This window comes from Platalea leucorodia (genome assembly GCF_965183815.1).
Source record: "Platalea leucorodia genome assembly, chromosome: 8".
Classification (NCBI taxonomy): domain Eukaryota; kingdom Metazoa; phylum Chordata; class Aves; order Pelecaniformes; family Threskiornithidae; genus Platalea; species Platalea leucorodia.
This window is the reverse complement of record NC_138830.1, coordinates 43,667,213-43,809,935: the sequence shown is the minus strand read 5'-3', so window position 1 is coordinate 43,809,935 and position 142,723 is coordinate 43,667,213. Positions and strand designations below refer to the sequence as shown.

Genomic DNA, 142,723 nt, shown 5'->3' with positions numbered 1-142,723 from the left:
AGTCATTCTTTTATGTGACCTGAATAATTATGGAAACTAAGAGTTGCAATTTAAAAGGATTTTCAAAACACATCATCTTTCAAAAGACACATCAGTAGAAGGTCATCTGTGACCCCTGCATTGTGTGGGTTTTTCTGATAGAGTAGATAGACCTAAAGTAAGATGACAGCTGCCCTCCCATAATTATCAAGTAGGAAGCTGAAACAAGCTGAAAGCCACCCAAAATATCAATATCAAAGTATTCAAATGGAATCAGCATGAAGATAAGCATTACGCCTAAATCTCTACGAGATACTCTATCTGAGCTTAAAGGAAGATGCTGATTTTTAATGCAGACACAATACATCTGCAATTATTATATACTACAATTATTATAGCAGCATATGCAAATCTTGTACCTTGCAGTGTGAGACTAGACTGCTCACGCAGACGACTAGTTTGTGCGGTCATGGTAATCACAATGCAAGCGGGAGAGAAAACGGCGCGTGCACGTCCGTCTTCCCACGTTTGGGAGCCTGGGCAGATCCAGCCTTCTGTCCTATTAACCATGTGCCCATCAACCTCACATCGGAGCGGTGTTTATGTATTCAAAAATCAGGAGTGTCAGTTCTAATGCTAAGGGACAAGTCCCATTGTCTTCTGGCATATCGCGTTTTCTTTGAAATGACTTGTCCTAGATTTTTAGATTAAAAATAACGAGTATATAATTCATATATACCACATAAATTTTATATTAAAAAACTTAAAACCATACCTACAGTACTTTAGTACCTGACTTGTATATTTATGTGACTATTGTTAGAAGTGACTAATTGGGTTTGATTAGCTTCATCATTAATATTCTGTCCATAATTTAACATGCTTCAATAAAATACCCTAAAGCAGTATAATGATTAGATTTCAGGAATATGTGTTTTGCAATTAAGTTGCTCTTGATTTTGATATGCAGATTAAGAAATGGTGGTCTCATTTAAAAAAAACTGCCCTTATTAACTCAGCAGTATACTCTGAAGATTAGGTAAGAAATCCAAGATTTTCTCTTTGTATATGCTAGTTAAAATGTATTTCAATCAAGCATATGTGGGCAAATCAGATTTGATTAGTTTAAGTTCACAGTCATTCTATCTAAATGAATAATGTGTCACCTAACATTGCAAAAATTTGATTAATAGTTTATCAGTTAATTAAAAATGGGGTTTAATTTTTCTTTTTTAGGAAAATGCAAGGTAGATATTCCTTGTCTTCATCATAAATGCAAATTATTTCAGCTTGAATCTATTGTTCCTTGCTCGCTTCTTAGCCAACTGGCAAGAAAATAAAGCTTTTAAAACGATCTCTTTTAGAGAGAAGTAGTAAAACTTTGTTTGCTTACACATATGGCTGCCAGTTGTCTAAGTTCGAGCGGGATAATCCATGCACATCCTTATTCCTCCCCCAGCCTCTGCAGGGACTTCTTGGAGAAGGCCTCGGACCATCTTTGCTCCATCCCACAGCAGGTCCTGGAGGACTCGGGGAGCAAAGCGGCCAGGTAGGACCCACTGAAGGGTTTGGGGGAACAGAGGAGATGCCATCCACTCCAGGGAGTGGAAGGGAGAACCCCAGAGGGCAGGCGTGAGGCCCCTGGCCAGCCCCACGAGCTGAGCGCAGCAGCAGCTGACAGCCCTCAACGCCTCCTCTCTTACTCAGCAAGGGTGCCTAGCCTCCCTCTTTGCAAGGGCAACTCCTTGGGGCCATCAGTCCGTCACAAGCCCAGAGGGACACAGGGGCAGGATGGCAGGTGGGAGCCCAAACTAAGGGCTCCCAAGGAAGGGAGCTACAGGACAGATGGGGTGTCTGAGCACAGCTGCTGCAGGGTTGCACCTTGTTTACATATATATACACACACACTCCTTCTCACTGGCAGACCTCCATCCTGCTTAGCCAGAGAGCAAAGCAGGATGAAGCTGTTGGTGGTGCCTGCATTTGTGCAAGCGCTCTATGCATGTCTGATCTGCGTTGCCAGCTATGTGTATGTATGTGTGTGTGTATATATATATATTTATGTGGTGTATGCAAGTACACACTGGGAATACATCTTCAGCCTCGCTGCTGGTTGGACCTGGGAGCACGGAGCTGCAGCAGCCTTGCCTCTCTCAGGCTGTCAGATCCTGCTTGATACATTTTCCTCCCACGTTATCTATGCAGAACAACTTGGGAAGAAAGAGAGGGGGGATTTCCTCCATCTCAAAAGCTTAGAAAGTTAGTTACAAACACCAACAGTAAATGATAGTGCTACAAAAATCAAGCATGGAAAGTTAAAAACTGGCAAAGTTGAGGTTTCCTTTGAGACCTCAGTTTGGTTACTTGGTGCAGCCACATCATATAGTTTTAATTATATTCTCCCATATTACACTTTCTACAGGATTTTACATTATCCAGTGCACAGCATGAATAGCACTCTGAATTAGCAAGCATGAAACATGTACGTCTACACATGACATTAGCCAAGTACACAATTTAAGATGCTTAGCAGAGCCACTTTTAAAGATGCTCTTACGAGTCCCCATTATACCCTAGGGAAAACAGCCAGGACTTTAGCAGGGAACATAGGACAGTCTTCACACTGCAGAAAACAGTCACAGGAGGTGCCTCTCATCACTTGGGCTAAGCGTGGGACTGCTACACAGAGCAGCCTGTGTGCTCCCTGTAAGCATCACCATCAGAGCTAGTAAGATGGGCAGGATGGTGGTTTCTCTGGTAACTGTTCAGCAACTACCAAGAAAATTTTCCTGCTTTTCTTCAAGAAGTCTGTTCCTTTAATTTTGCATTTGAATTTTTATGTTAAAACCAGTCCAGAATATTAAAAACACCTACTCCAAAACAGCCGGCTGAGCTCCTCATGCATCTGAGGGCCTTTCTCCTCCCCTCCAGCACTGTCCTCCCTGTGGCTCAGACACACTGCCTCCAGTGCTCTGGGTATCCAGACCATCCCACCCTTTTTTCTTCCACCCAAGCATTTCAACATCCCATCCTTTTCAATCTCTCTGCAAATCAAACCTCTTATTTTAGTCCTTACGATTGACTCTTCTGTTCCCTTGTCACCTACGCTTCCCATACTTTCTATCTTTATTTTTCTGCATAAGGCAGCCTCCCAGAACTGATCGAGAAGACCATTACCCTTTCTCATTCTCTCTATAGCCACTATTGCTGCCACATCAGAAAGAAATCAGCTACTTAATTACAGTGTATGGAGACAGATAAAATGCCAATTTTGCTTCCTATTTATAATGATCACTTAATTCTGCAGGCATCCCACAAGGAGCAGAATCTGCATGCTGGTCCCTCATATTTTCATATTGTTATTAATAATCTGAGCATGAGAGGGGTGAAAGACAGAAGAGGAGATCATAGTTGCTGCTGTACAGTTCTACACTGGATATCTTAACTGTAGCACAATAACCCTGTTTGTGAGCAACTAAACATATCTATATTAATGAAACTCTGCAAAGCGTCATGCTTTCCTGACATAAGCAGTCCCTTCTGACTTTATAGGCCATCTTCTGATTGATCAAGTAGAAAGCTAAAAAGGGAAAGAAAAGCCTTATTTGATTATCCATTGGATAAAAACGGAAGAAAACAGTTAACAGTAATTAAACATAAAAACCTCCAACTGCAAGTGGAAATTACAGTGACATGCTCACAGATTATATTAGACAGAGGGCTACGAGTAACCCTGAATAATGGATCCATCAAGAAACACAATTCACTTCAGTGGAAGCTAGGAGTACTCAGACTTCTAAAAATTAGGCCCGTAAAGACTAACACCTAGATAACTGTGTCCCTAAGATAGACAGAAACTAATTGGTCATGGATAATAATATAACATGCTTGCCCTCCGCCATTAATATGTGGCTATATTAATATATCATGGCTTGGTAACGTGGTATGATGGGATCTATATCAAATGATTATGTCAATGGCCCATTAAGCAAATAGTATATTAAACCAGTAGAAGAACATTGAGTGTTTGCTCCATAAATGGGTATATAACAGCAGGTTTAAGATTTAACTAGACTCTTCAATAAATAGAATACTGTATAAGCTGCAGGTTAGCAACAAATTTGCTCTACCTCGTTGGTTTCTATACAGAACCAGACATGAGGAGGCATTTTCTATCCTAAGATTTGTACTGTAGCCAATTAATGTGAAATATTTTCCTATGAAAAGCCATACAAACATGACCATGTAATTCCCTTCTAACAGAAATGTTCCATTAACATTTCTGATAGAGGTCATCAATTCTTCTTCATCACATTATTTTCACCATGTCCAGCAGTTATTTGTAACACTGAGGACACCAAACATGCCTCCCGTGCTTTTCCCCCCTCCAATGTTTGAGTTCAACTTGCCACAGAAGTTTAATGATGATGAAAACTCCTGGACAGGAGCCTGTGCAGCCTGGGAACAGGGCAAGCCTCCTTTTCCCGTAGTGCCCCTGATGTTAAAAGGCAATTTGCCAGATGAGAGAGGTTTGACTTCTGTGCCCGTTCCCCCTGGAGCCTTGCTCTGAGGACTTCCAAAAAGGAAAAAATTCAAGTTGTAATGTGGATATTTATCCATCAAGGAATGTATTAAAATTGCAACACTTGCATAGGTCGCCAAGCACCTGTCATCTAGCCACCGGTCCCCAGCCATGCCTGGCAGAAGCTGGACTTGAATGGGTGTCAAGGTGAGAAGCACCACGTAACAACGGTGAAGGCACAGAAAGAGCCGCTTCCCTCCGCCGGCGAGCGCGGCCTCTGGGCGGCCCTGAGCCGCTCCGGCTGCGCGGGTTTTGCTGTGCGGCCTCTGCCAGTGGCCTCCCACGCTTGCCTGGCTTCTCACTCCAGCTTTAAGAGGACCCTCACAAGAGGCTCAGTTGCTCTGCAGCTCCGCAAGCCTTCCAGCCCTCAGTTTCAAACCAACTGCAAAGGAAACTCCTTCCACCTTGTAAAGAAAACACAGGACCATTTTTCAAACAAACAGAAGGAAACTACAGTTAAATTATAAAAAGCTTTAAGCATGGCCCTGTGTACTGACCCACCATCAAAGCACAGGGCTGATACTCTCCAGTATGCAGCTAAGTCACAGCAGCAGTCGCTCCCCCGCCAGCACCCACCCAACCTGCCAATCCTATATACAATATTGAGTCACCTTTTTTGTGTATCCTTTAACAAACTCATGTAAATAAAAACCATGTGGGATTGATAGACACTATTACTCTATAACAAAGACTTCAAAAAACAACATGGAAAGGAGACGCAGAATCCAAGGTTCAGCCCAGTTATTATAAACTAAAAAGGAATTCAAAAATAAACTACCAAGTCATTTGCTACAAGCTGCAGCTGGGGGCCGAGGCCACATCTCCTCCCCCCGCACAAGCCAAGGAGGAGCAGAGCTTTGGGGTGCACAGCTCCTGCATCCCAGGGCTTGCCTGCTGCTTTTAGTCTGGCTCAGATGCCCATCCCCAGTTCTGGGCAACTCAGCCACAGGTTTGTGCCCTGGCCGGGAGGCAGGCAGGCTGCCTTACCCCTTGCCTCCTCAACAGCAGCTTGCCTTGCCACTAGCTGCTGGTGTTCCCAACACAGCCTCCCCATATCCACCCACCACAAGAGGTGCCTTAGCAGCTGGCTATCTGTGCACCTCTGCTGAAGCCTCCCCACCTGCCTGATGCCTGCTCCCCTCCTGGGATTTTTCCCAAGCTCACTCCTGCCAGCGCTCACAACTTACTGCTGTTCTGGTTCTCACACGTTGAGCACAAACTGCTCCTCTCCACATGTGTTTTCTGTTCACCGATACATGGATCTGGTAACAGTAATCCTCTTTATTTTCAAAATGGTTAATGAATTCAGGCTCAATTTATCTCCACTGCATGTTCGGCTTTCTGGCCTCTGTGAAGTGAGCATAAAACAGAGTTTCAGACACTTCTGTTCACTGTGCACAAGAGTAAAGTGCTTGAAAAGATGCAAGATAGTGAAAAAATCAGTGCGGTGTCTTTCTGCCTCACTCATGCCTGCCAATATCATTTTAAAAAAATCAATAGATTGCAATTTGCATTAATTTTAATAAATTTGCATAAACTCAGGCAAATACATTGAAAGCTTTGTCCCTACCAATTTTAAAGTTGATGCTAGCATTTTGCTCCAGCATAAGAGCTCATTGCAAGCAGTTGCCTTGCGGGGCTGGTTAAAGCAGGCAAGTATTCCTCTCTGTACATGGTACGACCTGGGCAGGCAGCGTGGGCATGGGAGCAGGGCCTGACCCTGCCCCGGTAGCACTCTTGGGATAAAACAGGCACATCCCAGGCTACAGTACGGCATGTGTGCATGTGAGTATTCAAAATACTACGTGCTGCTAGGTAGCCAAAAATGTAACTTCATACAATTAGAAGTAAAGCAATCATTTGGTGGTAGAACAAGGGAGCCCAGAGTTGCTTTATGACTGCACCTAAGTTCTCAGGCTCAGACTTTTAGAGTAGCCTGTAACTGGTTTACTCCCACATTTTGGAGCCCAGCATTAGGTCCTTGAGGTGCTGATGAGTCCCATGCTACCCACAGCAGCCACTGAGTAGATAGTTCAGGTGTGCATAAAAATGTGGTTTGACATTGGGAAAAGATTTAGATTTGTGCAGGCTAACAAATCTTTCTTCCCTTGACTAAGCCTCTAGGTCAGATCTGCAAGTCCACTTACTCCAGGCTCCCCCAGCAACCTCCAAGCCAGTATTTCTCTTTTCAGGAAGGTATCATAGAATGGTTTGGGTTGGAAGGGACCTTAAAGACCACCTAGTGCCAACCCCCCCGCCATGGGCAGGGACACCTTCCACTAGACCAGGTTGCTCAAAGCCCCATCCAGCCTGGCCTTGAACACTTCCAGGGCTGGGGCATCCACAACCTCTCTGGGCAGCCTGTTCCACTGCCTCGCCGCCCTCAGGGTGAAGAATTTCTTCCTTCTATCTACTCTAAATCTACCCTCAGGTATGTTTCTTATCTCCCGAATCCATAACTGATCAGGTATAAAATTTGTTGCAAGACACTGAGATTGCTTTAAAAGCATCAGGTTTCCTGGCTCTCATTTGTGTTCTTCAGCCAGAGATGCATTCCCTCAGCCTATGGTATAACCTGCTACATGCAGGACCACCCCGCTGGTACAAGGCACCACATGCTTACTGGCATGGAACAGGTAAAACCAAGCAGACAGGGCAGTGCGGTGTTGGCAGGGAAAACCATGAGCTCCTTAGCCACATCCCAATGTCAGCAGTTTGCAGCTCAGCCCTTCAGCAGGACAGGCAGGCAGACCATCGTGCCGTCCCCCACAAGTAGCCATGCCTCTTGCCTCTCGGCATAGCAAGTCTGAGCAGAAACATGACTTCTGTAAGGTTTTTAAGCTGTGTTTTTCTGCAAAAATGATGTAGGTGACAGACAGGCATAGCACAGTGCCCTTAAACCTTAGTCAGCCAGCCTCAGGCAATGAGCTACCATGCCAGAGCCCCTACTAAGATTTAAGGGAGAAGAAAAATATTGCTGCTTACAGGCCTAAAAACAGAAATACAAGAGGAAAAATGGAGTAACCACTTTTCTGCAAAATGTGTTAAAATATCAGAGAGAATAAAATCTGCAGTTGGCTGGAATATAAGTAACAAAAATCTCACAAATACACCAAGGCCTTCAACATTGCAGCTAGACCAAAGAGAAGCAATACATTGGAAAAAATTCTTTCAAATCCAGTTCAGAGAAGCTGATTTCTGATGTTCAACTCAGAGCTTAGAATAATTTTTTTTCCCCTGTAGGAACTTACACAAAAATGACAAAGAAGGAAAAATATATAAAAAGCCAAGAAATAATGACTTTTTAATCTTTGATGATATCTACTCAGAGGGTAACTATCTGTGAGGATTGCAAAATTTAACCTATCATTTTCATAGTGACAACAGAATTTATAGATTAAAGATTTATAGATTTTAAACATTTGGAACGAAACCATCTGGCTCTGCAATAGCCAGCCCCAGACTCAGTGCTTCAATAGCTAGAGCTCTTCGCACTGAACAAAAGCCAAACCTCAAGTCATCAACAGCATCTGGCTACGATAAAGCCTTGCTCCAACACCAGCTATTCAGAGATGCACTGCTAAATTAGCAGGATGCGCCTGAGAAGTTGAACTGCATAAAGGTTAGGTGGAGATGCTGTCAGTGTCCCGGGAAGGCTGGATAAGGTATTAAGCACGTGCCTCGCTGACTCAAGAAGACGACAATTAAAGGTGGCTAGACACAGACTAAGTTTTTTTAAATCTGCACTCACAGGGATCAAACGCCATCTGGGTGCTTACAGATGCTTCCAGCTGAGGAGGAGGCAGCTCCTGGGAGCAGCCGGTGGGATGGTGCCATGCCAGGGAGGGTACCAGTGCAGCACCCGGCTCCGCTTGCCCAGGGAAGCCACCTCCACGCTCCCTCACTATCCCCACCCCGGGACTGGAGACTCAAAACACCCCATTGCCCAAGCCTCAGCAGGGAAATGGGGTCTCCAGGGCCAGGGTGGCCAGAGGCTCGCTCCCCACCCACCCACGAGCCCCTCACACTGCCCATTTTGAAGCCAGTTCTGTTCCTCAATGGTGAGGTAGAAATAAAATACTTGAGACAAATCTCTGACATTTTATAACTGCATTTGCACTAACAAATGTAGACGACACATTTATTGACATTGTAACAACTCCTCCAGGACAACAACATTTTTAAAAAAATGGAAGAGTAAAGATAAATCTCCCATAGATATTGCAATGAATCTTACACTGACATCCTAACAGCTCTGATTCAATCCTTGAATAGGGAAGAGCTCATTAAAAATATCTTCCCCAGTCACTGCATGGGGCCGATGGCTCCTTCAGCCCAGCCCCAGCGACTCCTGCGTGCAGCTGGTGATGCCAGACAGGAACAATTTATGGTTTCATGAATTTGATGAAGTGACATATACACTCAGATTAGTATGTTCGTAAGAATTGTAAAGGTTTCAGGCCCAGATTTTGTGAACTACAAGTTTAATTGGCCTGCGATTACTATGACTGCATATGCAAATTAGATCAGAGCAATTTCACATGTAAATGGCCATAAATTGGGCACGCCAAGCCTGCTGCGGACTCACTGCTGCTCTGCCCGCGTGGCACACGAGCCAGCCCCCGAACTCTCCACACCTGCATCTTGCTGGTGCTACCCTCGGGATCCCATCTATGCAGCAACTGCATTCATATCAGTACTGCAGACTGTTGTAATACACAGCTGAAAGCTTAAGCGATGGAGTAAGGAAAGCGCAGAGCAATGCATGGTCAAGAAATGGAGGTGAGAGGCAGGGGTTGCAACCCAAAGGGTGAGCCCGCACGTCTCCTCTGAGGAGGCTGCTTCTCTCACCATGTGAAATCCTAACCCAGGCCTCTGCCAAGGGCTTGCCTGTGCTGATAACTCAGCAGCAACTAGAAGTGAACTTCATCCTAAAGATTTTCATACAGACTTGGCTGCTCTTCAGAATTTTCACAAGTTCTCCAGACTTCAGCGCCTTTCCCCCAGGACAGTCCCTCCCGGTCTTGGTTCAAGGCAACGGGTTCCCACGGTTACTACCCCGAGCAGCAGGTATGGAAGTTTAGACTGGGCCCTCAAGACAAGGTGACTCAGTAGATTTGAGTCACCCTGGACTGCTGCATTTCCAGCCAGGGCCTGGAGGAGACAAGAGAGGAGCTTAAGGTCTAGCACAGTCACTCCCGTCCAGGCAGAAGGCACCCAGCAAGCTCTCGTTCTGTCATTAACACGAGCTTTGCTCTTGTGTATGGGACAAAGCTACACAAGGACAAATGCTATCAATTATTATTGCAAATGGAACAGTAATTCAGACAAAAGAACCGTTGCTGTAGGTTCAAACTGTATTTTTTGGTGGCAGAGGAGAGCGGCTGGGGCACGGTGCACTGTGGGGCAGCACCTCACCTTTCTGCAGAGCCAAGCACCCGCCCCGGGGTGCCCATCCTCAGGGCCGAGGGGGAGATGCTGCAGCAGCAGCACCTGGGGATGCCATTTGTTGTTCTTTTTAATGAAGAAAGACTTCAGATCTTCAGCTGTGGACTTGGAGCTCTTAAAAAAAATTGAAAGGATAAAAGCCTAATATTAATGAAGAAAAACAGAGCTATGCAAGCCTGAGACAACTAATAACCTATGCAGAGCTATAAACTGATAAAGATTTGCTGGTCTCTAGTAAGAAGTGAAGCACCAAGAGTTTTCATATAATATGCTCTTAAGGAAGACTCCAGCATTCAGTCTATCTGAACAAGATGCTTTAGGCTTAGTTTCCTGAAGACTTTTGTGCCATTTATGGACCATTTCTGCATGTAAAACAGGAAATTAGTGCACTAAAAATGACTTATGCACCAAATTAGTCTGTTTTCATACCCACAGAATCCCAAAGCAGCTGTATTTAACTCTGACCCAAGTATTCACCTCAGGGGTGAATTACCTAGAGAAGCTGGAGTCAGATGGAAAAGCATTTGCAGCCTCAGGAAGCTTATTTTACATATTCACCAGTAACTTCATTTTGTGGAAAAAAGTGCAGATTTGGTGCCACGACCCAGGGTGGCAGGAGCCATTCCCATAGCACTGGATCCCCACAGTGCTGCTCCGCCTGATCATTTCTGTTATTCTCAGGTCTTTCCATTTTAGGTAAGTCCTAAAAATATATTCCAACTTAAAAAATAAATCCAGACTACACAACTTCGATAAGCCACATACATAACAGTGCCACGCTTTCCATGCCCTGCTGCTGGGCTGCAAACCTCACCCAGGGATGGGCACATAGGTCTTGGGATCCCACATCAGTCTCCTTCCACATCATCCCATGCCTGATGGTAGGGAAGGAAAGCTAAGCCTGGGCCGTGTTGTACAACAGCCTCCTAAACTGTGGGACCTTTTCCCATCCATTTTCTGAGCATTTTGCAGAAATAGAGAGATCCTCCTGGTTTCAACAGGAGGCACCACTGAAAACTTTCTCGTAACTGTCGCTCAGCCTCTGGGTGCATGTTAGCCTTGGGGAGGTCACAAGCAAGAACTGGAATGAGAAATTGCTTCTTTTACTCCTTTTAATTCAATGCAATCTCCTCTGTTTATATCTGGAAGCTAGACTCAGCAAAAACATCCTGTGCAGATGAACTGTACAAGTTCATAATAAATAAATAATAACAATAACAGTTTGTGTTAATATAGCACCTCTAATCCAATTATCTGAAAGCTCTTCGCAAATACTAATTAATTAAGTCTTGCAACACCCCTGTGACGTAGGTTGTTATTATTATCCCCACTTTACACATGATAAATGGGAGTCACCAGGATGCCGCTGCTTGCCTCGAGCGCACAGTTTACAGCATGGCCAGAGCAAGCCTCAGCCGGGCAGAGCCTTCAGCCTGCGCTCCCGCACCAGCTCTTGCTTTGCATGCACATAATGTCACTCTGAAAAAAGGGGAGATTTGGGAAAGACTGTCACACTACAACAGCAGAAGGGTGGGAAACTTCCCAGCCATGCTGACGTACCACTAGAGCCAGCCCTCATGCACAGCAAGCACCAGGCTCCTACTTGCTGCTTTCCTGCCCCAGAGGGCCCCCACGGGACCCCTAGATCCACACAGAGGAAAGATGAGATCACACCTTACCTCTCCAGCCACCAGCACAGCATGGAGCAACAATTGTTTGCTTTGGGTCTACTCCAAGGCAGGAATTGTAAAATAAAAAGGCATAGGACAAGAGCTCAAGCCCCAACAGTGCTCACAAAAGCACCGGACTCTTTTATGAGCAGCTTTGGTTTCTTCCAGGTGCCATGAATTTAAGCATCCCCAGAAAAATCTGTAATTTGTGTCAGGTGGAGCTATTTGTGTTTAGCTAGGAAATGGCCCATCACCAAAGGGCAGGTCAATGGAGGCTGGAAGGGACTGAGAGCCTCTAAGCACCAGGCTTGCCCACGGGCAGCCGAGGAGGCTCAGGCTAAGCACTGGCGCTCACACAAATGATCTGCGCCGATGCCTTTTACGTGTCTCAGCAATTTCAATATTCACTTTATTCATCAATCCTTTCAAAGAGATTCTAACATCAAGAAAGCAAATGATTTTTTAACTTGCATTTTATGAAAAATTCATTGTTAAAAAGAAAGATGGTTGCTGCTCACTCTCTGCTGGAAGCAGGTTGGGTTACTTTACGTATCGGGAAAGTCAAAGCAAAACACCTCTGAAAATGACCCTTTTCTTCTCTCCTCTGACAGGGGAACACATTTGAAGGGCTTTGCATTTGTTACAACTGTTTTACACCCGTACTGTTTTTAATTAACTGCTGCTGGCTGGAGGAGCTGCCGCAGCTCCCTGGACCAGCCATCCAAGTTGGGGACGCTCTGGGGCACTTTGGGCAGGAGTGTGGCTGGAGCCAGACCTCAACTTGTTTCAACTTACCCCAACACAAACAAAATGGTTCGAAAAAGGAAATATTTTACATTCCTGTTGTACCTTTTCAGGAACATGCTGGTTTTCACCCCAGAAGAGCGTTGCTGTCAAACCCATCCGGGCTGTGCACTGAGCCATGGGCTGCTTGGTAGTAATGGAGGGAACCACCCTTTCGTCTGCAATGAAATCCATCCTCCCCATTTTTAACATCCAAGCAATAAAATTCACACAGCTAAATGAAATATGTTGCTAATTATTTTATGGACTCATTGCCAATTCATTCTCTCCCATGTTATGCTGAGGTCAGTTAAGTGCCGCCCCTAGCCCCCTGCTTCCCCAGCAGCACCGCGCGTGCCATGCGGAGGAAAATGGGCGAGAAGGTGTAGTACTTTAAGTCAAACAAGATAAGGCGTGTTTGCCAGTTGATTACTAAACCTAGGAAAGATCAAACAGCTCCGGTGGCGGAGAACTGGGTACAGCAGCTCGTAGCAAGTGCTGTGGCTAATTCCAGACCAAAGGGGAAGCAGGATAAGAGGAAATTTATGAGTAAGCTCTTGAAGTAATGAAACGAAAGTAATGCTGATTGGCCTCATTTACGGCAGTTCAAAAGCTGATCGGCATCACTGAAGTAGTGAAGGATCAACTGACAGTCATTTCCGCGGCGAGGAGAGGAGCTGACCCACAGGACACAGCGCGGGGGTGCGGGCACGGGGGGCCACAGCCACCAGCCCCCATGTCCCCTCCCAGCATCGCCCGGAGGTCCTGCTGGCCCTGCTGGGGCACCAGCCCAGCTTCCTTGGGAAATGGGGTACGCAGTGCTGAGCGATGACCAGAGCGGCTCACTGGCTCATTTTTTTGCCTCTGTAAAAGGGGGTGCAAGGCTGGAGAGCGGGTGAGTGCCCCAAAGACACCTGCTAGGAGATGAGCACCGTGCACAGAAAGCACTGCCCTGGTGCAAAGAGGAGCCCGTGGCCGGCCGGGCTTTGCGGGAGCAGGACGTTGGCCAAGGTCCCACCAAGCGCTTGCCCTGTCCGTGGAGCTCGCATGGCCACCCAGGGCTGCGGCAGCCTGGGGCGAGCACGGGCCCTGCGGCACGTGGTCGTCCCTGCTCGCCTGGCATGGCCGGGGCTGTGCTCAACCGCAGCAGCCAGTAACCAACAAATAAAAGCCGGTGGATCTTCAATTATTCGAGAGCCTATTTTTAGAATTAAGGAGGTTTCTCTCCAGTGGTTCATAGTGTGCTCACCCAGAGATGGGGCAGGGAGAAAGAGCGGCACATTTGTTACTAATATACCTCCGCTTCAAGACTGAGTTTGACCCGTGTCTGGGTCAGAGTTGTATGGGAATACATTATTTGTGAACGTGGAGCCATCTGGAAAACATGTGATTCCGCTGAATTTGGACAAAACCATCTGCCCATAGGTTGCACCGATGTGCTGATGGAACATGCAGTTTATGGAAATGTTTGTCTCTTCCTGGCTGATGTACTGTGTTATGACTAATTTTTGTAGGCCACATTGCATTAAGTCAGGATGTGCGGTGAAAACAACATGCCTGATAAAATCTTATGTGAGACAATGAAACGTAATACATACATTTTGAAAGTGTGGAGAGAAAAATGGCCTTTTCCACCTACACATTGATTCAAGTCCTTATGTAAGCACAAAGTCGCTGTCCATAAACCTGTATGGCCAAAACCATGGTGCTTCCAGTAGTGTTTCACATACCTGAGGGGAAAAAAAAAGCTGAACCCCAAACAAGTGAAGTGGTTTTAATCTTTGTATTTGGATACTAAACACAGTGAGCTGGTTTAGTTTTGTCTCCAACGCAGAAAATCGTACCCCACAGCTGCACCAGCTGTTTCCCAGGACACGGCGGTGGTGCCTCTCTGAGTCCGTGGGCATCGAAACCCAAACTTTGTTCGCGTAGAAAACAAAATCCCATGAGATGACCGGGAGTTTCCCGGTGTCCGTGCGGACGCACGGCGGGACCGGGTGGCTCGGTCAGCGGCAGGTGAGGCTCCCCGGGGTGAGGCTGCTCAGCGAGCGCATTTCTCCCAAGGGAAACTTGTTATTTCGGGGTGGCGGGGAGGCAGCGGCGTGGGTGCAGCCGTGGCTCTGCGGGTGCGGCGGGGAGGGGGCCGGGGCGGGCGCGGCGCCGGCGGGCGGGAGCCCCTCGGCGGGGCTCGGCGGGGCTCGGCGGGGCCCGGCGGGGCTGGTGGCGGCGCGGCCCACGAGGTGGCAGCAGACCCTTTGCAATGCGGCGGCGGGGGGGGGGGGGGGCTCTGCCGGGACAGCCCGGCCCCGCCCCGCGCCCTTCCCGCCCGCAGCCGCGCGGGGCGGGAGAGCAGCGGGGCTGCCGCGGGGGGAAGTGCCCGCAGAGGCGGTCTGCGGGGCGGCAGGGCAGGCCCGCCGCGGAAATCCTCCTGGCAGGGCTGCGGCGATGGGCGTCGGTAACTCGGGGTCCGGGGACCGGTAGCCGCCGGTGTGCGGTGCTCGGGCGTGGAAAGCGCTGCCCCCGTACGAGCCCGGCTCTGCCCCGGTCCCGCTCGCTCTCGTCTGCCGCGTTCGGCACCGCTTGCGGGCGTGCCGCTGATGCGATAAGCAACTTCATGCTGTTGAGATCTTTTGAACGTAACAACAGGAGAAAATTGTATCTGGAGTATCTTTACTTCCCAGGAGCCGATCCTCCAAGGGAGGCAGGGTGAGAGGAGCAACCGGCGAGGCCCCCAGCCCGGCCGCCCCGCTGGGCAGCCAAGCGCTGCCGGGGCGGCGATGCTGCTGGAGCAAGAAGGTCCTCGCCCGTCCCCCGTGCCACGGGCCGAAAGGGGCCCTTCGCCTGCTGGGGGGACACGAAGGCATTTCCCACGAGGTGTGGGAACCACCGCAGGGACTCCCGAGCCCCGCGCTTGCCGCCCTGCTCTGGGAGCCGCGTCCTCGGGCCCCACGGTCGTGGGCGTGCGGGGGGCCGCGGGGCGGCCGGGCCCGGGCGGGCAGGAGGCCCCTGCAGCAGGGTGGGACGGGGCGGGCTGGTTTTAGCTGCAGCGACGAGGCACGGTCCGCAGTGCAAACCCAGACAGGGCACCCTCAAAATTCAGCGGCTGGTAACGGTATCTGGGGGCCTGCGGGGTGATGGCAGATGGCTGAAGGAGTTTTTCTTTATAAACTGAAAATGCAAACGTGGAATCACTGTCCTCACTGATTTTTCCCCCCCAGAGAGCTCACACACTAATAGAGACTGCTACACATCTCCTCAATTAAGCAGTCAAGACGTGCTGAATAATAAATGAGCTCGGAACGGCCTTGGCTGCAGCTGGGACCGAGTCCCCCGGTACCTGCGGCGAGGGCAGTGGGTGCACGCCGCGCTGGCAGAGCGCTCCCGGCCCCCGGCTTTGCCAGGGAGGCTCCTCTCTGAAGAGCCCCGCTTTCTTGCCACAGCCGGCGCCTTCTCCCTCGCCCGTCCCAGCCAGCCTCTGGGAGCCGGCAGCGCTGGTGGGGAGGACTGAGCCCAAAGACCCAAGCATCCCACCGGCCTTCACCTCTCTGCTCACAGCTGCCAGTTCCCTGGCACCTTTGCATCTCCGATACACAGACCACTGCCCGCTTTAAATGAGTTATGGGGGGTTATATGTATACATATGAGAATAAAGTAAAAGTTAATTAAAAGATATGACCTACATCAGGCAAGACCATCAAATGTCTGTTACATTAAATGAGGTGGATGAGTTCGCCATCCTGCTCAGTTTTAGCATTTATTTTTGGGCAAAGTGTGGGCACAATGGCGTTTTACTCCCACCTTGGGTGGCAATATACCTTTGTTTATAAGACTGTAAGGAGCAAAGAAGTGAAAGGAATGAATATAGTCTGAGGTTATTGCTTGGGTGGGCGGGAGAACATGAAAATTCAAAACATCCCAGCAGCCTATAGATGTAGGCAAACTCCTGGCTGTTGAGGCAACTGATTGTTCAATAAATGCAAACGGACAAAGCGAAGCATCACTGAACTTGAGAGATAAAGGTCCTAACAATAGAGGCTTTTTACAGTGTAAGGCCAATTTTTTTTGCCTGTTTATATAAGTAAAACCCAATTTGAGCAACTGGAGCATCAGCTCTTTGCAATGAAAGATAATTCGGCTGGAGCAGCGAATAAGATCATGTAAGATCCTCTAAAGAAAGCCCAAAATATGTATCCTCATTTCATTAATAAATGGCTTGAATCCAAGCATAAAAACGATGTGACTTTAATGGTTTCTCCAACTGGTAGCCACATTCCTTTTTAGCGAGAGATCCCATATGGGAACATTAAAATAAGACATCCCCACACAGGCTGGGAGTGATGAAACACGACCTAGCAGCTTCAGCACACATCAGAGGATGGAGCTTGGTAGTAAAATATTCAAATAAGCAATTCAGCCCTGAATGTTTCTGTACCTGCTGGGTGTCCAGATTTTGAAACTGGGATTTAAAGATCTTTATATTTCTAAGTGCCAAGTTTCCATAAGTAAATATGAAACCGAATGTCAAAAGCTGATAATTATGACCCAGTTTGTAGCTGGAAGTCTGACTGGATAATTTAAACCTGTATTTTGGCTTAGTCCAGGAAAACCATCAAAATCTAGCATCTCTTTGTGAATAAATCTTTGTGAAGTTGGCATGCCACAGGTAGGAGAGGGACCACGTGATACGGTAGGTTCTCATTTTTTGCTTCAGTAGACTCATTTTTTATTGAATAGCAGAGTAAATATTTAAGCAAAACTAGTGTAAACTGCTGGCAGGTATGCCATGCTAAGTAGCAGTCATTTACTTTTAAATAATTAAAAGTCAATATACAAGCATAGCATTCTTGTTGCAGTGCGGCATAAAGTACCACCGCTCTGCCTACGTGTCACTTCAGAGCCTGATTTACTAACAAAACGTTTAGCTCAGCTCATTTTGCAAAAAAAAACCAAAAGAGGTTTTTAAAAACCAGCCCGCTCTATTGTGCATATTCCAGGTATTTTGGCTACACAGACCCCAGCTATTTCTGGGTAAGGCTGAATCTGCATTACTTGTGGGGCTGATAAGGAAAGACCTGATTTCCTTTGCATTATGCATAGTGGAAGTGTCAGGATGGCTCTGATGGCGTTTAATTAAATATTTGGCAGTGTTTAATTAATTAAATATTTAAACATTAAATACTAAATAGGATGTGATATCTGCTTAGTGGACATTATGTCTCAATAGCCATTAGTCATTAAATACGACTCAAATTGGCCCTAGAAGACTCCCCTTAGCTAAGCAAGGTCTTAAGTACATGCACTTTTGGATCTTCATTAATAAGTAATAGAGGCCAATTCAGACTATGTAGCAACACAGAGATCCCTATTAACGGAAATGTTAATGTCTCTGTTTGAGACCAAGCTCTCCAGTCCAGACAGCAGATGAGATGCTCAGAGCGGAGGGGTGGGACGCAGCTCCTCGGGTGATGTACGGGGCAGCAGCCGGGGCGGGAAGGCAGCAGCTGGGGAGAGCCCGCCACGGCGGTGGGACGCGGGCCAGCACCTTCGCAGGGAAGGACAAGGGCGCGGTGCTCGGATGCCTGTGGTCTACCAGCCCCACCATGTCTGTATGGGACTATTTTGGGGTGAACTTCAGGGGATTTTAAATTAATTACATGGTTTAGCATTCGCACACACTTATGCTCGCTGCAAGAGCCCCGCTCACCCGGGGAGCCATGTACAGCCGCCTCAGCATAAATGAGAATCAGGCTCTGCACACCCACCCGCTGCCAGATTCCCACAAGCGTTCCCCACGGGCTGATCCAGCCAAACGTTACCACATGCCAGCGCTCCAAACCCGTGCTCTTCCCGTAGCATCCGCAGAACAGCTCACGCGCTGAAAACTAAGCACGTGCATAAGCGCTTGGATGAGGCGAGGTCTATAAAAAAGAGGGGGACTGATACTTTAAAGATTTTTCCGTGAGATATTTTTAGCAGGGAAACGACGTTTTACAGGCCCTTGTGGTTTTGAATTTGCTGTTTCATTATTCTCTATTCCCTAGATGACTACTAGTGGCAAACACTTCACACTTTTCATTTCAGTGATATTTTTGGTAAGATTTATCATTTTTAACATTAAATCCGAATACTGCACTCAAGTACGCGTTTGCAGTTCCTTTCAGCGCCACTTTGCTCAGCAGCGGTTTCGCAGCCTGCAGAGGCGGTGCCCAAGGGACGCTGGCTTCCCGGGGAGGGCGGGCGATCCCGGCACCCACCCTGCCAACGACCTGGGCCTTTTCAGGGGCTGATAAACTGGTTGTAATTTAAAGCAACTCTGAGATCATTTTAAATGATGCTGAAGTCAAATGGAAACCCAGCAAGAGGATCCCTAATCAGCTCAAGATTCCTTTTCTTTGGGGATCTGCTGTAACATGCCACGTGCCATCAGTGGGACTTCTGGAGGGGCAGCGGTGGCCGGCCAGCAGGACCGCTGCATGGGGCTCAGCCTGCTCCTGCCCCGCACTTCTCCCCAGCTTCAGCGTTCATAGATCTTCCATGCCTCCCAGGCTGCATACACGCCAATAATCGGATTGCACTTCTGCCTAGTAGTTTTTACTTGAAATATCATTGAGTTAGCTCTTGAGGGATTTGTGTCTGGTGACATATATATTGGTATTGAAGTCAGAGGTCGCCTATTGCAAAGATCATCTTGATAGGATGATTATGAAAAAAGCCATGCTGGTTAGAAGACCCTCTAACTAGATTTGGTCTTTTCCCTTCAGCCTCACATTAGCGACTCCTGGTTTCTCTCTCAGTTTTAGTGATCCAATCTTTCTTCTTCTGAATTTCTCCCTTGGGAGCTTTCTACACAGACATTTTAATATATCATTCTATTCTCTGCAGAAATCATTTGCTCAATAAAAAGACTGGATTTTTTTTAATTGTAATATTAGCAGTGTTCAATAGCAGCCACGATGCCCGCACCTACGCCTGGCACAGGCTGGGAAGGGCTGGTCCTGGATCAAAGCCATCGTAGGAGTGAGTCAGTCCTTTCGCCTTCGTGTTTCCACCGCGCACAGCTCCCGGGGCAGCTGGGACCAGCGTTGGAGGGGACGATGTGGCTCCTGGGAGTAGCACTCTGCAGAAGACGTTCCTCCACCATTTTGCTCCATGCAAACTCCGGATGCACCTTCTGCACGTTTTAAGAAATTGTCAGTGATGGGATAGACACTGTAAAGCAAGCACCCTATCAAATATTAAGCAGCACAGTCAGTTGCTGAATTACCAGCTAACTGCCAAATGCAGGTTTATTTTTCAGTTTTAATGCTTCTTGTTGCACAATGTCAAGTTGTCAGAAGACACTGCCTGCAGAACACAAAACAAATATTAGTGCCACACATCCTAATAATTCAGACAACCTGCTCAGCATCCTCTGCCCACACCACCTTCCCAGGCGAGGCGAGGCGAGCCCGCCCGAGCTGCAGGTGGGCTGCTCTGCTCCCCGCTCTCCCAGTTATTTCTCCTGGTAGCTTTGCATGCTTGTTGCGTGCTGTTAAAAGGCTTTTCATTTCCTGACAATTTATAAATATGTATTGGGCCTGAAGGATGAGGGTAAAGCAACTGCTGTTTCTTTTTTTAAAGAAAATTAAACATGACAAACTTAGTTATTCATGCAAACCATCCGCCTGTTATCTCTGATTATGCAGGATCCGAATGGTGAAGCTGAGTGAATGAGTGCATTCATCAAAGTAAACTGTCAGAGGCAGGAACACCGGTTTTAACCTACCCCTACCTATTCTCTTTTGTACTTACATTTCATCATCTTCAACAGGCAGCGCAGTTGCTTGGTACCAAGTGCACCTATCTCACTACTATCTCTCTATTTTAAGGGGATTAATTAGCCTCCAGAGAACAGAGAAGAAACCCTGTGTGTAGCGATCTCGTGCTTTAAAACATCACTTTATTGGGATATTTTAAGCTCACAGGCCAGAATGTATGATACTTCAGGAACAGAAGCTGGAAGCACAGTGCACGTTTATTCCTTCACACACCCAGCGCAGAAAGAGGTGAAGTGTTTTGTTAAGCCTCGGCGTGCATGCACATGTACGTATGCATGGGAGAAATAAGCAGAAATAAACTTCACAGACCAAAAAGTGGCAGATTTATTTTCACCCATCCACCAACCTGCCCCACAGCAACAGTGAAAACCTGGGATACCTAAACTTGAGAAAACAAGAAAGATTGTATCATACTGTCTGAAATTTGTGCAAGTGCCACAGTTCACTTGTCTGTTTTAATCCGGAGTGGCTGCCTCAGACATCAGTTCTTATATTCAGGAACAGGTTTGATGTATCTTCGGAAGAAGCTCCCTTTTACCTGGCCCAGGGAGGAGGCTCCCATGCTTTGGGGGAGGTCCCCTCCCGAGGCGGCAGTGGCCGCAGCCCCAGGGCTGCCTGCAGCATGGGCAGCAGAAAGGGCGCTGCTGTCCCTGCAGCCACCGCGGGAGTCAGGGAGAACCACCCCGCTGTCCAAATGCAGGGTGGCCTTGCATCTCATCACCTTCCAATGGGGTGTTACACCAAAACACTCATGTCTTTCTTACCTGCGTTAACCTGTCTGTTCGGCAGCTTGCTGGCTGCTTTCACAGGAGACTCAGGTGAAGACAAAATCGTTTTGAGCACACTTACTTAAAGTAGCTGACAGGGTAAAGACAGCATTTAGGCAGTGCATTACAATGCTGCCTACCACAACTATGTGCCCTGTCATCTCTGCCTGGACTGTAACAGCTCGCAATGGAAACCAGACTCCAGCACATGCTTATGTTGAGAGGCCCACACTACCCCAGCTGTGCACATGTAACTCTCAGTAATGTTTTCTTAATACCTTTTTATTTATCTCAGAGTGCACATACACATTGGGAAGGGCCAATTACTGTTTAATATGGCACACTTGGATCATCTGTGCAAAATTTGCAAGTTAATTAATTGGTTACAAGTCATCTTTTCCTCTTCCCCCAAAAATATCAACATTGCGTTGAACGGTACCTCCTGCCCAGATGATGCTCAGGGGACCGCGGAGGCCCCCCACCTCCGTCCTGCACTGCCCTTCAGCACCGATCCCACTCGTGTTGGTGCAAGGCAAGGACCAGAATTTTAAGCTTTTGATGGCACTGACAGCAGCCACCAGCTCTGTGGGGGCCAAACTGACCAGGAATTTTCAGGGTGGGCCAAAGGGCAAGGAGGACTTCTTGCAACTTGCAATCCTTTCTGTGGTACAATATGATGCTTTAGCACCAGGAAAAAGCCACAGCTCTCTCTCCACTGTGATTTACACTCTGGTTGAGTCAGTGTGACAGCAGGACTACTTAACGCTACCCTCCGCCCCCACTGTTACAGAGTTATGACTTTAAACACCGAATATGAATCAAGAATTTCCTTTCCATTCAAATTCTCCTTCTGCCCTTCTTATCTGACTCATTTCCAAGCTGCCCACTGACCTTCATGCTAATTGATCATTACTAATAGATAAGGGTAATGCAGCTTTTGAACTGTACTTACTGCGTGCTCTATACTTCTTGATTGGCACAGACAGCATTTTTTTGCCTGGACTAAGATCATCTGAAATTAAATCAGAAGCCAGTGGACAATACTTTGAGAATACCACTGCACGCTGGAGTGAGCTGCCGTGCTGCTACACGCGTTACCTGAAACAAGGTAAAGCCTAATTCCATCAGAGGTGGGGATTTGCAGGGGGTGGGTGAGGGGGGCTCTTTAACACCCCCACGTAGCATGCTTGGTGTCACCAAGCCCTCTTACTCACACCACCACTACCACCGCATCTCCTGGGAAGGTGCCTGGATTCACTGCTTGGAGTGGAAGCGCTTACTAGTTGCACTTCCCCGAAGGTTGGGGTGCTTCACTTGTTGCCTGGCCAACCTGATGGCCTTCTGTGATGGAGTGACTACATCAGTGGACAAGGGAAGAGCTATGGATGTCATCTATCTGGACTTCTATAAGGTCTTTAACACAGTCCCCCACAACATCCTTCTCTCTAAATTGGAGAGATATGGATTTGATGGGCACACTCTTCGGTGGATGAGGAATTGGTTGGATGGTCACATCCAGAGGGTAATGGTAATGGCTCAAGGTCCAGATGGAGACTGGTGACAGGTGGTTTCCCTCAGGGGTCTGTATTGGGACCAGTGCTGTTTAATATCTTCATCAGTGACATAGACAGTGGGATCGAGTGCCCCCTCAGCAAGTTTGCAGACAACACCAAGCTGAGTGTTGCGGTTGACATGCCTGAGGGACGGCATGCCATCCAGAGGGACCTGGACAAGCTTGAGAAGTGGGCCCATGTCAACCTCATGAGGTTCAACAAGGCCAAGTGCAGGATCCTGAACCTGGGTTGGGGCAACCCCGGTATCAATCCAGGCTGGTGGATGAAGGGATTGAGAGCAGCCCTGCAGAGAAGGACTTGCAGGTACTGGTGGATGAAAAGCTGGACATAAGCTGGCAATGTGTGCTTGCAGCCGAGAAAGCCAACCGTATCCTGGGCTGCATCAAAAGAAGCGTGGCCAGCAGGTCGAGGGAGGTGATTCTGCCCCTCTACTCTGCTTTGGTGAGACCCCACCTGGAGCACTGTGTCCAGCTCTGGAGCCCTCAGCACAGGAAGGACATGGACCTGTTGGAGCGGGGCCAGAGGAGGGCCACAAAAATGATCAGAGAGATGGAGCACCTCTCCTACGAAGAAAGGCTGAGAGAGTTGGGGTTGTTCAGCTTGGAGAAGAGAAGGCTGTGGGGAGACCTTATTGCAGGCTTTCAATACTTAAAGGGGGCTTATAAGAAAGATGGGGACAGACTTTTTAGCAGAGGCAGTAGTGATAGGACAAGGGGTAATGGTTTTAAACTAAGAGAGGGTAGATTTAGACTAGATATAAGGAAGAAGTTTTTTTTACAGTAAGGGTGGTGAAACACTGGAACAGGTTGCCCAGAGAGGTGGTAGATGCCCCATCCTTGGAAACATTCAAGGACAGGTTGGACAGGGCTCTGAGCAACCTGATCTAGTTTAAGATGTCCCTGCTCATTGCCAGGGGGTTGGACTAGATGACCTTTAAACGTCCCTTCCAACTCAAACTATTTTATGGTTCGTAGGTGTTACCTCAGGAAGCCACGCAGCACCCTGCGCATCCGACGAGCTGAGCGACGTCTGCCTTTGGATAGAGTGAACTGCAAAGGATTTAAGTGACTTGTCAGGAGTTATTGGGAGAGCCCGAGGTGCAGCTCAGAACACAGTTGCTGCCCATAGCCTCCTCTGCAGCTATCAGATAATGCCAACCCTCTGTGATGCGCTAATACTGAAGAGCACATTTCATACACAAATGGATTATTACTGGAATCTTATAGATAAAGCCATTCATCTTCTGAGGCCCTTGGGAGTCTGAGTAGTTAATACATATCACAGCAGAAAGATATATAAAGCACACAATACAAAGACATAGCGAGAAGCATGTACAGAAGTGCTGAAAGGGAGAGAAGAACCAGAGCAGAAAAGCAAATCTGCACAAGATACACAGCAGATGTGCATGCAAGTTGACCAAATAAACCAGATCTGCAAGCACTTTCAGGTGGGGTCTTCAAAAGTATCAACATGAGCTAAAAACTTCAAACTCCAATTGTTCAGCCACCAATTTTCCTAGAAACACTGTCAACAGTACAGGAGTGATCAGCCCTTATTATCAGATTTGCACATGCATGGGAGCAGTTGCAGGTGGAAGTAGGTGCTGGCAACTCAGGACACCCAGCCCGCCTAGCCCAGGTGTTTGTACATCTGCCCCTTTATCCAACCACAGTGACAAAAATAAGAGCCGAAATCCTGACGCCCCATTTTCACCAGCGCTCATACCCTGGTGATGAGCACTCTAAGAACCCATTTCAGGCAGAATAGAAAATTAATGAGGGAATAAAAGAGGTTGAGTCACACATCTTACATCTCAAATATGCCTTGCATAAATGGGCCGTGATGAATTGTTGTATGAAGTCTGGGTAAGGCTCCTCGCTGGTCAGAATACAGATAAAGCATGTGTGGGTTTCTCACATGTTAAACAGAGCTCATTAAGGGAAAGATGCTGTTTATCCTTTTAATTCTGACCACATCGTTCACTCGTCATCTTAGTTAGACCCTATTTTTCCCCAGACTGGCAGGTGATATGATTGCATTGGCCTCGATACAATCACAGCTCGCACTCTGCTCGGCAATCCAGCAGCAGTGACCAGAGCTTTTGTGCCGGTGCAGCTGGGAGAGACGAGTGCCTGCACACGGAGATCCCACCCCATCAAAACCACGCGGCCAGCATAAAAACAAAACAGGCAACTTTCAGTCCATGAATATACATCTTATTCAAAGCAAAAAGGAGGCTCTCCAGCAGCAATGCCAAACACGCAGATTAATGACAATGCTTTGCCTGTGAAAATGGCCTTGCTGAGTCCAAACACGTTCTCCCAAGATGCCAGATTTTGTAAGTTAGCAAAAATGTTGAGCTGTCTGTTTGCTTTAAACAATTATGTCAGCTCTGCAAGTAAAGTATGTTCCCTCGTCTGACCTCCCCATGCTGCTAGGTAGGGCAGCATTTGGCTGTCTCTTGCTTTATCACAGCCATGAGGGGACAGCTGGAGAGTTTCCTTTGGAAAAGCAGGACACAGCCAGCGAGGGGAGAGGCGGAGGGACCAGAAGCACTGACGGGCTCTTGCAGCAATGTGCTTTATCACCTGCTGCATCACAGCAAAGCCCTAATACCCCAATTTAGGTGCAGGCCCTGGTCACATGTGAGTTTAAGTCTTAACTGCCAAGTAAAAACTGACCTGTTTTGGGAAGGCAGCCCTTTAAATAGATGTCTGATGCCACACTTTATTAAAAATATAGCCCTAAAGCAGACGAGATGAAGAAGGCTATTATTGCTGCTCCCACCTCTCTCCCCAAAAGGGGAGCTGCTGCAGAGAGAGAAAGATTAAATGATTTATCCCAGGTCACAGGAGAAGTTTGAGGCAGAACAGGGAATTGCAGAGGCTCCCCTGGGTGCCTGCCCAGTACATTAAGCACAAACTCAACCTTCTTCTCCACAGCACCAGGTCAGAGGCTGGGTCAGGCAGCCCCCGTACTGGAACAGCCTGTCAGCGCCTGGCACTGGGCTGCCGAGCAGAAAAACGCTCGCTGTCAATAGCGAGGGCAGAGCAGCAATATTTATATCGGAGCTAATGGAGGTAAACACCAATTGCTTTCTTATGATTTACACCGAACACGCCATAGCCAAGCTCAGCTGGAGGAGTCAGTCCCTCCGCCACCTTTCCCAAGGATGCTCAGCTGTGCCCAGGGGAGCTACACCAGCACCCCGTACCGACGGGACTGGGCTAGAGCCAGCCTGCCAGGATATTTTCTCATGCGAGCAAGCGCTCACTTGAATTTTTCCCCAATTCAGTAAAATGAATCATACAAATGTAGTTTATCCTAGGGCCGATACTTTATGTAAGACTGGAAGATGAATAGGAGCACTGCTCAGACAAACCTGGGCTAGATAGCAACAGCCTTGAGTGAACTGCAGTGGAAATAAAACTACAGGGCAACCTAGTGCCAGTGTTAGCATATACGCATATCCCAAATATTGAATTGCCATTATCTCCAGAGCCCATCTAGGCAGCCTTCTGGCATGTGGAAGATCAGGTTTGGGAAACCCAGAAACACTGGGGGTTATGCTGAAACGGTTGATTACAGCACAAGCCGATTTTGAACAAATAGGGGAAAAAAAGAAGGAAAATAAAAAAAAAAAAAAAAAGGGGTCTTCAGTTTTGCCACTACATTGGAGGGACTGTGAGATGGCACATCTGGGAATGCCCAGGCCACGCAGCTCCTGGACACGCCGGTATCTCACATCAGGAACGCTCAGCCTGCTCTGCAGGGCTCTTCACACAGGGCTGTCTGTCCTGGAGCAGCAATCCCCTGCACCTTTCCACTGCTAACCCATAAAAGTAGCTGCTCAGGATACAACTGCGTGTAAAGGCAATAGCCATCTTGGCTCAAACACAGTGAATAAATGTGCGCATGAGAATACACAGTGGTTATAGAAGGTATTTCCCACGTCGTAATCATGTGAAGAGAGAACATAACTGTGTAACAAATCCAAAAGCTATGACACTTCTGTCTCTGATGTTTCCACTTCCAAGCTAGCAGCAGGTGAGAGGACAACACAACTTGCTCTTTCCAATATTCAGATACAGTTTAGCATCAAAAAAATCTTTCAGAGTGATCACAGTCCAGGAGAATACATCTAATTCCCTCTAAAATAATTTGGAGCTTCACTGAGTAGAAAATTGCTATTTCTGCTCCAGTGCCAGAGAATTCCATTTTTAATTATAGAAATTTCTGTTATGCACAATTATAATATTCTTTCATATTCTCTCTCACTCGTAGTTCAAACATACTATTAGCTTTTTAAACTACTGCTATGCATTGAGCAGACACAGGTCACTCCTGCTGCAGAGGAATGCCGACGTTCATGCCTCTTGAATCAACTCAGACCAAGTAACAGAGGATGAAGCATCCTTTTTGTATGTTCCAGGACAAATTATCCTAACAATCAATGACTGTTTGGATGCAACCTTCAGTCAGATGAAATTAGAACAGAAAAATGTTATATACCTTCTCCAGAGTGCAGATAAATTCTCATGTCCCAAACCAATAAACACAAGATTACGTTTACACAATAATTAATCATCCTGTAGAATTAATCAGCTGAACCAAAAAAATCAACCTGTTTCTGAGGAGACAGCTATTCAAGGGCAACAGTTGGAGATTCGCAGCTCAAATCTGTCCCGGTCGGACGAAATGAGAAGACTCCAAACACACAGGAGCTGGTCCAGACCCATATCCTGAGGATTAGCATTTGTAAAGATACGAAGATGATAAATCGGTTGCTTTAATCCATGGCTGCATTAAACAGATCGTCTCTGTGAGTTTAGTACCTGCTTCTTCAGTTCCGACTGGAATTTAGTACCTTTGCTGATCAGAATCGATAACTTTAACTGGTAGTTTAGAGTTAGGTGCAGGTGCATTGACACTAATGAAAATTAGTCGCTTAATTCGCCGGCGATGCAGGGGAGCGTGCCAAGGAAAGTGGTGGGAAAGCCGAGGAAGGCTGCTGCTGTCTGCGCCCCGTTCCCTGGGGCATGGAGGGATGGGACGGGGGCTGATGCAGACAGGCAGCAGGAGGAGGGCGCGCAGGCAGCTGGCTGTGCCTGCCCAGAAGCACAGGCAACGGCCGCATCGCTGCGCGGGCGGACACGAGGGCACAGAGAAGTTACTTACGTGCAGGCGCAGGGGAGAGCCGTGTCCCTGCCTGCTGCCCAGGAAGGTCAGAGCGCAGGGCATAGCCAGGCTGCTCTGTAAGCATCGGGGCTTTAAATGCACCAGGCAGGTCTCTTGCCCCTCGAGGAGGAAACTTTTCCTCGATACCAATCAAACACAAACCACAGCTCTGCAGGCAGGAGAGGAGGCAGGGCTGCGCCTGCCTGCAGTGGGGGAATCTGGCAGCGAGCTCCCTGCTGCCGGGACACCCGCCCCATCACGCTAGAGACCACCTTGGCATCTGCTTTAACAGTGTCCTCTGCTCACCAAATTGAAGAGGCCGTATGCATCAAAACCCCCAGTATCTTCCAATTAAGCTCTTTTGGTATGGATCAAAATTAAAACACAGTCACCATGCAGGCACATTTGAAGCCCTCACTAGCCAGCAACTAAAGGGTCCAGGCTGGCCCTGTTTCCTTTGAAGCATGCCTGCTGGCTGTAGGTTTCTATAGTGCTCACTTGCAATTACAGCTCTTTTCAACTTTTCTCTCTCTTTTTTTTTTTTTAATTTAAAGAGACTGAGAGGAATTAAAAAACCCTCATCAATCAGATTTATCAAATAAAACTGTAGAGGTAGGGCCAGCTGCAGCTACACATGTCAAACTCAGCTGCAGATATGAAAGGAAAGGCTGTAATTCATAATTAGGGTGCTCAGCTTTTTGAGTGTTTAGCAGCGAAGCTAGTCCCATTGCTGTATGCCTAAACCTGCAGAGATGCCCGACTCTGAGCTAGGCGAGAGCACCCCAGGGTCGGTCCCTGCATACACGGGTCGGGACTCTGCACCCTGTGAAAGGGGGTACCTGCACTGTGCTTGCCGCCTGGGCACGCTCCTTCACATACTGCTGCGATGTCCCCGTTCTCAGGGCTCGTGAGGGACTTGAGAGTCATTTGGTTCCTTTCCTCCTGCTTGTACAACATGTTTGGCTGAGCAGCATGGATGTCTAAGACGGTATGCGCAGGTTACTCTCCTCGTAAGAGTTCAAATGAAAGATAATAATAATGGCAAAGCTTCTCGTTGATTTACGTGGGCCACTATTTTATCAGCTTATCAAGTTTTGCCTCACCGAGGTCTACTGTTGTTGAATGCCATTAGCTGAGTAGCGATGCAGCCCAAAAAATTCAAAAGCCAGTAACATTTGCAGATGCTTACACAAGGATTTTCAGACGTGCATGAGAGGTGCCTTGAGGGGGCAGGAGCTGAAAATGATGATGAGGAATAGATGGCATGGGAATAGATAAAGTCAGAGGTGGAGCAGTCCTCACTCTTCTGCCTATAATTACTGTTATGACGATGTAACCCCCCAAGTGCCGCAGTGCTGGGACACAAGCGATGCCCCTGATTCTCCTGCAGGCCCTGCTGTCTGCTACTTTTTGCAAAGTCCCTGATCACGACCCTCCTTCTGCTATGGTAAAGCGTCAGGGGAGCGCTCAGAAACCACAGGTATCCTCTCCCTCTACTTTGCCACACTGCTGTCCGAATGGCCAACTCCCTGCAAAGAACATCCCAGCGATTGCCAACACTTGCAAATAACAATCCTCTTCCTGTTAAAAACCCCAGGAATTTCAAGGACAAAGACATGTGCCTGTGCACAGTGAGAGACGCTCAGGGATGCAAAAGTGTGGAGGTGCTTCATGATTTTCCTCATAATTATTTTAAACAAAAAAATTGTAAAAACTAAGAAGAGAAAGGATAAGGAGCTTTCCCACTCCACCTGACTGCACGCACAAGCCTCGCACATGGGCTCTGCCCTGGCCTCTCTTGCATCCAAGCTTCCACAGAGATGCTCTCTGACACAAACCATCACAGCCTGCCTTTAGACAGATGTTACAGTGCTGAGCAGCATCTTGTGTGGAAAGATAAGAGCATGACGTTTATCTTCCCTTCAGACCACCCCAGCAGTTTTGCCCTGCAGTGCAGCTGTGCTGCGGGGCGGCTCCCAGAGCCTTCCTGCACCCCCAAACCACCGCCCCGCTCCAGCAGGCCAGCGATGCTCACCCAGCAAGGCTACATCTTCCGCAGGGCCCAGGGCAGCTGCTGTGTCAGAGCACACCTGCCTGCACCCCGTCGGACGTCCTCGCTCCTGTTCTTCTGTGCAGTTGAATGCAAAGCTGCTAATGCTGAAAAATACCAGTTGGCTGTGCTGAAACCAAAGCCTGTTGGTTTTTCCACCATCCAGCAGAAAGCGGCAGCAATGGTACCAGCCATCTTTGACCGCTCCTGGCCAAATCCCTTCTACCAGGGGCACAGGATCCCATACTGTCTCACTCAGGTTCCCAGCAAAGCTGCTCTCTGCAAATGCAGATGCTTCAGCATCGACCAACTTTTTTAGCAGAGGTTTCCAGACTGCATCTCACATGGTAAAGGTTTTCAGTCATCGCTTGCTTATGCAATCGAGCTGGTTTCTGAGGCTGCTGCCAGACCGTCATGTCCTCCAACAGACTCCATCTGCTGGTTTTTTAGACAAGCAACTCCTGCAAGGACTAAATATATCGAGTTAAATAATATATACTTCATCTTTTGTTTCTCTCAGCAAAACTGTGCAATTTTGGAGATCTTGTGTAAATTCAGATTTATGATGATTATTTTTCGTACTATGGCTACCACAGTGACCATAGAGAATTTATTGAGGTAATAAAGTATTTAAATAGCCAATTTTCAAAAAATTGAACCATTGCAATGGATCAACTTTCAAACCATTAATATTCAAACATATTAAGTCACTTAAAGGATTTTTGTGGTGTGTACGCACATTTTGGGGTATATTCTCCTCATAATACATGAAGAGCAGATATGCTTTACTGTTGACATTTAGCACATTTTCTTTATTGCTTTTCATTTCATTATGAGTAAAAGTGTTATTTGTCCACCCAGCCTTCCCTAGGACGAATGCCATTATTTCTGTTTGCAGAGGCAACCAAAAATTAAAGGAAATATTTTAGATGTCAACATTAAATGTCAAAAACTGATTTTAAGTAATTACTAATACCCTGGCACGTATGCATTTTATTCAGAAAATCCCTGTTAAAAATATTCGTCTGGGGATATTCAAATTTATTATGTAGAACAACACAGCGTTAACGCGCTAGCTTCTATTTAATGCTTTGGTTCATAGCAACAAAGATACCAATGGGAAATCATTAAACAAATATGCAATTTTTGCAGCATAATAGGTCTATGTTTGGTATCATTTGAAAAAAACTCACCAAGCTCAAACCGACAGAAAAAATGCAGTGATCAGGCAAAGTACAGCAACATTATAAATGTTAACAGATTTCAGAAAGTGATTTTATGTTAATTCAAATGTTAATGCTGTCCGAGGCTGCTGAAAGGAGCACGGGGCTGCGGGAAGAGATAGACATTGCAGGCAGGGAAAAGCACAGGGAACACAAAGGGCCGCCTCTTGGTGTGGGTGGGGGAGTTTTATTAATTATATTTCTTTTAGAGCCCTAACAATAACATGTCAGTAATCTACACATTCTGTACTTAATTGACGTTAATAATTTGGCCGGTTCCTGGTCATCGCCGGCGAGCCTCCCCACGCCGTGAGAATCCCGGCCATCTTGCGTTCCTCCAGCCCCACAGCACAGCCCCAATTAAGTCAATGAGCGCGGGGGCTGCTGAGCTGCTCCCGCTATCTTCGCAGCCCCTCTCCCAGCCAGGTCCCACCCAGACATCTTCCAACCCACTCTGCATCCCTGAAGGAGTGCACGACCCCCAGCGCGGCCCCACACAAAGGGATGCATTCATGCTTCCCCCACACCCCAGAGAGATGAACACCCAGCACGCATGGTTCCCCTGGCCGCAGTGGGCAGAGAGGGAGGTGGAAGAGGCTCGTCTGGTTCCCCCCCGACACCAACAGCTGGGGGAGAGTCAGGGATTTCTCTCACGCCCATGAGCAACAAGTGCCAGAACACACACAGCCATCCCAAACCCAGCGTCTGATGTGCCTGCAGCTGCCCTCGAGGTGATGACCTATTTGTAAGCACGCAGCAAAGTCAGATACACAATTATAAGTGGTGAATTGATGCCTCTCAAAACTACTCCCCGGCTGGGTTGCTCTGGTATGCGTGCCCTTGGTGCCAACCAGCAACATGTCCCAGACTCCTGTGACTTCCCTTCTCCAGAGACGAACCTTTCCGTTACGTCAATCCCAGGAAACGGGGTTTCTGTTCAGACAGGCTGCTGGGGAGCAAAGTCCACCTGGCAGCAGGAGGATCCAAACTCGCTGCAGCTGCCAGCACACCCCAGCCCTGTTGCCACCGGCAGGCAGCCCTCAGAAACCACAGGAGAAACCTGCCGTCTTACCATAGTTCAAGAGCACTTGCAAGTTACAGCAATGACAAAACCAGGTTGTTCTGGACAGACACACAATGGCTTCTTGGTACATTCAACCAATGCATTTCTTGCATCATCCCAGTGCGATGGTAGTGCAGAAGCCAAGCAAATTTCTCCATGAGCACCAGACTAACGGGCCCACTCTTGTGCATGGCGCTTCTTCCCTCCTTGGAGCCACTCTTAGCCTCTACTCAGCCCCCTTCAATGCCAGATGTAAATCACGGCTGCCAGTGCTACAACACCAACTCTTTCTTCCCTCTTGCTTCCCACCTTTCATCCTGCCAGCACGGAGCCCCCGCTGTCACTCGTCCAGGGCTCCGGCCGAGCACACAGCACAGTGGCCAAGCCTGTGCCTCTCCTTCACATGGAGGATCAGCAGCCTGGCTGACTCCTTTTTCTTACCTATATTAACAGAAGTCAGGTCCTCTTGAAGTTGTCCAGTGGAAGAAGCCAACAGATTGGGGGGGGGGGGGAGGGGCTGGGGAAAACCACCATAAAAAAACCCCATGAATCCAGTGTTGATAGGAAATCAGGCTAAAAAAAATAAAAAAATCTGTACACTATCACTGCAAGAAAATACCATCCTCTATTACGTTTCAGGATCAGCCACCCAGCAGGAGCACCTCTCCCACTCCCAGCAGAACAGGGTGGCACAGGCAGCAAAACATTCAACAAATTGTTCTGTTGCCACTTCTCAGGGGAAAACATTTGCTTAAAACAGTCAGATGAATTTGGAGTGATCTATAGGGCACTTTGTTATGTTAATGACTGTTACCAACTGTCTCTTCTTTATATTAAAGTGTTGACTCATTGTCAGTTGGGGCAAGACATGACAGCTTGCTTGTGCCTTGCGGTCCTTTTGCACTCACCCAAACTACTCGTGTGAAGACACTTTAATATGAAGAGACACTGTCTGTGGCCATTATTAATCTCCTGACTGAAGCCCAGAATACTAATAAAACCATGCAGGATCAGCTAACCTTTCCTTAGTGCATTCTTCATTCTGCAAGATTTTGGCTAAAATTAAAACACTTTTCTTTGATCTTGCAAGCCTGTGGCTGACAACCAGACTTCCCAAACCAAGATGTAAAAAGGTTTTCACTTGCCCTCTACTGTGCCCAAATAACATCATCATCATCCTGGCATAGGTAAGCAGGCATGCGTCCTGCAAGCCCAGAAACACCAGCTTTACGAACATCAGACAGCAACATTTTGCAGATCTGGCTGAGATGAGAGAGCGACTTGTTTATTCTCAGACCGACCTTAAACTGAGGTGTAATGACCAAACCTCACTGTGAGCTGTACGGTCCAAATATTACATTGATGTCTGGTAGGAACTTGGAAGATTAATGTTGGGGTGGGGAAGAAAAAAAGGTTTTCTTTTAATTCTTGTCATGGTCAATAATTCTTTAACATACAGAAGGACTGGGCTGAGGTGCTGAGCTGCAGAGGCTGGCATTTTGGTAGAGCACACCCCCCACCCCCCCCAAAATTAAAACACCTTACACAGAATTATAAAATTAAGCACCATATTACTCTTCTCTGTCTGATGTTGTTACTCTGGGATTCAATCCAAGAACACTCAAACCATTTATCCTAGTTACACGCAGGGCACGCAATAGGTAGACTCATGTAACTGGAGTCTGAACACGATAACCTGGCAAATCACAGCTGTCCCTACTTCTTTTGCCTCGGGGGGGCGGGGGGGGGAAATCAAACCCTTTCCTACACAGCTTTATTACATCTTTACTGTCATTGCAGTCAGCGCCTAATTTCCAGCCAAGCCACTTATTTTTAGTTCTACACGAGAACTCTTCCATCCATATTTAAGAAAAAAGCAATGATCCGAGATCCAGAGCGTAGCAGGGTGTGCTGCCCGCTCATGCTAACCAGCCGCAGTCTCACGCTCTCAGTTTTCATGGACTTTGCATCCTTACACCATCAATGTATATGGTGGTTTCTTTCTGAGAGCTCACATCTGTACACAAGTTACTTTGGACCCCTGACCCTACTGAAAATAAAAGAATCTGCCTCCAACAGAAGAAAATATGACATACGAAGATATGCTTTTAGTACCAGGAAAATCATGTCTGTAGCATGGCCTTTAGCTGCATGATTTTCCAGGAAATGTTTAGGCTTGTTGCTTTTCTCTGTCAGGAAAATTGTTTAGCTCATGATTAAAACCAGTATCATTTCAGTTTCAAGGAACTTTGTTGTATACAGTTCATAAAAAATCAAACATTTGATCATTTGATTTTGTCTTTATAGCTTAAGAGTCCCTTAACATAGGTGGCTGAATACTTTATTTTTAAACAAAGTGAAGACCAACTGAAATATTGCCAGAAAGACACTAAATTGCATTTAGAGAACCATTTCCCCACCACAGCCGCTGCCCATAAACACACTAGCTCCTCCTCTTTCCAATGCTCATGGAAATTTCAGAAAGCAACTAAACCCTTATTTCTCTAGCCAAGCCCAAGTCAGAAATGTAACATTTGAGACTTGTAATACATCACAGGAAAACAGGCTGATAAAGGAAATACTTCCCCCTCAACCACAGAGAAGGTCATGTTCTCCATCGCAGGCGCAGAGGCTGGTGCACACATCTTGGAGTACAGGCACCAGTTGGTAGAAGTAAGGTCTTAGTCTCATGCCAAAGAGTAGGGGATTTTCACCCCCCTTACATGTTGGTGGCAGTCTCTTCAGTTCAAACAAGCAGATATTTAACTGAAACCCATGGGAAAAGGAAGGACAGGTCTACTCAGCCAGAGTCCACCAGCAAAAGGAAGGTTAGGGTGAAGTTCTCTGCATTATTTTTCCTTATATCCCAGGTGATCACATATCCTAAGCCAAACAGAAATAGGCCTTCCATATTTTTCCTCCTTGAGTATTATTGCAGCCCTGCCAAAACATCAAAAATCAGTACATTATAAAATACATTTGCCTTCTTTCTCTGCTGTTACACAAGAGCATGTTCAGCTCGGCAAAACAAAACCAGTTTGCAAATAGCATGCAGTTCCAATAGACAGTCTGCTCCTCTGAATTGCCAGCAGCTGTAGGACCAAAGCCCCCTGGGATCAGAAAGGTTTTCCTTACTTCCTTGATAGCCATTTGATCTAATTTGCCCTCAAACACGCCAGTCTGCAGAGTTTTGAAAACCCGGGTTTTATTCAGTCTGCAAAGAATACTTTATCTCTTTTTATAATCTCAAATTCACCATAAACAGAAATAAAAAGCATCATACACAAACTTATCCTTTTGGGCTTGACTTGAACTGCTTATTTCAAGAGACTGAAAGGAGACAGATTACATAGTATTGCGATATTCTGCAGTCTTAATTAAATGTTTGATTAAGTATAAGTTGTGTCAGTAGCGGACAATTAAAAACTTGAGAGAAACAGGTTTTGTACTTTAAAGGTAAGACAATGTGACTTGTTTGTAGGTAGCATGGCTGAAAGAGCCCATCACCAAAATACTTATTGTTCAACAACCCAAGCCAAGTTGACTTTTATTGCTGGAGTCTTAACTTCAAAGCACAGAAGCTTTGCAAGTGCTGTAATGGCAAGAAATGAACATTAAAGTCTTCTCCCCATTTGTACGTAGTCATCACCTCCTGCCATCTCACAGACACAAAAAAAATTTAAAAATAAAATAAAAAAAACCCCAAACCTGTCAGTTACCCCACCTTGACGGCCCACCCTGCCCTCGGCAGTCGGTGCCCTGCGGCACCGGCGATGCTGGCCGGGGCGAGGGCAGGAGGAGAGGAAGGAAGAGGCATGCCGCTTCCTGCCACAGGCATCACACGACGGAGCTGCACCCCCTATTTACGTGCCAAGTCTGAGCAGGAGATCTCCAGAGACAGAACAAAAGCCCAGGTCAAGCTGGTCTCAACCCTGACAGCAAGGAGGAGCTGTACTTAATCCCCAACAAATTCAAGGCTAGGCAAAGTCTGGGTTAACCTGTATTATTTCACAGTACATGCTAGAGTCTCCCTTTTTTTGAGGGCAGAGGAAGGTTTGGAAGATGAGGGTGTGAGTAATCTAATGCTTTAGCTACATGTTGTTAAATACCTAGATGAAGCACGTTGCCAAAATAAGAGAAGATTTATGCCAACAAACAAGGTAAAGTGGGTCCATCCAATATCAGCCTGTGCACCGGCCTGCTCTCCCGCCACAGTACACACCGGCCCCCTGACGATTTCCTAACACACTTTACCTAACCTTGCAGTGCCCTGGCTGGGTTACTCCCACATTACTCCCATTAATGTCTGGAGGAAAGCCAGTTGTAGCCTTTGGCAATTCCCAAGCTAAAGTTCAGGTGCCTTGATGCCACCCACTGAGAGGCGACGCTGCAGTAAACCTTGTATGCTTGCACCAAGGTCCGACTTCACAGCCTGGTCAAAAGAAGACCGTTTTACCCAGCTGCTTGAATTCAGGTTGATACTGCTGTGAGACAAGCCACCCGAAGGAAACGGCACCCAGGAACTGAGAGAAACTCGAGCCAGGCTGTAGGAGCTAAGAGGGCCTGTAACTCCCATGGGATGCCTGGCTGAGCATTTGCGCAAGCGCTCCACTGAACTTGCGCCAGCTGCTTACCTCCACCTCGTGCAAGCGAGGATGTAATAAAACCCCTCGTGACTAATTCTTGAGAACCAAGAGGAGATGCTGACCTGAGACCTAGAAACTGATAGCCACAGGCAGACCATCCTACTGCTTTACGGGAGCCAAGCTGTGCAGAACTATTCCTATGAAGTACTGGTAGGTAATTACAGCATTTTCGACAGCTTAGCATCTGGCAGGCTCACAGCACAGACTCCCGCATCTTCCTCCTTTCTGCTCACCAGCGCTCCTCCTCCCCAGCCCCAGCTCACAACTGCGGCCTCGCTCCCTCGTTTGGGGCTATTTCCTTCCATACAGTCACAGCTACTGCCAACTTTCAATTTCATAGTAGCAGTAATAGAAAATTAGGACTGGATTCATTTCTCTTGTTCAAAGTTTCTCTGATGCCCCCAGCTTTCAGACCAAGGTGAGGTTTTGATACATAGTTATGACAAACCTTTCAGGAGGAGGAAGATAATCATATGCCACCTGGGTTACTGCAGAATTCAATTTACTTTGCAGCATGCTTTATGCCGGTCTGTAGCTATTAAGGCAGAGAGTTTCCAGCGGAGGAGCGTGCAGCAATGCACAGCTAAATTGCTTTCTCGGCGTTCCCCAGGAGCTTCGAGCCCCCCGCACTCCTGCGCCAGGAACAGCAGCCTCGCACATTGCCCCGGGGCCATCCCCCCCTGGAGCCCTCTCCCCACCTCTCAGGGTGCCAGGCTTAAAGTCAGAGACAGCTTGCAGGAACATATTATTTGGTATTAGCTCATCTTTGTCGCACAAACTTCGACCCACTTGTAAACACACTAAACCTTTTCCTCTTACCTGGCCAGGCAGAACTGCCCACTCATTTCCCCCTGCCCGCCGTCAATCTGTCTCCAGATTGATCCAGGACCAGAGAGAATTTAGAATACGATCTTCAGGCAAAGAAACATGGAGGGAACTCCCTCCTGGTTTTGTTTCGGGGTTCTTTAATAGGGACAATTATCTTCCTTAAAATTAGTTGCACCGTTCCTCCCTAAGATGGTTTTCAGCGTATAGTAACCAGCGCATAATTTTTTCAAGCTACCCTAGAAAGACAGCACAGTCAGACAGACATAAGTACCCACACGTGTTGCAAGACAGCCAGAGACAAAGATTCTTAAAGCACGAGATAAAGATGACAAAATAAGAAAATAGCTCTTAAGGTAAGTCACCCCTGCTGGAAAGTACCGCATCGCTGGTGCGTGATTGCGTTCCTACCTGGGAAGCGGCAAAGCCATCACCTCCATGCTCTGAGCGGACTGCTTCCCATCAAAATAAAGCAGGTTGTCCTTTCAGGAAGGGGAAAAAAAAAAAAAAAGTTACAAAATTAGCAGGATTACCATCTAAAGCAGTTACAAAATTAGCAAGATTACCATCTAAAGCACAGATCCAATTTAGAAAGAGGCCTGTTATCTGAGCAGTTTCACTCATAGATAAATGTGTCTCTCTCATATACAGGTTTCCCACACAGCTGAGAACACATGGAACACCTGCATTCACTCTTGAATAGGTATTAACCAAAAAGGTATATTTAGCTTAAACTGAAAGTTCATCATATCTGTAATGTTTTTACAGAGTATTTTCTTGAACAGTTAAAAGTCAAAGAAAATGCAATCCCTATTTATAAGGGGCCAGTTATAGTTTAAATATGATTTTTTAAAATTAAAGTTTTTAAATTAGTTTTTTTTTTTTTTTTTTTTTTTTTTTTTTTTTTTTTTTTTTTAGAAACAGATGAAACATACTCAGGACTGAAAAGTAACAGCAAAAGGACTAGTACTGAAGCTTGGCTGGTGATTTAGGAATTAAGCCTAGAGACTACCTTTGAGGAGGGCTACTGTTCCCCCCGCCCCAGGTTGCGTGTTCTAAATTGAAGGACAAAGTACCAAAATGTATCTTGACAATTCCTCCAATGTTACAAACTTTTTCAATAATAGGTAAATATAACATTCCTTTGTATAGGATATGTAGTTCCCTGAGAAATTAAAACCTCTCTGAACCAGCACCAGCTAACTTCACCAGCTAACATTGTTTTGTTAGCACAGAACTTATAACCATTCATTGCAAGGGGAAAAAAAAAAAAGCCAGCAGCACCACATAATTTGTTTACCATTAGTTACCATAGGCATTTTTATTACATTAAAGCTTTAACATTTATCAGAATACTGGGTCAGGGAAGAGCAAAAGGGAGAATAACTTAAAAAAAAAAAAGCAGCCTTGCTGGGAACTAATGTTTAGAAAAATTAACCAACAGCAGAGTAGGAGCTTCCTGAAATATAAGTGTTGTACATTTATCTACAGGAAGAGATGAACCCTGGCAGTCTCAAAAGTTTTCAGTGTTGTTGAACAGTCCTTCAAAGTGAACATCATGAGAAAAACAAGCAAGCATTTTTTTACATTTATTTCTCTATCTCCCTTTTCTCCAGCACCATGACTTTCCAGAAAACGTCTTACTAGGACTTCTCAGATTCTCAGACTTTGCAAAGGTCAAGAAGCACAACTGTTCCTGAAAAAAGGCACACACCATTCCAGAATTCAATTTTGCACAGAAGACAATTAGTTGTCAAAGACTACGCCAAAATCCCAAAGTTTAAATGATTATGTTTTACGAAAAGGTAGGCTTTTCCCAGCAATCATTTCTTGCTATTAAGCATAACAATCTAGACAATTCAAGAATTTCCCAATACACTGATCATTAGAAAGTGTGTTGTGGAAGGATCCCCCATATACTTGTCATGTTTATTATCCCCTCCCTAGCCACCTGCATCTGGCTAAGGGAAATCCAAGTAGCCCAACATGACAATTTTATCTTAGTATCCAAAAAGGAAGTTTTAATTGATAAGCCAGTAGTGGTAAATAAATAAAGCAATAGTTACTACATTATTCATCCCCAACTCCCACACTACTAGTGGTCACAGTCTGAAAAACCTTGGCTGACCATAATTAAAAGAAAAATAGGAATATACATAAAACCAGCTGTCTTAGACAGCATTTTTATTAAAAATGGATACACAGAGACATAGCAGCATTTACAATAAAGAGTTTTTAAAAAGGCATCAAGTTGTAAGCCAACCATTTGAAAAAGAGGCTTTGAAATGTTGCCTTCCACAGCACTTTTTGCCCATTTGTCAACAGATAACAGTATGACTGCAGATTATCCAAAGGACAAACAGGCACAGTAACTAATCAAGCCCTTTTTCTGAACAGTTGGTCACATCAAGCATCACCCTCCATAGCAGCATTTGGAGCACTCTTCGGTGTTCTTTAAGTGGCTGGTGTACTTGATCCATTTCTTTAAAATATTTTAATGTTCAATAAAAATATTTCAAATAGAAAAATTCTTCTGTCCCAAAAAAAGTAAAGTTTCCTTTTCAGATTCCATAAAAGTTTATGAACTTCACCGGCAGCATTTCTGTAATGGAGCAGGAGTTAGAACCAGCAGAACAGGCACTTCAGCAAAATTGTCTGTCAACTGTTTCTATAGTCATATTGGCTTCAGTCCAGAAGACTGTTTCTTACTACTTTGTGGTGGTGTAAGGACACCAGTGGGGAAAGGTGAAGTCCTATTTTGCTCAGCCAATATGGCTTGTTTTGCTTGAGCTTTGTCCTGAAAGCACAGGAAAAGGAGGAAAAAAAAAAATATCTTTACGTTGGTACATCTATGCAATAGATCAATATAATTCAGTGTCTTATAACTTGATAGATTGCTAATCTGGAAATGCATATCTGTATCTAACCCCCCAACAGTAACTGATACATCATGCAGTACATAATAGTTAGTGAACACAAACCCCCAAGAAATCAGTATTAACTTTTGGAATCTGATGATCAGCATTATGGTACTTGTATCTTCAATAAAGCAAAATTCAGAAGCAACTGAAGAGGAAGAACTTTCACTTCTACTACAATTAAATAACCTAAATAGAAAAAAAGCCCAATAGCTTAGATTAACTACAATTTGTTGGACAAGATTTTGATCCTCTGTGCGTTCTTTGTGCTAAAAACCACTCTTGCTCAACTTCTTGTCAACCACTGCTGTCACATAACAGTCCCACAAGATCAGTCTCAAGTGATCAGTCTTTATTTTCTTTTTCATCAGACAAGGTTGTATTGCCTGTATTTCCTATAGAGAAAGGTCTAACATCCAATATTTGAAGTATCCCAAAGGGTAGAAATATGCTTCTGATTACTAGGGAATTACTTGCCATTTGAGATGAGAGGCTTAAGTCAACATCACCTTTTTAAACTAATTGAACAAGTCAGTCCCAAGACAAGTCTCTGTCCCAAGAGGTTTGGAACTGGAGTACAACCTTATGCCTTTTATCATCTGAATACACTCAGTCTCAATCTGATAATGCTTCACTTAAGTTTACTATATGTTCTAACCAAAGAAGAAACAAGATTTAGAAGATTTTACAGACAGATTTTGTCTTCATTATGCACATACATACCAGCAAATCCAAGCTGTTTATGTGCGTCTGTATATTGTGCAAGTCTTCAGGAGCTATACCTCTAAAGTGTTTGAGTTTGGAGCTTCCTACTTCCCTTATAGCCATTGCAAACGGAACCATCCATTTTACACATTCCTCTATCTCACACCATTCGTAACCTGGAAGACATATATGCTTATCTACCTGAATGAAGACTTAATGTTTGTAAACATATTAGACTTAGTTTATAAATGCCAATACCTGAAACTTTCTGCATCAGCTCAGATGAGGAGAAATGATACAAAGCAGAAGCTGCAAGTACTCCATATGTATATTCCAAGCAGCCAATATCCAGCACACAGAGATCCAAGAGCTACAGGACAACAGATGCTTAATAAGTCTATCACAAGACCACTTTTTTTTCCCAGGTGACATAGCATTTGAAGGAAGAAATCAGTCTTACCTCTGCTATTTGTACAAATATTTGCTGTGGATATTGTGGCAGCAATACCTCATAAAGCTCATTTAAGTATGCAACTTGCATGTAAATGTTTAGCCATGATACAACTGTCAGTGGATTTAAGTTCCAATTAAGAGCCTGAAAGAGTAGACATGCACAAGACTTCAGTATTAATAAAGAGTTCCTAACTTAAACCATGCAACTTTATTTACTCCAGATCAGAAGCTGTAATTCCAGGTGGTCAAGGCATCTTTGAAACATGCAAATCTATCCTCTCCTGTACCTCCTCCTGCTGATAGGGTGGGGGAACAATTCATTTTGTTAATACGCACAGACTGGTGGATGCTTTAAATCACTTGTTACCTAGAGAACACTATATTCTAATTAGAAAGAGAAATTGTGCCTCTTAGCAGCACATAAGATTAACTGAGGCTCTCTGCTTTTAGTCTGATTATGCTATACGTTTTTAAAAACTAAAGTAGAACTAATTCGACTTTGAAATATTACCTTCATAATGATCAATTCCATACTGAGGATTTCATCTTCTGTACAAGCTCCATCTGTAACATAGGCAAACTGGTGCAACTTTGGTGGATAAATTTCCTGAAAGATACGAGATCAAGTATTTAATTTGTGGGATAGGTTGTAACTAGGCTCACATGCTTAAAAGAAAGAAGGAAAAAAAGAAAAAAAGAAAAGAACAATCCACCACTACTTCAGCATTTCAAAACAGAGGGGAAAAAAAAAAGAAAAAAGAACTAACCCCTCATCATTACTTATGGTGTTCTCTTCTGCCTTTAATATACACAGAGTTCTTGTTCAACCTTCGTGCTCATAGCCTTCACCTTTAATGGATCAGTACAACATGTATTATGTTTGACTACAGCACCACTGAGATGGTACCATAATTGACATCAAGATTTTTTTACACATCCTAAAGAAAAGGCCTTTTATCCCTTGCTTGAGAAGAACAGATTGAAGAATAGCCCTCTTAAAAGACAAACAGTAAGAACTTAAAAAGCACTATGTATTTTAATAGTTCAATTTGTTCCAGTAAATAAAGAATAGCTCAGACTATCATCCAGTAGGTACTCCACTGACAACGGAATTGCAACAAGTGGTCTCTGTATACAGCAGCCAGCCAAAAAACTCCTTTAGCAACTGCAGTTAAAAACTTTAGATTTATTCTAACACTGAAAAGACTACCCTTTTAAGAGATACATGGTGATGTTACCTAGTCTTAATTTTAGCCACTTTTGAAAAGAAAAAAAAGCATTTTTTTTCCCGTCTCTCAGCTGAAAAGTCACAGCAAACTCCATAAAGAATGCCAAAATGCATCTAGTGTACAATAAGTGTACCGTCTGTCCATTCACATTTTTATGTTTAAGTAAAGCTGGAGATACTTACCTCAAGCTTTGCTGCTATAAATAAAGAAGAGATACCAATAAGCTGCAATAGTGTTTTTACAACATTCTGTTGTGTTGCCATAAACCGATCAAAGAAATCTTGTGCTAAATAAAAAGTTTCTCTATGAAGCTTGTAGACTTCACAAACCTGGAGAGACATCAGAGATTACAAAGGTCAAGAACAGTGTTATAGAGTCAAAAACAGATGCTACAGATGTATTAGAAAAAGCACAAGAGCTAGACAAATTTCATATTGGCTTTCTGCTTCACTGCTATTGCGAAGTAACATGCTAACTAAGAGCATGAGTTAAACAGTTTCCTTTGACACAAGACAACTGCCACTACAGTAACTCCCCCCCGCCCCCCCCCCCCCCCCCCCCCCAAGAAAAAAAAAAAAGAGATCAGAGTGAAAACCCTTTTAGGAAATGCAAGCACATGTTCTAACAATGTCAGAACACCAGTTCCTCATTTTTGCAAAGCTGCATCATTCCAACACCTCAAAAGAGAAAATCCTCACAAACACTTCAGAATTAAGAACAAAGACTATGCCACCAAGTCAGCCAAACGGCAAAAAAAGACTCATATACAGACAGCAGAGTTGTAGTACATTCCACCTGCCAATAACAGACAGAGAGGTTGTGAGATGCATCTGGTCTCTAAGCCACCACAACCTTCCTTTTTACAGTGACTTTCATAATCATTTGCGCAGCTTTTATCTGCAATGTGACCTTAAAAAGCTTACATCGTGGAGCTTTAGGGACAAATCGATTATTATGCACTATCAATCTAAATGAATATCAGAATATATTGTCAGTTTGTACACTATCAACTCAATCTATTATATATTCTTTTTTAAAGTTTGGTGCCATTAATTGACAAACTTTAAGATAAAGACAAGTGTCTAGTGCTAAATGTGCTATGCAAAGATCATGAAATGTACTCATGACAGTTATTAATGTGCTTCAACAAAAGCACACTTGAAATACTCACAAGCATGGACGCTTACCTCCATTAGCCAGTCTAGAAGAATTGTTCTCATTTTAGGTTGCAGGAGAGGGTGCCTTTGCATGTAAAGTTTATCCCTCACATACATCTCTTCTTTGTTTATCATGTTTTTCCATACGTCTTCTCTGTTTGCCCAGCTAAGACAGATCAATGTTTAGTCTCGAATCATAAGGCAAAAGGCATGCAGACAAGCAGCAGCAAAGTAGCACACTTACCCTAGAACTGGTAATGGTGAAGCTCTAGTTGGAACGACACTTAGATGTATAAAGTGAGAGTAATCAACACCAACTGGATCATCATCTTTATCCGGAGTAGGAATCAGCATATGGGCATTTTTGTGAACATTATTCCAGGATGGCTGTTAAATGAAATACAGGACTTTACACGCTGTGCCTTTTAAAATAATCATTTTAGCTATAAATAGACGACAAGACTTGGCAAGAAACTATGACAGAAACCATGATTACCGCTTTAAACTGCACAGAATCTCACAGAATCGGAAGGGACCTCTGTAGGTCATTTTGTCCAACCCGCCTGCTCAAGCAGGGCCACCTAGAGCCAGCGGCCCAGGAACATGTCTGGATGGCTTTTGAGTATCTCTAAGGATGGAGGCTCCACAACCTCTTTGGGCAACATGGGCCAGTGCTTATTCACCCTCACGCTAAAAAAAGTGGTTCTGGGTGTTCAGAGGGAACCTCCTGTGCTTCAGTTTGTGTTCACCTCCTCTTGTCTCATCACTGGGCATCACTGAAAAGAACCTTGCTCCATCTTCTTTACATTGTCCCTTCATGTATTTATATACATTGATACCATCTCCCCGAGCCTTCTTTTCTCCAGGCTAAACAGTCCCAGCTCCCTCAGCCTTTCCTTATAGGAGAGATGCCCTGGTACCTTAATCATCTTAGTGAACCTTTGCTGGACTCTTTCCAGTATGTTCAAGTCTCTCTTGCACTAGGGAGCCCAGAACTGGACACAGTACTCCAGGTGTAGCCTCTCCAGTGCTGAGTAGAGAGGTGTTGCTTATTGTCACAGTAGAGAAAGTTTGCAACTAAAGCTGAAGAACATTTACCCTGTTCTCCTTTTGAAGGATCACAACTGTTTCATGGAAGAATATCCAAGTCAGAGTCTCCTGTTGTCATGTTACCTTTTGTTTTGACCAAAAAGATTTTGCATGAAAGCAAAATGCTTGCCTTCAGGTAAAGAATAAGCAGACAGAACTTTAAAACCCAATTTGTGATTATAATTATACAAATACAAGGTCAGAATTTCTGGTAAGGAATACATAGATGCAACGCCTAAAGTTGTGATTCCATGCAAAGCAACCTTGACAATGAACACAGCAAGAGAGTAGTTTATAGAATTTTTCTTACCCATTCATCGTGCAGTGCTAAGATGAAAAAAAACAAAGCACTTATGATCCAATTGTTTTCAGAATGAAGCAAGTACATGTTAAGCAACTGCCATGAAAGTATCAAGTTGACCATTTCATATACAGAATTTTGCCAAAGTCTGCAAGCATCAGACATCCAACATTTCACTCATCATATCCTTTTACTTCTATTTGGACCAGAACTTAAGTTTAGGTTTACTTTTCTCCTGGCTAACTGTTAAACAAGATCTTGGTGTACGCTTCACACAGTTCCCCAGGAAAATACTACCTGTTTTATTTTGCAGTAGAATACAAAGCCAGCCCCATGTCATCATGTCTAAGCAAATTAAAATTTGGTATTTCTGCCTAACAGTGAAGTTAGCCATCTTGCTGCAAACTGATCTGTTCTCTGCAGCACTAAAAGGACAGAACGCGGTAACAAGATTCTTCATGTACTTAAAAAAAATTAAAAAAAAAATCAGAAGAATCATTAGGTGCTAACAAGTAAAATGCTCTACAGGAAATTTGCCTTTCACAAATAAGCTTCCACACCTGATTTTTGCCCTATCCTTGCTACAAATGACATCACTTTCCAGCAAAATGGCTACCTCCTAGCACCAGCTTCAGAAACAGAAACCACTAACTTGATGAAACCAAAAGCACATTTCTCAGTTCGCTCACAGCTAAGACTGCATTGTACTTTGAGTTACTGACACACAGATGGGTAGATTTTCTTCTTGGAGTTCTACATGCAAATCTAGCATAGCTACATACCCAGCCATGCCACGATTTAATTTGGGTGGGGGAAAGCAAAAAGAGGGAATAGTATCTTTATCTTAAAAATTACAGATTCCTTATGAACTGAAAGTTTGTATAAAAGTGTCACATCAGCATTGCTTTAAGTTAATTTTTGTCCTCCCTCAAAACTAGACTTTAGTCACACTTTGTCCTCCAAACTGGATGGCAAGCCCAGCTGCCAACAGCCTTTGGAGAAGTGCTGATTTATCAGTTAATCAGCAAATCAACAGAAAGGCAGTAGATTATATAACATATATTTAAAGGTGCCTACTACACCAGCAGCTTCTGAAGGACAAGGGATCTGCTCCAGAAAGTCCTCAACCAAAGCAGGTACCTCGCATACTATATGTCAGCAACACTGACAATTGATTTAGGAGATTTCACCACTCCCAATCTTCTATATGGAAATATAAATCAAGGGTCAAGAGCCTCTTCCATGTTTTGAGAAGAGGTGAAAACAAAGGTTTTGACTAGGTAATGTCGCTCACCAAGAGGACTGGGGAAGAGACGCACACAACGGAAAAAGCATATAGCTTAGCTAGAGGCAAGAAGGAAACAAATGCATAGGGGCGTAGGGCCCTCAAAAGCAAGAAGCTACTGGGAAGGGAGACAGGAGTCTGAATTAGCGTAAGTGAGGGAACACCATAGCTCTGGCATGGACTCTGGCTGAGAGAATGAGCGTATTAATCAGACTCTTTAAAGCAGATTTAGCAAAACGTTCAACCAAAACTAAGAAACAATATCAAGAAACTGCATTACATCACACTAACTGTAAGGAAATAGGAGCCACCACTGAAAAAAGAAACAGTTTAAGGTGGGGAGGGTGTGAGGAAACCATGAAGAGCTTCCTTTGGGCTTGCACAGAGCAAATACAAGAGCAGGAAGCTGCCAGAAAGCGACAGATGTTACAGAGAATCTGTGCAGCCTCAGGGAGGAAATCCTACAGTCCTGGGAGGCAAATAGGAGCTGCAAGCCAAAAATCGGTGGGGAAAACTGCCTCTTGACATCTATGTGGAACCCAGCAAGAAATCTTGGTGACACCCACAGTAATATTCCAGATACAGGAATAGGATCTGTATCTCAGACCTGAGAACTAGATACACATCGGAGAAACTAAACTGAGGACACAAGAAGGCTCATTAAGGAGCACCAAGAAGGGCAGAAGGTAGGTGACCAAAGAAGTCCATCAGAGCAGTCAAGCCCATACAATTCCAAAGAAAAAACACCTAGCAGTTCAGAGGTTGAGTTGTGGTTTTTGGGGTGGTGGTTTTTTTTTTTTTTTTTTTTTTTAAGCTCAAATGTTCCCACACCTGAGTTTTCTGCAGCATGTCATCATTTACTGATATATCAAACATTCATTTAAACGGATCTTTTGGACATCCTTCAGGCATATAAGCCAGACACAAAATGGAGCAGGTAGCAACCATTGGGGTTATTGGTTACAGGCAGAGCCTTCAGTGAAGCAGCCACACCCAAGAACACAAGCTGCTGAGACACTCAAGCATCTAGACGTGAGCTGGGAGCCATCAGAACAAGCTTCCACAGACCCAGGGCGAGGAGAGCAGCAGGAAAGCAGAGGTAGAGGGTGACCCAGAACTGCATTCAAACAGCAAGGTCAGAGGATTTTCTGCATGGCAATCCAAGGCAGAGAAACAGGACAGGGATAGGCCTGTTTGTCTCATCCTAAAAAGCAGCACCCCATAACAGAGAGACATTAATACCAACTACTGGACTGCAGCCTTAGTTTGCGCATCAAAAATAGTAAGACCTATAAATCTAGCCATTTTTCACTCACAGGATGCATTAGTTTGAAGTATAGTAATTTTCTTTGCCATCAGAAAGGGATCCCAGAATTAATAAATAGGAGAGAGAAGAGCAACTCCCATTATTAAGTTGTTCCAATTCTTTCTGAATAGCATAGGCACTTCTACTGCTTTTAATTTTCTGAAGAGTCTGAATTTTGTCCTGCCCCAAATCTGGGCCAAGTCAAGCTCTCACACTGGATATAGTTTAACTTTATCTGTTTGTCTGAAGACTTGTAAGTCGTTTTTTGGTGTTTCTGTTTTGTTTTTTAAATTGGATCTTCCAAAGATAACCTAGACTAGTTAAAGAAACTTTTTGGAGGATATTTTCAAACCAGTTAGGTAGAACATTTTGACAACATTAAGACCGGATTCTGGAAAAGTGTCTAGTGATAAATTGATCAAAACTATTTCCTGAAAGTTTACTCCATCTTCTTTTCACCTGAAAACATTGGTTAGTTTCATCCAAAGAAACTGACTTGAGATTCCATTCTCCACTCTAGATGGAGGTGGCCATGTAATTTGTATCACAATTGCTTGGATGACTCTAATCTAGTTAGATGAATTTTGTTTTACACGGAGCCTTGGAAGTATATCCGTCCACAGAAAGCAGCCAGAATTAATATGAGATTTGCTAGCAGAATTACAGCAGTGCCAGTTCTCTAAAATCAAACACAGAATTTATGCAATATTCTGCTGTCACAAACCTGATGATATAGCCACCCTTTCATCACATAAAGGGTAACGGCATCCTAATTAAGAACTCAGGCCTTATGTTCAACAGAAGCAAACTAATGAATTGACTATGAAGATGCTATAAAGTGGGATGTGACTATGATATTTTGCCTTGTGCGTAAACTACTGTCAGTAAACAATTTATTTAATGTAGAAGTCATGTGGTATAGGCTGCAGTGGATTTATAGCTACTTGCATTTTAGAATTGTTGTGCCTCAACAGAATAACTATCTCACTGGCTATCATACAAGCCGGCTATACTGCTGCTGGAACCGTAAACATATTCTCATTAGTGGCCCATGGCAATTTATATCAGAGAATAGCTTGTGTCACACCATAGACTGAAGAGCTGCTGCTGTGCAGCCAAATGTTAGCTTTTTTAAACAGATCTGTAACAATCTGGCTACTTTGTCACAACAAATAACCTTCCCTATGTAGGGACGGATATACAGGTACCCATTTTATTTATGGTTTACAGAATCAAAGGGCCAAATCCCACCAGTATCCTAAGCTTAACTTGAAAAATTCTCAAGTAAATAGTTTGGATGCCTACTGCCTAAATTATCCAAATTTTAATTTACCTATCATTCCAGAAGTAACATTGAACGGCCACCAGGCCAGGAACACAAAGAAGAACAAAAAATTCTAAGTCTTTATCTACTTTCAAAGTTGAAGGTCAATGTACATAAAATATATTTCAAGTTTCTTTTCACTGTCTTTATGGAAGAAGGTGAAATTGGGCCCCTGTTGAAGGTTTTTTAACACTACCTTACTATTATGCAATAAACATGCACAAGGAGCCCTTGCTCAGCTCAAACAGAATAAATCTTTTAGTGAAGGAGAGAGCTGTGGTGAAGGACAGGCAGCTCTTCCTTGTCAGAAGTGAGAAATTAGTTTAATATACTGCACAAAAGAAAGACAGAAGGGAAGGAGAGATCCCCTCATTAAATGCTCACCATTTGAGCCCTGCTTAATATGTTGACTGATAACTAGTATACGCAGTTGCAACAAGCAGAGGCCATTCCAAACAATGATGCCCATCTGTTATGGTAGCACTTTAGTCTTAGAACTTCCAGCTGCCACTTCTGGTTAGATGTGCCACATTATGCGTAGTCCCGCGTACCAAATGAGTACGGTCTGTACTCCCTGATCATGACTTTTGCAGCTTAAGTATCACCCTGCATGTGCATTAACAGGCTGAAGTCCTAGTGACGGTGACTGAGCAAGCACGTGTGTGCGTGCAAGAAAAAAAAAAAAAAAAGAGGGGAATAAACCTGTTTCAGAAAACAGGCTACTCTGTTTTATTTAGAGTGGGTATCTCAAGGTACAAAAGCATCATGCTTTCAATACCATATATCAACATAGCATCTGATACAGATACCAATAGCATCTCAGGTTCAAAGATTATAGGAAGGGCACTGAGGGAGCAAGAGGACACTACTAAAGTTAGTTTTGACTTTGTAACTCAGATCATTCTAAATGTCTTACTGAGAAAACTGGCAATGGTCACTACTAACCTCCACTGCAGGCCTGATTTCCACAGCTAAGCGACTTTACAGAAATTATCCCTTTGTTCTGCAGAGAAATGAAGCCTATTTTACTACCGCATTAGTATCTAGTATAAACTTCAAAGTTCTAATCAGGAACCTCGTACTCTCTGTCAGTCTGATAATGACACTTGTCAATAGGAATGGAGCTGATGGTGCAAGGAGCGGGGGATCTTTTATCTTTCCCAGGTGATACGTAAGTGGAGACACGACTGCAAAAAGAATCATCTCAGAAGATGATCCTGTTTGTATGCTTAAGTGTCTCGTGCTTTGGCCTGCAAAGTACGGCACATAAGCACATGACTGTGCTCTTGCAACTCTCTAGAGAAGTCAATCCAGAGTCTCTCCATGTAGGCCTAAATGCATATTAAGGCTTTTGTAAGGTGCACCCTTGCAGTCCCAGGACAGCTGGATATACTGAAGTATTAATGTGATGCTTTAGACCAACACAGGCCCCACCTCTTACAAAGACTCCAAAGCAACCTGTATGACCTGACGTGGTTTGCACTCTTCATCACCCAGGGCTGACAGTCCCCCTCGCCCATTGCTACACAGCACATGGTAGCTGTGTATCTGTTGCACCATGTTTGTAATCATTATGAGGTACTGCAAAGTAATAATAGGGTTCACTAAGATTACAGGAGCACGGTCTAAAGCCAAATGGATTACCTGGTTTTCGTATTGCTTTTTTCTAGTCATCTCCATTTTAGCAACTTCTTCATCAGGATCCTGTAAGAACTACAAAAAGCAAGATATAATTTCAGGTGTACAAACCGCAGGACAAGCGACCGCTAGCCACTGCGACACGCACCCCATCCCGCAGCATCCCGGCCCGCAGCAGACCACCGCCTGCCCCACACCCAGGCCGCCACATGGCCCCCAGCCCCCCAACAAAAGGAGGCGAGGGCCCGGCGGCCAAGCCCGGCGGCGGGGCAGGCGGTGGCCTGCGGGCACCAGGCAGGGCCGCCGGGCCGGCCCGGGCCCGCACTCACCGTGGCCACATCGGCCTTCCTCTTGCGGGCTCGCATGGCGCTCTCCGCACCCCCGTCCCCCTTGGCGGGAGCCTTCTCCTCCGCGCAGTCGCTGCCAAGAGAGGGGAAGCTGAGGGCGCCCCGGCCGCGGGGAGCCCACCCCGGGGCGCCTGACGGCGACCTCGGCCTACAGGGCCCCGCGCACGGCGGGGCCGGCGGACTCACCTCTCCCGGCGCATGGTGCCCGCCTGGGCCGGCTCGGGGCGAGCGGAGCGCCGTGCGGGGAGCGGCCGAGCAGGCCCGGGCCCCAGCCCCCACAAAGGGCCGCGGAGGCGCGGGCGCACGGCGCGGAAAGGGCGGCCGCAGCCCCGGGCCGGCCCCGCCGGCTCCCCCCGCCCCGCGGCCGGGCACCCCGGGAGGCGGCAGGGGCGCCCGCCGCCCCCTGCCCGCGCACTCGCTCACTCACCGCCGCGCCGGCCGCCCCGGACCCTCCCGGGCGAGAGCGGCGGGTGGGTGCCCGGCGGCGCTGGCGGGGCGCAGGGGCAGGGCGGGAGCGCGGCGCGGGCGGGCTCCGCTGGGCGCCTCCTGCCTCACGGCGCGGCCGCTCCCGTCCCTGCGCACAGCGCGGCCCGCGCCGAGCGGGACATTTAAACGCGGGGCGCGGGGCCGCCTCCCCGCTCGCCCGCCCGCCCGCACACGTGGCCCCGCGCGCAGCGGCGGGGGCCGGCGCGCGGGCGGGGCGGGGTCTGCGGGGGGCGCGGCGGGGCGCCGCCGGCCGTCGGCGGGCGCCGGGGGAGCGGCGCGGGGCGCCGCGGGGCGCGGGATCCCGCGCCGGGGCCGGCGGGGCGGGGCCGGGGCGGGGGCGGGGCCGGCGGCGGCGCCGACGCGGAAGCGGCAGCGGCAGCGGCAGCAGCGCGCGGGGCCGCCACAGGTGGAGGCCGCCGGGCTGGCGGCGGCGGGGGCAGGTGAGGGGAGCGGAGCTGAGGGGAGAGGAGGGGACGGGAGGGGAGGGTCCGCCCGCCCGCCCGCCCGCCCCGCCGGCGAGCGGGAACGGGGACGGGATCGGGATCGGGCCCGGCCTGCCCGCGGCAGGAGGCGGGCCGCCGCCATGGCGGGCCGGGGCCTGCCCGCCCCGCTGACCCGCTCCCTCCCTCCCTCCCTCCCTCCCCGCAGGGCATGCGGCTGCCCGGGCTGCGCGGGCGGCTGAAGGCGGCGGTCGTCGGGGTGGTGCACGTGGGAGCGCTGCCAGGTAAGCGGCGGCCGGGCAGGGCCAGCCGGCGGGACCGGGCCCTGCCGCCCTGCCGGCGGCGTCGCCCCCCAGCCCCGCGGCGGCCCCGGAGCAGAGCCCGCTCCGCTGGAAGGCTGTGCCTTCAGCCGCCGCTGCGGGCCCCCCGTGAAGGGCCCCGGGTTTGGGCATCGCCCCTTCCTGGAGGGAAAAGAGGCAGGAGACACCTCCATGTGGGGAGCTAGGCTGGGAAAACGAGGGTTTGGTTTTGGTGAGCTCTCCGCTGCCGTGAGGCGATGGTTATGAAATTACACAAACGAGCGCTGGGACAGGACAGATGTTGGGTAGAGCTCTCGCAGGTCCTGCGGGGCAGCAGGGAGCTCAGGCAACAGCAGGCAGGGCTTGTTCCACCCCGACCTCCTCATCCACCTTTCCGGGGGCTCAGGGGAGGCAGAGCCGGTTACAGCTGCTGACCTTCGCCTTGACAGGCTGGTGCCCGGAGTTCAATGTGCTCCACCTTGTCCCAGAAGCAGCCTCCAGGCACTACGGCCAGCTTTCCCCAGGCTGTCAGAGCAGACTATCCAACAAAGTTGTCAGAGGGCTCTTCTCAGTCCCCATTTCAGACTCTCAGTGCCTGGTTTTAGGAGCCCAAGTATCAGACTTTGGAGTTGATCTTAAGGAAAGTTCATTGAACTCCAGCAAAATCCACGCATGTTCATTTCTGCCATGAAGCACTTGTACAGGTACAATCAACCTTGCAGATTAGAGTTTAAGATAGGTTTAACTAATTTTAAATTGACTGCTGTTTAGCATAGGTATTCTGCAGACCTAAAGGTCAGTCTCACCATAGGTGGTATTGCGTGGAGCATCACTAATGCAGGATAAGCTATAATAAGTACAGGAATAGCAAGCTAAGAGCAGACCTGGTACAATAAGAGATTATAGCAGATATTCCTCATGTTTGTGAATTAGATTTAGGAGCTGAATGGTCACAGCAGATCTGTCAAGTTCAGCTAAGGAAAGAGATGCCACTAAAGCATGTCACAAGGAGATACAGCAGCCTTTTAGAAACATTACCCTGTTTCTCCCTATTTCAGTATCCCAATCCCTATAGTTATCCTGCCTGAAAGCTATTACTGTATGTGGTTTTGGTTTGTGCGTGCCCTGGGGTAAGCAGCGTTATTCTTACAGGGACACCAAGAAGTTCTCTTCCATTGACCCAGATCATTGACCAAGCTTGTCAAGAGGCAGAAGCTTACAAGGATGCTGGAGTTGTAAGTTTTGGTTTCCTTCTTTCTATGGCAGCATTTACACAAAGCTGCTTCTGCATAGCCAATATTTTAAACTGAGTCTATAATTCATCAAAAGCATCTTTGCTTTTGTTGTGATCAGCAGTGTAGAATCTAGTTGGAGGTCTGTAGCTAGCGATGTTCCCCGAGGGTCAGTACTGGATCCAGTCCGGTTCAACTTATGACCTGGATGAAGGGACAGAGTGTATGTACCCTCAGCCAGTTTGCTGACAATACAAAACTGGGAGGAGTGGCTGATACACCAGAAGGCTGTGCTGCTGTTCAGCGAGACCTGGACAGGCTAGAGACCTGGGCGGAGAGGAACCTAATGAAGTTCAACAAAGGCAAGTGTGGGGTCCTGCACTGAGGGAGGAACAACCCCATGCACCAGTACAGGTTAGGGGTTGACCTGCTGGAAAGCAGCTCTGCAGAGAAGGACCTGGGAGCCCTGGTAGACAACAAGTTACCCATGAGCCATCAATGTGCCCTTGTGGCCAAGGCCAATGATATCCTGGGGTGCATTAGGAAGAGTGTGGCCAGCAGGCCAAGGGACGTTATCCTGCCCCTTCACTCTGCCCTGGTGAGGCCACATCTGGAGTACTGTGTCCAGTTCTGGGCTCCCCAGTTCAAGATAGACAAGGAACTACTGGAGAGAGTCCAGCAGAGGGCTACGAAGATGATTAGCAAACTGGAGCATCTCTCTTATGAAGAAAGGCTGAGGGAGCTGGGTCTGTTTAGCCTGGAGGAGACTGAGAGGGGATCTTATCAACGCTTACAAATATCTTAGGGCAGCTGTCAGGAAGATGGGGCCAGACTCTTTTCAGTGATGCCCAGCAACAGGATAAGGGGCAATGGGCACAAACTGAAACAGAGTAAGTTCCATCTGAACATGAAGAAAAACTTCATTGCTTTGAGGGTGACAGAGCACTGGAACAGGCTGCCCGGAGAGGCTGTAGAGTCTCCTTCTCTGGAGATACTCAAAACCCACCTGGACACGATCCTCTGCAGCCTGCTCTAGGTGAACCTGCTTTAGCAGGGGAGTTGGACTAGATGATCTCCAGAGGTCCCTTCCAACCCCAGCCATTCTGTGATCTTAAACCACACACTTTAGGAAGATGTTTAAATCCACTTCTTTTATTTCAACATAGTAAGTAGGCCTTCTAGATTGCAAAAACTAAAGTAAGCATCACATGCACCCAAAACAGTTGAAAAAGCTTAGATTCCAATTGTGCAGTTCAAGTTGCTTAAGTTGGATTACCATCAATTTCGAAGAAACAAGTCAATTTAAGGTGAAAAAAAGACAAGGAAAGTTGACTGCAACACAGATGGTTGCTGGCATTCTAGGTATCTGGCTGTAGAATGCTTCATCATCCAGTCTGACAAGCCACTGTATTTTTAGCTCTGTACAACACTCTGGTTTCATGAAGTCATGGAGGAATGCCATGTGCACAGCTGAGGCACTGCATACATACCTCAGTCACTTGTAGGCTGCAGGATCACCCCACATTTGTGTTTGTACCAAAAGAGCACAGATTATTCAGGGACTAAAAAAAAAGCTCAGGCCCTTTTCTGCCCCCTTTAACCCTTCTGTTGTAGCCCCCTCACAGCAAGCATGCCTGCTTTGCACATCTAGAAAAGAAGGCCCAAAAGGCCAGTGTCAGCCAGAGGCAAGAAGAGGCAGGTACTACTGGCTGAATTGCTGTTGGACCTAAAGTGGTGTAGTAATCTTCATAGGTCAGTAGATTTTAACAGGGTGTATGTCCTTTTGAAAGGTCAGATATGTTTTAAACATTTCATTGCACCTTGTCTTCGGGTGTTGATGTGCTTTTTCTTTGACCTGCCTACAGTATTATGTACATTTTCTGGCATGGTAAGGTGATGTCCTAATGTCCAAGGTTTGAAAATATCTTAAATGAACAAGTAGTCATTGCTCTAAGCTTCTGTTTTCTGCAAAAATTTAATAACAAGCCAGTTGAAACCTTTTTAATGGCATAAATTAGAATGATACTTTACAGACTGAACAAAATTGAATATAAGAGCTTAGTCTAAATTATAGAAGGGGCAGAGCACTAGTAAGGCTAAATTAGGAAAGAATCCTGAGAACAGAATTGTTGAAAGGATAAACAGCAGTGCAGAAGAATGATGTTTACACAGGCGGGCTTCAGTGCCTATGAACCAGATGACCATGTGCAAGATGTCCACTCAGTTAGAATAATCTCTAACTGCAAGTTGTACAGAATGAGTAAGTTTTCTTCCTTTTCATGCCTGTTGAAAGAACAGGTGTGCAATAGCTCTGTATTCTGTGCTATGACTTTATATTTTGCCTTTACAGTTACTGTATCAACATGAGGTATAACGTGATTTGATCTACATCAGAAGAGTGACAAGTACTAGTCTCTGTCTTCCTGTGTTAAAGGAAGTGGTTACACAAGTGATCTGTAACTCTTGAAGCCATTGCCCTGCATTCCGGTGCTTGTTTACCCATTTCCCTTACGTACTAATTACACATTGAAACCTTTCGCAGCAGGGAGAAAACACCAAGTATACCTAAAGGTGAGGGAGTGTACAGGAGCAGTTACTTTCACTTTCATGCACAAAGCCAGAACAGTTTTACGATCAACTTTAAAATCAGTACTAACACAAAATTTTAATTTGGGTTTTATACTTATTGTCTTTTTAACAGTTGTAATAAATTCTGCTGTTCCAAGTCTTAACTCATTTACCTTTTCTCCTACTGCATTGCAGTCTCTGTACTTGAATTTTTAAGTATTTTTAAATATTTAAATATAAATAAAAATTTAAATATTTTTAAACCTACCTCTCAGGTAGACAGATGAGGTGAATGCAGTTGTTTCTCTACACATTTGGACAAATTCAGGACTTAAAGTTATGCTTAGTCCATTTCCAGTAGAAGTCACAAGAACATCAGTATACATTCCACACCAATCTTTATTCTAAAGGTCTGTACACAATAATGTTACAGCAATATGACAAACAAATCCTTTACTAATGCCATAAAGGTCAGAGATAATCAGGAGAGCTTCCATAAATATCAGTATGGTTGCCTAACACTTTCTGCAATTCACTTGTTCAGTTTTTCCTGGTACTTTAAGAGAAATGCAAGTTTTCGTGACAGATACTTCAGGAGCTTCCTGGCTTTTGCACAGCGATCACCACTCTGCCTAACTAGCTATCCTGCTTCTTTAATGGGAATATACTTAGGTTTCCCCCTCGGTACTCTGAGTGAGCCGTTAAGCTGTTTTTCTTGTGGAAGAAGAGCTGGAAACTTAAAGTTTTTTTCCACAGATGTTTCTACTGACAGTATTTCTAAATGCTGCCTGCCTACAGTAGCCTTTAAGAAGGTGTGTAACCATCTTGCTGCTACTGGATGTTTACATATTGTCTCAAGTTGCTTGAATTGGTGTTAACATTTAAAAATAAAGTATATGGTCTTGCTCACTCAGTATGCATTGCACTTGGAAGTAAATCCTAGTATATTCAGAAAAAGGTGACTTGTCTGGCACATTAGCAGCTTAACATAATAAATATGAAAGATTTGTGATATTAGAGCACAGTAATGAGAACAAGTGAGTGCTCAGTTAGGAAGCCATCTGTGCTCAAAATGTATATGCTTTGTACTTGTGTGCTGCTAAACAATGAAATTCCCTAGACAAGATTTTTATAAGCAGCAAGCTATGAGGCATTATGATCCCTCCAATTTGTATCTGCTTTTGTTTAAGAAAAATACAAAATATATATTTGAGTTAACTTTTATTCATTCTGTTCAGCCTGGGTAATGCTTACTTTGTAGCCAGAAAATAGAGCACAAGTTCCCTCTAATTTCATTGATATAGATCACTTTACTACTAGTTGCTGTTATTTAGCTGTAGCTACTTGAGTAGCTGACATTAAAGACAGTTAGAGATACACTAAGTAAAACTATTTCTTTTAAAAAAAAAAACAAACCCCAAATTATAAAGCTATGTTGAGTTACAAATATTATGGTGCTTCTTACCACATAAAATTTTAGGTTTGCTTCTTTTACCAGTGCTGTCTCTGGAGACGCATGCATTGCTGTTCTGATCCTCCTGACCCTTCTTTTGTCTTTGTACCTGGAACAGTAGTTGCTAGTACATCTTTTACATTGAAGTTTTTAAAAAAATAATTTTCAAGCCTATTACTTTTATAGCTACAATGATAGTTGGAATTCAAATTACTTAGAGTTTAATAACAGTTAAGACAGAAGAAACTAGTATTTCTGTATAGAAACATGTAGGTAGTTATCACTTGGAATACTGAGGTTAACATTTCAAATCTTGGCTATATTACAGTAGGAAAAAATAGCAGACAAACCTCCCTGCAACTACCTCCTATGGTATATGTGGGAGAACATAAAATACCTATTTACCTATATTAAGGCAGTAATCTCTTGCTCTGGAGGTAGAGTTTTTAAAGGAAATGCTAGGAAGCTGTGCCTAGACACAGCAAATAAATGCTCTACAAAGGTACCTGATTTCCTTTATAAGGGGCACATGACTGTGGTGGTGGGAAAGGCTGTAATTGTCTTAGTGCACACCTGAGCCTATATAATAATGGGTATGGTGCAAAAAAACCTTTTCTTCTGTAGGAAAGAATAATTAGTTTAAGCTTGCAAAGGTTTGTATTAGTATGTATGTGTTTGTAGGTAAAGCCTTTCTGTTCAGGGAAACACTGGGGTTAAAGTTGCCCTTGGTAAAAGCTATATTAGGTAGATGGTGAGTTAAAGTTTGTATGATTGTTATACCTGTTGTGGTTTGTAGTGTTGTGACTATTTTTGAGGCTTGTCTGCTGTGATATATGTGTGTGTGGCTGAAGTGTTTTAAGAGGTCATTTCTGTAAGTGGAATAAAGCTAAGGAAGTTATTTTTCTATATAATCAGAGCACTATTTAAATGACCTGTTTTCCAGTAGCTAGCTGTGATACAAGAGGTATTTTGCACATATGTAGCACTTCAGAAGTCATTCAAAGTAAAAAGGAAATATGTTGTTTGAGAATTACTTATAATAAGGCTATTATATATAAGCAACACTTAAATCATCTTAATATTCAATGGAAAAAGAGCACAAAAGATATTTGCTAGAGTTTTATCTCATACTATCCAAATAAATTCTGCTTTGGAGGTTGTAATATAGTAGCTGTTCCTATAGACTTCTAAACTATAAGCTTAAGTTCCAAGAATTTAGCATAACTGTTTTCTTTCCACCATTTTAATTAGCTGTCTGATAGTACTGAAGTCTGTTTTATATACATATCAATTCAGTAAACACAGAAATCTGTGGTGTTAAATTTTTATATAAAATATGAAAGAAAGCTTTGAGTTAATGCATCTGTAATTCAGCTCTCTGTATTGCAGAACATATGTTGTTCTTTTTTAATTAAACAAAACATAATATGCAAAAGAACATAGTCTGTTGGATGGTACCAGAAGAATAACACATTATTAAAATAATAACAAAAATATTCATTGTAACTGTGGACCTTGAAACCACAGGAAGAGATAACTGCTGAAAAGTGAATATAATAAGTTTAAGGCAGAAGAGAGAAACGTTGGAATCTTCCCATATGCTGACATTTTGAACTAGAATTCAATCAGATACTTTTTATGCACAATAGTATAGCCAGAGTTTTTAATTAATTTTTAAATGAATTAATTCATTAATGTATCTAATGGAATAATTTGCTTTATGCAAATCCTGAGCTGTAGAAGTAGTAGCAACTCAGGGAAATCTGTTTCATTGTGGAATTCCTGTGGAATTCTGCCAGCCTTTTCTCCTGCTTTTTTGGCTACTAGCATGGCTCTTCAGGAACCGAGTATCTGAAGCCCCATTCCCAGACACCTTTCTTTCTGCATGTCCTATTGGGATTGATTCTTGACTGCCTGAAAGCCTGGGGCTTCTGGTTTGCAGATCCTAGCTCCTTGCCCTTATGATAAGCTTGGAGTTTCCCAGATATACAGGTTTTGGTGAAGCCTGCCAAGTAGAGCATTCTTGAGCCAAGACCAAGGGCTTCCAGGTTTTGTGGCCTCACGGAGGGTGAGGGTTCGTTGCATTTTTTGAGTTTGTTTTGTTAAAATATTATAGTTCTTCATTAACCCTTTTGTCACATACTACTACTGACCAACTTTGCATTCTTGCTTAGCCTGACCTAATATATTTATGTGTCCAGAGGGCAAAAGGCTAAGGGATTTCTTTTTCTATTGGTGCCACAAAGGATTCAGTAGTTGTGCCTGAGGTACAAGACCATTTGGTCAGTTCAGGTTTGTTGGAACAGTCCTGACCTCATTCCAGAGAAACTGACTAAAAGTTTGTGATTTTTTTTTTTTTTTTTTTTCATTATTTCTGAAAATGCTGTGGGTTTTCAGGGGACTGGTTGTCATCTTTGTTGTACGGCTACCTCCCATCACAGGTGGAGAAGTGTGGATGTGAAATTATACATTGAATTGGACATAGAAACAAAATCAAGGACAGATGTTTTGTTAGTGACCGTATCTGGTTTTCCTTTGCCTAGCTGGGTTTTCTTGGACTGGAATTCTGTAATTAAAGATGCTGATGAATGGCACCGAATAGTGCATAGGCCTAATGTTGGGTGCTCATAATATTAGATCACTTTTTTCCATTAATAGGTTGTGTCCTTTTGTTTTTAAGGTAGCATGTATTTGTGTATTTAAATATGCAGCTGTACCTTGCTACACTGACTGTATGTGGGTCGTGTGCTTGGACTGACCATATTGTTCCATGGGATTATTTCCATTCTCAGTTTTCCCCATCCTCCATGTTAGGTGTTCATTTATGATGTCTGTGGCTTAGCCTGTAACTCGGCCATTAAATGCTAACTGCATTTTATATACTGTCTTGTCTTTTACTGCCAAAAGGGCTTCTACACTATGACAAAGATTAAAGAAGCATTACATATGAAAATTTTTAAAAAAGGAAACCTTTTTTTTTTCGCTTCCTGATTCTCTACGTTATTATTAACCAAACTTTTTTGTTTAATCTCTAGTTGTATTTTTGTTATTCTTTCTATTCTGGTTCAGTTACAATATCTTTGAAACGTAAAGATCTCATTTTAAAAGGATTAAGATGTGTGATAATACTCCAGAGAGTGAAATTTATTTTCTATACATACAATTAACTTGTCTATTAAACTTTTTGTGTTTTTAGATTGAAGCAAGTGAGAAATTTCTAGCTTCTTTTAACATTCTTACTGCAAATGCAAAACATCAGGCTTGAAATATGTTTCAAGGCTATACTTTTACTCTTGTTATTAGTCCTTGACAAAATTATATATGATTTGCAGTTGTTGAAAACTTTCTGGTATATACTATACAATGATTGGAAAAGTACAAGGTACCAGATAATGTACAAAGATTTTCAATAAATCGCATAAATTATATCAGCAGAGTATTTTATCATCACTGTGTTGTTTGCTAAGAGTATGTCCGTATGGAGTGAGAGGTATAGCAACATCTTCCGTCAAGTAATTCTGAATCTGGAATGGGAGAAATATCACTAGTTAATACTATGGTATTAGGCACACTGCAAAAAGGCACAATAATAGTCAAACGAAAAATTCCTTTATCCAAAATAAGTTATTTTCTGACATTAATTGAATTGAAAATTGCCTTGATTATCTCTAAATCCTCCGTTATCCAAACATACTCAATATCCTATATTCCACTTGGATAATTGAAGTTTGACTTTATGCTGTTTTTAATGAGGTATAAGATTTAACTCATTCTCCTATAGTTCACATTTTAGGATGGATCAAAGGAAACCAAATTGATGAATGTATAATTAAAATCACATTTATTTCTCGTCATGATTTTCCTGCAAATACCATGCTGTTGATGAAAGCACTTTTATAAGTGGTTGTATGCATCAACACAATTTACTGTAGATAATCCTTCCTTTGAAGGAAAACCTTTAAACTCCTGTGTCTTTTAATACAAAACAAGGTAATGGTAAACTAGCCATGTGTTTTAAGTTCCTTTTTTTCCAGTTTAATCATATTTCTTTAATAATCTCCACAGGATGGCTTGATAGTAGAAAACATGCATGATCTTCCTTACACGGTGTGTCCTGGGCCTGAAGTAACTGCAGCGATGACAGTCATTAGCTCTGCAGTGAGACAAACCTGCCCCCATCTCGCGCTGGGTGTCCAGATCCTCTGTGCCGCAAATCAACAGGCGATAGCAGTTGCTCTTGCTGCAGGTAATAGAAATGACTCATCAGTTATTACTGTTGTTTGCTGTGGCATTTACTCTCTGCAAATTGTGCATTGTACTAACATAGATACCATGAAAAATGAGACATGAAAAGCTCACTGTACCCTGAAAAAGCAGAAATTAGATTTTGAGAAAGATGCCTGCTTGATTATAATAGATGATACTTGTGCACTGCTTCAGTAGGAGGCAGCTAAAACTCCCAAGGCCGCTGCCACAGCTTTCTAGGCGAAACCTGTCTAAATATAATGATTAGTTTAAACCTACTCATGTCTAAAAGCCACCTTTGGTGTAACTCTATTTACTTCAGTTAAATTATATTTGAGGATCAATTTAACCCACTGTGGTTAAGCATCCTGTTTCAGCATCTAATTATATATTGTTGCTACTACTGTTATCCATTAAAACTAAGTTTTCATTGCCTTTTTTAATGAATGGATGGAATTAAGCTTTTTATATAATAACAAAAAATTGAGTGTACAGCTAGCCAAACTACTTAAAATTAAATTGCATTTGGGGAAATTAAAGATAAATTAATCTATCTTTATTGCATGAATCCTAGACTTACTAACCTTTCTGCTCCTACTGCTTGCTGAAGCAATTTTAGTTTTCCATATGTAACATTCCATGATTTAAAGATGGAGGCTGGTTTAATATGGAAGGCTTGTACTTCCTGAATACTTCATAAATGGAGGTTAATGCCTGTTTTTGCCCAAATTGCATATGTGATTACAATAAGGTTGCACATTTTTGAATGTACAGATTTTATAAACAGGCAGAATTTTGTAAGAATGCAAAACTAAGATGTTGGTGTTAATTGAAAACCATACTTCAGGTAAAATAATGTAGGCTAACTTATCTGCAGTGGCAGTTTTAATTATGTTGAATATGTTCTAAAAGTCTTAAATTCCTTTTTTCTTGGGGAAATTCTTGTTAATAGGTGTGTTTTGAACAAAGATTTGAGTGCTTTAAAATCAGAACCTGACACTTTCAAGGTATCTAGCTACTTGAAAAACTGACAAAACCTAATTTTTATTGCTGCAGTGGAACCTATATGAAAACAAAATAAAAATGCTAACAGAATCCAGTTTTAGTTTTTAGGGATTGTGTGCATGTAGGATACTTAACGTACATAGGCATTTGCAAAAATATTTATACATCTTATTTTTTAAAAGCAATAGTCAAACTGTTAGTGAGTTATGCATCCTTTTAGGAGCAAACCTGATTACTAAATAAGGGATATAGTGTGGGAACAATATTTCTCTTACTTCTCAGCAATTATTAATGAGGGAGAGAATTCCTGAAGGGCTTGGGTTTTGCTCAGCTCTACTACTGTTCTGCACTATTTGCTCTGTAACTGGAGAACGCCAGCTAGGAAAGGCCTGTGTTTAATGCATTTCATTGAACTTCTCTAAAAATGATTGTCTCAAGTTCACTGAACAGGAAAGCAAAAATAAAAGAAAATCACTTTAAGCAAAGCCATAGTAAAGTGAGTGCTACATTGTAGGTAGCAAATCTTTGAGTAGTTTTTCAGTAGCAACTTAGTAGTGACTTTAATGTCAATACAATTTTAATAGGTAGCTATTAATAAAGCAAGCCCTGTATGCTTTCACTACAAAAAATACTTGCTGAAGGTATTTTAGCCAAAAAGCATAAGTAGCATCTCCTGCTACTATGCAGTCATGTCATTTTCCCTGTGGAAACTGCTATCTTTGGTAGAAATAACCATTCTGAAGAGAACTGCACAGGGAAATCATAAGTGGTCTCTAGGTGAAGCTAATGATTTTATTTTGTGAAGGGGGAAAAAAGTCAGCAGGTTTACAATGTGACTAGAAGGAGCTCAACATCAGCAACACATGGTTAATGCTAATAAACATGTTGTGGGTAGCCAAGTAGTAACAGATGAAATTACTGAATTTTCCTAGTATATTGACAAGGTATTGGATAAATCTGAGAATAATGGTAATAAATCAGGGGATGAGGCATCTGAGAAGGCTGAGAATTTTTTTAATTTATTGAGATTCCTTAGGAAACATTTATTTATTCAACTAGGCACCTAAAGGAAGGAATGCCAGCAAAAATGTGTTTGTTCTGGGTGCTTCAGCCACAGGTATGGGGCAGTGGTAGGAAAACAGTGGGGGATGTTCAGGAAAAAGGGAACCACTGTGTCTGCACTCTTCTGACAAACAAGCAGTTCTTCATGTTATCAAAAAACAACTATTGAGCCAAAACCATCGTTGCCAGCATCCTCCCAGCTCCAAAAGGTTATTGCAGACTGTTACACCAGTGCTGAATGCTCCTGGTTCAGCGCTCCAACAGGTCCACCACAGGGCGTTGAAGGAGGCGGTTGCCCAAGGGCATCCATCCGACAGGCCATGGCATTCTCCTGCCGTGGGCCTCGCTGCAGGGCCCGTGTTCCCCCTCCGTCTGCCCCACAAACCAGCCTCACTGCATCTCATCTTTTGCTTTCGCTTTTGACTTCAAGAGGTTGTGTTGAAAGCTGCCGGATTTCCCTCAGTTCCTAAGGGCAGATATGGCAATGTTAGCCCACTCAAAAATTAGTGTCATTATATACACAAATCGTGGGGGAGATTCATGTCACACCTTTCTTTAATATTAAAGTCCTCTGCTGCTCAATTTTTATACTCTTCTAATGTAGGCATTTTAATTTAAAATACTGTAACATCCCTAAGGAACCATAGAGTGCAAAACATAGAGACAATACAGAATAGTACCGTTTTGTATTTATATTTTTGACTGGAAGCCATCTTAATCTCAAATACTTATTCTCAGAAAAACAACCCTTAATAGTTCATTTTAATAACACCCTCCAAAGACTATCTTCCTTCTTTCTTAAAATGCTCTTTGTGGAGAAGCAAGTCAGAATTTGTTTGCTAGGGTTACCTTTCAATTGGTTCATTATTAACAAGGGTACCATGTGTTTTTTAGAGGTGTATAATTTCCTGTTTGTAGTTTCTGATTTAATTAACTACATCTGCTTGAGGTTGAAACAGAATGATATATATAAGCAGGTTCTATGAGCATTTGTAGAGGAGATAAAAATACGAATGCTCCCTTATGTATTTTTGTTTAGCAAATATTACTGGTTATCATTTCTCAGTGCTCAGGAATGTCCACAATATGTTCACTAAGTCTGGGTCAGATTGAGGCATAGTGTTTGGTTTTCTTACTTATTTATCAGTATGTCTTGTTTCCTGAAGTTAACCATTGTGTTAATTTCATGTACTCATGTTGTTTGTTGTTGATCTACTTCCAAATTACATGGCTTTTCTTTTACTGAAAGCTTGCTAATTATGAAGGACTATTCATATTAGAGGGGACTGTTGTGTCTAGAGGAATTGCCCAAAAGCCCTCAGCTGCTATTTGTGTTTTTCCTCGTTAGTGAGATGTTCTGCTTGGCTCTAATCTATCAGTGTAGGTCTCTGCAGAGGAGATGCAGAGCCTTTATAATACAGGGAGTATATGCTGGTGATACTCCCTTTATTATTTCATACATTCTGCATGCTCTCCATTACCAACATGTAGCAGTGATTGAGAAGAAATAAATAACTGGCCCATCATTAACCTAATGGAGACAAAGGTAATGGTAAGAAGAAGGATTTCAAGAAATATTGCTGTTGTAGAATATTGGCCTGGCCATCTGCTGATCTTCGCGGCATAAAACAGTCCCCATAGCCCTATCTTTGTAGTGATGCACAGGAACGTTTCTGATATTCCAGGTGCCTCTCCCTGTTGTATCTTGACTCCACGGGGTGGAAAACCCAGGCACGTGGGCCAGAGGCAAGTTATGCTCTTGTGTACTGGCCAGAGCTTCAGTCTGGGTGCCTGGGAGCAAGGACTGTGGGGTCTACTGTAGAGTGCAACTTCTCTACACCTGGGTGAGCCTGTGTTATGCTCATCGTGAATCAGGGCTCAGTTTTTACATTTATCTTCTCTCATCTCATAAATTTAGAATAGAATAGCTCGGTTGGAAGGGACTTAAAATAATCATCTAGTCCAACTGCATCTCCACCTGACTGTAAAACTGCCCTTTTTTCCTTTAAGGATCATGTTACTGAAATCCCCTTTCTGAATTAGTCTTCATCAATGATAATGACACAGTTGGTAGCTGATTAAGTGAAGCTTCATATCAGAAGATATCCCAGGTACCCAGATATCTCCATGTCTCTTATAAACACAGCTTTACTGTCTGAGACCGTTCCTTTCCCTCACCCACCAGCAGAGATATCCTCCACGGGAGTTACTTGCTACAGCCCATGATACTGTTTAAGGTGGGATAGAATTGGGCAGAATTGTATACTGCTTTTTTGTTTTTAACTGCCACCATATTAATGCTGTGGTGGGGGGAAGGCAGATAAGCTGAGCACTGCAGCAGGGGTGTGCATGCCTTGGGAGCATCCACAGGTGCTGTGGGGCAAGGCAGTTGAGTGCAGCGGACTCTGCTGGAGACGCTTCTTCCAGGCCTGCAAATCCTGCTGAGCGTGGAAGGAGCTGCTGTAAGACAATGTCCTGAGTAGTAAAGGGTCTTTGCGGCACAGAGAGTGTATGCCTCTAGCATCAATAGCAGGCAAAGTCAATACTCCTCTGAGTTTTCATTTTCAGCACAAAATCAGTCTTTCAGATTCTTTTTGAATTAGGAAGGCAAGAAGAGCTGGGAGCCAGGATTTACTGTGCATATAAAACAAGATATCACCAGTAAAGTTACCTCCAGCATCTCACCTTTGTGTAAAGGCAAAGATGTTTACCTGAAGTCCAGAATTCAGCAGAAACCAGGAGCTGCTGCCTTGCAGAGGCCAGATCCCATCTCTGTGAAAGCAGTAAATCCTAGCTCCCAGCTCCTTTTGACTTTATAACTCAAGGAAGGAACATACCTGAGAAAGGGCTTCTCAATGGTTGCATTGAATTCACTGTTTTGTGGTGTTAAAATGCAGCGATAGCACATTTGCAGCATTTAAGATGGATAAAGGAAAAGTACTATTTCCTCCATCAACTCAGTCTTGCAATATTTTCTCACCCAGCAAAAGTGTTTCAGTCTGTCATTTTTTTTCCTTTTAATCATAAATTATCATGGGAAGGAAGAAAAAAATTAAAGCTTTTCTCTACAACTGATAGACCTCTGCAGCTGTTTGGGTAATGCTGTTTAAGTCGGATTAAAGTAAGTGGAGTAACACTAACTTCTGAAAGAGACAAGCTCAAGTTCCTTGAACAGGCCCTGCAGCGGCTGGTTACTTGATTCTATCATCTTCCTAATACAGTCTTGAAGTTCTGTTTATTAGGTTTTGTTGGAAATTTCCTGTTCTTGTTTTCCAGTGAGATTACAAAATTTTTTTGTTCCTATGTAAGTCAGAAATGGCACTGCCTATTAACTATTCAACGGCTATTACTTTTCAACTTGCCAAATGTGAAAGTAAGCAATAGTATCATTCTCACAATTTTATGAGCGTAAAAATGAATTCATTAGCAGAATCTGATTATGGCTTCATAAAACAGAAGGGTAATGATTTGGTGCCTGCACCTATTACAGTTGGTTAAAATTTGTATTTTCATAGCCCCCAAAAACCCAAATAGAGAGTGCAGCCTTGTTAAACTAAGTACAATCCTAATGTTTAGCAGAAAGTCTTAAATTATTAAGGTAAGGAAACACAAACCAAGCTTCCAAAAACAACATGTAAGCAGTGACTTCAGTAAATGAAATTACTTGATAAATAGCCCCTGTCCTGAGTTAGATATTGTGATTGCTGTGGAAATGTAACATACCTCTGGACTCATCGATAGTCTTATGATTAGAGGAGAAGTAATTTTTCTTATTTAAGTCTGAATTGTACTGTAAACTTCGGTGATTTAAACAGACCCTGTAGCTTTTGTTCCTAGACGTAGAAATCTAGCTATTTGTGCAGTGTTTATTACCCAATGTCTACTAGCACCTATAACAATACTTGTGGCACACTCTTGTCTTTGGATCCTGAGAATACTCCATGCTTTCCACCGGCTAATCTCAAGGCACAGGACAGCTCGTATTTGATTTGGCATCCATCTGTGATGTTTCTTGTTTGCTGGAGTCTGTGTTGCTAAGCAATACGGTCTCTTCTCTATCAGGCATAAGCTTCTGTTTCTGCAACTTCAGGGCTTTTGGAATGAAACCGAAATTTAAAAATAAACAGGCACCTTGTCATTTGGTAAATAGATTTTAAAGATTGTTTATGTTTATATTTGAAATGTGTTAAGGTGAGGCCTCTGTTGCCTAAGCAGTTCTCTGGTGGGTGGGATTGCATCCTTGATGGCTGCCTTCACATGTGTTGGTTTCCTTGGTACGATGTCAGCTCTAATTAAATGTGCAGCTGACTCCAAAGCTGGAGCCGCAGCAGAGCTTCACAAGGGCCTGGAAGAGACCTCTAAAGTAAACTGAAAGAACAGCAAAAGCTGGACAAGATGAATGCAGAGCTTTTACACGTATGTTAAGTGACAGGTGAAATACACTTCAAGGCTATGAAAGACTGGAGAGAAGAGGGGAATACAATAAGGGAGTCAGGATTCAATCTTGTGCCTCACAGCTGTGGGCTTATTGCACCATGGCCCAAGGCTTCAGTATTTCAACACAGATATTTCAAGGCCGTGTAGGGGGTCCCTGAGAGTAGATGAATGGCCTGTGTGAAGTCATTGCTATTTGTAATCTTCCTCTTAAGTATCCATCCCACAAAACCTTCCTAGAGCAAAAAATGAACGAATATGGTGGAATCTGTGTCGCTAAAACATGGTAGAGTTGATGGTTGGAGTAAGTTCAGGGTAGAGTGGAAAATGTTTCACTCCTCCCAAACCTTATCTTTTTGTACCTTTGGCACAGCTCTAGAAGTAATTTGTTGATGCTGTGCTGTGTAGAAAACAGAAGCTACATTCAGATGGAGAGTCAAACAGATTGTATACCCTGTGTCGCAGGCTGTGTCTTCTTGCCTGATTTCCTAAAGAAAGAAGACTTAATGCTATTCCTCTGATTCTGATGGCCAACTTCAGGCATATTTAACAGGGGAATAGACGTTGGAAAAGAAGGAATACAATGAAAGAGTATCTGGAAGGAGGGGAGACACCCAAGTTAATGACCCTTTTTGGAGAGAAGATGCATCATTAGGACAAAGGAGCTGTGTTTTAACCCACCTGTCCTCTGTCGGCACGTGCCTACTGGCAGGTTGTGGCAAGAGGGAGGGCAGGGTGTGCAGCTGCCTGCTCGGAGCCACATGGGAACAAACTGATAGAGGCTGAGAAAGAGAAGGGAACCGTGGGGATAGGGAGAAAACGGGTGGACTCTATGGGAGAGAAGGGGGTTGAAGGTGGTAAAATGGAAAGAAGAAGTTGGAGAGAATATGGGTGAAAATAAAGAATGTAAAACTTAAATATGTGGAAAAGCAAGGTTGGTTAGTCCTAGCGCATATGGAACAACTTGTGCTGGGATTAAATAAGAGGGGCAGTAAGGTGGGGAGTTGTTTGTTTTTAGTATTTCTGTTTTTCAGTCTTCAGTTTTAGCTAAGATATTGCTAATTTTTTTTTTTTCAGATCTTGATTTTATCCGGGCTGAAGGGTTTGTGTTTTCTCATGTTGCTGATGAGGGGATTATAAATGCCTGCGCAGGTAACCTGCTACGATACAGAAAACAAGTTGGAGCAGAGAACATTCAGATTTTTGCTGATATTAAAAAGAAACATAGGTAAATACAAGCAATATTTTATGTAAATATGAATGTAATAATGATCTTATGTTTTTCTCCATTTTCTGATTTTTTTTGATGCCTATTTAGTGTCAGGAAAGTTAATGATATAGGGAGAAATTTATTGTTCAAGCAAGGTCTTGCAGTGCTATTAGGAGATACGTTTAAAAATAAATTTGCACCTGTAAGCTGCAGGTTGCTGCATCTGTGAAGTTTGCAGTTGTTTAACCTTCAAGATTTATAAATGCAGACTGTAAAAGTTTTGCATCTGGTATTAGGTGAGATTTTGTGTACTTGTGTATATGCCTGTTATGTTTAAAGAAATTTTGTTTCTGGAGGCTAGGCATCCAAGATGATCTTTAGTTATGCAAGCAGTTGCCATATAAAAGCATCCAAATCATAATATTTTGGCATTTTTAAAAAGATATTCTCTTTTTTCTCTTTTCTGCCCCTAATACTGGTTTCTTCTACTTAAAACAGTGCTGTCTATGTATGGATTATGTTCTATGATTACCAAACAGAAAGAACTTACGACAGATGAATCCAGTTTCTTTTCTGCTGATACTTTATCATAACTGTCACATGGTACTTTCAGCTATTAGATGTCACTCTTTGGGTTTTGTGTGTCATCGTTGTCCCCCCCCCCAAAGAACTGCTCAAGTGTTATGTATTATACATGCTAAATAACCTAATTAAAATGTTTGTGTGTAGTATGTGGGTAATTGTGAGAATAACCAAGTCAGGAAGATCTTAATTACCTAATAAACAGGTAATAAATTTCAAAATAGAAAGGAAACAATGTGATGTGGTCAAATTAAGCTTTTAAGGTCCTTCCAGAGTGCTTTCTTTCTAATGATTTCTTTATATATATATATATATGTATATGTATGTGTGTGTATATATATATAAATAAAAACACATTGCATTAGCTTTTTTTATAAAAAATTGATTGCATCATGTGTTTTTTTTTTTCCTTTATCTTGACAATTGATGAATTGATATTTGGATTATACTTCCTATTGTTCAAAGGGTTTGCATTTTAAGAAAGGAAAAGAGATTTTTGTTTCAGGCAGATTCATAAGCTGAGAAGGAAGTGTTAAAGGACTTGTTGTTTGAGTCTTTTAATGTAGAAAAGCATGCCCGCCACTGAGAGCTGCTAGCCTTCTGTTCTTTAAATGGGGAGAAACTATTTTCATAGTCTACGTGCTGTGTTTCAGCTACCCTCTATGTGCTAGTTTTAGGGTGCCTATTACTCTTAAGTCCTGTTTCAACGTCATTATATGTATTAGGTACTTAGGCCTGCCTTTCTCCAGCTGCAGAAAGGGAGTTAGTGTACTTGTTTTTGCATCCATCGCCATCAGTGGAACGCACTGCACACACACGCTGCCTCTGAATATGGCCAGAGTATGGCCCCCCCCAGAGCGTTGTCCATCCAGGCTGATCCAGGAAAGAGGTTGGCTCCATCACTGCTCATCAGTGCAACATGTTGGCCATAGCCATTGTTTTCTACTTAAATGGAAATATAGAAACAACAGAGTCACGTGTTGAACCAGCAATGGCTGGAATTCTTTCAAAGTTTAGAACTGCTTAAATTAAAAGCTGCTATTGCTATAAAGTGCGCCACCCATATATGAAAGACTGCTGTTGAAAAACTAGGTTGCAGGTAACTGATGTTTGTAACTGTTGTGCAAGATGATTCCTGTGATTATATCATAGGTAATAACTATACTTTCTGTTAGTTGGACTTTGTGAAATGAAGTGGAGGGTGTTAATTCTGTTCTAGGCAACAGGATCTGATTTATGAATGACTGCACATCCACAACTCCCACTTGAAGTCGGAGAGCTGTGTGTGCTCAACATTTCTGAAATACAGGTGCTTGACATGTAAGCAGCTGTCTCAATTGACACTTGGTAGTTCACACTTAGCAATCACTCTTTAGAGACAGGAGACCCAGAGCAATAGACGGATCAATTGTGGTTCCCTGATGATGATGAGGTTGGGTTTTTTCTTCTTGTTTGTATTGCAATTTTGCTTCCCGTTTTAAAACAGGACACTTACTTACTTGCACTGTCTTGCAAAGCCTGCCTTTGGTTGTTCTGACAGCGGGGAAGATGAAGAAATGCAGTCTAAACACTCAACAAGATGGATAACAAATGTGTGTGCCGACAGTAACCACAGGGTACGTTCCTGCTGTTTACAGTGCTCACGCTCTGACGGCAGATGTCAGTGTGGCCGAGACCGCTTCTGCTGCCGAGCTCTTCATGGCTGATGGGGTCGTACTGACTGGCACGGCTACCGGATTGCCCGCAGATCCTCAGGAGCTGAAAGGTGAGAGCTGTCATATGAAGGTCGGACAACAGGCAGTGAATCAGCTTCTGGATTAATGTAGAAAGAAATCTATATGTCCACTGGTCCCTAAGGAAAAAAAAAGAGGGAAGAAAAACTCTCACCGTAGGGTTTGGTTTGATGTAGCAGAACTAATGTGATTGAGGTGCTATTCAGATTGGCTGTTGTATGTTTCTAAACAACAATTTGGCGGGACAAAAATGAAAAATATTTCAAGCTTTTATGACACTGAATGATGTTGAGGCTTAAATGAAAAAAATGTAAAAAATGTATGTAAAATGGGTTAAAAACCTACCTGTTCCATTTCTAAAAAGTCTTAATATAAGAAAAAGGTACTTCATAGCCTTATTAGAAAACTAACTATAAGTCTTTCCATTGAAGAGTTAAGCATTTTTATCTTTCACAATGAAAATGGAAGTCCTGCAAGAAAAGAGGCATTTTGGTAAGGCAACGTTCCAAACAAGAATATCGGGGAAAATACTGCTTAGAAGATTTTCAGAAAGAATGTAAGTTAATTGGTAGATAGAAAGATATTACATCAAAATAATTTTTAAATGGTGTGGACTTTTTATCAAGGGAGAGTCATTTGACCCATGAGCTCTGACCTTTGCAAAAATTTTATATGATTCTTCATATTTTTATATTGGCATAAGTCTGGGCTGTCTTCATGAAAATGGATTGCTCCCATGCTAGAATTAAAGTTCTATCATGGGGGCATTTGATTTTCATCACTAATTTAGATTAATGGCTTGAACTTGAGGGTCTCACTACATAAAATAGAATGTGTATTTTTTAGGTTTTATTTTTGCTGACATGCTTAAACTTAGCATGTTTTGAAGTTCTAGGGCAGAGTGAATTGTATTCAACTTATGTTAGCTGATGAGGGTGAAAACCATACTTTACTTGCCATAGATACCTGGACCTCAAACATCTTTTGAAATAATATGAAATCATTTAGCGTTTTCAGGGTTTTACCTATATCATACATGCTTAACAGCATTTAAAATGAATGTTGAACTTGTCAAAATGGTTTTTTATTTAATACATATTAAGTGAACTTTTTGCCAAATAATAGGTTATAAATTACTACGCTTCAGTCACCAATGCTAAAAAGAAAATGATGGTTTGGTGTGAATATTGAACTCTTCAATTAGTTGGGTCTTTTGGTACGGTAAACTAGAAATGATCCATGGAACAAGTGACCCTGAAAGCCAGGCGTATTTTCAAGACTACAAAATTTTGTTACTCTAGAGCTCCAGCCCTGTCTGCAATAAATGTCTCCACCACCCTTAATGCAGATTAAATAATTAAAAAAAAAAGGATTTGATAAGTCTTAGAGCAAAATCCTAGGTTAAATTCTGCTTTTGCATATGCATGTGCAACCTCCATTGATTTCCTGCATCAGAGAGCAAAACCTGATCTCTAGGCCTTTTTATCACAGGACTCCAACGAGACAGCACCATGGCTTCTGCTTTTCTTTCATGTGAACAAACATGTCAGTCTCCGTCTTGTTCTCTTTCTGGGTCCAAAGAACAAAATGAATCAGAGTTGGCAGCTGTAATGAAGTACACACATTAATTTTGTGTTTGGATTTCTGCTATGAAAGCAAAGAATCTGTGGGTCACGGATTTATTTTACTTAAGTCACAGCATTTTGGATGTTAGCAGGCCCTCTTGTACGAAGGATGTTGGCTTAAAACAGTTACGAGAAGAACTTAAAAATCAATATTCCAGGGTATAAGGAAATGACAAATTAGGCACATCTATGTCAGCAGATTCTTAAAAGGAATCAGATATACAGTCTACAAAGTTGGTGTTGATGTGAGTGAAATTTTGCATTTCACGAATTTATGCAGCCCTGGAAGTGCTGTGTTATGATGATACATACAATTGGGCACCTTTCATCACACTGCAGAGCATCTCTTGAAAGCAGAACCAAGAGACAGATGAGATATTTGTCATGTCTTTTTTTTTCAGCTTTGTTGTGCAGTAATACAGAAGTGTTTTTGCCTTTGTGTCTGTGTTGAATTGACTGATTTGTGATGGAGTGTGGGAAATGAGTGTTTCCCTGTCAAGCCAGAGAACGGTGTTCAGTAGGGTTTTGTTGGTAGTTTGTGTCGCCGCCTTCTCATAGGCAACCATAAGCATCGCTCCTCGCAGCGGCTGGCAGGCTTTGCTCTGGGGCTCTCTGGGCATATCGGGCTCCAGTGGTCAACAGAGTACAAGGTCTAAAAATCAGACTTCAGGTGATTAAGGAGCGGGAATTACAGCTGAGCATTTTGAATTACAATTAATTTATTTAATAAACCATACTTTCATTTAAGAGGTTATAGAAGTTTGTTCTAGTTTGCTATGTTGTGAAACGTTCTTTGGTTGGAGAATGAATCTATCAGGTGTTCTCTTTGGGTATAACTGCTGAAATACCTGCTTCACATCCAGGCTGTATTTTAAGTGATCAAAGCTTTGTATAACGACTGCTTAGTTATCTGTGTGAACAAAGCAAATGGTCTCCGCTGAGTAACCAGTGGAAAATGGGGTACATCATGAAACTCAACAGCTGGCTGTGACTGTCACCTCCTTCCTTTTTGTTCATAAAAGGGACATCAAGACTGATTCACCCTCTCACCTTTTGATGGTACATTTGGGTCAAAATAGAGGCTGCTGCCTTTGCAGTACCTTCATAGAGATAAACAGGAGATGCAAGTCTCTGATCTGTACTTTTTGTAAACTGTAGATTTAATGACAGAGAAAGTCCTTTGAATTAAAAACACTAAAATGTGTTACAGTGGAGCATTACCATAAACATAGTGTTGTGTACGGTACTGCACACTGCAGTGATTACTGCATATGAAACAGCTATTAAAGAAGAGTAGTCAAGCAAGTTATTGGCACAGTGGTGCTTATTTTTACGCTGCTCTTTGCCATTGTTTTCAAGCTAGGAGCATTTGGCCTTTATTTCATGTAACTTGTGCATACCATAGTTCAAATGCTTTCATTGTGCTTTGCAACCAAGCACTATTTAATTTGATTTTATTAAAGACATGTCTGCAGATGTACTGTCACAAGAAAGAGCACAGTGCCCTCTAGTTACAGTTTATTGAAACAGAGAAATGCACAAGTTATGTAAACTTTAGGATCTTGTCACTAACATCACAGAATTGTCTCCTTTTCTCTTTGTGTCAAAAAAATATAATCAGAAGAAGAAAGCCAAGAAAGCTGAGATTTAAAGAAAAGCTCTGTATTTAGAGACATCTTGACAGTGACTGAACATTGCCATGCAAAAGCACATCTCACCACTGTTGCTTTATTTTCTTTTACAAGTTAGAATTTGTATTAACACAGCCAATAGACAAATCACCTACTAATCAACTTTAGGCCTTGATGTGCTTGGAAATGACTTAACAGTAGCATCTGTAGCATACTTAATTAGGTAACCCTGTCTCATGGCAGACCGAGTACTCCCTTTGCCATTCTTCACATTGTCAGTCTGAATAAATCTCCAGCACAGAGAGATGTGTGTGGACTCTGTGTGTCATGTATGGATCACAGCAAGAGTTGGATAGCTTGCTACTTTGGAAAGCTTTGGGGTTTTTCATAGTTTCACAGCAGTCTCAGATTTCACTGTTTTTTACTCTTTGCCTAGTAGGACTAAGCTATTGTCTTACACCCATGTGATCATGCTCTGTTTAATTATTTGGTTCTTCATTTTTCCTGCTGATGTGAAATAATTGTAAACCAACTACCTTGGTGTATGTGCCTTACGCACTTGTTGTAAAAACAAATATTGACTTGGAATGAAGTTCCTCTGGGAATACAGTAAAGTACTGTTGCACAAATCTCCGGTCAGTTGTAGCACCTTAATTATGCCTTGGTATCTATGTAAAGCAGATACACTTCCAAGAGAATGTAGATACTATATAAATAGAATTCTGATTTTTCTAGAACAAGATTTCAGCAATAATGCTATAAATAACTAAAAATGAATTATTTTGTTGCTGTAAGCAGCATGACTATAAGAATATAAAATATGCATAGAAATAACTATAGTTTTAATCATATATGCATGATCCACCTGATTTGTTTAAAATTTTCAATAAGGGCTGTGTGGAATGGTTTTATTTTTGTGTTAAAATGTTTGTAAGACGGAGTTATTGTTCCTAGATGGAAAAATGGTAAGGCATGTGACCTAAAAAGAGAGCCAAGAGCATTTGAATCGATCCCCTTTCTTTGGTGAAGTAGGAAGGTGATAAATAATTAGTCTTCCCTGAAGCATAATTAATAAGTTTGGTGCCTGATGAAACTTTATTTAAACAGTGTTTTGAAGCAGACTTTTATATGTTACATATATGCTTTCCCTGGTTTAGCTCAAGCTCTTACCATTTTACATCAGCTTATCACCAATTAAAGCAGTTTACATGTTTTTAAAGGTCAGAAGTAATGCCTTATGGCATTAGGGAAGAAACATCCAGTCTTGTGAGTGACTCTTAGGATGGTCAGTTTGAAATGAAAGGATGAGAAGGGTGCTTAGTAATTCTTGGAACTGGGATTTTTATTTTTTTTTTTTTTTTCCAGAGCTAGTACTGACCCAAGTTCTGCAGAAAATACTCTAATAACCTTTATTTATCTATGGGGAACCTTTCCATGGTCAAAACAGCCATCACCTTTTCTTTTTATTCTAAAAAATGTAAACTACGGTGACTGAGCCATAAATCAGTTTCTGCACAGTCAGTCTATCAGAATGCATGCATTTCACAGTGAATGTGATCACCTGAACCATGGCCTGAAATCCACCCCTGTGCATGAGGGATGAAATGGATCTGTAATAGTTTGAGCACCGTTTTGATATTTTGTCTATTTTTCCTTTTGGAACCAGGTAAAGGCCCAGATAATTAAGTAACACATACTGTACATAGAAAAAATAATTGGCTTTTTTGTTCCATTGCCATTCATAGAGACATAACTAGTCTTTATCACTACTATCCTTTGCTTTCTGGTAAACTAGCTGGAGCTATCAATGTAGTCTATGTGACCACTGCTTGCTTTCCTACTTCCGAGTCTCTGAAATTTCTCATGAAGTAGAGAACACGTTCCTTTTCCATTCCCTGTGAGTAAGGCCCTTCTTTCTTCACTGAAGATCTTCTACTAGTTGTCAAGATAGCATAAATTCGGCAAGGAGACCTGGCAGAAATACACATCAGTCCAACCACCATTATTGTGATTTAAACTGATGACTGAAGAATTGTAATGAGCACAGCTCTACTGAATAGTTCTGCCACTGTAACGATCTCACCAGAATTGCAAAAAAGAATCTGAGCTGATACAATGAATGGAAACAAGAATGGCATCTTATTCTTGCAGCTGTATTTTGATTACTTTGTGGAAAGATTGGGGGAGGTGATTATTCATGTCTTAAGGTGAGGGAAATTGAGAACACAGTTAAGACTCCACATGGGGCATGGAGCCCACATGGTTACTCCAACATCAGTAAATCCTTTGTCAAGGCAATGGACCTGGTTTGCCTGCAATCTATACTGGGTGCTACTGCAACACAGTAGTGAACGATAGCTCCTTTCCACGTACATGTAGTACCTCAAGCACAATGGAGCCTCTAAGCGTGATGGTAACAGTCACAGTAAGTAAAAAAAGGGTCTGGTCCTGCTGTGCAAAAACTTTCTGCATCCAGCATCTCTTCTTACCAGGGGTGTGGAATAAAAATTAATTTATGAGGGAATATAGTAAAATGCAGTACATTCTCTACCAACCAATTCAACTTCATCTTGCTTAAATTTTGTTCCTTAAGAATAAAGAGGCATACAGGTATGATACCAAGACCCAACTTTCATATCTTCCGTAGCACTGAAAGCATCCTCTGATATGTGGCCAGGAATATTCTTCTGCAGTGTTTCATACAACAACAGAATGCAGAATAAAATAAAAGTGAGATTTTTCTTAACAGCTGTTTAGAGCTAAAGCTGTTTTTTCTAGAGAAGTTGTTTCGTTCTATAGTAGAAGTAAGAAATACTGTGATCATGAGTTTCTTGATACTCACCTTTCTTTATTGTTGAAAAACTATGCAAATTAAGAGTCTTGATTGAGCTTCAAAGATGGGACTTAACCCTAATTTTGGTTTTCTTCTCTTCAGAGGTTAAACATGCTGTGAAGATTCCTGTGTTGATTGGGTCTGGAGTGACTCTGGAGAATGTGAGGAATTACTTGGATGCAAACGCCCTAATAATTGGTTCGTATTTCAAGAAAGAAGGTTATTGGGCAAATGGTGTTGATCCTGACCGAGTGAAGAAGTTTATGGAACACATAAGTAAACTGAGAGAATGAGTTTGTCGGCAAACAGTATTTTTTTGTGTGTGTCTAAGTGCAGTATGATACATCGTACAAAATTAATGCACAAATGTGTGCTTGAATGGCTAATAACATTAAATGAAAACGCACATCATCTCCATAACTAGCTGGGAAACATGGTGACACTTTGCAATAAACTGGTGCTCTGGTGTTTGTTTCTAGGCAGCACGTTTCTGTGGCACTCAAAGCCATCACCAATGCAAAACCAACTCTCCAAAGGCATGTAATATATTCTCTCCTATAAGTAAAATGCTTATGGAGTTTAAGAATTTGTAGTAAATATTCATCACAGGTGAGCTGAATTTTGTTTTGCCTGTGAGTACAATAGGATGCCCTAGGTTTACAGCTAAGAGTATTGTAAATTGGACAAGTTAATTAGCCTTTCAGTTTCCCCATCTGTAAAATGATGATAATAGTACCTACATCACAGGGGGGTTGTAAGACATAATAAATGAATGAATGTACAGCACTTTCATCTCCTCAAATGAAGGGCTCTATTAAAGTTCAAGATCATTATTTTTTCATTAGAATTGTGCATTTATTACAAAATGTAGTAATTGTATACCATACAAAAATTTAAGATAATTAGGAAATTGATTTACTTGCAATACTTATTAGAGAATAAATGTAAATATTGAATTACATTTTAAGTAGAGTTGGAATTTAGTCAAAATGTTTTTGCAAAAATTGGAAATTTTAATAAAGGTTTATTGTTATTTTTCAGCAAGCTCCTACAGTGTTGTACCTCTCCAGACTAGTATTAGTGATGTTAAAAACTGCCAGGTTCCTTCCAATACACAAGGTGTAATTATGGAAACCTTTCTACCAAAGCTGACAGGTAAACACAGATTTTCATTTTTCCTGTAAAATGTAGAGGAAAAATAGGACAGTCTCACTGTGTATGTTGTAAGAGATTCCCCTTGAACTTGATCTGGTAGCTCTAAGGAAGTTTAAAATAACCCAAAGAATACCTGTTATGTCATGGCTGTACAAAATGTGGGCATATGTTTTCATTCCTTGGGACTGGGAGCTAAGTTTGTCCTCTGGGATCTCTCTCTCTCCCTTTCCTTGACATCTATGCATCAGGCTTCTGCTGATGCTAATGAAAGTTGTATTGTGGGTATCAAAGCAAGTATACAAACACATTTTTTGTGTCAGCTGGCAGAGTGCCCATGCTTCTCTGAACAAAAGATACATCCTCCTTCCAAAGGCAAAAAAGATTTTTCAAGAAATTTAGTTTCATTAACATAATGGTGATTCCAGAACATCATAGTATGAGATAAGTCTTCTCAGGTTTCTTTTTTCTGCACTTGTCTGTCTCCCACATGACTCCCATCAAAAGCAGTGAAATGTGTTTGGTGCACTGACTTCCTGGAAAAGAGATTCTTTAGACCCTATGACAACCTTGGCATTCTTCTGCTTTTCTCCCTTTTCCTCCTAAATAGGCTGACAAAGTTTCAATGCCTAGAAATCCTTTCAGGTGCCTCTTTATTATGGCTGGCACTACTTTGTCAACATCTACACTTACACAGGCGTTTTAATCTGCTGTGTGTTTGGACTTCCATCAAAACCCTGTCCTGACCACTTGTCCCCACCGTTTCTCTTGTGCCAGCAGGAGCATTCATGTGGCCTCGCAGGGATCAGGAAACTGATTCTAGCTGAAAGCTAACTCAGTCTTGTACCAGCCATGCTTGGGGTGGGGGGAAATTCAGGTCATCTTCCTCATCCCTTGCATCTGCAGCTCTAACTCCGAGCTGCTGGTATAGGCAGTGCAGAATTATTTGAGGATCATGAAGATGCTTTCTAAGTCTGTCTTCCACACTCTCATTCACCCACAGCATATTTACCAGGTAAAGCATTGTATCGGAAATAGTGTGGCCAGCAGGACCAGGGAGGATCATCCCCTTGTACTCAGCACTGGTGAGGCCGCACCTCGAGTACTGTGTTCAGTTTTGGGCCCCTCACTACAAGAAGGACATGAAGGTGCTGGAGCGTGTCCAAAGAAGGGCAGCGAAGCTGGTGAAGGCTCTAGAGCACAAGTCATATGAGGAGCGGCTGAGGGAGCTGGGGTTGTTCAGTCTGGAGAAGAGGAGGCTGAGGGGAGACCTTATCGCTCTCTACAACTACCTGAAAGGAGGCTGTAGTGAGGTGGGGGTCGGTCTCTTCTCCCTATTAACAAGCGATAGGAGGAGAGGAAAAGGCCTCAAGCTGCGGCAGGGGAGGTTTAGGTTGGCTATTAGGAAAAACTTCTTCACTGAAAGGGTAGTCAGGCATTGGAACAGGCTGCCCAGGGAAGTGGTTGAGTCTCCCTCCCTGGAGGTATTTAAAAGACGGGTAGATGTGGTGCTTAGGGACATGGTTTAGTGGTGGACCTGGCAGTGCTAGGTTAATGGTTGGACTCGATGATCTTAAAGGTCTTTTCCAACCTAAATGATTCTATGATCTGGTTTAGTGTTTAAGTCGTTAGCCTGAGTAATGAGTTCTGTCTTATGTCCTCTTTATTGTGAAAAACACCACATGAAATAAAAAAGAATTAACTTAGATATCAGTAATATCAGTGTGCTTAAATCAGTACATATTTTTCACCTTTGTGTATTTAGGACTGTTTTCAGGCCTTTCACAAGTTGCATACATTTCCATACATCGTTGCACGGAAGACTTAATGGTGGTTGTCCCAAAAGATATTTTCTAATACAGTTGTTACCAACTTTGAAAATTATTTTCAGTAAACCTGTAAGCTAGAAAGGCTGACATGTGAGCAATGAGCACTGGCCAGTGCTCTAGTGCCAAAAGAACAGTAAACATCTTCAGGTAGTCAGCTGAAAACTACAACTGATACACTGATAAGGATTGTTCAGTGATGATAATTATTTTTAAAGAAACTGATTACAGTTGCCAAAATTCATATTTATCACTGTGAGTGTGAAAATATAATGTGTTACCAGCATGTTTCTTGAATTGGTTTCTACTCATTCACATCTTAAAAACTCAGAAGTGACTGGAACTCGAATGGGCTTTCATCTGAATAAAAGGGGTGGTAAGTGAGAACTACTTCAATGCTGTATGCAAGTTCTAAATGAAGTAATGTCATACGCAGTAGTCTTTGTAAGACAAAATCCCTAATGAGTTGGTGTAATACTCATAACATGCAATGAATACTGTAGACAGCACTTTCACTGTCAGGATTTCATTTAACACACCACTGTCTAACTCTTACGGAAGGAACAGGCCATAATTTGGGTCTGCATTGTTACATGTGAATGGTAAGTGCAGAATTTAGGGAACAGAAGTCAAGGAAAGCTGATTTTTAAAGCCTGGAAATGTGACTGATCGCCAACTCTTTATCATTCTTTGTGCCGAAAGTATCTGTCTAGCAGCATTAAGCATCTGCTTGCCTGTTTCACACAGATGCTGTAAGTAGAATTTGACCTTTTGTTCAGAAAGTGTTTGAATATTTAATGTAAAAATATTAAGTTATCAGAAAGGCTGTCTCTTTTGGGAAGACTGTTCAATTTTTATACAGCCCAAGTTGTTAAAGTACTTTGGAGCATGAACAACTTCACAGCAGAACAAAGCTGGCAGTGCTAATGTGTAGAAACTCCAGAAGTAAATAACAGCTGTTCAAGAAGACTTCTATTAAATATGTATTAATTAATTTGAAGTGCAGCACTTAAATATGTGAAGAGATTATCTTGTGTTAATTTACATTAAAACACACAGCACTTGTTAGCCTCATTACAGTATCCTAAGTATATCCTAAGCTATCACCTCATCCTACATTGAGCATTTTGTTGGGTGTTGATTGCTTTCGATTTGCCCTTTTAAAATGTCAGATAGTGGCCTCCCTTCCTTGTTGGATCTCTTTCTCTCAGGTTTTGCTCTTGCGTAGGTACTATACTTACTCATCTCCGTTCTGTGCCGAGCAGAAAAAACTTGAAAATAGATTGTGAAAATAGAATAGTAATTGCCCACAGCTCAGTTCCCTAATGTGGCCACCTGAACCTCACGTGTGGTTCTCACTGGTAACTTATGAACCAGCAGAGAGAATGTAAGTGTCTGTTTGTGTAGCAAAATGACTTTACATGAAGATTCAGTATCACCGTTAGTACAGGAAAGATACCGAGTAAAATGGGGGGACTCTTCAGTGAAATCATAGATAAATAAAACTCACTGGTAATAATAGACTTTGTGGTCTAAATCAATGTATAAATCTTAATAAACCCTCATTCCATTCATAAAACTTAAATATTTTTATCTGTACCTCATAAGACAAATGGGTTTTTACCTGTTTTGGTGCTGAAAATATATAAGCTTGTAAGATTTACAGATAACTTTCAGAGATTTTCATCCCTGTGTCATTTAGGCAGCTGATCCAGCTGCTAGGCTGTTCTTTCATCCCATTATTTTGACTTTGCAGACTCCCTGATTACAAGTTGGAGTCCAGTTCTTGTTTCCTGCACCCATTCCAACAAACTCCTCACTGGGGGAAAACTGAGGAGTATAAAGGACTTGCAGGCAGGTCCTGGCAGAGCGGGAAGTGGGAAGGAAACCAAAATATTTGGCTTTAGCAAAATCTCGAAGTCCATGACAAATCGCTACGTTGCATGGCTCTCTTGAGAGAAGTGCATGGGGATGTTTGCTGTAGTTTCAGGTTGTTTGCAGCCTCTTCAGTTAAGACTTCATGAGTTCACACCTAGCTTATGTTTCCAAGATCATCTCTGCCGGTACGCGTGCTTTGGGAGACATTTTTTCCTAAATGAAAGCTGAAGTTTTGCAGGATAATTATGGCAAGAAGGGGTGATATCTAGCAAAATCCAGGCTTGGAATTCACAGCTCCTTGGTTTAAGAGCAGATTTAGACGTATGTATCTTCAAAAAGAAACAATTAAAGGTTTGCATTACAAAAACTTCACTTACTTCCTGCACCTTTGCCCTGACATCCAGTCAGTGTTTGCTGTGCTGAGGAACTTAGAAGTTGAGCTTAGAAACAGAACTGTCTGTGGCTTTTTTTCTTGCACATTTGTGGTGCTTATCTATGTGACCTAAATAATATATTGTTCAGAAAGGGTGGAGAATTGGGCCAAGATATTCTTTGGGCGGGCTAACATGCCATGGTGTGTTGTAGAATTGATCCTCCTCTCCACTCTATGGTCCCTGCTGCAGAAAGACCATCAGAACTTAAAATCCTTCAGAGAGAGAGAGAGCTGGGTTCCTGCCTTAGAGGTGTCAGGGAAACCTACCCAATTAGCTCCTTGCTTTTATAAAAACCAGTGCTTGGACTGGGGCTTGCAAGAAATTGTTCATGTTGAGGCATTATGGAACTTCTCTCCATTTTTTTTTTTCCCTACTCTTAACCATTGTTTGACTCTTAATGACAAGGATTATTTGATCCTTTCAATACTTGTTTTAGGGATAAAAAAACCTGTTTCCCTTAGGATGTCTATTAAAGACCTGATAGGACTAATAACTTTGGTCACATTGTTCTCATATGGTGACTGGTTAGGAATCTTCTATTGAAAAGTCCGTATTTGGTCAATATTAAGTTGAAAATGTTGCATAGTTTCCTGACTGCATTCATATTCCTGGCTTTACCTGTCAAAAAGACTTTGACACTCACTCACTTGCTCAGGTCCAGACAGACCTATTAAATACTTTCCTTGGATTATTCTTCAGCTGGCAAAGTTACTACTTGCCTGTGCACTATCTCAGTGCCTTTGGGGCACCGAGGTATTCCAGGCTTCATAGATGACTCCCTTTCTCCCCTGCACTTCGCTCACAGACAGAAAACCATTGCTCCTCCCTGTCAGCCTCTGTAGGTCTGCAGCAAGTAGAAGAAACAGAGGCAGCAGCTGAACTAAAAGTCAGGCCAGATGGTTTCTAATGAAATGTTGAGAGCAATAGATGCTTTTTCACCCCAATCTTTAAATGCACAGATAATTTTAGGGAGAAAAAAGTCTTTCTGCAATGCAAATAGGAAAGCCTGTCACATGAGGCAAAAGGATTGCAATTCACAACATAGTCTGTTTCTTTGCTTACAGTTTGAAGCTTTAGAAGTAGTAAAGGTAAGGAGAGCCTAAGATGTTTCTTGTTAAACACTTAAGGATAGGAAAAGATGTGTGAGGGTAATTATCTTGATTAAAAATCTGTTGATCTTATTAACAGGTAGGTTTCTTTCAAGATGTCAAACAGGGATTTTGCTGATTTGGGGTGAAACTACTGCTCTCTGTCTATGTTTAACTTCCCTCTTTCCTGTCACTGTCAAATTTTCATTGTTTCACGAAGTAAATTCAGTGTCAGACAGCAAACGTTAGTGTTACATAATTTCTTTTTCCAGAAGACATCACTCCTTGAAAGGAATGGGACAGAGATGCTCTTTGGTTGCACGGATGGCTGTGTTATTGGGTGTTTTGTATATTAAAATGCAACTTCTACTTCTGTCCTACTACCTGTGCAGAGGGAGATGGAATATCCAGTGTAGGGGGTAGGAGCTGATGAATCAGTGGGTATTTAGGACCTTTTTATTACTTAGTGAACAGCTTTAACTGTGAAAGTGTAAGGTAAGTGTACAGGAAATTTTAAATATCTAAATTTGCCAAACCTGATACGAAATTAAGCGTTCAAGATAGTAGTTAAACTCAAAATTGCTTGACTTTGTGCCGCAGTCACTGTATAAGCTGCACCATGTCATACTGCTATCAGAATGAGGTCACAAAACAGAGGACATTGAAATCGTGTTTCTTACAAATGTAGGAGGAATCCCAAATTCAACAGTAAACAAGGATGAAAAAGAAGGCAGCACAGTAAGGGCAAGAAAAGATGCTCAAGTTTCCCGCAGCTCCTCCTTCATTGTTTATTCCAGCTTCCTGCTTTTTCAGTTTGCCTCTCAAGCCTTTCTTGTGCATATACATAGATTATAGTATGCAGAAGACTAAGAATAAGCTGAAGGCAGAAACTGACTTAATGAAGACATTCTTGTGATAGAGAAAAGATTTTGTTGTCCACAGATGCGCAAAGAAAAATAGAAAAGCAGCTGCCCTTAGAAATGGAGTAAAAGTAGAGATGAGTGCCACGTCATGATGCTTTAGTCAAAATCTGATGTGTTGAAAGTCTTTGAGAGGATCTGTACTGTTGTACAGGGATATAACCAAGAGGGGAAACAATAAGCTTCTGCTGGAAAAATACTGCAAGTCTCATGTCTTAGATACTGTCCTGAATAGTGCTGAGTTTTTGTCAACTTTCAGCTGGAGAATAAGGATAAAAGGAAATAGCTTTCAGCCATTCTGTTAGGGGTGACAATATTAATAATCAGTTTCCTGTCAAAAACTTCTGTTTCCTTAACACCAAGCCATAGAGCTATAGTCGTGCGCTGTCATCTTCCAGAGGAAGATTCTGAAGGGCAGAGGTCCTCATCTCATTAGTTTCCATCTCTCCTCTGCGGGTAGTTAGTTTGTCTTTTCTGAAAGCCTTTGTGGCCAGAGACAGCATAAAGGTGACGGAAGAAACTTATGTGGCAAGTGGGTGGGTAGGTGAGATGAAGTGGAGCTGAGATACAGCGATCAAGTGAAGGCTTCCTGGGTCACCTGCCTTGCAGAATTAAGAAACTAGGAATGTAGTTGGTCAGTAACGAGTTATTAAATTACAGAGTATCTGCACTACACCCATGAGGTGGTGAGCACTGAAGTTTGGGTGAACTGGGATGGCTTATTTTACTGCTTGCACTGTTTGTTTAAAGTATCAACTGAAGCATTCATGAAAGCAAAAGCAGCTGGTGGCATCTGGGCTGTGGAAATTATAGTTTGTAATACTTTTCTAATACTAATTTGAGACCTTAAAGAATTAAATGACCAATATTTCAATCAGGGACTGAAAACCTTCAAGTTTTGGGAAAGAATTTTTTTTTTTTTTTTTACATAGCCTTGATTGAATAGCCAAAAATATTATAGGATTCCTCTGAAGCACTAGCCATCGCTGCAGCAACATACCCGGTGAAATAGATCAGTGGTCCAATCTGTTTTGACAACTCCTATGTAACTAAAAATAGGAGAAATAGAAGAGAAAATTTGTAGGGCTGGTAGTGCCTTGTATTTTTCAATAATTTATCAAGATTCGAGAGCACAGATTTCCTTTGGGAAATATTAGTTCTTAGGTTTACAAAGTGCCTCAGTTGTAAATACCCATAAAAATGACAATTTGGTAGGTCGTATTTATTCTTAAGCGGGTCAAAGGACATTAGTGTATTCCTACTATATAAATCTGTCAAATACAGAATTTCTTTATGCTCCCAAATCACAAAAGCGCCTCTTACAGTCAAGGAGAAAATGTCGCATTATTGCCAATCAAGGACAACAAGCAAGCATATCGATCTCTACCCAATAACTTTTGCCCTGCTTGCTAAGTTTTTATCACTGAAACTGGACACATCAAGGGATTGGATTTAATATATACATATAGTGCTGATTTATTACAGGAGGAGAAATACAGTCTGGCCTTACTTCTAGCTCAGTATTTTAACACTTATTTTATTCCTTGCATGGAAGCTTGAAATTACTTTTTCTACAGACAAAGTGTATAACTTTTGGATATCCCTGGTTGTGCACAAATCTTCAGCTCACCTAGAAACGTTGACTGTTATAGGTGTACATGCATCCTGCATTTGGTGGTCTTACGGTCTTGAGTCTTGATTTTAAGAGTTCATGTATGTGGAAGTCTGCAGCAGAGTTGCTGTTTCAAGGAGGCGTAACTAAAGATAAGCTTGGGGAGATTGGAGGGCATATAGGCACAAAAGGTCTGGGTGCTCCTTGCTGAGCCTGGTCTGAAGATGTGTTGGCTTTCATCTCATCTGTGCAGCTGTGTATACGGCTGCCTTTATACATAAGCCTTATGTATAAGGGCTGTTTACCAGTCACAGATATTGGAATGAAGCAGAGGGCTAGGATCGTCCTTCTTCGTCTCTTTTGTTGGTAAAACATCATTTTTTGTTGATAACTGCAGATCGCTGTGGAGGATTTGGCCTGCTCCGCAAATGCAGCATCTTTGAACTCTGTATGAGTGATAACCATGGCTTATGGTAGAGGTATGATCAATTAGTTACTTCTTGGAAGGCAAGCACTTCTACAAAACTGAAGGGAAAGATCTTCACCACAGAATTAGAAAACAGTGGAGGTTGGAAGGAGTATCATCTAGTCCAGCCCTCCAGCTCAAAGCACGGTCAGCTAGAACAGGTTGCTCAGGATCTTGGCCAGACGGGTTCTGAATATCTGCAAGTTTCCACAACCTCTCTGGGTAACCTATTCCAGTATTTCACTGGTCAAGGATAAGCTACTGAGTTAAAAATACAGGCCGTGTAAGTCAGTAGGAGCAGATACCTGCTAATTTTGTTATGATAAATGTGTGAAACGAGTATCCTAGAGAGCAGCGAGCGCCTGTTATTGTGTTATTGTAAGTCCTGCTGGCTTTTTTACCTATCTGGGCAAAAGACGTGAGTTTTGATTGCTCTCTGGCCTCTTAAGAGCTGGGCAACCCTTCCGTAGAGTAAATGGATGCAGAAGTAGCTGATGGATTTGCTGCTTCTGTTCATAATGATGTGGAGAGAGCTGGAAAGGCCATACCCTACTCTGCATTATTTCCTGATGGAGCAGGCAGAGGGACATATGGTGAACTTCTCCAGACATGTCCTTCCCCAGGCAGACATTTTGTCGAGAGGTTATATTCAAGGATTACGTATGTTTGTTAAGATTTCCAGATGTCTAGTAATCCCAGCCTTTTCTCGGCACGTGAGCAAATCCTTTCTACTGTGCATGTATAGCAAATCTGACACTTACTGGAAATGCCCACTGCACATGGTGTCCACACTCGCCGTAAATCTGATGTGGCTGGGGCTCTTGTGCACGTGCCCTCCTGTGGATTTTCACAAGCACAACAAATTGGATGTGTCCCAAACATTTTGGATTTACTGTGCATGTTCAGATCATCTGTGCAACACATGTACCACAGGTCTAGTGATGCTCTAAGGGTTTGACACAAGGCGTATACTACACAGCTCCTGGTGATGCATTTCAGTATAGGAGGAGTTCAGAACAGGATCATGGCACACTCAGAAATCATGCTTTTCCCTAGGAACCTCTAGGAAGAATTCTGCCATAGGAAGAAGCTGATCTTTAGTTTTCAGTCTCCTGACTTGTCACAGATAATTGTCCAGTAAGCCTTGTCCTACCTTCGGCGTGCTTTCCTATTGCACGGATTTCAAAAGGATCTGAGAAGGCAGTGGTTTTCAGTTTTGGCTGGGGGGTGGTGGTGTTTTCACTGGAACATATTTTCTTCACCAATGTGAATTCAAGCCAGAAGAGGAGATAAAAAGAGAGTGAACAACTTGGAGTTGAGAGGAAAATATGACCCAGGGTACGCTTTATCCATTTCCAGTGTCAGATGGAAATGGTGAGCTTTGCCAGCTGCCTTCAAATCACCTCTCAGAATCAGGTCCAGAATGAGAAAGTTACAACTACTTCCATGCCATTCTCACCTTTCCAGGTAAATACAGAAACCTGTAGTTGCCAGAGCAATGATGAATCATTACTTCCTTCCATCCAAAGAGCCTTGGGCTTTTTCCCCCTCCAAACATTTAACTTACTTGCAGGGCTGACAGAAAAGCTGTAGATTTTTTTTTCTAAATATCCATTTGCCTTTCCATTTATCTACTTTGATCTAAAGTATAGAACCTGATGGATGCCCTAGGTAAATCAAACATTTTCTGTCTGCCAAAACGGTTTTGCAAATGCTTATTTCATGCCATTACCATTTTCCTGTTTCTAGCAGTAAATCAAAAAGTATCAGCCATTCATCCACTTTAAAAGTAATGCCTTTCCTTTGCATAATTACACATACCCAGTGGAGATCTGTATGCACAGTAAATCTATTCCTTTAAAAGGTTTCGCCTTAAGTACCATAGTGACATAAATTGGTGTAGCGCAAATTTATTTATTTAAAAGGTTTATTCTTTTAACTGATCGGGTAACTGTTATACTTCCATTGTTTGATTTGGGTGGGGAGGGCTTTTATTAATGTATCAGATGTAATTCTGCAGCAGATGTTTATGTAGAAAGGTCTCACTCCTTACAGGACCTGTAGCAATTGATATGTGTATGTAATTTATTCTCATTACAGGTTTATTCTTAACTGGTGTTCAGGGGGTCTTCACTGTATCTCCAGTAGATCCTTGAGAATTAAATAGTTTAACGAATGTAATGAGCAAACCTGAAAAAAGTACACCTAGACAAGTGTACGTATTTGGACATTACCTCTCTAAATTTGCCAATAACATAAGTACAGTATTAAAAGTGAGTGAGAAATTGCCAAAAATAAATGTCTTCCACTATTAAGTGCTCTGGACAGTATTTTGGCAAAGTAAAGATTAAAAAATTTGATGTCTTCATCATTCTCATGTAAACTTGCTCATCTTTATAAGTTGTGCATGTAGCCCTCAGGGGTGTCAAACCTAAAGGAGACAAGCCCAGCTGGTGGAAGCCTGGGAGTGAAATGATGATTTTTTTTATTTTTTTAGCAGATCTAAGTTTATTTTTAGGCTTTACAGAATTATCGTTCACTTCCCTGTGAGGGAAATTGTAGGAAATATCTAAAAAAAAAAATTAAATTAAGAAACTTTACTAGAATGGCAAAAAGTAGCAAAGCACCAGAACCTAACTACAGTTGAGCACGTAAGCATATCTGGATTGCATTTGAAATTGTGGCTACAGTATAATCCTGCAAATATTTACATGTATGTTCAGTTTAATGCATGTGAGAATTCTTCAGATATGCACAGAGTCTGAGGATGCACCAGGTTGCAGGTTAGGTTGTGACATGAGTGATGTCATGGAGAATTGATCTAAATTTCTAGTGTGAATGTATTTTCTATGGATATATTTTCCATGGTACTGGATGTGAAAGTGAAATTCAAGGTGGCTGTATTTTGTTAGGTTACACAATAAAAACATGCAGAAACATTTTGGGGAGAGGATGGTTCATAAGAACGTTTGGGGTCTTGAATCTCATTTGGTTAATAAAGGTAGTTTCATTACACAATCAAAATATTCAACCCTATAATTTCACACTATCCACTTCAAAATGTTATCTTTTTTTGCTGGCATTACAGAGCTGTCAACACTCTTTCCTACAGTTGGAAAGGAAAAACTGCTTTAGTATCCAAGGCAAACCTGGGAAAATGCCATGGGCCTGGGATGAGAAGATGCGTATGATACTTATAGATCTCGCAAGGGCTGTATAGAATCATAGAATCGTTAAGGTTGGAAAAGACCCTTAAGATCATCGGATGGCAAGATCATCGTATATTGGAGGGATGAGGTTTATTACATGCCGCTCCACATCCCATGTCCATTAAGGTCACTCTAGAGATTTCATTTAAAGTGGATCTAGCTTTTGGGGGTCTTTTTCTAATACATAAAGTAGATCAGAGGTTGCCAGCTGTCGTTTTTGATCAGAATTGACTGTGGTGGTTGCAATCATACAGCTTCGCAGCAGTATTGGGGAAGAGTAACAAATGCTGGGAAGGGGAGCTTGGGGAAGCAGGGGAAATATCCCATTCAGGCATTAGGGAGCTGGTTTGCTACTGGTGTTTTGGCTTCAGTCGATTTACATACTCTGAAAGTCTGGCTCTGATTCTTGTTTTAGGTCAATTCTAGCCGTTGTATTTCACACTAATACTGATCTGTGACAGCGAATAGCAGGCCTTCTTTAGTATTTAGGTTGATGCGTAGATACGCAGTCTAATTCAACTGTGCCAGCCAACCTGGTATGTTTTCAGAGAGATGTATGCCCTGAGTAGGAAGATAAAGCACTTGAGTGGTTTGTAATGGTTCTTGATAATTTTGAGGGCAGGACTGTGTGATGTAGTTGCCTGTGATAGAGACTGGATTAGTAGGTGACAAAGATGCCTCATTGAATCCTGTATCCTAGAATGTGCTCATGGGAGCTGCTAACTGGGAGTGCTGGAGACTGCAGCCTTCCCCACTGAAACAGCCTCGCCTCTGTTCTGCAGTTGGGAACCAGAGGAGCCTCCTTAAAGGGTGAGAGAGTACCTCAGCTCCCAAACTGGCTCAATCTTTGTCTTCCCATGCTGTTTGCATCGATGCTAATCAATGTTAATTATGGTAGTGGGGCTTGTGATGTACTCATTATAAGAGCCATCCTATTTTTCTGTGCTTGTACAGTCTGTAACACAATAGAGCCCTGATTGGGGTTCCCTAGATGCTACAAATAGTAATACAAATTGTTATAATAATGAATACGTGGTTCATGGTGTAAGACTACCAAACTCAGTTCATACAGCCTGCTGAAGCATCACTTGATAATTCTGTTTGCTGTTACCACTAACTATGGCATACTGGATATGTCTTGACAGTTGGGGCCTCAGCGCAGCAAACCATTTAAGCTTTTGTTCATGTTTAAATAGGTGCTTGTTTTTAAATTTGCATTTGAGTCTGTGGCTGTTAGCATAAATATATGCTTAAAGCTGAGCATGTGCTTAAAATCTCTTCTGATTCAGCACCCTTATTGTGCTGGGTTCATTATCCCACCACCCCTCCGTGACTATCCTGGGAGCTGACAGGACGGTGTGCCAGGAAATATGTTTCTTTCCTAGGCTGAAGGTTATAGGTGCAAGAGCGGGAAGATGCTTCCTCCCAAGAGCTGAGCAGCTGGTTGGGTGTAGGTTGTAGCAAGGGTTCCCACCTCCTGCAGGGGCTGGAAGTGGGTGGAAGCCAAGAGCTGGAAGCTGATGTTTCCTTCCTCCAGAGGCTGCGGTCCCCTTCCCGGTGTCACTCCGTGCTGCGCACCCCTGTACTGAGAGCCGAGACCTGACAGGTGCAGTTTCCTATGCTGAATTTGGTTCAGTTCTACTGTTATCCTCGCTGGGAATTTCAGCACCATTGTTTATGTGCATTAGTTGGTATAAATAATTACTATTCAGCCCCTGACTCTGCATCCCCAGGCCTTACCCTTGTGAGTTCCAGTGACATAAACAGTCTCATAATTTTTTTTTTTCAAAGAAAGTTTTCCACAAAGAGTCCCTGATTGCTTGTTATCTGGTTTGTTATGGATATTCATTCTAGTCCCATTTTCTTTCAATTCCCACCAGACTGCATGCCTGGATTTTAGTTATCTATGTGCAGTTTAGACGTGTGATTATCTGCCTGACTCTAGTTAGTTCTCTGTTGTGTACCACACCGTGTTTACCAAGCCCGTGCAACAAAAATGTTTTAAATTGTTCAAGTGTTATATTGCCTCTCCTGAGTGTGTATGTTGTTTTAAAAAGAATTTGAGTCAGTGTTTAGTTGCTTCTATATTTGTAATGAATTTAAAATATTTAGTATAGCAGGCAGATTTTTCCCTGTTAACTGTGCTTTACTGAAATTTCATGATCTACAGCACACCCTAGTGATATCTGGAAATCATGAAGTTAGACCCAGTCAATTTTACTTCCTTTGTGGTGAAGCAAAACTTAGGACTCCACTAAGCAAAGTCCGGGAAAGTAAATGCCTTTGTATCCAAGATGGGAAGCGGGTTGAATCCCTTGGTTTATAATACAAAAAACAGCCTTAGAAATTGAGACTACGGGATATTCTTCTGTGAAAAGAACATCTGTATAATGAGTTTATCTGGTTTGCAATCTGTAATGTTGGGACATATTTTGCAACAGACCATGGGCAAAAGCAGCCCAGGGTTGTGTGAGGAGAGAGGAGAATGTTTGTTGGGTTCCCTTTTAGACTGGAGAGAGCATGGAGAGAGCAACCAGATGTAAATAAAGCATTGTAGAGGAAACCTGCAGGCAGTCTTCACACGTCAGAAGCCTGAATGATCATTTACTGTCTTATGGCCAGAACATTAAAAATTATGCTAGATATTCAATTCCTCCTTTTGCAGATGGTTAGGTCACTTGGTTTTTCAGGTGATGGCACTTATATTTAGTTTTCAGTGGCCAACAGGCCCCATATGATCCTGCAGAGGGATGTGCACTTACCTAACTTTTTAGGCTACCTTGCACTCACCTTTTTCTGGATTAGGATCTGTATTTCAATCATTTGATTTCTTTTTAATTCTCTGAATGCACAGAATGGCAAGGGTTCTGAATTGGATGCTGTTGACACCCCCCACCCCAATAGGGTAAGAGGAGAAAGCAGGTTTGAGAAGGACTCTGAGAAGTAAGTTTATATAGTCAAGGAGGGAGGCAAATATTTATCAGGGGTGAAATCAAATTGGTGATGTGTGAATAACACTGAATGGAAGTGAAAACAATATGAGCATCAAAGAAGAGTGTAGGCCTTGTAAGATACGGTGGTTGAAGTTAAATCTCATGAATTCTCAAAGAGAAACAGAGAATTCATCAGCGAGATGCGAGTTAACAGTGAAAGCTGTACCGAGTATCCGCTGCGGATGCTGTCCAGCACCCAAGCGGCTTGTGCAAGCTCAGGATGCCTGTACAGTTGTTGTCATTGTTCGCTGTGTGTGCTTAAGCCCCAAACAACTAAGCTATCCCAGAAAAAGCAGGTTTGGCCAGTGAACATTGCATGCCAGCAGACAAGCAGTGCTGAGGCTGTTCTTATTTTCATGAAGGGCCATGAAGCCCTGACAAGTGCAAGGCAGCATATACCAGTACCCTCGACCAGCTTGCAGCTCCAGTTTGGCTCAACAGAAAGATCCAATCCTGTATCTCTGTTACATCTACAGAGCATTAATTGTCTACATAAGGCAAGGCTAAAGGTGGGGTCCTCCCTTCTGGCTCACTCACACATGAGAAATCTCTAATATTTTGGAGAGACAAGTTTCCTCTCAGACCTCTGCATTTCACTCTTGTCAGGTAATCCAAACAATAATGGAAATGAGCATTTTGTTTTATGTAAATAAAAACAAAAAGTTTGCAATAATTTATGGTATTTATTTAAATGACATGCAAATTACTTTGTGAAACTTAGGGGGAAAGCAGCACAACTGAAACAGCACAATTGTTTCCAAGAACATTCATTTCAAATCCACATACAATATTTCATTCATGCTTAATTATTTCCCCAATGCTAGTCTAAGCATTACTAGTTCCCTTTGTCTTTTTGCTTTTGCATGCAGTGTGATTAGCAAAACTGCTTGTGCTCTACCAACTCCTGCACATATGGGGTTTAGCCTCATTGTTCAAGGGGTGGAGCAACAAGCAATATGAACACTCATGCTGCCAAATTTGGCACACGTGAGCCCTCCAAAGTATACAGATATCACCCGTTTCATTTAAATCCCTGTCCATATTTTGCATTGCTACCATAATGGCAACTCCATTGTCTGGGTGTATTATTTGAAGCAGCTTTTCTCCCATTGTTTGTGCACTGTAATCCTTGAGGTTTCTGTAGTCATCGTGAGCAGCTTACTTGAAAGAAATCACTTAGCTCTCACAGATCACTCTCTCTGAACCTGCTGGCAAAGGAATGGGCCATGACTAAAGCATGAGACCTGTGATCTTTCTGAATAAAATCTCTTCAGTAGAGTTTATAATTTGTTGCTTTCATGGGGCTCTGTTCTCAGGGTTTGGACTCAGTGTTGTTATCTTTCGTCCCCCATGGATTTTTCTACGAGGCATGATGGGAATGCAGGCTGAAAAAAAGAGTAATAATGCTGGCTGTGGATGTGTACCCTAACAACGTTTTACACACATTTCAAATACTGGCAAAGGGAGACATCTACTGTTTGACAGAAATTAAGGACAGTTGTTTATTCTAATTGCAGCAAAATCTTAGTCTTTTATTCTTCCGTGGTATAGAGATCGGCACATCCTGCTGTGAGTCTTTTCAACAGACTTTTGAGAACTTAATGCTTGTCTACTTAGGGCAGAATGAAAGATCCCCTGGAACTTATCATAGAGAAGGGGCTGCCCAGTTCTTTCCCTTTCTACTCATCTGCTTCATCAATACTCTCTACTCCAGCGGCACTTGCCTCTCATGATTGTGTATATGCACGCTGTCGTAGGTAAAGCCATTTGGCATTAGCTATTCTTTATAAATTATGCCCATTACCAGTTTTGAATGCACATCATTTTACTCCTGATACAGTCGTTTATGACATTTTTAAGGCAGTGGTTCCCAAATTGAGGTCTGCAGAAAGCCAGCGAAGGGCCTCTTTGTAGTTTGCAAAGAGTTTCCAGTTCTTTCTGTTTCCAAAGTCTAGATCACATTATAGTACAACTACAAATACAGTATAAACACTATCATACTCTTTATTTAGGTTAGCAATAGCTCTTTAGACAACCCTGTTGTAGCCACACAGGCATTATGTGATCCCTGTGACACCCTTGTGATTGCAAGTGAAGCAGAGAGGTGGTCCAGGAGGCAGTATTAAAATACAACACGCTAAACTGCGTAAGTCTGAAAATCCCATTGTAACACACTTGAGTACTTGCAGTGACTTTTGGAAGCTTTGAATCTGGTCCATCATTGTAGAGAGTGATTCAAATTCACCTTTCCATCTTGCCTCCAACCTATCACATGAGAAAAGAAAATCAGGCAATGTAATCTGTACAAGATGGCCTCTTCCCTTGCACCCTGCTACCCTAGCTGACTGCGAGCTCCCCTCTTGCCTGCCACAGTATCGGAACTCAGACCCAAGAAGGCTGGAGAGAATTATTCTGTGTTCCCAGAAGAACAGGAAACTTAGTCTAACAGCTTTCTAAAATCTGGGCTCTCATTCAGCACCCGTGAAGTCGGTGTAAGGCTAGAAGTCAAGTCAGCCAAGGACCCTTGACTCTGATGGGACTTAAGTCAGCTTCTTTGTGCTTACTCTTTGCGTCTCCAAAGTACTGTATGTTTGGGGCCAGAATTATATGTAGCTGAACATCTACTATTCTCAGACTCCACAAGCACCAGCTTACGGTACAGATTTCTCACACCACTGAATAGTATCAAGCATGGAAATCTATCACTGGTGTTATTGCAGGCACCTTTAAATGTCATCCTTCCATCCTTGATACTAGAATGCTTTATTCCTTAACTGAATTTACAATATGCATTTTAGATCTGATTTTGAACTTCGTCTACTTTATATATGCCCTTTAATTAGAGGTTTGAAGAAACCTCAGATACACTTTTCTTAGATGTATTCTGCAAAAGTGTGATGAGTGGGGGAAGTGGTTGCAGGAGATTGTCTCTTTTTTAGCTCTTCTCTGGAATCCTTGCAGGTATTTTGTGTAGCTATTTTTTAACCAGGATTTTATTGCCGCTTCAGTGTTCATACATGCTATAACATTTAAGCACATAAACTAATTTCAGGACACTGACTTTTACATTTAGATTTGCTGTAGCTTTTTCTGAAAAGGTCACAAAATGGCTACTCTGTACCAGTAAACACAATTACAGAATTAGGCTGCTGAAAAATTAAAAAAAAACCAGCATAAATGACTACTTTAATAAGAGTCTAAAAGAGCAGAAGATAGATATGTTGTTTGCAGTTAAGGATTTGCCTCAAATATCTTAAACAGCTTGCTTGGATAGTGCTAGCTAACAATGTGTGCTTTATTCCAAAGTGCCAGCCTATATTTTTGGATCATCTTTCAAGACCGAGATGATATAAGGTAATTAATAGTGTTTTGTGACCTTCTGCACCAGTAGTCCATCTTTTTGGCATTGAAACTGATTTTGCCCAACTTGGCATTTTATCACCTGAGAGTGTGCGGGGAGACCAAAGAAGCACCTTTTACAGCAGCAGTGGAATGATTTAATTCAGTCACGCTGTTCTTCAAATTCACCGTTTCCTGATGAGACAAACCTCCTCTTTGCTTACTGTCACATAAGGTACATTGAAAGGCTGTGAAGAGACAGATGTTCTATATCTTCACTTCATATGCAAAAACCTGTTACATCCTTTATTTGCATTCAATTAGAAGTCAGATCCTGATGAATATCTAATGTAGAAAATGGGGAAAAGATTTGCCATCAAGCATATGCTTTGCTTGTAGTGGATCTCTGTAACCTGCTATTGTGTCTTTCAGTAGCGATTCGGTCATTTTTACTATATTATTTACACCTGCATGCACAGAGGTGAAGAGTGTTAATAGGTGAAAATTGGACTTAGGTTCCTGGATTTAGAAATGTTACCTTTTCTCATTGCACAGAGTGCAGGAGAAAGCGCCGTTCCTTTTAAACAGCCATTCTGCAGTTGCAAAATTTCCCTTACTAAGTGGTTCTGTTCAAGGACTTAAATGCTATAGCATTACTTTTATATTCATTTTCTCTTTCAATATAGGTTGTGCCTTGTTTGATCTTGTGAAGCTCACTATTTTCTTGGTAATCCAGAATATAATATCAGGAACTCAGAAGTTATAAAACTGAATTGTTGTCAAGAAGAGAAGGTTCAAATTATAACTATAATATGAAGCAGAAGTGGCAGACTCTTTAACCACAGATGCTGTTACTCCTGGGACCCTATAAGAGGATATGTACCAGGGTTTTATAGTATCCAAGGAGAGACGCAGGTTGTCTAGAGCCCTAGATGTTAGACAGGGATAAGCAAAGCAGCTTTTCTTCACTGCAGTGTCGGCTTTCCCAGACTTCTGGGGGAACTGATAGAAATCTCTTACCCTCCTAAACTTGGTTATGGTTAGAAACCTGCCCTGTTACATCTTCCATCCCCTTTCTTCTCTGTGGACCATTCACATGTTCTGGGGAACACATGACATTTCTTCCTTTTTCCTCCTTTGTCCTTGCTTTGTGTCGTGGTTTAACCCCAGCCAGCAACTCAGCACCACACAGACGCTTGCTCACGGCCCCCCCCAGCGGGATGGGGGAGAGAATTGGAAGGGTAGAAGTGAGAAAACTCGTGGGTTGAGATAAGAATGGTTTAATAATTGAAATAAAATAAAATAGTAGTAATAATAATAATACAATAATAACATACAAAGCAAGTGATAGATTATACAATTGCTCACCACCCGCCGACCAATGCCCAGCATGTCCCCGAGCAGCAATCGCTGCCCCCCGGCCTACTCCCCCAGTTTCTATACTAAGCATGATGCCATACGGTATGGAACAGCCCTTTGGCCAGGCTGGGTCAGCTGTCCTGGCTGTGCCTTCTCCCAGCTTCTTGTGCACCTGGCAGAGCATGGGATGCTGGAAAGTCCTTGACTGGTGTAAGCACCGCTTAGCAACAACTAAAACATCAGTGTGTTACCGACTTTATTCTTATCCTAAATCTAAAACACAGCACTATACCAGCTACTAGGAAGAAAATAACTCTATCCCAGCTGAAACCAGGACACTTTGATGTAACCTTGTAAATTAAACCATCCTTACCTATATCCAAGTTAACACATTGACATGAAAGGGAAATCTCAAGAGTATTCTTAGGTGCTTTGCAAACTTAGGCAAATTGATATATATTACTCGCACATGCCTCAAGTTTTGAGTGTTTTTTTCCTGCCATTGTGATAGTAAGAAATGTAAAGATTTTAAGCAGGGTGTGGGGGAAAGGCCAACTAGATGAAACTAAGTCTGTCACATACAGTTGCCTAATCCTCGTGTTTTCTCTGTGAATCTCTGGCACAGAAGAAAATGTAGAGAAACAGCTTTTTTTTGTCCAACAAGATTAAGTGCCTTGTCTTAAAAAAAATCTGTCATGGTTTCCTGTGAAGGTAATAGGTATTTCAGATAATTGCATCAGGTATTTCTGGAGAGTTCCTCCAGACTGAGCCTGCTCCTGATGGGCATTTTCTCGAGACCCTGTAAGGAGCAGGCTGAAAGCCAGAATGAATCACTCTGATGGTAGCAACAGTCCATCTCCAGCTGAAATCGTTCCTGGCACCCCTTGGCCTACCTCCTAGTATGTCAAAAGCTGTGAAAATATGCAGTGAACCCAGCACGCTGAGGACAGGCTGAACTGACTTGTGGTTATTTTGGGTTCCGCTGCGTGTTATGGAAGGACTTGACAGAAATCTGCCAAGTGGCTCATCAAACCAGAATGCCAAGGCACCAGTGCTGTGGTTGATTTCTGATGCTTGCTTTTAGCAGATGACTTGAGGATTTTGGGGGGTGAAAGGGGATTTTTTTTTTCCTCATGATTTTTAAAAGTATAGAGTTCCTAGTAACCTGAAGAGGAAAAAGATGTAAAACATCCTAATAAAGAAAATTAAATAGTGAATCAATGCTGATAAAGGGGACAAAAGAGAACTATGACGTAGGAATAGCAATGACATCTAGTACTTGTAAGAGCCCGCCATACTGCAGTGAATACAGCGAGATTATTGGCAGGATCCGATTTGCAGCAGGACCACCTTGGACTGCTTGCTCTCCACTCCTAGAATTTAAAAAGCATGTGAACATTTATCTTGGATAGTAATTATTTGTGAAGAGCGGATGTTGAAATGTGCATAAATACATGCTAGAATTACAGTGAGAGATCCAGCCAGAATACACAATCCTGTACAAGAGACTGCAGCCAGCAGAGCTGTCCCTTCTCACATTTAGGATGACTTTTTCCCGAACTGAACCCCTGCAATGGCGAGGTGTGGGTAGCCACCAGATGGAGCCCGCCGGGTAGCAAACTATCGCTGGTCTTGCTGCTTCAGTAAGACTGAAAATAGGACTTCTGCGCTGTGATTTAGCCCAAACGCACAGAATGTTTGGTGGAATGTGTGGTGTGCTGATGCACGTGTATTGGTTAATGCTCACCACGGAGAAGAACAGGCATGCCATCAGATGCTGGCTGGTAACTACATACGGAATCAAACCTTAGTCCAGCTGGTAACAATAACCAGATTCCCATTGACTTCAACAGTCAGAATTTCTCCGAGAGTGTAGTATGATTCACAGCAGTGCGTACATCCTTAAGGGATACGCTCTGCACTCTTATCTTGCGTTTTCATTTTAGTAACTACCACAGAAAAAAATAGACCTAATAAATACCTGCTGATGTAGCCCTAATAACATAATAAAAATAATGTTTATTTTTAACCCGAGGAGTGAAGTAATGATTCAGTTTGGGATAGACGGATAAAAATTCCCTCCTTTGATGGTTGGCAGACTTCATTGCTTTTAATTTTGCTCCTTGGAAAGCCGCTTACAGCTGGAATTTGGGGTGTTACTTTTTAAAACGTACATGGCATTTTGGTTCTTTGCTCATTTTAGGAATTACATTTGCTTTTTACATCCAAATCATAAAAATCAAGAGCACCAGTAGACCTGTAACATTTTGAATTGTTACACAGAGGGTTATTTTATGTGATCGTATAAAGCATGGGGAGGTTAACAAGTCCCCAGTGCAGCCACAGGAAAGGGACGAAAATTGAGAGTTACATTCCTCCTCCTTTTCCTCATCCTGCTGCTTCATCTTCTCAACAAGTAACTGGGGGCAGGTGGTTTACCTGAAATCAGAAATGAAATCATAATAAAATGCTGACAAAACCAAAAACCTCTGTTAATAATCCGTTCTTGGGAAGCAATAGCATTTTTAACATTAGGCAGTAACTTTTCCAAGATTGTACTGGTGTTAAGAACAGTGTGATATTTCAGGAGCCAGATGTGACACAGCTGTTGAACGCTGCTTCAGCGCATAGCTTGTTTGATTACATATGGTGCTACGTCAGGCTAGCACGCTGCGCTTCACCGAGCTGACGACTGAAATAAACCTGGATGAAAAGTATGCAAAAAATATCCTCAGCTTATATTCTCAGCTTAGGCGCAGGGCTGTCCTAGGAGCGTTCTGTGGTAAGCAGTCCCTTTCTCCTTAGCAGCTCGGCCGGGATCGGGAGGTGCGCTTCCCGAGCAGCCTGCCTGAAAGCACCCCGACAGTCCGCAACGTCCTTCCCAGAGCCCGTGTCCGCGACCGGAGCCGCAGACGCTCCCCGGGCGCCTTGCGCCCTTCCCACACGAGCACCCAGCTGCACCCGACCTCCGGCCTGGGCTCCGCGCTCCCCGGGGCGGCTCCGGCGGCCGCCGCGGGGGCAGGCGGGAGGAGGCGGCGGCACCCCAGCACCCACTGCCAGCGCCGCTCGGGGCCACGAGCTTTCCCCGTGCAGCGAGCGCGGCAGCCGCCGCAGAGGCCGGCTCTAGCGGAGGGAGCCGGGCCCGCCGCCCGCCGCCCCGCTCCCAGAGCGCCCCGGCCGGCGCGGAGGTGAGGGCGGGCTGCCGCGGGCGCGGCGGTGGCCGGCGGGAGGCCGCGGGCCTGGGGCGGGCAGGGCAGAGGCCGAGCTGCGCGGGGGTCGCCCCGCCGGGCCGCGCTCCTCCCCCGGCGCCGCAGCCCCTTCCCGGCCGGCCTCCTGCGAGCCGGGCGCGGCGGGCGCCGCCGGCTGAGGGGGGCGGCTGGAGGCGGGAGAAGGAGGGCGGGCGGGAAGGAAGGAGGGAAGGAAGGAAGGAAGGGCCGCAGGAAGGGCCGCGGCGGGGCTCGGCGCCGGCCGTGCCTGAGGGGGCCGGGAGCCGCGGCGGGGCCTGCCGCTGGCCGGGCGGGCCCCGCCGCATCCCGGGGAGCTTCCCCCGGCCCGCTGCCGGCGGGGTTTGGGTTGGCGGCGGCCGGGAAGGTTCCCGAAGAGGCCGGCTGCGGGGGCCCGCGGCCCGCAGCCCGGCGGGTGCCGGCGCTGCCCCGGGAGGGGCCTGCTGCGGGCCGTGGCCGGGCCGCGCCCGGCGGGCCCCCCGCCGCTCCGGCCTGCGGGGCGGCCCTGGGCCGGAGGGCGGTGTCTGGGGACGGCGAGAGGAGCCTTGAAAATCTTGGCAGTGGCCTGAGCTCGCCTTTAACTGACGCTTTCTTGTTGTCCCCAAATGACATTGCGGCGGTGGCGGCGCTTCAGGGGTAGTAAACCTGAGATGGGCCTTGTAGGAAAACGAGTAAAAAATACCTGAAGTGTAATTACATTTCAGCTGTTTGAAAGAGTTTACAGTTACTTTTTATGCGCACCCTATTTTAGTCATGAAGATTTTAATAAATTTTAAAACATTCAGAACACGTGGATTGATTTTAATGAGCTCAAGTTGATGTTTTTGTAGCGAGTCAGGGAAAGCATCTTTAACTTCCGAGCTTAGTTCGGATTTTGAAGAGACCACTGCCCTGTACGGTGCCAAGTATCTGTGCAGGGGAAGAAGCTCTGCTGTTTCTGTGTTTTCCAAGTGTTGGCTCTCGTTACTTTCTTAACGGAAAGCGGTCATTTTGGCTTCAATACCAGGTAGCTGATGCAAGCGACCTGTAACTCTTTCTTTCTCAAATACTGCGTTCAAAAGGGAGAAGCTGGCTAGGAACCAAAAAATATTTGCGCCCTTGACAGTGAGTAGCTCTGAAAAGGTTTCAAGGGCTGGAGGACTTGCAGCCGGTCTTTCGCAGGTGCTGAGTAACTTTGCAGTCCAGGTAAGCAGGACATCCTCAGTGCCTAGGCAGGTTAGGTCCCAAATTTCCTTTCATCTCGGTGGAAGGAGATCATTCCTGCTGAGTCTGATCTGAATTCTCTCAGTGCCAGGAGGCACACAAGGCGCGAACATCGTTCTTCCGCTTCGATCGGTCTGCGGCTGCGTGCTCTGGAGTCCACCCAAGGGCCACAGCGCAGTCTTCTGTTGGTTTTTTCCTCAAGACATGACTGGTCCAGTTCCATCTCCTCCTCCTCACTTCATTACTGATTTTCTCCATCTCCGCCATTTCGGGTTTGTTTTTTTTTTTTTGAAAGTTGATGCTCGTCATTTCTGCAACTTTTTATTTTTTTTTCCGGGAGGAGGTAGTTGGCCTCCTGCCCAACCCCCATGACTTGGAGGGCCAGTGGTTTTTCTGTCAGGGTGGCCTTCCCTTAGGGTGCGTTGGTTCGCGGCACCTTCTTCAATTTTATCCGGTGCACCCTCCAGAGAGGGATCCCCTATCCACCACCCAGGGGACGCGCCTTCTAGCCATGCAGCCCCAGCCGAAGGATTCCCGCTGAGTGTTTCCCTGCATTTTTAGGCATCCAAGAGCCTTGTAAAATCAGCTCCTTGGTTCCTAGAAGGAGTTTGTTTGTGTAATAAGTGAAATTTGTTGCCTCTTTTGTTAAGTAAACCAATTAGATGCTTTGGTAAATCTCCATGCTTTGATAAATACACAAAAGAAGCAAGTAAGCAACACTCTTAAGGTCGCAGTTCTTACAAAATAATATTAAAATGCTCTTTTACGCATTTCAGTTGAATTCGGATTGTCTAGCAAATGGATGAGTTTCTTACCATCTTCTGATATCATTGAAACTCAAAAATAAGCGTTCGATTTGTATAGTCAGCAACACGCTTGTATTCTTGGAATAAATATTTGTAGATGTAGCGAATCCTCACCTTCGGGAGGGAAGAATAGCAAATCCAGAGATAAGGAGTGGCAATCAGCATGTTTTAATCTTTACACCAATAAGTAGGAACGAACCCTGCCTGAGGAAAATAACTGAAAATTACAAATGCAGAGCAGGGTTAACACTGGTATATTGAAACAAAGTTTTTCTGGCCGGTGATGCCAGTGAAGCCACCTGCTTTGCGGATTTTAAATACTAGGCTGAGCTCTGAGGGCTCCAAGGGTAGGATTTTCAGAAGTGACGGTTTCGGAGCACAAATGCTACTTAGGCCAGCAGTATGCGTATGGCCCAGCGATGAGACGGTTGTCCTTTGCAGACAGGAATATCTTGATTCCCTGCCTGCCCACCAGCTGTTACTGAAGTAGTTAATGGACTTCTGGCCTGTTTAATCATCAAGTCAGAGCTTTGTGCACGCTGTTGTTTGTGAAATTGTGTTCTTTAGTCTGCCTCAGTTGTCGAGTGCTTTGCATTTGGTTTTGCTCTAGTGCTGATCTGATATTTATTACAGAAGGTTGCATTACCAGTAGAGCTGTTGCTGTACAGCTGAGGCAGAAGAAATTGTCCTGGGTTATCTCCTGGTCATCTCTGCTTGCAGAAGTATTTGCTATTGTCTTGAAGTTGCGTTTTGAAGAGCTACACCGTTCATGTGTCTGCTTTCTAGCAATTGTATGGAGATTCTCACCCCACGTTCTTGCTTATCACCATATGGGGTCCACCAAGATAAAGTTAGCTCCTGGTAAGACGACTTAGACCTATGTCTTCATTGCTTGGTAGGTCTGGAGTTTGTCCTGTAGGTGATTTTTGTTCTGTGTACCTGCAGATGGTAGCGATGGTTACTGAAGAGTCTACTCAGTTAACTCGATGGGAGGTTGTAAGGAGCAGTGAGGACAGCTCGGCTGTGGGCCAGGCCGTGTGCTGGTTAGAATATCTCCTGTGTGGGCATTTGGGAGGGTGTTTGTTTTTCTATAAGTGGGACAGGGAACCCAGGGGATGAAATGGCTTTTGCCTGTCAAAAGTCGTCATTCTGTGAAGGGGGAAGTAGGATAATGCGATGGGAATGTTAAATAGAAAAGAGGTGAACTGAGGTTCACACCACAGATGAATCTGGGGACCCCCTCTGGTTGTTTGCATTAGCAGGACTTTCAGTGGGTTGGGTACGGTGTGATCATTTTGTTGTTTTAATGCTTTCTATGGCATTTTTCTTCTTAAGAAGTAATGAACTGGTTCTGAGAGGAATGTGGTTTTTAGTAAAACCTGTTGGTTGTAAGCTCAAAGATGAGATACAAACACACAACGTCACCGTTCTCTTTGGATAGGTAGAGCAGGACCATTGCTCACTTTGCTCCCCATTCCCCGGGGTGAAAGACAGAGCATCATCTAATTTAGTCAGAGGGAAGTACAGAGCCTAACATCTCCTATGAGTATGTGGGGAGACCTCTAAGAGAACGCGGCCACTGAATTGCAGTAGAACAAAAAGGAAGGAAGGTCTGTTATACAACAGACCTTGTTTTGTCAGCCCCTTCATTTTCCAAAACTCTTGGTACTTTCTTTGTTCTTGAAGTGACGAATGTTCTCAAAGCCATGTGAAGTCCATAGGAGCTGTGGAGGCTCAGCGACTCTGAGAGCTGGGCCCCATTTTATGGATGGCAATGACATTTCTATCCCCCCATTAGTGCAAATTCAGTATTTTCCATTCCTAGTGTTTCTTAATGTCTGGGAGGATTCCGTAGAGAATAATTCATTGCTAGCACCAAATTGCACATTTGTTTACTGGTCAGTTACACAATCAAAGTTTATAACTATTTTTGACTGTCTTCTGCCTCTGACACATAAAACTTGCAGATCCTTTTAATCTGCAGTAGGATTCTTGGTCCTTCGTAGTTCACTGGCATTTTCAAATACGCTTGTCTTCCTATTCTGCCCGCCCAGTGGTTATGATCGTTAGGTTGGTGTCAGCCGCAACTTTGTGCTCCGCATCCGTGCAGTTGGCTTCCTGCAGACCTTATCAGTCTGTGAGGTGTTAGAGGTTTGCAGGTGCAGAGCTTTATACGCCTTCTGTTTGATTTTCTCAGCCTAAAGCTAGCTGTCTGCTAGCCGACTTTGGGGGGGGGGGGGAGGGGGTGGCGGGAGGGCAGCGGGAAGGGGAGGTTAGGGGTTTTTTGGTTTTGTTTTGGGTTTTTTTTCTGGCTGCTTATCCTAGTAGCAGGTTAAACTCTTCCGGGGTCTCTGTGCTGCAGCTTGCTAGCGTACTGTTAAAATACGCTGCCTTCATGGCCTGTAGTGTATGGTTAAAAAATACATGCTCACTGAAAATTGTCAGATTGAGCACCTTGATTCTTCATCAGAACCTGAAATTATCAAAGAAGAAATGCGTAATGGTGTGACTTTGTAAAATACCTCTGGAACGTTGGTCTCTCTCTTCTCATTCTCCAGCATTACCAGGCAGCGTGAGGTGTACCAGTTTGTGTATTTTTTGGTTTTTTTTTTTTCATTTCTTCCTGCTCCAGGATGAACAGAGCAGCCATTTGTTTATTACTTTGAGCTTGAATCACGTTGAATGAGATAATATATAACTCTGGAGCAGAGTGTGTCACTCTGCTGTCGCTAACCAGCACGCGCTGCCATCCTGATACACTGCTGTGTCATAAGCCTGCCAAAAACCCAAAAGCAATGGTGGTAAAAGGAAGAGCTTTGACGTTTTCCTTAGACTGGCATGAGGATGAATGAGGTAGGGAGAGAAATGCTACTATTTGATGAATTTCCTACTGTGCCTCTCTGCAGCTATGGAGCATATGTGGTGCCTTCCCAAAACACAGATTTTTGTTCAGTGTCAGCAGTGCTTGGATAGTACAATGTCACAGATGATTTGGAGTCAGCCATTTTAGTGCAAAAGAAAGCTTTCGCTTTTGCTTTCACAGTAGTTGATTTTTAATAGGAAAAATTGTGTGCTACCACTCCACTTTCAGTCTGCACTGAGGAGATGTATTCAAAAAAGACTTGAAGGCAAGTTGGCCTGGGCTGAGAAAGCTGCACACGCACTGGGATCAAAAGCGTCCTAGAGGCTGGAAAACCAGACGCTCATCTGTTTGATAGTGCTAACGTTACACGTACAACAGTAACAGACAAGGCAAGCGACCTGGGGAAATGAATAGTTAATATGCAGAAATTCCAAAAACGTGCCCTGTGTTAGTATTTTTTTTTAACTAGGTCATGTTCATGTGCCTTTTCTCGGGGTTGCGCTCAGTGCAATGGCGTGGCTTCCCGTGCCTGCAGGAGTGGGGGCTGGAACCTTCACCTGGGCATGCCCCGCTGCCTTTTTTGTCAGCGGTGGCTGCAGCAGCAGCAGTGGGTAGCCATGCTCTCCGTGGGCCTCTACGGAAATGAATGGGCTTAGATAGGCGGCAGCGGCAGCAGCAAGCGAACGAGGTGGAAAAGGTTTGGTCTTGGCAGGATCGTTCTTGGGGGCAGGTGTCTGCCCCATGCTGGGCACTTGTCACTGTGTGCCAGGGGGCTGAGGTCCCACCTCTCTGTCTCCTCGTACATGAGAGTCGACTCGCGTGTCTGCTCTGAGTCCCGACTGCCGTGCACATACACGCCTGCGTTTCTGATGCCTTGTCTCCAGAGCTCCCCCTTTATTCCCAGTCCCAGGCCTCTGACTCCTTCTGAAATCTGTTCCCTTCCTCAGGCTCTTCTTGCTTGCTATAGACAGCCTCCTGCCTTCAGAAACTGCATGAAAGTGTTTAAGTGTGCAACAGAACAGGGAGAAAAACTGACATGTGAAAACAAACAACTGATTTCTGGCAAGGATTAGGACAAGGAGAAAATACCTGACAGATTTGTCAATTATGACCTGCTAGTTGTGGTGGAGGGAGTTCTGCTTTGCCTTTTTCCCAGAGCTGTGCGTGATGCTGAACGCACGCAGCAGTTGCTCGAGGCAAAGGCAATGTGCTGTAGAATTAGCTAGAAACTTTCTTAAGTCTCTCATTGCTGGTACTTGTTCTTGTTTGGTCTTCTGAATTGGTCATTAAAACATTTTTCTGGTCTACTTTGTGGTTTTATTTGCAGTTTCAATAACTTTTAGCTGCTTGGAAATAGGTTTGGTTTTCCCAGAAACAAAAGAGAAAGCAAATCTTTTTTTTCCTGTATTGACGTTGCCTCTGTTCTTTTAGTTTCACAGGCTCCTGAACTTGTTTAGCTGCAGTCAAAAGGTAACATAAATCGTCTTTTCCAGGACCTTAACTTGCCAAGATGCCCATCCGTGTTGATGATGTGATGCAACTGTTCTGCCGTCTCTCTCAGGCGAAGGGGATGGAAGCTGCTGTCAAACACTCTGGTCGAGGAGCCCTGGTGGCAGGTGCAACAGCATTTGTTGGGGGTCTGATGGGAGGTCCGCCTGGAATCGCTGTAGGTAAGTGCGTTTTGCTATAGGAACAAGAAGTGTGGTTAACTCCCTGAGTGAACAAACGAAGTGTGTGTAGGAGGTATGGATTGAAGGAAGGGGGTGCACAGCGCTGAGACTTCGTGTAACTGGGCTTTAAGAAGATGCCGTTTTGTATGTTAGCTGTTTAGAAACGAGGTGGGCATCAGGAAGGCATGTGTCAGTGTTTCCTTGTAGGGGGATAGAGACCTTGCTGACTTGGGCTCCTGTGTGGCAAGCGGGAAGCCATCCAGAGGTCTGAGGTTGAGAAAGCTGCGCCTTTGAAACCCTTTGAACAAGCTCTTAGCAAATCGTTGGCTTTTGGTAGGTAGAGCCCTGGTTCCCATCTGCTGAGGTGCAGCAGTGTCCGAGGTGCGGGACGAAACAGAGAGCAAACTAACAGGCTCTGAGCTCGTTGGCGCAGGCTCTGCTCCAGCGCCGCAGTGGGGGAGTGGAGAGGAGGGGGGAGAGGCAGGGGTGAGGGAGCACAAGCAAGACACGATGGTAGCAGTCGGGGGGGGGGGGGGTGGGGTGTGTTGGTACCTGGTGGCACAGCAGAAAGACAATGGGGGTGTAATGCGAGGGTGAATAAGTATTCTTACTCAGCTTTAGCAAGGGACAGGATCATCTTCCTAATGATCTTACTAAAAATTACCTTTATTTCTGTGTTTTAAAAGTACTGGCTAGCCACTTCTTGGTGAACTTGGTTTTTTCCTCTGGAATTCGTTATTCCCTGTCACTTTGCTTTTTCCTGGTATGGAAAATTACAGGAAGGCCAGCGTCTAATAGTGAAGAGTTGTCTCTCCTCTCTCTCTTGAATTGAGAGTTGTCCAGTTTGAAAGCTGCCTCATCACTGAAGTCATGTGGACCTTGGTCCTTGAATGCTCCTTACGCTGCGAGCAGTTGCAGCAGTTTCACTTGCTTATCAGTATTGGACTGAATTGCAGTATGCCTGTGCGAAGGTTAGCAAGGGTGAGTTACAAAACCCAAGCAAATACTATGTGAGGAGTGATAACAGAAAATGCAAAATGAAGGTCTGCCTTTCTCCTGTTACAAGTACAGAGCTTAATTAATAGCCAAAAGTAATACTTTTACAAACACATGGCTGAAGTTAATCAGGAGCAAAGAAGTGAAATAAAGCTTTCCTAAGAAATTTCTAAGCTGCAAATCAGAAGTAAAAATGTCAGTGGCCTCATTCTTGAGTGAGATGATGAGAAGCACCAAAGGTATTCCTGGATGTGTTTTCTCATTTTGTTTAGGTGTTTGTTTAAGCTTTCATAATGTCTCCTAGTCAAGCTCAGTGTTCTTCAGCCACTGATGAAGGCACTGGAACAAGTATACCTATTACTGTATGCCAAAAGTATACAATAATAAGTATATATAATAAGAATAGTAAGTACTAAGTGTACCAAAAGCCATGTCCCGATGACAGTGCAACTGTATCAGAAGGCCCTCATTTAATTGTAAAAATTGCAAAGGTAAATGACCCTGGGTCTTTGGTGCGTTTTAGGACGGTTACAGGGACGTTTGCAATCACGTGCGCTTTCACTGAGACAAACAGCCTGCAAGGGTGTGGGACTGGATAGCAGGGGTTGTCCTCATTGCTGCCTTGCACCAAGGATTAGGGGGTGAATTACCTGTTTTTTCTGCAGCGGTCACTGCAGAAACTTGCAGTGCTTTCTAAGGACTACTTAGTTGCTCTGAGACGAATGGATTGTGGATGTGTTGCTTGGGGGGGGAGGGAGTATGATCATGTAACAAATCTTGTCTCAATAAACTAGGAACTTAGACATCAATACTTCTAGTGGCTTTTGCGTTAAGTGCCCCTAAATCAGATATTGATGTTCTCATAAAAGTTCTTGAAGATGAATTCAGCCATCATAGGCTTTCAAGTATTTCTGTGGTATCATGGGAAAAATTGCCAATTGAGTAAAACGTGCAAATTAAGGAATTTTTATCTAATGAAAAACTGCATCCCTGTGAGTGCATAAATGACTTTTTAGGAGCAGTCACTGGGGTGGGAATTCTGGAGGCAGAGTTGGTTCTGCCGCCCCTCCATTGTGAGGGTTCTCCTCCCTTCCACCGGGATGTCTGTGTCTCTGGGCAGCCATGTCTGTCATGTGAATTCCTGCCAGAGTGCCCCGTTGCAAGTGGGACCGGTAACTCTTCGAAGGAGAACAGCCGCGTAGGAGCATAACGCTGGTTTCTCAGCAGCGGCCACAGTCACGTCAGCTGCAGGGAATTTCGCTGCTCTTACCTTGATGACCTGGAACCACTCTAATTACCGGAGCATTTCTTGGCCAGCCGGGGTGGGCGGTGCGGGTGGGGGGCTGATGTGGTAGAGGAAAGCATGAATGTGTCTAACCCCATGAAGCTGATGGGTCTGGCCTCTGTGAGCACCTTCTGAGGGGGGGGCTTCAGAAGCAGAAAGCTTGGATCGTTCTGGGAATCTCTAGTAAGAGATTATGGGTTAATGGCACTGCTAAGGCAATTGTTGGTCAGATGATTTCCTTGGGCATGGTTTTATTTAGTAGTAGAGCTTATCCTCAAGAGACCAGTGCCCTAAGGAGTGTTATTTTGTTTATGATTTCCAGCTTGAAGCTGTTAGCTCTGATTGTGTAAAGAGTTTCTTTGTGATTGCTGGAGATGTAAAAAGCTTTAAAAAAAACCTTCCTGATGCTGTGGACATCGTGTCTAAACCTAGTTAAAGTAGACACATACGCAACTCTGCATTGATTTCTCACGACGTCGTCGATGAAGGCCATGGATAGAATTTCAGGTTTTAACATTAACTGGTAAAGGGTAACATCTCTCTCTCTCTCTCCTAGGAGGAGCAGTTGGTGGCTTGCTTGGTGCCTGGATGACTACTGGACAGTTCAGGCCGGTCCCTCAGATTTTATTGGAATTGCCTCCTGCTGAGCAGCAGAAACTCTATGATGAAGCCGTTGCTATTCTCAGGCACTTAGACTGGACTGATATTGTTCAGCTGACTGCTCTTGTAATGGGAAATGCTGGTCTCCAGCAGAAGTTGACAGCAGTGCTGATAAATTACCTCACCAAAGAGCTAAGAGCAGAGATACAGTATAGAGAATAAACCTTTCCAGAGCAGGCTTTTTGCAGTGTAATGAATTTTTACTCTGAAAATTGTGGTTCTTCAACACAGCAATTACTAGTTATCAGTACTGATTATGAATGTAGGAAGATCTAAGTACTAGTTTGGGGGTTGGGGTTGGTTTTTTTTGTTTGTTTGGTCGATTTGTTTTGTATTGTAAGGATAGTATTAGATTACTGCATTATCCTCACACTGACTTGCTATGTAAGTTTATGTAAGTGTAAGTAAGTGCTTTAAGTTTCTTCACTGACTGACGTATAGGTGCCAAAGTAGGTAGGGCACTTTGAAGAATTCTACCTACCATCTGTTTGAGTCCTGCAAAAGAAAGTTATAAGGAAGTACGTTATTCTACTGTGAACTCGAGGATCTCAATCCTTACTTCATTCTTTGTCGCAGTTTTATTGTAATTCTTGAGTTACTTATTCCTTTCTGTAAGAAGTGAAGCCAATGCCTAAACAACGTTTAAAGCAACAGGCAAACAAACTGCGCAGTTAGGAGTTCCTGGTGTCCTGGAATGGGAAGGCATGGCAAGAATACACTTCAAAAAAAAAAGAAAAGAAGAGAGAAAAAATAAGAGAGGAAAAAATAAGAGAGAAAAACTAAGAGTGGAAAAAAAAGAGCCGAATCTGCCATTTTTGTACTATCCATAGGGCTAGGGTTGTCATTTCAGCCTTGGTTTCTTGACTGAATCTGAAGAGCTGGTCCTCTGTTTTCATTAAAATATTCATAAGAAGCGTCATGGTGGCCTGTGTTTTGCTTTAAAGTAAATGAACGCTTTAAGTACTGAAATTTGAGGAAGAAGGCAGCCCTGTACTGGTCAGCCAGCAGCTGGCAGCAGCGGTGGTGGTGGTGTGGGGTGACAGGCTGGCTGCAGTTAACACTGTAAGCTCCAAATGCAAGGTTACCCGATATCCCAACCAGTTGTTTAGCGTTTGTTTCCAGGCACTTGTAAGACAAGTTCATAAGTAGAAAAATGTGCAGGTGTGCCTTCGTTGTATGTAAAACCAAGTGAAACTGCTGTCGTAATTGCCTTTGCCCCCCAAAATAAAGATTTACCTCTCTGTGTGTGGTGAGGTTTCTGGTAGTTGAGTTTTAAGTGGTGAAGCTTTAAACTCAGAAGTTGCTATGGTATGCATTTGATTAATTTACTTCTGCAGGTACAATTTGCCATTAATTAATTCAGTGTACTTTCCTGTCTGGAGCGCAGCGCAGCGGCGGTTCTTCTCACCATTTGAGAACACTTTTTGTGAAGAAAGACATCTTGCGAAAGGTGGAAGTGAACGGCAGGCAGGCACTCCTTACCCTGGCATAGTTTCGTAATGCCAAGCCTAAAATCAGTGTTCATTCAGTTTCATTGCCAGATGACACACACTGCAACTGGCTTTTGAACACTTCACCTACTCTGTATAGCCACTTGAAAATACTGTTTTAATGAAGGAGGTTACTTTTATTTGCAATTTGCTGGTGATTTCCCAAATTGAATTCACGCTTTCCAAAATAACACACTGCTAACAGCAGCAGCAGATCGAATGATACAGTAGGTTGGAGCCTGCCATCCTACAATCAGCTGTTTGGACCCACCATGAATGAAGTTGACATCTGATTGTAAAGCCGGCCACAGGAAAGATGTTGGTTCCAATGAATTTATGAGAGTGTCCAGTGTTTCAGCAGATCATTAGCAGATTTCAGAGTGGTTTCCGACCTGCATCATGACTCCTGTTTTGCAGACATTCATAAATTGGAGCCCAAACATAGGTAGTGAATTGATCTTTATCACTCGTGTCGGTGTCATAGCCATGAATGGAGCTTGAACTATGTGAGTCCTAGTCCTGGACTCTATGTTACTCTGTTTCTTAGGGTATTCTTTCAAATGCTTTTTATTATACACTTAGAAATGATAAATTGGTTTTAATTACAATCTTTCAGCCTTCACTGTCGTATGAATGGGGCTTGTATCATATGGGTGCCAATAGAAGTTTGGTCCAAGTAGTTCAGAGTTGTGCGTGGGCCAGTCTAGCTTATGTTAAACCCCACTGCCCCTGAGCCTCCCCAGAAGCTTTAGACTCTCTGCTACAGTCTCGCACTCTTACTCAATACCACAAATATAACTTCCAGAGCTTTTCAGATGACTGAAGTAGAACCAGGAAGAAGTGAATTGAGTTCTGTTTGTTCTCTGTGTCATTATTTAACAGGTTTGATGCTCGTGGAACTTCTTGGAAGGTGGCAGGTACCTATTTTCAAAGTGGTAGCAATAGGTTAGCAGTTTGGTCTGAAACACATTTCACTGCTGGTAATAGAACAAGAAGAGAACCCAGCTCAAGTGTTCATCTCAAGTGAGTTTGGACATAGGAGAATTACGAAATAACCACTTCTGATTGAGGAGACCCTGACAGATAACTACCCAGGGAGAATGAGCATGGGACCCAACAATGGTTTTGTTGTTTGCATTTTAGTGGTTTGTGTCAGTGTTATGGGAGCAGCAGCCGCCTGAGCATTCACCCGCCATCCAGGGAGTCGCACCCATACCACCCGAGACTGTAACTGCTAGGACGGAGTCCCTTCGCAGCTCCGTTGAGCTGACGGGTGCCCCTCTCCGACTCCTCACTCACGCACGCACTCACCTGTCCTGGTTTCAGCTGGGATAGATTTAATTTTCTTCCTGGTAGCTGGTATAGTGCTGCGTTTTGGATTTAGGATGACAATAATGTTGATAACACACTGATGTTTTGGTTCTTGCTGAGTAGAGTTTACACTAGTCAAGGACTTTTCAGCTTCTCGTGTTCTGCCAGGTGCATAAGAAGCCGGGAGGGGGCACAGCCAGGACAGCTGACCCAGACTGGCCAAAGGGCTGTTCCATACCATATGATGTCATGCTCAGCACATAAAGCTGGGGGAAGAAGAAGGAAGGGGGGGACGTTCGGAGTGATGGTGTTTGTCTTCCCAAGTAACCGTTACGCGTGATGGAGCCCTGCTTTCCTGGGGATGGCTGAACACCTGCCTGCCGATCGGAAGTAGTGAATGAATTCCTTGCTTTACTTTGCTTGTGCGCGCGGCTTTTGCTTTACCTATTAAACTGTCTTTATCTCAACCCATGAGTTTTCTCACTTTTACCCTTCCAATTCTCTCCCCCATCCCACTGGGAGGGAGCGAGCGAGCGGCTGCGTGGGGCTTAGCCACCAGCTGGGGTTAGACCACGACACATCCTCGGGCGCTTCCTCTCCCCTCAGGCTCGACCCTAGGTTTCCCCGAAGCAGAGTCTCGGACACGACGTACGCCAGGTGAATTTATTGAGTGGTACAGCGGTGGAGGGCAGCTCGAGCTGGGTGCCTTCGGAGAGGGACTCCGAACAAAGGAATCCCTGGGCAATTGTACCCCTACAGTCTAAGTTCCCCTCCCCTCGTGCGACAGTTCGGTCCAATAGTAATATTTGGGTCTGGGGTCTTCTTGTTCTTTATTGGATCCTTTCCCAGTCTCTAGGCAGGTCATTTTTTTTCTTACCTTGATTAGCTGCAGCTTCTGCTGGTTGTTCCGGCTACCTTATCTTCCTGGGTTGCACCGGTTTCAGGGCCTTCCTTCAGGTAGCTAAGTAAGAGTTCAGCATACGGTCAGTGTATCTGGGTTCACGGCTTGCAGTCTAAGGTTCCAACAGGCCTTGCTGCTACTGCGATGTATTGGATTCTATTTGAGCTAGAAAGTGACTTCTACAACATCAGTTCATACTGTTGAATGCTGCAGAAAGACCAAATTCCACCTTTATTGCTCTGACTACAGCCCTATGCTGTCGTATCAAGGCCACCATGATATGTAGCCTTATGCAGGGATTTGGGCAACTTAAGAGAACCCTCCAGCAGATTTGATCATCTGAGAAAAGACCAGCTGCATGAGAATGTATTAGTATCCATCTGTTGCTGTTCTTTGGTAGAGACGTGGCTGTCCACCGCTGCATCCCTTGTTGGTATTGGAAACAGCCGCAGGCAGGGGCTGGCATCTTCTGAAATCCATTCCAGCTGCATACCGTCCAGGCTGAGCGTAAGGCACAGCTATCGCCTAGGAAACGAGGTAACGCAGCGCCAGCAGTTTCGGGAAGCAGCTCAGGGAGTCACTGTGGGGAGATGTACGTATTTATATATATAAATAAACCATCTGTGATGCTGGTTATTAACCTGGTTTGGTTGTAGATGTGACAGAATCAAGCTGGATTTTCACTGGCAGATGGTGTATTTTTAGTTAAATTTTTTTTCCTGTATGTTCTTATTTTTTTTTTAAGCTGTCTGATTTAAAAATAGAAAGCAAGCATGATTATAAAGTGTTATGTTAGCAAAGAGAGGGAATATCTTCCTAAAAAAAATAAAAGCCGTCCTTGATTCAAACATAGATTAGTAATTGAGATGTGCCATCTAGTGGCAATCAGATTATTTCTTAAATTCAGCCTATCAAGGCTGCCCAGTTTATGGATAGCACAGTTATCTGTTTCCATTAAAAGTAGGGGTAACTTCTTTTTTTGCTCTTCGTCTGTTAGATTCCTGGCTTTAATGAATTTGTATTAGATTACAAATATCAGCCTAGCTACAGACTAGACTAGAATTCATATACATTCCCTGACAAAGTTGTTTTTTGGTGATTATCATTGTGAGCTATGACTGCACAAATATTTACTGCAGCTGCATGTCACATGTAATTACAGGGAGAATATGCACGATCAGGCAGAGGAGGGGGGGTTTACCCTGGTGGTTACTGAAGGACAAGTGGATTTTGTGAGCTGAGCAGCAGCCAGTTTGCAAAGACTGATTGACCACAGGTGAACTGGCAAGCCAGTAAAGAATAATTGCATGGGTTTTGGGAGGTTGCATTTCTTCGTTCATTTTTATCACCTTCAAGTCTGCACCTGCGCAGCCATTGGAGTGGTGCTCACCTCTCACGTACAACTGGCCTGTGTGTAACTGCTGCTCACATGGACCCTGCAGGACCGAGGAGTATTTGGCTGTGAAAATTCTGTCTTTTGCTAGTCACTGTCACAGTGCGGGCTTCCTGAAGGTCCCATTCCCAACAGCATCGCAGAGGCTCCCGGGCTTGGTCCTCTGGAGGAGCATGAGAACTGCAACAGAGACCTTGAAGTAAGGGTAGGGAGCAGGGTGCTAGGGTGGTGCACCGTGGTGGCACACCATGGTGCCCGTGATGCTGCTTAATTAGTTGCTATTAATTGCTTAATTAGTTGCTATTATTGCTTAATTAGTTGCTAGTTCTCATTAATTGGAGGTTTTACAGGATTTTGGTGAGATCCTTCTGCTGTGGAAGAGGGTTCCCTGTATTGACCCACTGACTCCAGAGTGCACAAAGAACTGTAAAAGCAGAACAATCCTGAGATCCCATTAACTGACTGATGTTGAGTTTACAGCAGGCAGTGAGAACCTTGCCAGCAGCGGTAATCTGCCCCAAAGGTGATCAGGCAGAGAGCTGCTTTGAACCTCAGCGCTGAGGGTCTGCAGAGTAAGTACGTGCCCCCACGAAGGAGGGTCTGGTGGCTCTCAGCTCAGCCTGTTTGCACGGTCTTGGTCACATCAGGTCTTACCTCTTACTCCAGTATGACAAGTAACATGGATTAGCATTGCGTGGGCAGTTTTTCTAAGAACAACCCCTCTCCTTCCAGGGCTGCACATCTGCGCCTATGGAGGGCTTTGCTGGAGAAGAACATTCCCAAATGAGACAGTCTACAACTCTCTCGAAGAGGTCTCCTGTGGGCTGCTGGCAGGAGGGGGTGCTGTGCCGCCATCTGGGCAGGGGCCTTGCTTGCCAGGGGAAGCCGGTGGCCGGGGTTTCTCCGCAGGCTGCTGCTCCCCTGCCTGTGCCTGCTGGCTCTGAAGAGCAGGGTGGTTTGGAGAGGTGCTTTGCTGCCTGACTAAGGGCAGTTTGTTTAGGGAAGCCGACTGATCCCCTGCAGCAACAGTTTGCTGGATGACTTGGGGCAGTCACCCAGCTTCCCCATTCAGCTGCTTTTGTGTGAGGTGGTGATGACAACACCCAGCTAATGATGGAGGGCTGTGTGAGGTGGTGACTACTGACTGACTGTAACAGTGGGGTGTGATACTACCAGCATTTTGTTACTGTAATTTGATTTCTCACTGTCTCATTTGAGATGATTCCAGCGGTGCAGCGTGTTGTACTGTCTGCTGTAGCCCGGTTACGGGCCACTGTGCCCTGGCAGAACTGCTTTCCCCTCTCATAGTTCACGATGTATAGCTCCTGCCATACATGCTTCAGTGCCTGGGGCACGGGTGGGGTGGCTGCAGTCACCTGCTCCCAGTAACACTCACCTGGTCTTTAGGGAGGAAAGCTTGTGCTGCAGAGGACTCGGGTAAGCCCGGATAGCTGCTCTTTTGAGGCGAAATTCTGTTTAGCACACACAACATAAAGCTACTTGAGACCCAGTGTGTCCATGTTTCTTTCAGATGACAGCAATTTGATGATTGCAACCCAACAGTGGTTACCATGCCTTTTCTCGCTTTCACTTGGTTTACAGGAAATTAGTGTTACAAAACTCACTGAAAGATCTTATGGAAGGGGAAGGGGATTTTATTATTCAAAGTCATTAAGCAAATTGATTTTACGCAGCCATACTCTCATGGCATACCTGGTGAAATAGTCTGACCAGGATTGCTGGTGCACAACATGGAGGATGAGTCAAATCCTCGCTTCATCTCCTGGGTTCTTCTTGGTTGTCAATGATGAACTAAGTTTTTGGACAAATCCTTTATATCCTTTAGGATATCATTTATATCCTATTGCTATTGTCTTGCTGTTAGCCCAATGGGCTATCAGAAGGAGGACTGGCCTATGTGATTTGCTGTAACCTCTGGCCACTGTCCTGCTGTCAGTGTGGGGTCTTCTGTTCAGGAGCCATCTGTGCTGTGGTCTCACCAGCGTGGGGCCTCCGGGGGTCAACAGCAGCAACGCGTTCCTCCATTTGATGGAACGGCATCCCTCGCTATCCATATAGGCCTTTCTTTTAATTGCTGTTCTGGTGCTTACACACACACACGTATTTCCAGTCATACAGCATTTATACCAATCTTAATACTTCTGTTCGAGACAATGCAGATTCATACGGAAATTCATTTTTCCCATTTTTTTCCTCACAGTGTTGCAGCAGCTCCAGTAGCGCTCACTAGTGAAATACAGGCAGGCTCAGGGGTTTAATCCTGCATAGCTGCAGTGGTAGGACCTGCTGAACTCAGTCTCCACCAGCAGTTTAGCAGCACCGGTGCAGCCAGAGGATGTAAAAGCAATGCATTTTTTCCCCAGAGTTAAAGCTCTTATGGAGAAAGCACTAGCTTCTTAGAAAGGCTTTCATTGCTTGACCAGCTGATGAATAACTCCAGACTAATTGAATAGCAGACTTCAGCTGGGTTGGAAAGCTTTTAAAAAACCAAAGGCCTTTGCATTGGAGTGAACTAAAGCTATTAGCCCCTAATTAAAACATGAGGTTTCATCTTTACCTTTCTAGAGATCACAGAAATCTATGTATTTTTCAGGCTGTAAGCCAGAAATCAAACATTCATCACGTAATTGCAGTAAGTGTGTGCTAATACTTCTCATTAAGTGTGATTTATGAATTCCAGAAGAGCCTAAAAGGTAAATATATAAAATTATTCTGAAGTCTGCAAAATTGAAGGCATTCATTTCTTTGGATGACTGTTCAGCAGGAAGGATTTAGGCAAACGTGAACATTACGGCTTTCAACATTCAGTAAAGACACTGCGTTTGAACATCTGTACCTTTGCAATTCCCTCAAAATGGTGTGGTTTCATCTAGTGTCACTGCTGATCTTCCAACAAAGGCAACACTTCAGCTGTCAGCAGGTACAGCAGCACAGCTTGGTGGAAAGCCCATTTTGCTGGGCCTCGCAAGAGGTATCACCTTCACTGGCTCTTCTGCTTGTTTGCTGGGTGACCTTGAGTAACTTCCCATCTCATTCCTGAATGTATTTTTTGTTAAACACTTTGCAATCTATCCATAGGAAATGGTGTGTTACAAAAATGTAATAGCAGTATTGTGCAGCTAACCACTCTCCGATCCTGCAGTCAGGACATGAGCATCGCAGAAGGGGGAATGTAATAAATGTTAGTAGAGGCTCATAGCAATGGGGATGAAGAGGAAACTGCTAGGTTGTGAAATGTAGCTACTTTCTTTGTTGCAGGGGAATGAAAGATTTACACTGGTGTTTGACCTTAGCTAATTATACCCAGCATAGGAGTGTCTAACAGGATGCAAACGTTTTGTATTCCTTATTTCCTGCTCAGCCGCAGTGGGCAGGAGTGGTTTAGGGTGAAATTAAATCTTTCCCATGCTCTGGCATGCTGCTTTGGAGTAGAGCACCCTCAGATATTCCCTTGTACATGTAATCTGAAGACAGCATGAAGGGTTTGTTATTTCTGTATCAGTGAATAAAATCTGATGAATAATCTATGTAATTTGGGGTCAAAACTGATCTAATAAAACAAAAGCTTTGAAGGTCTTATTTTTACCTCACCCTGCTGCAGCTCCCTGAGCAGCTCCATGTGTTAAGACGTTATTACAAATTAATTGGAGAATCACCCAGCTGAGTCAGAATCACCCCCTGACCACTTGCAGAGATAGGAGGGTTCCTGATGAGAGAGATCCTGGAGCTGGGGCAGGGGTGTGTGTAGCCCTGACTGTACCTCCTTGGGCACCGGCATTCCTTTGGAGCTGGAGGAGAGCTGCGTCTCCTGCTGAAGCGTGTGAGCCAGTGGGTAGGACCTGTCCTGGTTGCAAAATTGTAGGTAAGCACGTTCTCCTTATATTTGTATGCATTTTTAATATGATTTTTTGTTCTTGCCCAGCTAACTGTGCTAATGGATAGTTTTCTGCCCTCTTCTTGGCAGGCAATTCTGATTGATAGTAATGGAAGCTTTCTGCAAGAAGAAAGGCAGGCCAGTGCAGCTCTGCGTTTTAACTGCTATCTGCATTTACTCAAACCTCTCTGGCTCTAAGAATCCTGTTCTTTCAGGCCAAAATGAGGGGAGCATCCAACTTCTCTACCTTGGCCTTCCAGGTTAATTTTAAGCCCTACATGCCCAGATTTTCCAAAATCCTAAGTTAAAGACTTGCTGCCTTTAGAGCAGTGAAGGATACAAAAGATGCAACAGCTAGGCATGGGAAAGATGGACTGCAAGAGCAAATGCTTCACATTACTCAAGAAGGCAGGGGATAGGGCAAAACAGTTTAGCAAATACTGTGTTAAAGCAGCAGAGTTGCTGGACTATCAGTAGGAATCGGCTGCCTGCTCTGTGCCTGTCCGCGAGCTAAAGTTCATGCAGCAGACTTTTGACCAAACTGCAGTTTATTAATTGCTTATGCAGGAACAAAGTCAGTAATAAAATGCTAAATAGGGTGCTGGCGAGGCAGGCTCTTGGATCTGACTTTGTTGGTTTCCATAAAAGGGGCTTGCTTGCTTTTTCCCAACCATTCTCTCCAGGAATCTGTGTACAAAAATATTTGTTCCATAACCACAGCGAACAGCCTCCCATCGCCTGGCAGCCGCCCGCATACTTGAGGCTTTCTGCCGTCTCTGAAGTTCAACTCTGCAGGAGCCTGTGCTGCTGCTGAGTCTAATCCTAATTTCAGGCTTTCATGTCCCCAGCCCGGCCCAGTGGGACTGGGGCTGCTGACAATGGTGGCAGCACATCCCCCGTGAGTACAGGGCGAAGATTAGCCTTCACGTTGTGCCACTAATGATAAGTAGCAATGAGGATAATAAGGAGCACTCTTGTAGCACTTTACGTCTTCAAAGTGCTCTGCTGATACTAATTAAGCTGCCACGCAGCCTTGCGACAAAGGTATGGATTTCTACTGCACATAATTTAACTGTACTGTATTGTGATGCAATAAACCAAAATTGGATGGTGTCTTCAGACAGCAGTCAGGAAATCAGTTAACCAACTACTGGCTGCTTACACCCCAACAACTGAGCCAGCTTCAAAGCTGCCCCATGTCTTTTGGTTAGCCTTGGTGCATCTTTGGGAACCTCAAACATTCATGCAAAGCAGCACGATGCCAAGTGTTTAACAAAGTGGCTCCAGTGTTTTGCAGCAGCTCAGTTTCCATCTGTGCATATGGCCTCCACCATCTCCTAACCCTGCCCAGAGGATGCAGTCCCACTGCCACAGAGTTAAACCCGGGCACTGCTGTGCTTAACTGAAGAGCCCCAGTTTCTGTGCCACTGGCACTGTGTTGTATTTAGAGTATCGGACTGGTGTGTACTGGTCGCAAAGGAAAACAAGGTCACACTGCTGTGTCATGTGCTGTGCTGACATGTCACGGAATAGAGCGGATGCTCTATTTTGATGGCAAGGTTTCAAAGCCTTTCTGGGCAGCAAAGCCACCTGCCTGCAGCACTGCAGTGCCTGCCATCAGCTGCTAGCATCGAAGTGAGCAAGCGGTCAGTAGAACTGTAGGTATTGGTTAGTATTGGAAATGCCCCCAGAAGAAAGATAACCCTGATGATATGGTCACAGTGCTGGGCCCCGAGTGACCTATTTTTTCTCAGGAAAGAGTTTGAGGTCACTGTGGACAGATTTCTGACAACACAAGCTCAGTGCTCAGCAGCAGGTCAGAAGGTAACAAGAAGGTTATGACGGATGGGGAAGGAAACTGAGAAGAAGGCAGTAAATGCTATATCACTGAATGAATCCAGGTCGCAGCCACATGTTGAATAGTCTGTGCAGTCTCCTCGATCCGCTCTGGTTAGTTCTTTTTGAGCCAAAAAGGGCATTGTAGAGCTAGGAAGGATACAAAGAAGGGTAACGTGGTATGGGAGGGCATCTGTGTAAAGAGAGATGGGCTAGTTTAAAACTATTCAACCTGGAAAAGACACTAATGGGGAGAGCTTTGGTCGCGGCTGTGAACGGCAGAGAGATGAACAGGAGGCACAATACCGTGGCTTGGAAGGCAGGGTGCACCCGCTGAGCTGGCAGAGGTGAAGGGAAGTGCTTGTTCACACAGTCCCACAGTGACTTGGGGAGCTAATTGGCACAGGATGCTCTAGGTGCCAAAACAAAAATGTGTTCAGAAAGCGATTAGGCAGGCTGATGGCAGCAAGGACTGTTAAACACACCGGTCCAGAGTCAACCACTGCCTTGAGAAGTTTCTCACCATGGGCTGACAGAGACTAAACCAGTGGAAGTATCGCTCTATATGTGCCTCTTACATGCCATCCCTCAGGATTTTGGGGTAGGTGAACTCTGGCTCTGATTTATTAAGACTGCTTTCATATATTATCCCAAACATATGCAGCACACAATTTCTGCAGTGTTGTGCCAACATATGTGCTATTGCAAGTAAAACATGACGTACGTGCTGCCAAAGCAACCGCGCTCTGAAAACAGCGCAGCACGCTTCGTATTATACAAAAGGGTTTTCCTGTGATAGGGGAAGACCTGCCCGTTTGCCTTTGTGCCTCTTATCCCGCTCAGGAGTGGAGCCTTCCTCCCTGAACACTTGCCCGTGTCCAAACAAGTGATTAAGCAGAGGTAGGAAACCTAACCTCCCTTGGTCCGTCAGTTGTGATCAGTTATTTCATGTTCTTGAAACTGCAGTATCAGCTTCAAAATTAAACCAAATGTCTTCATTGCTTGCACCAAGCAGAAAATGTTTTTTTGTCACCAGAATCCAAATCACTAGACAATATTTTTAAAGCAGGAAAGCTCCTTTATTCACACTCACATACAGTGAAAGTTGTATTAAGATATGGTTATGCTATTGCTTTGTTTTGCAGAAGGGAAAGTTGTTTTACAGAGAGAGATTACATGGGTCATGCTGATTGAAAAGTTCTTCATGTTTTCTTTTTGCTTGTTTAAGTGTTCACACAGAATTAATTTAAAGTTTATCTAAAAAAAAAAAAAAAAGCTCCTTCTCTTTTCCTGTCTTGCTGTTCTTCCTGAACCTGCAGCCAGCAAACCCTCAGCTCGCAGAGGTACCCGTTGTGCAGGGCTGGTTCAGCTGGCTGGGAGGGATGCCCTGCCCGCTGCGCTGTGCGCCAGGCAGCTCCGGCGTGCTCCACACCGCAGTGTGCGTCCCGCCGGCATAGCGGCCCCGGGAGAACCCAGCCTCTGAAACCCAGAAGGCAAATTCTGGTGGGGGAGGATGGGCAGGGAGGAGAAAGCTCAAGTGCTGTTGGGTGGCAGAGCTGTACTGGAGATGGATCGGCCTGCTGTGCTCCAAACAGCTCTTAGCACCACATCTGGTTCTGGAACTGCCTGTGAAAGCTTGCATCTGGGGAGCTGCATTGCTCGTGCTTGGGTAATGACCAGCTCCTCTGCCTGCTTCCAGCACAGGGCCCTTCCCCCATCTCCCAGGGGGAAGAGGAGTTGCAGTCCTGGGGGCTCCCCCCATGCTTCATGGATTGCCCAGATGGTTCTCCTGAGTGGTGAGGGTGCTGAAATGGGGGGAAGCTGTGTGGAGGAGTAACCCCACTCTAACTTGTAAGGTCTAAACCAACAAACTCCTTCAGAATCCCTTCTGTGACACAGCCATGTGCTGCGCTTTGGCTGCTGCGTGTCCCTGAGGAGAGAGAGAGAACGTCAGCTGGCGTGAGGGATGCTTGCTTAGAGATTGCCAGGGTGCTTGCAGCGCTGCTGCTCCAGAAAGGGCTGTCTCTGGGCTCCAGGGGCATGCTGTGAGGGGCTGCCCTTGGTCGGGGGCTACACCAGCTGCATTACAGAGCCCATTTTTGTGAAGGTAACATACCTCTGAACTGCTATATTATAGGGACAGCAGTGGTACTGCTGAAGTCTTGATATAGCAAAGTGTGACAGTCTCCATTTGTCATCCTCCCCAGATTAACACCGTAGCTCTTTACCAGTGGATTTCATAGATGAGAGCATCGTTAAGGCTGTTTCCTTGCAAACAGATGGCTGCAGCGTGTGATGTCCTGAGAGCCTGTTGGGACCCAGCACAGATACGGGGGCTTGCTCACCCTGCTGGCCTGCAGGTGTTGTATCTGCCTTGAAGGTGGTAGAATGAACAAATGCAGCTGCAGCCTGGCGCCCTGTGGGACAAGTCCTCTCCCGGCTGTGGAATGGGCCTGACTGACACCAGCCTGTCTCTGCTGAGGTTTGGGGGGGTAAGGCGCCTCACCTGCATGAACCACAGCAGAAAGCTCTGCTGCAGAGGCCTTTGCAGGGTTAATGCATAGCATCACTCCTCCCTCTGCTCCGCTGGGGTGGTTGAGTAAAGTCAGCTGTGTCAGGAGTGTGTCAGGGAGAGCAGCTGGATCCTGCCAAGCCAGTGAAAAACAGCCTCTCCTTGGAGAGGAGACACCCCTGCGAGTGCTGTGAGGCTCCCTGCTGTAGCAGGAGCTGTGCAGGGGGAAGATGCTCGGGCAGCTCCCCTGCTTCTATGGCCCTAGCAATAGGGGCTGGACCGGAGTGCTTGCTCTGGGTACCGCTGGGGAGCAGGGCTGGGCTGCAAAGGGTGTGCAAAGTCTCACAGGAGTGTATGAAAGACCTTTGGCCTAAGAAAGCCACACACAGTGAAACCTTGCTGGGCTGCCTGGCTCTTAGAGCCTGGCCAGTAAACAAGCATGCTCAAGGCCGTCTTTTGGAAGGAGCTGGACACTCAGTTTGCTTTGCCTGAAACTTGCTGCTGAGCAAATGCTCCTCAGGTCAGAGACTTTGATGGAAACCAGGTAGTTGTGACCTGGGTGCTGGTGGCTCTGGTTTGTGGGTTTGGTTTGCTGGCTCGCACCATAGTGTCTGAGCCAGTCAGGCCATTTCAGCTGTCAGGACAGTTAAGGACGACTGTAAGGGGTGCTCCCGTAAGCGCTGCTCTCCTGGTATGCGCTCCCAGGCACAGGCCTCATTCTGCAGCAATGTGCAGAGCCAGCGTGCCGCACACAGGGAGAATGAATGGACAAGAGGAAACAGCCTCAGGTTGCACCAGGGGAGGTTTAGATTGGATATTAGGAAAAATTTCTTCACCGAAAGGGTTGTCAAGCACTGAACCAGGCTGCCCAGGGAAGTGGTGGAGTCCCCGTCCCTGGAGGTCTTTAAAAGACGTGTAGATGTGGTGCTTAGGGGCATGGTTCGGTGGTGGACTTGGCAGTGCTAGGTTAATGGTTGGACTCGATGATCTTAAAGGTCTTTTCTACATGATTCTCTGATTCTATATGCAGTCCAAGCAGGCTGCCGACAGGTTTCCTCCAGCACAGACGCTCACCCTTGCTGCCTTCTCGCAGCTGGGCTGTGCTCTGTAAGGCGGTCATCGCAGGCTAAGGGCTACGTGGGGATGTGACATGTTAGGGGACATGGTTCCTCCTGCAGGCTTCAGCGGGAGGGGCAACAAATCCACGGAGAGGCCTCAGTGTCACACTTACTTTTCCCTCTGGTGTCTCTGGAGGGTCCTTTGTATAAGAAACCACTAAAGGTCTGGTTTTACCTTATGTGTAGCTCTTCTAATAAAAAGCACGTGTGACTTTTTTTTCTTGTTGCTGTCTGTTAGAGGAAAAGAGGCTTGTCTGGCCTTCAGTTAATGCTTTTCCCTTCTCAAATCCTGTTTTTTCTAAGGTTCTCACCAAAGCACACTGGTTTTAGGACAAAAAAGGAGAGGCTAGACAAAGCTCAAACAGGGGTGCAGCACTCCCTTGCTGTGTGGGGCAGCCCGGGCAGCAGGATCACGGGCAGCACGATCGCTGCCGGCAGCAGATGCTCTGCCCCAGGGTGATTTGACTGTGTAAGAGAGGGCAGTGCATGAGAGTGCTCTGCTAAAGCAAAACCTCATCTCTAACTCCCCGCCTCCTTTTTCTCTGCCTTTCCTACAACAGCAAACTGGGGAGGTTGTATAACTCGCTCTTGGCCATGAACCTCTCAGTAAGAGGTTTACGGAAAACCTGCCTACGGTTTATTTTCATTTCTGGGCCTTACTGGAAATGAAGTCAGATGCCAACTTCAAAGGGAGTCGCTCAGCGTTTGTCAGTACTCGATACCACCTCCCTGCCTGCCTTGTCTCCTCCAGCTGCCGTCTCGGGACCGCAGCACCGACTGCTGTGTCTGTTCGGAGGTTTTATGAGGAAGTGCACGGGCAGCAGAGGTGCTTTCCCGTACCTGCGTGCGGCACTGGGTTTTCTCCTGCCTGTGGCATGCAACGTAAAGCAGGCCTGGCTGCGTGTTTTACAGTGCTTTACGCCATGGTGTGCAGCTGGTGCTTGCCCGGAGCACAGCACTCCTCCCTGGGTGCTCTGGAGAGCATCTCCAGCTCTCGGGTCTCAGACAAGGGTTTCTTGGAGCTGTTTTGCCATGTCGTGTCCACCATGGAAGTGACAGTAGGGTAACATGTTCTTCCTGCCAACGCGGCCTGGAGCAGAAAGAGTCAGAAACAGAAGCCTGTATTTTTTATTGGAGACACATCGCTTTAAAGCTCAGCAGTAGTCTGGACCATCTGTGCTCCTCAGTTCCTCCTGCTAACCAAAAATCTCAGGCTGAGGAACGTGAGAAACTGCCTTGCAGCAGTAGTGAGTCAGAAGAGGCCATGGGCTGCAGCAGAGCCATAATTCCTGCTTGGATACAAACTAAGTGTTTGAGTAACTGGGAGCAAGAATCCGACCGTGAAGCTGGCTCGCTTCTCCCTGCTGCCTCCAAATGCTTGTGAACTGCTGAGTCAGCACTGTACTCTGGAGTCGGTGGTGTGCCTTGCCTGCACCTTGGGACAGCGGAGCACATGTTTCATTGAACCTCTTTGATCCTTTCTTTTCACTGTATTTACAGAGCAAATCTCCACGTTACCTTTCCTTTGGCTTTTGTGACTGGCTGCTACAGTAGTGCCGTCCTCTTCCTCACCTTCCTACCGACTTTGGGGAGCAGAAGCGGATTGCCTCACTGCATGGCCCTTAACTCTGCTTTCCTGTCTCTTTGCTGGAGAATCCCCAGCAGTTTCAGCAGGTCTGATGCTACCATTCAAGTTTTGCTTCCGTGTTCAGTGCCACTAGCGTGTGTTCTTCTTGCTCCTGACAGCTATGGGGACTGTCCTCTCGCTTTTATGTGCCCAGCTGAAAAGGAACCATGTTGCTGAGGGCCAAAAAACTCTTCTAAAAGTGCCTGGGCTCCAGTTTCTGCTCAAGGTAGCTGAAGGAGCAGTTTTCAGCCAGTCCGATGTCCTGAACCAGCACACCCCGGGGTCGGGCAGTGCCAAGGCTGGTGTGCAACAGGGACGGCTGCACAGTGCTGTGCCCTTTGGGCCGTGACACCTTCAGGCAGGGGCCGAGCAAGGAACGCCTCCTGGCAGCTGATCCCCACACATCCTATTGGGGAGCCTGTCAGGAGGAGGATGTGACCCCACAAAATCCCTAGCCTGCAGATGTTTTTCCAAAGTGAGCATTCAAGCTACCACTCTTCCCAGTAGCATGGGTTTGCAAACTTTAATGAATCCCTGGTAAGGCATTTATTTAGCTCAAAAAAAGAGAAAAAACCAAACCATCAGGAAATGCCCCATTAATACACTGGAGATGATAGAATCAGGCTGGAAAACTCCAGGCTGGACTGTAACAGCACAGCCCGTGATGTGAAACCCATGTGTTGAGCAGGCCAGAAGCCAGGAGCCCCAGGCTCTAATCCCAGTGCTGAGCTCCCCAGCTTGGCTAATAAAACTACAGGAAGAGGGGGGAGAGGCTTTGTTTAAATTTCCCCATGTTTTCCTGGGCAGGCTCATTTTACCATATGCATTAACAGTTTAAGAGTCACTAGGTTACTTGGGGCTTCCATGCGAATTGTCTTCTCGAACCTGTGGCAGCCCCAGCCTTTCTGGGTCTCCCCGCTCGGCAGCAGCTGTGGCGCGATACCCTGACGCTGCCTGCACGGCTGCGGAGCAACACCGAGCGACTGGCTAGCCATCAGGAAAGCTCTGGGAGAAGGCACTGTAATGCACACAAGGCAGCATCCATGTAAGAAGCCTCTAGAAGTGCAAGTGCTCATGTGCACCTCCTCAGCTCCTTATTCTCAGTTATTCACAAGAGTATCGCAGCTTTTCCACCCTTGACTCTTCTCCGTACCTACCTCCTGTAAGAAACAGGGATGTACCAGTTGCTGGAAGGTGTGTGCATTTCCAGAAAGGCCATCAACTACAGCATGCACAGAAAAAAGCAGCTGGGTTGTTTTTGTTGGTTTGTTTGTTGTGTTGGGTTTTTTTTTTTGTTTTTTTTTTTTTTTTCCCTGCTGTGATTAAGAAAAGCTCTTGCTCAGCAAGAAGGCATTTGTTAGAGGCATGCCTGTCCTTCATTAGTGGATAAAAACAGTTCATAGCTCTTTTGGGGCTGATAACATAAGACCTTTGGACACATAAGATAAAGAAAAGCTGATGTCTAAGAGAACTAAGGAGTAGGTTCAAAACTGGAATACATTTCTGGAGCCAGTTACTAGGAAGAAACCGTGAGTCTTGCCTCAGAAGCAGGGAACTGGAATGCTAGCTATGGACGTGGATTCAGCGGCTGGGCTATTTTTGGCTTGTGAACCGTTCTAATGGCTGTTTATTTTTAAGGTCATTTTCTGTTTGCATAGCATGTACACCCTTCTGGTGGGTGGGAGGCATTATAAAAACAATCACTGCTGCGCAGAGTTATGAACTAAGCTTGGAGACGGATGGGAAAAACAGAACTCGGTGTACTTATTGCTTTAAAACTCAAAAACATCTGTTTAGGTCATAAGGTTTGTTGACCCACTCTAAGCTGTGCCCCCGCCGGAAAAATACCATTTCAATTAATACAGACTACTGCAGGGGACTGCAAAAGACTTGGGGAAACTCGGTCAGATCATAACATGGTATAAATAGAAAGGAAGCATCAGATTTGGCAATTTTTTTTCACTCGTGCTTACCTTCAAGCAGTAAATAGAAACCCAGAGCATTCGCCCCACGGCTGCAGAGTCAGAACTCATGCTGATCGGCCGGGCCTGAATCCCAGCTCTTGTTTAAAACTCTTGTTAAATAACAACACGCTTTATTGTCATGTTTTCCTGGCTTCTTCCTGTTTGCTGTATCTTTATTCACACACAGTCAAGGGATACAAATTCATTGGAACAGTGGCAGTTTACAAAAGACAGTAAGAATGACTATTTTGAACTGAAATTTAAAAAACCCCAAGTCTGGCCATCTGGCAGGCAATGCACTGTTTGGAACAGGTTATGGTAAGGAAACTGTTTATAGCATTGGCAGTGTACTCCCAGCCATGTTCCTTTTCAAGAGCATAAAATACACAATACAAAAATATACTAAAAGTTTGTAGAAGTGTCTGCTGCAAAACAATTGCTGTTGTCTGATTTTCAGTATATTTACTCCCACGCTCTATTATGATAGAATACTTGAATAAACACGGTTTATTTCTAACTTAATTTGAAGTTTAAAGTTGATCTTAAGTTAACTGTAAAGTCTTGGGCTCCAATCCTGGAAGTACATAAAGGACCTTAACTTTGGACTTGCGAGACTGATAGGCATTAGGTGAGCCCACAAGTGAGCGTTCAATGCCTTGGGCTCCTGCTCGGGAGGGAAGTGGAAGTGCTGTACTTCATATGATCTTAATTTTAGGCATTCTCCTGGATTTTTCAAGACTTTTAACAAGTCTTCCCTGGGCTATCCTTTTACCTGATAGGCTTGAGTTCATCCAGTTGCCTGTAATCTGGTGGAACTGCCTGTTTTTGAGATCTGGGGCTCTGCGGTAAGTCTCTCCCTCCTTATCTCATTCCTCTGTATAATTTTACCTGTCCCTTTCCCCTCTCCTTCCTCCCTCCTGGACCAGTACCACCAAAATGGCCTCTTTCCATGTGACAGAGCTGGATGCTCCAGCGCTTTGCTAAGGCTGCTCCCACCGAGCCTCGTAGGAGCTCCCTGCAATCGGAGCACCATTTCCTTAGTGTTTCCAAAGTTGAGAGACCCAGGTGTAGAAATGGAAGCCTGTGCTGACGTTACCGTGCAGGGATGAGTCATTATCCCCTCAGGCTGGCACACTTGCAACAAGAATCTCTGACGTAGATGCAATGCTCGTGGAAAACGGCATTGGGAGCGCCCCTTGCTGTGACAGAGGAATGCACCACTGGCAGGCAAGTGTGTTTAACTCCAGGATTTCTTGCTCTTTTTTCTCCCAAGAGGCGATCTCAAAGCATTTGAGAAAAGAAGTTAGTATTGCTCTGTTTTTGCAGACGGGAAGACTAAGGCACCGAAAGGTTAGCTCATTTGGCCAAGGCTGATATGCAGGTCTCTGCCCCAGACCATGCTCTTCACCGAGCTGTTTCTCCCTGTGCTCGCGTTGTACGAGACACGTTCTCAGAGGGGTAACCCCATCTCTGCTCCCCAGGAAGACACCACACACGGGGGCCAAGATCCACCTTCCTAGGCATGGCCTCCAGAGAAAACATCAAGAAGAACATGCATTGGAGGCCAGAAGTTGGCTTCCCAATGTCTAAATGCCACCGACTCCCAAGGAGGTCAGCTATGGAAAGATGACCAGGATACTTCTGAGGTATAAAACTCTGTGTCTGCTGGCCACTCGTCAGCTTTGTCATCATCAGACTTGTCGCTGTCATCGCCGCTGGAGGGTTCGTAGCCTGGGATGGCAGAGCAGATCGGCTCTGGCTGCCTGCAATCTGCCTCTGCCTCCTTCTTCTTTTCTGCCAGCAGCTGCCTGTAGCACAGGTTGCAGACCCTCAGGGGCTTGGGGGACAGCCGGGGCATCAGGAACCTCTGCCTGGAGCAGTCTGCGCAGACGACAAAGCCGCACTTGCGGCAGTGGTGCCTTCGGGTGAGCGTGGAGAACTTGGTCTGCGTGCAGCGCATGCAGATGTCCGTCGCCTTGTCTGGGATCCAGGGGGCCGCGTGCTCCGTGGAGGGCTGCCGGCCCGTCTTCGTCAGCAGGTGCCTGATGCACTCCTCCAGATGGCTGATCCACTCCTTCCTCTCTGTGAGGGAGGCCGCAGAAACCACAAAGGACTTCTTGGAGGTTTTAATCATCCAGCGGTTCTTCATCTGCAAAGTGTCTGGCAGCGTCTCCAAAGTGACATCTTCAAGGGGAATGATGTGCTGGGAATTGTATTTCCTTTTGTTGATGACTATGCTGCCGTAGACAAGGATGTCGTTGAAAAGGAAGAATATGCGAGGCTTTGGTTTCTTGCGGCATTCTTTGGTTAAAATCCCTTCTCCTAGAAGGACCCTTCCCGGCACGGCTAAGGGCTGTCCGGAAGCCCCAAAGCAGTTTTCCACAGCAGCAATGCGCTGGCTGTTGATCTCAGTGTTTGCAAGATGGTCCACCATCTCCAGCTCGCTCTGAAGAGAGGAAAATAAAGAGGGAAATGGTGAAGCTGCAAACATCTGCACCGGGGTGAGGCTGAGTAGTGAACATGTGCACAGGTGAGATGCTCCTAATGCAACCTGAGGTTACGAGTAATCTCCTTATCACTCCTCGCTTCAGTTTGTAACCTTTTAAAATTAAATTTTCAAACTTTCTGACCCCACTTTGCAACAGCCCAGTCTATACTGGGATAGTTCAGTTTGCAGCAATGGAAGCCCTTGAAGGCAGAGACAGGTCTCCCATTACAGCTGTGCTTTTTACCTGTATAACTACAGACCCACAGGAAAGGAAGCCAGCTGGTCTGAACCCGCTCTTATGTGGGTATAGGTACTTGCTCAGGAGTTACCATACTGTGACGGCTGAAGGGTACCAGGACTCCCCCTTTCTGTCCCTCTCGGTGCTGGCAGCAGGGAGTGCAGCTGCAGCAGGGAGCTAACTGATGCTGGGCTGGATGCAGGCTCAGGGAGATCTGTGGTCCTGGCAGCAAGCCTCCTGTTTCTGACTGCACACTCGCTTTCTCGAGGATTAGTTACAGACACACGCACCCCACAATGCCATTTTGGGCCAGAGCTGAGGCAGCAACAAAACAGTGTGGTATTGCGTGTTCTCACTGGTCCTCCCTGCGTGACAAAAAGGGGGAAAAAGGAAAAAGAAAAAGAGAAAAGCACCCGCTCTGTGAATAAACCCACACAGGCCAAGTCCTTCCTCTATTACCCCAGCTACGCCGGGTCTGCCAGTGCTTCCAGTTACAAGACACATCATTCTGAAAGTAGTCTGACCTCTGCTGAAGGGGAAGTGGAAGGCAGCACGCTCATCCCTCCCCACACCTCCGTGCCCTCCTTCTCATATAAGCTGGGGTTTCGATAGTCGGTTGGGGTTTTTTTAATAGAAAAACCTAGATAAGAGTAACTCTGAAGTGAGAGCAAATGTTTTGCTATTGGTAGTTTGCAGTAAGGAAAGTGCTCCATGCTTTAAGTTCAATTCTTCGTTGCACCTAGCCCCTCCTGCGCTGAAGGGTGCTGCCCGAGGCTGGCCATGGGAACGTGAGTCATTTCCTCCTCCAGCGAGGTAGCTCAGCCATCACGAGACGGCTCCGAGATCACAGGGATATGTGTCGCCCTGGCTGCTGTTAGCGGTTCATCAAATCACTAATGCAGAACCACTCTCCACCATTTTCCCTGTCCTCCTTGTCCAGAGTCCCTGTAGCCATGGAGGCTGGAGGGGAAAGGGAAGAGGAGGAGGACAACATGCCTGGTCCTGTGTGTTTGGGACAACGATGATTTACATTCTTCCCTTGCCCTTCCCCCCAAATCACCCCTTCGGTATGCTAGAAGGGAAACCATAGAGCCGCTGCTCAAGGCTGCTGCCTGCTGTTTATGTCTCGCCTGAGCTATTTGACAAAAAATGGTCAATTCCTCCGAGTCCCCAGAATTTTCTGATCTAGAGCAGGCTGGTGACCTGCACAAAGCTAAGACGCTGGTTTAGCCCCGTGAAACCTGAATGAAGCGACCCACCCTGCAGAAATAGCTTTCACCAAGAGGTGTTGTGTGGCCAGTGCTCCTGAAGAGCTGGCCTCTGTGATGGCAGGTATGGGGATTTCTTGCTCACCATGAGGACCGCACCTTCAGCAGCTGGGGCCTTGCCTGAGCCTGCAAGAATGCCAGCGTGGCGTCCACCAGCCCTGTCTGCTCCATGGCAAGAATTATCTCCCAAGGGCTGTTGGGATCATCTCGATACCAACATGGTGAGGTGAACACAAGCTGACAAGATACTACGAGAGAGCAAACCCAGGGTCTCTCTCAAATTAGAGGGAGGATCCCAAGACCTCCAACTTCCTTCTAGAAGGATATGTATCTTCAGGGCCTTGAAGCACCAGAATGGATTTGATGGAGTTGGGCAATGTTAAGCATATCCACTCATGTGTGCGTTCTCCAGTGTGGAGGGCAATTTACAGTTAACTGCAATGCTCCGACCGGGGGCTGTACTGCAGCCAGACGGGGGGAACCCAGGGGCCTGACGCCATCGGCAGTGGCTGAAGTAATGCCCCAACCAACCTGCCATTTCAGTATGGACGTGCAGAAGCTGTGTGAAGGGATTTACTGCCTGCCGTCAGGAGAGGAGAAAGGCTCCGTTCCCCTCCTTGAACTGTGAGCATGAGTGGACCTGTGCATGGAAGGAAGCTGCTCTACTGCAGGACATATATTCAAATCTATTCTGAGTTACAACAATGCAGCGTGTGCTTTTTCCTCTCCCTCTTAAATACACACATTAGACTGAAGAACAAACAGGCAGGGTAAACTATGGTCCACAACTGAACACCAAACTCCCTGACTATGAATACCCAGAGTCTCACCTACCCTGGGATATGGTCTGTCGGGGTTTCCTACCAACAAATCCTTGGATGAGGAGCTTCTGAGTGAAAGAGCAACATGAGCACACAAAATAATAAAGGAAAAAGAAAAACTAAAATTACAGCTTGGGAAGTTTGGTGTGGAAAGACTGTGAATACAAGAAAATACTGTCAAGAATTTCTGGCACCAGCAACACCAAATGGGATAAACCAAAGCAGTTAATCCTGCTCCCACCAGTCTTGTTTCCTCATGTTTCTGGGTTTTAGAGCCCCAGCTCTTAGTCTGCCTCTTTTACTTTTATGTATTTTAGAAGCATGGTCCAACCTCTCAAGCACAACTGTATTTCTAGGGATCTCCGTGTACTGGATCCCAGTGGAAATGAAAACATTTTGTCAGATATAAAGACCGTGCCTGCAAAGAGCCCGGAAACATAAGCCCATTTTGAAAGAGGAGTGCAAGCCCTGCTGCTGTGAAGGCTTTAGCTGTTGTATTGATTTGGGCCCCTGCACAGGCCAGAAAGCTCTTGGACTTGCTGCATGGAGCAAAGGGAGAAGGGGCTGGACAGGGGCTGGACACAATCCTGCAACGTGGAAGAAATGAAAGTGAGCTCTCATTACACATCACACTTCACCTGCAGGGTTGTCCCTATTACTCCACCCTCTGGTTTGTTACCTAGTTAAAATGCCACAAGGTAACCGAAGAAAAGCTAACTCTGTTCTGTGAAAATCTTCCCTGCTAAGACTAAAAGCGTGAGCTGCTGCTCTACCCCAGGGTATTTCCCGAAGGAGTTTTCCCAGGGAAGCAAAAGCAGTGTGTTTGTCTTCCCTCTCTCTCCCCTCAGGCGTAAAGGACTGGAGAACAGCACATACACATACTAAGCAGTAAAATAGGAGGGGTAGGATTCACATCGCCTACCTTTAGACTTGGACAAGTAACTCTATCCCTCTGCACACTCCCTTTTCAGTCAGGGAGGGAGAAACAGCCATCTGCCGAGGGTGCCTCGCCTCATCCCACCACATGCGAGATCAATCCTGCCCTGAGCGCTAGATAGCGCTCAGCTTGAGTAACCACATACAAACCAATTTCACGTTAACATTGTGACTCACTGCAAATAATAATCAGTTTGGCTTTGGAATGGAAGTACTATGTGAATTTGGTAAATAAAGATAGCTGCTGAGTGTTATTATGGTCTCTTTTACTGGGAGCCTCTCCCTTTGGAACAACAGTGATGAGATATAAAAATGACGATATAAATTCTAATCTACTTGATTCATTTTGGTAAGTATTTTTTTTCCTGTTTGTTCAAATTTGCTCTGTCAGGTCAGCAGGGCCACGGTGCTTATTACCAAGTGGCCCGTATGCACGTGCACCACGTGCGGCAGAAGCTTACACAGCTGAAATGAGGGGGGAAGATGCACTTTACCGGCGTGATATTTTTCACAGGATTTTTTGGCATGGCAAAGTTTGGGGTTGTTTTGGTCAAGATCTGTTTGTTCTGCATGCAATCAAATATCATGCAGTAAGTATATAACTCGGTGAATATGACTGATATTCAAGAGAAAAAGAAACCTATTTTTTTTCTGCACTCAGCTCCAGAAGTAAGCAAGCCACATCTTTTAACAATGAGCGCTTGTTCACTTGTGATTATAAACAGCCATGTCGATGCATGCCAGGCAAAGCATTTGAACTTAAGCTCCTGGGTCAGCGAGTCTGGGGTATGTTTTTCAAGTCTTTATGTATCTATGGCTTAGGCATAGCAATGTAGTGAGCTGTTCTACCTGATTCTGCCGTTCTTGCTGTCAAATGGAACTGACAGTCTTGATATCTGTTGCATGCCTCATGCATACCACATGCAAGGGACGGTCCACGAGTATCAGCATGCTGAGCGCAGACCTGACTGCTGGGGTCTGCCAGCAGAAAATGCCCTGAGCCTCATCTCTCTGCAGCTCTCTCTTACTCTCTCTTTTTGCTTTGCTCAGCTGAGAAGTCTCTGCTGGAGTTAGAGCTGGCACAAGCTCTTCCTTGCCAAGCACAGTAAGCAGGATGCAGCCACCTTTTATCCAGAGCAGGCATTTAGAGCAAGAAAAACATAGTTTGTCTCCTTTTCCTGCCCGAGGGGATTGCAGCTTGCCTCTCCCTCCTTCCCAGCATGCTGTAACTACTGGACGACTGGGGGCAAGGGGGCAGGCTCCGGCACCCCCCCTCCAGCTGTGCTCATGAGGAACCCGATTCAGTACACGTATGTTTTGGGAATGACTGTCACATTAGGCCTTTGACTGAGAAATGCCACCAGTCCCTGTGGGATATGGACTAGCCGAGTTACTGAGCCGCTTGCTGCTGTTGCTCAGCATGCCCAGGACTTTTGGCACGTAGGGCCAGAGCCAGGGGACAGCTGAGCAATGGCTTTTGAGGAGCTCAGACTGATGCTACCAAAACCAGCAGTTGGTAGCCGGAGCTCAATTGTGGCACATGCCACCCAGGCTCACAGGCGTCCAAGCAGCTTTGTACAGAAGGAAGGAAAACCTGAAACGCAAGGAAGAGCCTCGCCCCCTCCCTCTCCCCTGCTCCCTGTCCGCACACACGTCCTCAGCGGCGCAGCAAGGCGGCACTCCACGCGCACCTCCTGCTCCCCGCTCTGCCGCTCGGCAGCATCACCCTGGTGAGCGGCCCTAAGGAAGAGGCCTCCCTAAGGAACTCTCAGGTGTTGGAGCTGGAGGCGACAGGACTGACCTCAGCCTTTGGTCGGGCCGCCCGTTACCGGCTCGGGCTGGACAAGTGCTCAGGACCGGTGACATTTGCAGGCTTGCGGGTGAGGGCGGGTAATCCCCAAGGGAAGAGATGAATTCTCTGTCTCTCCCGATGCCTGAAAGCCCAGGCGCCTTTTAGGAGAGACGGACGGCCAAAGGCGGGGGATTCCTCCTACAACTCCGCAACGGCACCAGTTTCTGTGGTTTTGGTACCTGGTCAAAGTTGGTAACTTCAGGGTCCCTTCTAAAAAAACCAAGTAAATCGTCACTCTAACCGGCGCTTAGGCCGTGCACAGGCAGCAGGGTCCTGCGGGGCGGCGGGCGGTGACTCGGCCCAGACCGGCTCCCCCGGAGCGGGGCACGGCACACGCCTGGCGGGACACCCGCGGGTGGGCGCAGGCCCCGGGCGGGCAGGGCACCCCGCGGGCCCCGCAGGGCCCAGCGCTCCCGGCGGCCAGCACGGCCTCCCCCCAGCCCTCTCTCCTACAGCGGGCGCAGCCGCCGGGCCGCTCCCCTCCCGCCGGCACCTCCCGCCGCACCGGCCCGGCGGCGGAAACCCTCGACTCTTCCAAAACTCTCCCCCTCCGCACAAGCTGCCCGCCCAGCCGCCGCGCCGCGCCCCCCCGCAGCCCCGCTCGGCCCCGTACCTCCGCGGCAGGGCCTCGGCCGCCTCCGGCCAGCGCTCCCCGGCCGCCCCGCGCCCGCCGGCTGCGCTCCGCCGCCGGGCCGGGCCGCGCTCCCGCGGCCCCGCCCCCCCGCGCCCGGCGGCCAATGGGCGCCGCTGGGGCTCGGCGCGCCGCAGGGGGCCGCACCGCCTCGCTGGGCGGCGGCCAATGGCCGAGCGGAGCAGCCGGGGCGCCGCCAGGGGGCACCCGAACGCGGCCTCCCCGCTGCGGGGCGGGGCGGGAGCGCGATCGCGAGCTGCCGCTGCGCCTCGCGCCGTTGGCCGTTGCCCGGGGCTGCCTCGCGGCGGCCGCGAGCGCGCCGTCCCGCGCCCTGCGGCCCGCCCGGCGCCTCCGGGCCTTCCCTGCCGCCTCTCCCCCGCCGGTGCCCTGCCAGCGCAGGGGCTGCTCCCCCGGCGCCGTCCCAGGGGTGCCTTGCCGCCGCTGCGCCTTCCCCGGCGGCTGCCGCGGGCCGCTGAGCCCCCTTCGTGTGCGGCGGCCGTGAGGGTGGTGGGGCGGGCGAGCTGAGGCCGTGGGCGTCCCCCAGCAGCCGCTGCGGGTGCCCCAGGCCGGAGGCGTGGGTGAGCTGAGCTTTGGTCCTTGCCCGGCACTGTAAAGCACCCCCAAGCTACCTGGGCCTGCACTGATCTATAATTCAGGTGCTTGCTCACTTTCTGTAATAGCTTTTGTATTTTTAATGGGAACTGATGGACCTGTCAAGGTATTAGAAATGTTTTTTTTTCCCCAGGTTTTCATTTTCTTTGGTAATAATAACGTGGGCTGGGAAGCTCATGGTGCGCTTAAGAGCTAAAGGGCTTGGGCAGTCACGGGAGTTTCCACAAGACTTTTATTTCTTCATACTTTGTGTCAGATGAGCAGATGAACAAGGACACGGACTAAGTTAATTGCAGTATGTGGCTCCCCGGCAGTGTATGAGGGAGGGTTACAGAGAGGGCCCTCGGGTCGTCAACAGGCTTCTGAAAACCTGGGAGGAGAGAGCTCACCACAGCGGGCAGGCTGCTGGGCTGAGCAGTGATTTTCAGGTTGCTGCTGGGGCTCTGGTGTGGGGTCTTTTCTGTCCTTGTGGCAGAGGAGCACTGAGCTGTCTGTAAGTGGAAGGAGGGGCAGAGCCTTTGCAGACCAGTTCTCACAACCGGGAGCTGTTTTGTGTTGAGCGCAGATACCAGCTGTCTCCATCCTGGCTGCCTTGCAAGCAGTCTTCTAGGTCTGGGGACATCTGCCCAGCTTAGACATTCATCCTCGACAAAATGCTTTTTTACATAAAGCTAACTGTAAATATACAAAGTGCCGAACTAAATATGTCAGTTTGTCTTAGCTGCCAGAATAATTCAGGTCTATCGAGCCATAGATTATTACTCTTAAACTATTTTTTTCCCTACGTGCTAAAATTATTCTGAATTTCACTCAGATGTCGTACTTTGATTTATTTTTCTTGTTTCTCAATATGGTCACCTGGGCAGTACTCATGACGTGTTGGCCGTACGTAGCATTGGGTTAGCCAAATAGCCTGGGATTTGAAGGTTGTTCCTTTCTCCCTCTTCAGTCAGAAGTGGAGGTGTGTTCAGGCAATTGCTGCATGAGGCGAGAGAAGCCGCGGGGTACGTGCGAGGCATGCAGTCGGTATTAACCAGTTGCACTTGAGAGCTGACTTTCTCTTGGTTGGTTGGTTGTTTTGGAAGCGGTTACATCCTTGTTTGAATGCCTTATTGAGATACAAACTCAGAGTTTCACCAGTAATCTTAAGAGCTGTTTGATAGGCAGGCTCAGGAGCTCTTTTTTTCTTGGCTGTAAAAGTGAAACGTTTGTGGGACCACTTGAAAAAGCTGCAGACCAAATTACCAGCTTTTAAAGTCTCTTTACCTTGCTCCAGTTGCATTATCTGATCTATTGCCTCTGGCATTTTCTCCAAAACCACTTGTTTCTCAGTAGCAGAAATATCTTGCCCAACTGGGATGCAGTAATTTCAAAGCAAGTAAAGGAAACTGCAGCTGCTCAGCTGAGTCAGCCAAAGGTAAGCTCTGCAGGGGAGAAAATGGCTTTTTATTATCTTCTAGTGGCAAAATTACAACAACAGCCTGCAGGAAAAGATTAGATTATAATAGTAACAAAAACATCTGTTAAATTCTGAGCTCAGTGTATGTTTAGTGCATGGTTTTTTTTTTAAAAAAGAGGCATTTGATAAAATTATTTTGAACAAAACTCGATACTCAGTTTGGAATGTTAGGAACCTACCGCGATCATATATCCTATGGTTTTAACAGTGGTTTTAACTAATTGACTGTGGAGCATTTCCTCGGTGGACAAGACAGCTTTTAGCTATGGAGATTTTATTGAATTGAGCTTGGAATACTCCTGTTACTTAATGAGTGAATAAGTCAACGTGTGTTCATTATACGGGTAACTTGTAAGCATGAATAACCTCTGTCTATGGTCTGTGAGAGTGCGGTGTGCATGGAGGGATGAATGTTTGATCTGGCTCCCGATGGATTCAGTAATCAGCCTATTTTAGAAATGCATGTACTGCTGTGATTGATTTGCGTCTCTGAAGCGTTACCAGCATCATTTGCATGCTTTAGAAATGAGGTGTTTCCAAGTCTGACAGTGCAGAAATCAGAGCCCTGTTCAGCTCCATCAGTACAGACTGAAAGTTCAGAACATCAGTTTCCAAAATCTCACTAGTCCACATGCATTGAAACCACTGCCAGACAAACCCGTTTCAGAGGGTCATTGGGTCCTCAGGACTTCTCTCGGCCCACCTGTGGGAAGTTACCCACTTTCTGAGTTGTTCCTAGGAGCCTGGCTGTGAAATAATTGTCGGAGTGATGGAAGTATTCCTGAATTCAACCTTGAGACGTGCTTACTCCCCTGGCTTTCACATAAGGAAACAATACACGTGCTTTTGTTTTTACAATGGCGTTGCTGTGCTTTGCATGTGTGCAGCACTTTATTCTAAGGACCTTGAAGTGCAGCGTAAATTTTAATAACTGTGTGAGGGTTTGTGCCCTCCTCGCAGAGAGTAAAGCTGAAACTTGGAGAGTTGCATAGGGTCATACGCAGCTTGATCACTGCAATAGGAATAGTGGGTTATTTGCTATTGTTTTCAGCAGCAACAGGCTCTGGCTCAGAGTGAATCACTTGGGAGGCTGAGGAACAGCCCCCGGAGCTCCTGACTCATAGCCCCATGTGCCTCACTGCAGAGTCAGGTCCCAGCTCAGAAATCTCGGTGATGGTTGCAAAAGCTGTTGTGTTCAAGGACCACAAAACCACTCATGCCTGCAGACTCTAAACTTGCAAGTTTGCATCATAAGAGCCCTTGTGTTTGCTGTGCATTGCCCTTCCCTGCTCAGACCTTCAGCCCTGTTCTGGTCATGTATGTGCGGTGCTGTGCATGGCCTTTAGGTAGAGTTGGAACTGAAGCCTTCAACAACCAATAATGACCAAGCAGGTAAACAGCAGAGGCTAGATTTAAATGCTGTCTATAAGTACATAATAATTATTTGCTCTTGGATGGGTTCTAGGAAAGAGAAAGAAGGGGGTGTGTTCTCCCCAGTAAAAAAGACACATGGTTTGTCAGCACTATGAGAAGGGTTTCAAACCCATGTTATCTTTAGGCTGTATGCTGGTGTTTGTCTTAAGCTTTGGCAGTTGTCTGTGGATCTCGGTGCTGTGAAGGCATAAGGTATTTTGCTCGTTCCTTCTTAATTTTCAGTGATAAATAGCAGTGGTGAAACATACAGTGGGAAAGAAAAATGCTAGGGCTTTCCCTGCTAAGCCAATTTTGGTTTTAATAGCTTGTTTTCTTCACAGTGGTGTGTAACTATAATCACAGAAGTGGTTAGAAGATCTGATCCAAAGCTTCGTAAGAGTTTTAATTTCTGTTTTGGATCAGCATGTAATATGTAGTTCCATTTATATCCCCCTTCTTAACTGTAAAATACTCAGGATATTTTGTCACTGAAATGTTCTTTATATGATGTCATCAGTGTGTACCATTCTGCATGATAGGGTATACTGTGAGCAGAAAACATGATAAAACTTCAAACTTAAAACCATGAGCAAACCAAATACACTGATTTACGCTTGTGGGGCCAAGCAAAGCATGTGCAGGAGCGTGGTAGATGTCAGGAGGGCACACTGGACCTCTGGTGCTGGGCATATGAAGTGGTGAGTGGGAAGCTGCTGCTGCCAGGCGATGTGGATGCGCCTCGCCTTCCAGTGCACAAACACTCCCACTGTCCCACACTGGCAGCCCTCTCCCTGCCTTCCGGAGCACCAACGCCACGTGCCCCGTGACAGCTCTGTGGCTTCTCCCATGGGGGCTGTTGGGCTGAAGGTAGCAAGGGCATTTTGTAGCCGAAAAGTGAGCAAGTCCAGGCAAGGAAGGAGTTGCATTGTTTCAGTGGAAAAGGTTTTTTTTTAATCCAGGTTACCTAGTCTCAGTTTTTTCAGGCTGTGTCACTAACCTATGCTTTCTTTCATCTGTAACAGCATGAGCTTCGTGTTCGTTTTCTGAGTGGATTCATCAAGGGGGTCAGTTGCCATGAGTCTCCAGGTTGCACCCAAGAGCCCAGTATGGGGACATACAACAGGCAAAGCTCAGAAGTTTGTGCTCTTCAGAGAGTGGGATGGGTGAGTACACACTGACAAACAAGCAGTAGGTTTTGGCATGCTGCCAGACCACTATTTCTGAGTAGTGTTCCCCGGTAATGGGAGCAGGTTCTAGTAGAAGTATGAAAGGGGAAGGTGAGAAAGAGGTGAGGTAAGAGAGTATGAAATGCCAGAACTGTGAGAAGGTGCAGGTATTCAGTGCAGAGAGGGGTGTAATATTAGAGGGAAAATGTATGAAATTACTGTGGAAAAAAGATGTGTCTTAAAAAAGCTGCTGCAAGCATTTTGCAGCATGCTGTGAGAGAGTACTGCATCCTTTGGGCTCAGCCTTCCTTCCAGAATAACATCATTCTGTGCATGTTCTTCATCTGAACTTTTTTCCTGCTATTGCTATTCTGTTTAAACAGTGATCTGATATTCAGAGTGTGCTTTTATTGCACAAGATAAATCATGGTGAACAATTAGGTATTTCAAACACTAAACTTAGGTAGATTAGGCATTTCAAATATTAAAGTGGGGAAAAAGCACAGGGAACAAGAGTGTGATAATCATCAGTTAATTTAAAAAGATGTAAATATGTTCACCTATGATTGACTGATTAGTCAAAGACACATAAAAGAGTTTCATTCATAAACCCT

The 142,723-nt window shown here is 44.7% G+C and overlaps 4 protein-coding genes across 10 annotated transcripts; 2 read left to right on the top strand and 2 right to left on the bottom strand.

The window, feature by feature from the left end:
• Nucleotides 1–38,974: 38,974 nt before the first annotated feature.
• Nucleotides 38,975–51,630, bottom strand: CCNE1 (cyclin E1). Its single transcript, XM_082319358.1, has 11 exons — nucleotides 51,544–51,630; nucleotides 51,340–51,430; nucleotides 51,017–51,085; nucleotides 44,312–44,454; nucleotides 44,098–44,233; nucleotides 43,093–43,239; nucleotides 42,193–42,288; nucleotides 41,689–41,823; nucleotides 41,487–41,598; nucleotides 41,247–41,404; nucleotides 38,975–40,402 (listed from the first exon to the last, which is right to left on the bottom strand). The coding sequence occupies exons 1-11, from the start codon at nucleotides 51,555–51,557 to the stop codon at nucleotides 40,280–40,282; spliced, it is 1,224 nt and encodes a 407-aa protein (XP_082175484.1). The 5' UTR covers nucleotides 51,558–51,630; the 3' UTR covers nucleotides 38,975–40,279.
• Nucleotides 51,631–52,197: 567 nt separating this feature from the next.
• LOC309594456 (uncharacterized protein F13E9.13, mitochondrial-like) lies at nucleotides 52,198–108,092 on the top strand. 4 transcript variants are annotated; one of them, XM_082320284.1, is made up of 9 exons: nucleotides 52,206–52,283; nucleotides 52,492–52,567; nucleotides 53,735–53,817; nucleotides 61,901–62,081; nucleotides 69,659–69,809; nucleotides 72,011–72,138; nucleotides 78,298–78,393; nucleotides 79,237–79,350; nucleotides 108,061–108,092. In XM_082320284.1, exons 2-9 carry the CDS (start codon nucleotides 52,495–52,497, stop codon nucleotides 108,066–108,068), a joined length of 834 nt encoding a protein of 277 aa, XP_082176410.1. In that variant the 5' UTR covers nucleotides 52,206–52,283; nucleotides 52,492–52,494; the 3' UTR covers nucleotides 108,069–108,092. The 4 variants fall into 4 exon arrangements, with proteins under 4 accessions (XP_082176411.1, XP_082176410.1, XP_082176408.1 ...); XM_082320282.1 differs by lacking the exon at nucleotides 108,061–108,092 and adding an exon at nucleotides 87,503–88,040; XM_082320283.1 differs by lacking the exon at nucleotides 108,061–108,092 and adding an exon at nucleotides 84,846–85,269.
• LOC309594458 (protein C19orf12) lies at nucleotides 78,326–112,389 on the top strand. Of its 3 annotated transcripts, none has more exons than XM_082320290.1 (3): nucleotides 78,326–78,393; nucleotides 108,061–108,237; nucleotides 111,075–112,389. In XM_082320290.1, the coding sequence occupies exons 2-3, from the start codon at nucleotides 108,078–108,080 to the stop codon at nucleotides 111,338–111,340; spliced, it is 426 nt and encodes a 141-aa protein (XP_082176416.1). In that variant the 5' UTR covers nucleotides 78,326–78,393; nucleotides 108,061–108,077; the 3' UTR covers nucleotides 111,341–112,389. The 3 variants fall into 3 exon arrangements, with proteins under 3 accessions (XP_082176416.1, XP_082176415.1, XP_082176417.1); XM_082320289.1 differs by lacking the exon at nucleotides 78,326–78,393 and adding an exon at nucleotides 79,271–79,350; XM_082320291.1 differs by lacking the exon at nucleotides 78,326–78,393 and adding an exon at nucleotides 91,109–91,590.
• Nucleotides 112,390–130,002: 17,613 nt separating this feature from the next.
• On the bottom strand, nucleotides 130,003–137,508 carry PLEKHF1 (pleckstrin homology and FYVE domain containing 1). Of its 2 annotated transcripts, none has more exons than XM_082319620.1 (2): nucleotides 137,442–137,508; nucleotides 130,003–131,671 (listed from the first exon to the last, which is right to left on the bottom strand). In XM_082319620.1, the coding sequence occupies exon 2, from the start codon at nucleotides 131,657–131,659 to the stop codon at nucleotides 130,838–130,840; it is 822 nt and encodes a 273-aa protein (XP_082175746.1). In that variant the 5' UTR covers nucleotides 131,660–131,671; nucleotides 137,442–137,508; the 3' UTR covers nucleotides 130,003–130,837. The 2 variants fall into 2 exon arrangements, with proteins under 2 accessions (XP_082175746.1, XP_082175747.1); XM_082319621.1 differs by lacking the exon at nucleotides 137,442–137,508 and adding an exon at nucleotides 136,778–136,877.
• Nucleotides 137,509–142,723: the final 5,215 nt, after the last annotated feature.

Excerpts from the sequence above, each read along its gene's own strand:
- LOC309594456 (XM_082320282.1), top strand. The coding sequence starts at position 52,495 with ATGCGGCTGCCCGGGCTGCGCGGGCGGCTGAAGGCGGCGGTCGTCGGG. Across the intron at positions 69,810-72,010 it reads GATATTAAAAAGAAACATAG|TGCTCACGCTCTGACGGCAG; the intron begins GTAAATACAAGC and ends TGCTGTTTACAG. Across the intron at positions 72,139-78,297 it reads AGATCCTCAGGAGCTGAAAG|AGGTTAAACATGCTGTGAAG; the intron begins GTGAGAGCTGTC and ends TCTTCTCTTCAG.
- PLEKHF1 (XM_082319620.1), bottom strand. The coding sequence starts at position 131,659 with ATGGTGGACCATCTTGCAAACACTGAGATCAACAGCCAGCGCATTGCT.
- LOC309594458 (XM_082320290.1), top strand. The coding sequence starts at position 108,078 with ATGCCCATCCGTGTTGATGATGTGATGCAACTGTTCTGCCGTCTCTCT. Across the intron at positions 108,238-111,074 it reads TCCGCCTGGAATCGCTGTAG|GAGGAGCAGTTGGTGGCTTG; the intron begins GTAAGTGCGTTT and ends TCTCTCTCCTAG.
- CCNE1 (XM_082319358.1), bottom strand. Across the intron at positions 42,289-43,092 it reads TTATAGCAGCAAAGCTTGAG|GAAATTTATCCACCAAAGTT; the intron begins GTAAGTATCTCC and ends CGTATCTTTCAG. Across the intron at positions 40,403-41,246 it reads TAAACAGCTTGGATTTGCTG|GACAAAGCTCAAGCAAAACA; the intron begins GTATGTATGTGC and ends CTGTGCTTTCAG.